Source organism: Dipodomys merriami, unplaced genomic scaffold, assembly GCF_024711535.1.
Source record: "Dipodomys merriami isolate MVZ:Mamm:240054 unplaced genomic scaffold, mDipMer1.0.p SCAF_55, whole genome shotgun sequence".
Taxonomy (NCBI): Eukaryota; Metazoa; Chordata; class Mammalia; order Rodentia; family Heteromyidae; genus Dipodomys; species Dipodomys merriami.
Window position 1 is genome coordinate 135,001 of NW_027206124.1, and position 120,664 is coordinate 255,664.

Sequence of the window (120,664 nt, forward strand, 5' to 3'; positions counted from 1 at the left end):
AGAACTATCAGTTATCTACCTGCCATCCTGGAGTCTATATACCAGCATGTGTTCTTGTCCCTCAGGAAAGCCTCCAGCTCCCTACAAGTCCCACTCCCATCCTTGGTAAAACACTGGATTTGACTAAGGCTTCTCACTTGACCTCTGAGATACAGCTGGACTCTAGAAAAGTCTTCACTACACTGTCCCTGCCATGGTGAACTGAAACCTCTGAAATCATGAAACAAGGTAAATCTTTCCTCCTTCAAGTTATGTCTCTCGTCCTTCTGCTCCTCAGAACCTTAAGGGACTCACCCAATACCTTTGCTTTGTACCTGTATTAGACTTTTATATTTTTTTATTGTGAAGGTGATGTACAGAGGGGTTTCAGTTACACAAGTAAGGTAATGAGCACATTTCTTGTTAGCCTTGTTACTGTGTTAGATTTTCATCACTGTGCCCAAAATACCCAAAAGAGCATCTTAAAGGAGTTACAGTTTCATGATTTTAGAGGTTTCAGTCAAGCAAGACAGGGAAGGCTTAGAAGAGCATCTCACATGATGGCAGACAGGAAGTGGAGCTGAGCAATAACAGGAAGGCCAGCCCTCTTCCCTACCTTCGCCCCTCCCCCAAGCCCCAGTGACCCACTTCCTCCAACTGGACCTCCTCTTCCAGAGTTCTACAACTTCCTAATAGGCTATTCAAATTGTGAGCCCAATGATTGATTAAACCATTCCATCAGAGCCATCAAAACCTAATTGTCTCTGGAAACACCTTCCCAGGCACAACCAGAGCTGTGCTTTACTAATCTCCTAGGTGATTCTCAGTCCAGTCAAGTTGCCAATCAAGATTAACCATCACAATGACCAAAATCGGTTCTATTCAACACCTTAGTCCATAGGAGAGCACAGGAGAATCATGAGGTCCTGACATTTTCCCAACCCTCACACAGAATAAGGGAACTCACGTTCCCTCTGATGTCAGGGACCAAATTAAATAGGAAATTCAGCCCCTATTTCTTTATTCTTTCCTAAGAGGAAAGTACAGTCCATCCCTTGCTAGGAACTAGGCATGTAGGCTTCAATCTTTCATAATTTTTTTCCCAATGCTAGGGAAGTTATATCCCCTAGGCTATCTTCATTAGCTACTATCTTCATTAGCTACTCTACCTTTCCCTATTCTAGAAGATTTATATCTCTACCATGATGGGAAAAAAAATTAAATTGCAATGCATTTTTGCCAAAATACTGAGAAGAATAGAAACAATGTGTGGTAAGTATGAGTTAACCAAAGTTTGAGGGTTTTGTTTTCACCAGTTCCAGGGCTTGGACTCTCAAGGCTTGATCTCAGTTTATTTGCTCATAGCTGACGCTCCACCACTTGAGCCATGCCCCCAACCCAACTTTCTGCTAGTAAATTGGAAATGGAGTCTTTCAGACTTTTCTGCCTTAGCTAGCTTTGAGCCACAGTCCTCCAGGTCTTGGACTCCCGAGTAGTTAGGATCAAAGATGTGAGTCAACAATGTACATATGATCATATAAGATGATGCTAAGTGAAATGAACCCCAAGATATGGACACAAGCCGGGCGCTGGTGGCTCACACCTATAATCCTAGCTACTCAGGAGGCTGAGATCTGAGGATCACGGTTCAAAGCCAGCCCGGGCAGGAGAGACGGTGAGACTCCTATCTCCAATAAACCACCAGAAAACCGGAAGTGGTGCTGTAGCTCAAGTGGTAGAGTGCTCGCCTTGAGCTGAAGAGCTGAGGGACAGCGCCCAGGCCCAGAGTTCAAGCCCCAGGACCGACAAAAAAAATATGGACACAAGAGGTTTTGCTTTGTTGTTTTTTTAATGTACTATGTGATTTTTTTTCTTTGTTTCTTTTGTATGTTCTTCCTCCTATGGTATATCCCTATTGTCAGTGTATTTGACTTTGATACCTTGCATCTTGTATATACATTTATGTAATTTGGGGAGGGGAAGGGGAATAACAAAATGCTGAAAAAAGACACAGGATGACCCATTGTAACAATGAGACTTACAAGGCACTATGTTGGAAAAGAACCTTACAACTTTGGGCGGGGGAAGGGGAGAGTGGCAGAGGCAGGGCAGGGAAGGAACAGTGGGAGAAAAATAAAGGAAGGAATAACAATGCCCGAAAGAAATAAACTCATTACCTTACTGATGTAACTGCAAACTCTGTACAGCATCTTTACAAGAAAATGAAAATTTTAAAAATAATAATAAATAAAATAAGATGTGAGCCACCAGTGCCTGGGTGTGTGTGTGTGTGTGTGTGTGTGTGTGTGTGTGTGTGTGTGTGTGTGTGTGTGTGTGTGTGTGTGTGTGTGTGTGTGTGTGTGTGTGTGTGTGTGTGTGTGTGTGTGTGTGTGTGTGTGGTTGGAGATTTGAAGGTGTTGTCTTAGAAGGCTGTGGGAACTTTGAGGGTTTGGTTGGTTGGTATGGTTTGGTTTCTTGAGACAAAGTTTCATTATTTAGCTCAGGATAGTGTAGAAATCCTCCTCCTCCTGCCTCATTCTTCCAAGTTGCTGGGATTCCAGGCATAAGCCACCACACCCATCTTACAGTTCATATTTTTAAACTTTGTATTTTAAACTTCATCTCTATAGGAAACTCAAAAGTTTACTACAAACCCACAGACCTAAAAAAACTGTGAACCTCAAGCAGGATAAGCACATATAAATCTATACTTGAGCACAGTATAGTCAAACTGCTAAAAAGGATAAGGAGAATATTTTTTTTTAATTTCCAGGGGAAAATGGCACATCATATATAGAGGTGCCATAATACCAGTGACAGCTAATGTTGCTATGGAAACAAAGTCGGTTACAAAATAGTGGAACAGCACCTTTGTAGTTCTAGAAGAAAAAAATAAATCTGCCAACCAAGATTTCTATATGCAATGAAAATATCCCTCAGAAATAAAAGCGAAATGAATGCATTTTTCAGACAAACATGCTACAGAAGTTTTAAATGTTTGTGCCCTCTTCAAAATCCATGTGGAAACTTAATTCCCAAAGCAATCATATGAAGTGGTGGAGTGAGTCATGTGGACTCCATCTTCTGGGATGAATTAGGACCCTTACAAAAGGGCCTGGTGTGGAACTACCTAGGCCCTCTGTGTCATTCTGTCTCTCTGCTATATGAGGATGATGTTCATCCCTCCCAGATGAATTAACAAGGGCCACTGTGCAAGCATTTCCTGCATACTCTTCCTTTCTTCCTTCCTTTCTTTTTCTTTCCTTTCTTTCTTTTTTGTGCCACTCTGGCAGCAACTAGATTCTGTCTCTGAGCTTTTGTATTCAAGGCTACCACTTGAACCACAGCTCTGATTCCAGCTTTGTGCTGGTTAATTGGAAATAAAAGTCTCAGAGTTTCCTGCCCAGGCTGGTTTCAAACTATGATCCTCAGGTCTCAGTCTCCTGAGTAGTTAGGTGTGAGACACCAGCACCCAGCGGATATTTCCTATTCTTTGTAGATTGCCTATGCGTCAGTATTATGTCATAATAACACAAACAGATTAAGAAACCTGCTTTATCCCTAAGGTCAGGAACAAGTCAAGAATACCTACTTTCACTGCTTCTATCAATCATTGTATTAGAAATTCTATCCAGTGCAGTAAGGGAAGAAAGAAAACAAAGTAGCAATAATAAAAATTAGAAAGGAAGACAAAGGTATTTTTATTCACAAATGACTTGAAAATACTCTGAAATATAATACAAAAAACATTAAAGGAGGCTGGGAAGATGGCTCAGTGGTAGAGTGCTTGCCTAGCATGCATGAGGCCCTGGGTTCAATTCCTTGGTGCTACAGAAACAAAAAATAAATAAAATAATTTGCTGGAAATGGTGCTGTGGCTCAAGTGGTACAGTGCTAGCCTTGAAAAAAAGAATTTCAGGGACAACATCTAGGCCCTAAGTTTAAGCCCCAGGACTGGCATCAAAAATAAAAAAGATAATAAGTAATAAATATTACAATTTGCCAGGCACCAGTGGCTCATGCCTGTAATCCTAGCTAGTCAGGAGGCTGAGATGTGAGGATCGCAGTTCAAAGCCAGCCCAGGCAGGAAAGTCTGTGAGACTCTTATCTCCAATTAACCACCAGAAAACAAGAAGTGGCACTGTGGCTCAAGTGGTGGAGTTCTTGCCTTGAGCTAAAGAGCTCAGGGACAGCACCCAGGCCCAGAGTTCAAGCCCCATGACTGACAAAAAAAAAAAAAAGTAAAAAAGTAAAGGACCAATGAGATTCTTAATTTTTTAAATCAGCATCATTTAAAATAGCATCAAAAATTACTAAAAACTATATCTAGGTGGGCACTGGTGGCTCAAGCCTGTAATCCTAGTTTCTTAGGAGGCTGAGATCTGAGGATCAAGGCTCATAAGCCATCTCGGACCGAAGGGACCATAAAAGTCTTATCTCTAATTAACTACCAAAAGGCCAGAAGTAGAACTGTGGCTCAAGTGGTAGAGACTAACCTTGAGCAAAAGAGCTACAGGACAGCACCCAGTTCCTGAGTTCAAATCTCAGTACCAGTGCAGATAAATAAAATAAACCTGAAATTCAGTTTCATTAGAACTAGCTAAGGAAATAATCAGTGGGAAAGGACAGTGGCCCTCATTTTGAATTCCAGCACTAATGAGGCAGAAGTAAGAGGTGGTGACTGAGAGGCCAGACTGGGCGACACAGAGAGCCAGACTCAAAAATTAAAAAAGAATTTATCAATGAAAGAGGAAAGAACTTGAAAAAAATTACCCAAAATACCCAGGAGATGAAAGTGAAGATGGAAAATAAAAACAAAATCAGGATTTTAATAGAATATAAAGTGAAAAGATTGAGCACACTGTAATTAATTATAGTCTAATTAGAATTCAGAAAGAGCATGCTGGAGGAATTAGAAAGAAGCTGTACTAGAAGAGATAAGAAGAAAATGACTATGATCTTACCAGAAACAACGAGAGACTTCAAATCAAAACACTGGAAGAACCCAAGACAGCCTGAAGTGGGATAAATTTAGTAAACATAAATATCTTCAAACATTTAGGAGCAAATTACAAAATTCCAAAGACCCTAAAATGGAGGCTCTGTGATAGGAGGTACCCATAGAGCAGACTGAATGCCAATAATGAAGTAAGGGCATTTTTATGGACAGACCAAGAGAAAGAGGAAATACAAACAAACATGAAGAGGGTGTATGTGTGTGTGTGTGTGTGTGTGCACGCGCGCGTGCGTGCGCATGTGCGCGCGTGTGTGTATGCGTACGCACGTGCAAATTGGCTTTGAACTTGGGGCTTGAGTGCTTTTTCTGCTCAAGGCTGGCACTCTACCAGTTAACCTATAGTTCCACTTACCTCCTTTTGGGTGGTTAATTGGAGAGAGGAGTCTCAGACTTTCCCACCCAGTCTGGCTTTGAAACTACCATCCTCAGATCTCATCCTCCTGAATAGCTAGGATTACAGGCATGATGCACCAGCATCTAGCTACACACATCTTTTCCTGACCTAGCGGGGGTAGATTTTTCTTTTCTTACACAAGGAGTCAGCATGAAAAAGTTGGACTATGATGAAAAAGTCCTGTTCCAGGAGAATCTGTCTTCCTGTGAAGCTGAGTGGCCTCCTGTGGAAGAGACTGGACTCAGGAAGGCCAGTAGATGGGAACTGCAGCAGCCTTGGCATGGGTAGTGAAGAAAGAATCCAAAAACATAAATTAATGGAAGTGTTGAAAACGTCAGACCAAGCAAATGCAGCAGTGGCACACACTAGACACTATGTTGAAAATACAGCTTGTGGGTGGGATGGGAGGGGAAAACTGGGAGACAGTGAAGGAAGGGGTGACATTGTCCAAAAAGAGATGTACTCTTTACCTGACTTATGTAACTGTAAGCCCTCTGAATATCAATAACAATATTATAATAACAATAAGAAAAGAAGCTGGGGGCTGGGAAGGTGGCTCAGTGGTAGAGTGCTTGCCTTGCATGCATGAGGCCCTGGGTTTGATTCCTCAGCACCACACACACAGAAAAAGCCAGAAGTGGCACTGTGGCTCAAGTGGTAGAGTGCCAGCCTTCAGCTGGAGAGCTGAGGGACAGTGCCCAGGCCCAGAGTTCAAACCCCACGACCGACAAAAAAAAGAAAAGAAAAGAAAAGAAGCTGGGCACCTGTGGCTCATGCCTGTGATCCTAGCTAACCAGAAGGTTGAGATCTGAGGATCGCAGTTCAAAGCCAGCCCAGGCAGGAAAGTCCATGAGATCCTTATCTCCAATTAGCTACCAGAAAACTGGAAGTGGTGCTGTGGCTCAAATGGTAGAGTGTTCACCTTATACTGAAGAGCTAAGGGACAGTGCCCAGGCCCAGAGTTTAAGCTCAACAAAGAGAGAAAAAAATAAAAGACAGGCGTCAGACCAGGTTGGACAGGTTGACTCACATCTATAATTCTAGATACATGGGATACAGAGATAGGAGGATTATGGTTTGAGGCCAGTCCTGGTAAAAAGTTAGTGAGACCTGATCTCAAAAACATAAAAGATAAAATACAAAAGCAAATTCAAGACTGTGGTGGCAAATATCTGTAAATTCCAGCTACTCAGGAGGTGGAGGTAGGAAAAATTGTTATGAGGATGGCTGGGGAGAAAAAAAGCATGACCCCCTTTTTAAAATAAATAAATAAAACATAAAGGGCTAGGCCATAATTCAAGTGGTAAAGTACCTGCCTAGCAAGAGCAAGGCCCTACGTTCAAACTCCAGTACCACCAAAAAATAAACATGAAAGAGACAATTTGCTGACTGTACCTCAGTCTCTGCATTCATAGTGCAAGGACATTGTGTAGCTTCTGATTCTCTGATTATGATAAGCTGGCACTTGGGAAGAGAAGATGATGTTATTATGTTTGTTGATTGATTTAAATTGCTGGCCTTGAGGTATTACAAGCTCCTAGGAACACAGAAGCTAGATTAAATTACAATCACCACGGCTGTGTTGTTGAGTGCGTTTTCTTGATTCGTCAGAAAGTTTCAGAAAGACCCTCAGGTGCCCTCCACTAAGCTGGGGCCCCTAGAAGAGATGGAGCTCCTGGCCTGAAAGCAACGCTGTGTCCTGTCTGCGAGTCAGGCCCATAAAGAACATGGGAGACAACCGGATGAGCTGCCCAAGTGCCAGCAGGGGTCCGGGGACTCAGTGGGTCCCCATGCTGCTTAGAAGCGGGTTGTCCATCACAGAAAAACCCCAAGAAGATAGTTTCTTCTCTCAAAACTAAGTTCAATCTTGAAACCTCATTACATGGGAAGAAATTGCGAGAGAATGAAAAATGATCAGAGCTGGGTGCTGGTGGCTCATGCCTCTAATCCTAGCTACTCAGGAGGTTGAAATATGAGGATTGTGGTTCAAAGCCAGCCCAGACAGGAAACTCTGTGAGGCTCTTGGCTCAAAAAAAAAAAAAAAACACCAAAAAGCCAGAAGTGGAAATATGACTCAAGCGACAGAACATCAGCCTTGAGCAGAAAAGCACAAGGACAGCACCTAGGCCCTGAATTCAAGACCCAGGACTAATCACTGTTGCCATCATCATCATCATCATCATCATCATCATCATCATCATGACTCTCAAGCACATTTACTTTTTTTTTTTTTTAATCAGTTGTGGGGCTTAAACTCTAGGCTTGGGCGCTATCCCTAGGCCTCTCTGTGCTCAAGGCTAGCACTCTACCACATGAGCCACAGTGCCACTTCCAGTTTGGGGGAGAGGGGGTTGTTTGTTTGTTTGTTGTTGTTGCTTTTTGGTCAGTCGTAGGGCTTGGACTCTGGGCCTGGGCACTGTCCCTTAGCTCTTCAGTTCAAGGCTAGTGCTCTACCACTTGAGCTACAGCGCCACTTCTGGCTTTTTCTTTCTTATTAAAAAAATATATATATTGTAAGGTTTATTAGAAGGCCCATAATCACCCTTGGAGAGGGAACACATGGTGTCTGTCCCTATCCCAGTGGCAGGAGATCTCTGGGATTTTTCTGTGTATGTGGTGCTGAGGAATCGAACCCAGGGCCTCATGGATGTATGGCAAGCACTCTGCCACTGAGCCACCTTCCCTGACACTTTCAGTTTTTGAGTGGTTAATTGGAGATATGAGTCTCATAGGGACTTTACTGCCTGGGCTGGCTTTGAACCTCAATCCTCAGATCTCAGCCTCCTGAAAAGCTATGATTCCAGGCATGAGCCCCCAACACCTGGCACAGATTTGCTTTTTACTGACCACTTTTTAGCAAACTTTTTTTTCAAAATAAATAGCAAAATGCCAGTGTCAACTGTGAGGGAGCAAGAGGAAAAAAAATAGTAAGTCTTTCTTCTCGTTCTGAGTAAGTCATAACTTATTCTTGGTTTTTTGTTCCTCCTGCATAAAACAACAGAGACCAACTCTTCCCCTACTTCTGATGTGAGCACCATAACTACCATCTATTGGACACCTGAGCCACAGCAGACACCACACTGGAAAGCACACACACATTTGTTTTTTGTGTGTGCCAGTCCTGGGAATTGAACTCAGGGGCTCACCCTATCACGTGGCTTTTTTGTGTGAGCTTCTGACTTTTTGCTGGTTAACTGGAGATAAACAGTCTCCTAGACTTTTCTTCCTGGACTTTTGTACCACGATCCTCAGAGCTCAGACTCCTAAACTGCTAGGGGTGAGCAGAAGGTGCGTGGCATTTATCATCTCTTCCCACCTCTGCAGTGTGGAGTGCGCAGTGGCTAAGCTCACAGAGCAGGACCCATATCCTGCACCCAGAGTTGTCTGGCTCCAAATTCTAGCTTGTTGATGCCGTCTTTGGGAGTCTGGAAGTCAGAGGAAATAAACTCAGCAAACCCACACCTGATGATGAAGCCCCTTGAACACAAGACCAAGGAACATCTTGAAGCCATCTATTCCTTCGACCTACTAACCTAGGCAACTTTGCTGCTCACATAAGACCCCCCCCCCCAGGTATCTGAATAAACAGAGGGTCTTGGCGCTCAAAAGGCAGATATCTGTGAGGGACAGACAGAAGTAAAGGAGTAGGATAAAACCTTGTCTCCCACCTCCAGGGCCCTCTTCCCTCCTCAATCGCCACCTTGATCAGGGGACCTGCAATCCCCTCCCTCACCTCCAGCCAACCAGGCACACACACAGCAGAGTGCACAGGAATCCTGAATTAGCTCAGCCCGCTTTCCAGCTGCTGGATGAGCCTAATTAGACCAAATTAATAATTTATTCAAGCAAAATGAGACATGCCAAGAATCTCCGGGGAGGCTGTGAAATGATAATGCCTTCTTATTAGGGAAATGTGTCAACACCCCATGCAAACTCTTTGGCTTTCTCTGGATAGAAGCAGGAAGCCAGCAGGGCTGACATGATGGGTCTTCTGAGACCAGCTCCCCATCCTCCCACCTGCATCTCCCTGTGTGGGGCACCCTCCTCCTGCCCCCCCCAATCTACTTTACTCCCCTCCTCCCATCTTCCCCCAGCTCCTCCCTCTCCTCCTCCTCCTTCCTGTGGCACATCATTAACCTAACTTTCAAGATCATTCTCTCCTACCAGAAAGGCAAGCGATGACAAGCTAATATTTCCATGTCACACTCTGAGTGATTCTTACATAAAAATTAACAGGCGCTTGACAAAGTCATAATTACTAACTAATGATGCATTATGCAATTTCCATAATTAGCCGTGTTATTGATATTTTTTGCCCGGCCACAGCACTGACAGGGCTGTGTTTATTTATAAGGAAGGAGAGAAGTGGCTAGTGTGGATGCAGGATGTGAACAGACAACCTTGGAGAAACAGTTCTCCTCTGGCACACTGCCTGCCAGAGCCAGCTCCACTCCTCTTGCAACACACACACACACACACACACACACACACACACACACACACACACACACACACACTGACCTGTCTGCTCAAGAGCAACAGGAACCAATTCTCATACACAGGGATCCATCAAGGACAGGGAGATGGCACAATGGCATGCTTCTAAACTACCCTAGACCTCTGTGATTCAAGATAAAACATTTGTTTTTAAGGCTCTGCTTTGTTATTTGCACTCTGAGCTCCAATGCACTCCTTGGCTTTCCAAAAAGTCAAGGGGGGGGGGGGCGGGGAGGGGGCAGGTAGGGAATCAGTTCTGTGGCTGTGGACAGTAAGAGGAAGAGACAGCCCTAGATGCTGGGAGGAACACAGGAGCTGCTTCTGACAAAAGCATATATTTATCTTTGTTGTGATGTCTGTCCTAGTATTCACGAGCAGAGCACTCCACATTTGGTAGTCTGTGGACAGGCAGCTTGTGGTGAAATGCATTTGCCTCCAGACCTGGATACCAGGAAAGACAGAGCAGCTGGGGGTTCCTTCTAGGATACCAGGAGACCTCCAGTAAGCCTCGCTTCTTAAAGGTCTTATATATACAGTGCCAGGCCCCAGTGGCTCAGGTGTGCAAGCCTAGCTAACCAGGAGGCTGAAATCTGAGAATTGAGATTTAAAGCCAATCTGAGCAAAAAACAAAACAAAACAAAAGTCTCTCCAATTAAACACCTGGGGGGATGGAAACTAAGGGTGTCCCCCGCTCTTTCTCCAATTAAACACCAAAAAGTCAGAAGCGGAGCTGTGGCTCAAGTGGTAGAGCACTTACCCTTAAATGCAAAAGCTAAGGGATGGCGCTCAGGCCCTGGGTTCAAGCCTCAGTACGGGCCCCAAAATATAAAGAGATGATAGAGAGATCAGACAGACAGACGGACAGACGGATGGATGGATGGATGGATGGATTCCACATCTCCCAAGAATGTGAAGAGCAAGAGTAAATAATGAGTGGGGTGAGGAATAGATGCCTTTGGGGGACCCCCACAAAGCCTTTCTCCTGAAGAGGGGTGTGATGGTGTCAGGGCGTTGGGAGCTCAGCAGAGGCAGGTGGGAACTGTCAGGATGCCTTTCACACACACACACACACACACACACACACACACACACACACACACACACACACACACACACACACACACACACACACACACACACCCTGCAGTGGGTAGGGTTCCTAGAGAGAATGCGAAGAGCAAAGTCACACACACACACACACACACACACACACACACACACACACACACACACCCTGCAGTGGGTAGGGTTCCTAGAGAGAATGCGAAGAGCAAAGTCAGGGGAAAACCCCAAAACCTATGAAGCAAGCTCAGGAAGAAGACTGCAAATGAGCCACTTAGCCCATGATGGAAAAAATCAGACACAATGATTCACACAATGGTGAAGTAGAAGGCAGAGAGCGAGATTCTAAGTCCTTGAACCTGTGGACTGGAGAGCAGGTGGGAGGAAGAGAGCCTCCAAGGATCTGCCCAGGCTTCTCACACACAGAAACCCCAAGGTGTATACCTCCCACGGGGATCCAGAGACCCAAAAGACCTTTGCAGCGCCAGAGTGGTGCCAGTCATCCTGAACTAAGGTAGGGAGGGCGGAGGGAGGGCAGAGGTGAACTGGCTAGTGGCAGAGCTGAGATGTGGAGAAAAGAGCCTTCAGGCAATTCCAGCCCAACCCACCACCAGGAGGTAAAAGCAGTGGCTGCTTCCTGGGGATTGTTCACCTCCCTGGTTTTATTCATTCAACAAGCATTCGCAGGCAGCTGTGATCTGTGTAGCAGAGGGTCAAGGTCAAACAGGCACTCCAAGTGGCCACAGCCCAGATTCCCTGCTATTCAGGCCCCTCGGGGGTTCCAGTCTGCCCATTGTTGTAATGCCCAAGTTTTTTGCATAAACAGCGGTGAATCTAGATTTGAGGAGCCTAAATCTTATTCAGGAAGCCTTTTGTGAAAAAAATAATAATAACTCAAAGCCAAAAATGAGTACAAAACTAGAAGAGGCCCCTGCAGATTTCTTTTCTAGAAAGCTAGAGTTCTTTTCTAGAAAGTCTTTCCCTTGGAAAAGCAAAAGCACTTGTGAACTGGGTGGGTGGCGTCCTCTAGTGGCAACACTCAGGAAGGCCTCCCAGAGCCAAGAAAATCCTCATTTAACTGACCTAAAACCAGACACTGCCTTTCTGAACACAGTTGTATAATTATTGGTAGAGCCTCAGATAGCAGCATCTAGGTATAGTGACTATATATCTAGGTATAGTGACTAACAATTTGGGGCAATAACTGTACCCTCTTGAGCTTCCCTTCCATTAAAAAAAAAAAACTGTAGCTTTATAGAATCAAGTGATACATGTTACAATCCCAGCACTTAGGAAGTGGGGTAGAAGGACTAAGCACTTGTAGAGTCTGGGCTACAGAGTGAAACATTGTTTTTAGTCACTGATTTATTTCCAAAAGCAAAACCTATTTCAGAAGAATGTTGTGAGGATACAATAAGGGCTTTCCACCAAGGGCACTGGACGCTCTTTTTAAAGGAAAATTTACGGACCCTGGTGTCTTTTTCTGCTGAGTCAACTTTTTAGAGGGAGAGTCCCTATTTCCCTCTCCAGATGGACCACCAAGGCCAGTTACACCAGGAAAGAGGGTGCTCTACCCTGCAGACCTCCAAAGACTGAGGTAGGACTTTGCCATCTCCACATGTCTCCAGCACCTCCTTGACTCCTGGACCTTCAACCAGCTTTAGAAAGAGTCCCAGCATGAATGCATGGCTGGAAGCACATCCCCATACACGTGGAAGATGATAGAGCCAAACAAGCATTTTCTTCCTAGATTTCTTCTAACTTTACTGTGCTCTTTACATTTTCTTTTGTCTTCTAGGCCAGTAGTAGGACTTGAACTCAAGGAGCTGGTGCTCCCTTATCTGCTATCACTTGAGTCACTCAACTTCCAGCATGAGATTAGTCTCATGGATTGTCTGGGCTGGCTTTGGACCTTGGTCCTCAGATCTCAGCCTCGCCTAGCCTGACTTCATTTCAGATTTAGAGACAAATTACAAGAATAGTGCTAAGAATCTTCTGGCGCCCTTCACTTGGATCCTTCCAAAGTATACACCGGAGCCTTTTCTTTCCACATAGAACACTGTGCACCCACACACATCGCCCCCAAAACAGATCCCATTAGTGGTTGATGTGATCTTTGCCTCCAAACCAGATTTAACTCAGGGTCTGGGTGCTGTCCTTGAGCTTTTGTGCTCAAGGCTACCCTCTACCACTTGAGACACAGCTCCACTTCCAGCCTTTTGGTGGTTAGTTGGAGATAAGAATTTCTTGGATTTTCCTGCCCAGACTGGCTTGTGATCCTCAGATCTCAGCCTCCTATATAGCTAGGATTACAAGTGTGAGCCCCTGGTACCTGGCTACCTCCAAATCTTTGGAACTTATTTCCTAAAAATAAGGATTTTCTTAGCAGGGCGCCGGTGGCTCATGCCTGTGATCCTAACTACTCAGGAGGCTGAGATCTGAGGATCACGGTTCAAATCCAGCCCAAGCAGGGAAAGTCCATTACACTATTATCTCCAATAAACCACTAGAAAAGCCAGGCGATAGTGGCTCACACCTGTAATCCTAGCTTCTCAGGAGGCTGAGATCTGAGGATCAAGATTCAAAGCCAGCCCAGGCAGGAAAGTCTGTGAGATTCTTTTTTTTTTTTTTTTTTGGGGGGGGGGTCTGGTGGTAGGGCCTGAACTCTGGGCCTGGGCGCTGTCCCTCAGCTCTTCAGCTCAAGGCTAGCGCTTGAGCCACAACACCACTTCCGGCTTTTTTCTTTTTGCTTATGTGGTGCTGAGGAATGGAACCCAGGGCCTCATGCATGCAAGGCAAGCGCTCTACCACTGAGCCACCTTCCCAGCCCATCTGTGAGATTCTTATCTCCAATAAACCCCTAGAAAACTGGATGTGGCGCTGTGGCTCAAGCAGTAGAGCGCTTGCCTTGAGCTGAAGAGCTGAGGGAGAGTGCCCAGGCCCAGAGTTCAAGTCCCATGACTGACAAAAATAAATAAATAAATAAGGACATTGTTGTACTGGGCACATTATGCCTCTAATCCTCTATAATGCCTCTAATTCAGAATGCTGAGATCTGATAATCACAGTTCAAGGCCGGCCTAGGTCAGGAAAGTTGGTGAGGTTCTTTTCTCCAATTAACCATCAAAAGGCCAGAATGTGGTTCAAGTGGTAGAGCACCAGTCTTGAACTAAGGGACAGTGCCCAGGCTCTGAGTCCAAGCCCCAGTACTCACACAAAAATAATTATATATATATATATACAATGTAATTTGTGAGTGTGTGTACATATATATATACTCATGTGTGTGTGTGTGTGTGTGTGTGTGTGTGTGTGTGTGTTGAGCCAAATCTGGTAATCCAGCTTCTTATCACATCACTCATAAGCAGTGAGAACTGAGGCAATCTTGCTTCTCCTGGTTCATCATTTTTAAGCACTCATCCAGTTCTGGAATGAAAAACCCTGCTAGGGCAGAATTTTTTAACCTCACCCAGAAAAACCCACATGTGTACAAACAACATGATTTTGCATTTTCTCATGAAGTTCACAACCCTAGAAGCCAATCAACCCTCTAATCCCACTGTTCTACAGTAGAAAGATGGCAGCTAGAACTCCTCCCAAGGTGGAGTTCACCTAGAAGACGCTCAATATACTAGCTCTAGATATATAGGATCTTTATATTAAACCAATCTCAGAATATTGTCGTGTCTACCCAATTATCCAAGGTCTCCACTGCAAATCAGAGAAATCAGGCTCTCTCTTGTATCTGAATGGAATTTCATCTCTGTGAAGATTCTTCCTTTTAAATGAAAATAACTTAGGAGTAAGAAATGTAACGACTAGACATGCAAATTATTTTACAACGTATTGTTACAAAGATAAGGTCTTCCCCCATCATCCTATAGCCCAAATATCCAAGTATAGACAGTAGCTTACAAATAAGCAGCAGTGTTATTAACCAGCATGCCTCTGAGTTTTGCAAAGAGGGGAAATACTGTGCTGTATAAAAATATCTTGCAAGAATAGCATGATCTTCTGAGATAATCATAATGCAATTATTAAGATAAGCATTTCTTAAGATAATCGTTTCTTAATTGAGATTAAGATAATAATTTGTTAATGCAATGAATATCTTAACCTGAAGCCTTGGAAAATGATAAAATGCTCAGAAAGGTTTAGCCCACGCCTGGTACCCAGCAAATTCTCAATACCAGCGCACCAGCTCAGCAAGCTGGGTTTCTCATTCGATGCGCTCGGCGCTCTTTCTCCAAAGGGATTTCCCCCGACTCGAGACGGAGCCTGCGCTCTGGGCTCGACTGAGGCTCCCTGGACGCTCGCGCTTTTCTCTCCTTCTCCAAGATGGCGGCGGTCGGCGGCGCAAAGGCGGGATCCGGGCGAGCGGAGTGAAGGTAGCGGCCAGCAAAGACCCCCCACGAGACCGGGACGAGCCCCCACCCCGAGGTGGCCACGGCCCTGGCCTGCCGCCTGCTGCCACTCGGGGCCCGCGACACCGCCTCGGGGGCGTCCCAGACCCCCTGCGGCCTAGCCCGGGAGCCGAGCCGGGGACTGGAGTAGCGGCTGCAGCCGCCTCCGGGAAGGGGTTGGAGCGGGGCCGCCGGAGGAAGGCGGCGGGAGCTGTTCAAACGGGGAAGGCGGGAAAGCTGCGGGGCCGGGAGGGGGCGTGCGGGCGCCCCGGGGCCCGCGGGCCGCCGCCCCTCCCCTGCCCTCCAGTCCGCCTCCGCCCGCGGGGGCGCCGGGGACCGCCAGGCGCGGGAAGCCGGGCGGGCCGGGCGCGGTTGGGATGGCTGCGATCTGGGGTGCGCGGGGCCGTCGGGGGGCCGGGGCCGCGCCCACGGGGGCGCTGGGTGCCCGGCCGCCCGGGGAGGTGCGCGGAGCGCGCTTCCCTTCCCGGGAAAACAGCGTTGTGGAACTAGTTGATGCTGCAGAGCAGCCCCCCCCCGGGGGAAACCCCACTGACTTGCATTGGGGACCCAGAAATGGTGGTCCCGGACCCTAGTATTGTCTGTCTGTTTGCTGCGACCCGGTTTGGATATGCATTCATAGCGAGGAGTCTCTTCCAATCCAGCCCCTCTCCTTTTTTCCCCCCCTCCATAACTACTTGTAGATTCACTTTATTTTATAATATGCAGAAGAGAAGAAATCGGCCATCCTTCTTTCTCTCTGATGGCTAAACTGGTGGCTGATTATATTCCCTCATCTTAAAAGAAATTGAAAAAAACAAAAAAAAAAAACCTGAATTCAAAGGAAAGCCTGTTGTTGATCGCCTGAGCCTGGTCAGAATTTGTTATCGCTGGTCCCATGGAAATATGTGTGTTGTCAACCAATCTGTGCGGTGGTCGTGGTCCGGATAATTCGCTCTGCAATCTGAAAGGATTCAATTCCCCATCTCTGGCTGGCGGGAATCTCTGCAGGCTCCCAGAGCTGGCAGGGGCTGTGAGTGCTGCGCTTGGTGGGTCCTTGGAGGTGGGAGTGGCAGAATTCACAATCGCTATGTTCAGAGATTGGAGGAAACCCACGAAAATGAGAAGATCTCACCTGCTTGTATCCTAGAAGTATCAACAACCAAAATGTCAGAAACAGATCTTAGATGTTCAAGAGTCTTCCTTTACCTGCGCGAACTGGCAATTTGATTTCCCGAAAGGAATGTTGGAGGAAGAGGAAAATGAACCATTTGGACAAAGCTTTAGACCTGGAGCTTAGGGTTTCTTTTTCTGCCCAACTTACAGGTGGGATGATGAAGGTTGATTAGAATTGCAGGTAGTGATGACCTTAAAAAAAAAAATCGCCTTCTAAAACATTTTTGGTAGCTTGACTTTACAAAATAACAAAGTCCTACATCCTATGATTTAAATTTTTTTCCTTGCTTTGGTCATCCCAAAAACCTATGCCTGACAATAACTTGTATTTTTATCTTCAAGTTGAACGGCAGCTCTGCCTTTCATTTTTCATACTCTGAAGAAAAAGCCTCAGAACAAATTTACACATTACCCAAGTATGCATTTTTTATGATAGTATGTTTCTTACTTCCATAAACATTATTAAGTAATGAACTTTCACCTGTAATGAAGATTTGCCCAGTCCATAGACAGACATAACTGTAAAATTATTCCTGTTTCTTGAAGTTAAAAACACTAAATTTTGTAAACTCCAAAATTAAGGAATTCAGGAAAATTCAGGTTTTAACACCTGTTTTACATTTGCCAACGTTTAATGTAATTAATGTTTTCTGATGTGAAAATTAAGCCGAATTTTTTTCATTTTCATTAATCCTTCCAATCCGCTTCCTATCCCTGAACCTGAATGTAATGTTAATCACAGATAATAATTCGCCACCTGGAGGAGTAATCAGGGGTCCAACTAATCTTACATGAATGTTGCTTGAACTTTGCCTATCTTTTATACTGTTGCTTGAGACTTCTTTATCTGGAATCATCTTTCTTTTTTATGAGTCAGCCAGCACAATTAACCCCTGAAGTACAATAATACCCTGATCTTATCTTAGAAATCAAGGACCCATTAGTCATCCCAAGCTATGAGGGGTGCCACCCGTTGGGCTTTTCAGGTTCTGGGCTGCTCCACCTCTTCAGGGAATTGGATTAGCTCTCATTCATTTTTTTTTCTATAGAATATGATGCTATAGAAACATATAAAATGTGTTTCAGTGTACTGAAAGTTAAGCAGGCCGAATTCTAATACATAATGCCAATACAATATGGGTTGTGTTGGCCTGCCTCTAAGGAGCTGTTTGTAATTTTCCGTTTCATGGCACAGGTTTTTCAGGACAGTTAGTTATGGACATCCAATGTATTTCCGTGTCCGCTAAATCACAGTTGTTTTCTTTCTCACAGTGTCTACAGAGGCACCTATTCCTGTTCTGACTTCAAACTGCATGACCAATGTCAATTCTGATGGTCTGAGAAGGAAAGGCTACTTAGAAGTGTCTAGGCCTGCCCTTACTTACCTTTAAAAGTGTCTTGTTGATCACAGAATAATGGCTATATTTGTAACACAAAATAAGTTTCAGTTTTTGGATTTTGTATGTGTGGATTTGGGGTTTCATTTGTTTTTTTGTTTTTTTGTTTTGTTTGTTTGTTTGTTTTTTTTAATCGTGGGGCCTGAACTCTGGGCCTGGGCGCTGTCCCTCAGCTCTTCAGCTCAAGGCTAGCACTCTACCACTTGAGCCACAGCGCCACTTCCGGCTTTTTCTGCTTATGTGGGGCTGAGGAATCAAACCCAGGACCTCATGCATGCAAGGCAAGCACTTTACCACTGAGCCACCTTCCCAGCCCCTTATTTGTTATTTTTGAAGAATTTTATTTTTTCATTTTTTGTCGAAAATCACTGAGCATGAAAAGCATGTAAGTTCAGTTCTCAAGCTACAGTCGTTCTTGACATTATCAGCCTGTGAAAACCAACATCTATGTATTTTTCTAATCCTAGTATTTCACTGCCAGTGAGAGGAAGTGCCATGTTTACATGAATGGATGTAATTCTCTATAACCCACCTCCATTCCTTTTGGAGCCCTGCTCAAATGGAAGTAGAGGGAAGTAGTCCCCATTTAACTTAGTTTATTACTTAAAGGCTGAAACCTGAGAAACTGCTACATTGTGTATCTTGCCTCCTGAAGTGTTTATATAAGGCCTGACCTTGTATCCCTTCCCACCGGGTGCACAGGCCCCTTGGAGCAGCCCTTTTCCAGTTTGTCTTTAAACTTAATTTTGTTTCTTCACTGTAGGTGTTCTTAGCTTGAGCAAGGCCTTCCTTCATTTTACCTTTTTGTGTTTCTTAAGCTGGTCAATCATTTTTAGCAATACTTTTTTCCCCTCTCTTTTTTCAACTTGGGCCTACCAATGTGTTATTTTCTCTGTGCAAGTAAGTCTTTTCTACTTTTTAGTGTTTTTTAAATGTTAACTTACTAAAGTTCCTCTTGTGAATCCAGTTCATCTTTTTATTCACAAAAGTTATATCTTTCAAAATGTCCTTCAGTTTTTCTAAATCACATTTGTAATGAGGAAGGTAAAAATAAAATTTGAATAAATGACCAGTCAGATCAACTTTCAAACATTTGAGTAACTAGAAGAGGACATTTTCAAAAAGTTTCACAGAGAGAGAGAGAGAGAGAGAGAGAGAGAGAGAGTGTGAGTGTGGTGTGTGTGTGTGTGTGTGTGTGTGTGTGTGTGTGTGTGTGTGTGTGTGTGTGTGTGTGTGTGTGTGTGTGTGTGTAAGCAATCCAGTATTGCGGCATGAACTCATGGCATCAGGCTCTTTAACTCAAGGCTGGTGCTCTACCATTCGAGCCAGATGTGTGTGTGTGTGTGTGTGTGTGTGTGTGTGTGTGTGTGTGTGTGTGTCTCTGTGTGTGTGTGTGTGTGTGTGTGTGTGTGTGTAAGCAAGCCAGTACTGCGGCATGAACTCATGGCATCAGGCTCTTTAACTCAAGGCTGGTGCTCTACCATTCGAGCCAGAGCTCTACTTCAGCTTTTCCTGGTTAATTGGAAATAAGAATTTCACAGACTTTCCTGCCTGGGCTGGCTTTGAACTGCAATCCTCAGTTCTTAGCTTCCTGAATAATGATGATACAGGCGTGAGCCACCGGCACCTGGCATCATATATAATTTTAAGCTTCCTGTAGATTTCCTCCAGGACTTGTGACATTGCCCTTCCTGTATTTGAAGAACTTTGTCTTACAGTGCAGTGTGTTACATTGCCATCTTCAAAGTCAGTGTGGACTGCTGAACTTGAATGCTAAGATAAAGTTAAGTATCCAACACAGTATTGAAAACATTTAAATTATAGTATTTCTAATTAGTGAAAAATCTTGGAATTATACAAATTGTATGAACAGTGGACAAGTCTCCTTGTTTCCCACCTAGCCTTCAAAAAAGGCTATTAGTGTTGCAAACTGTCATATGGCCAACTAAGGCAAAAAAAAAAAAAAACTACCTTATTACCTCCATGAATTGTAGCAAATTCATGTAACTTAACAATGCAAAATAAAGCATTAAAAGTTCTTTAATATGCTGTCCTCTACATGATGCCCAAACATCATCATTTCTATCTTAAGTTATAATACAGTAAATTTTACCAGCTCATCAGCTAGTAGGTTCCTGTGGTCTTCAAGTGTTTGATGGTCTCTCTTCCTCTTCATCTGGCTTTACCTGTCTGCTTGTCACCAAGACTAAACTAAACCTGACTTAATGTCAAGTTTTTACCCTGCCTCCTTGTTAAAAAACAGCTATGTTGGCATTCCAGAAATTCTCATTAATTTTGGAAGTATTTTTAATCTTAGGAAGTAGTTGATATACTCCCTCCAAGCAACTTTAATTCCTGACTCAAATCTTATTAAGGCTAGCACACTTCCTGCAGTTTCTACCCAGGTGTACTCACAGACAGAATGAGGAGATGACAAGACATTCCTGTCTCTCTCAAGGCCCTTCCAGTCGGCCCCTGGATCACTTCGCATTTCCACCAGGATGGTTGCTTCTCCACAGTGATTTCGCATTACAGGAGGGTTTTCCTTCTTTGTTTCTCAGAACTGGCCCTGTAGACGGGAAGGAGCCTGGACACAGTGACACATTCTCAAAGGCCCTGCAGATTCCACCATGGCTTATGATGACTCCGTGAAGAAAGAAGGTATGGCCCCTTACTCAGAGAAGCATTCCAAAGGGGGTTATCTCTTCAGTCCTGGCAGGCCGTGGATATAGAAACCAGGACCGGGCACCTCAGCCTGGACTCCCAAGTGATGGTCCAGAGCATTGTTAAGACACTCAGCCTCCATCATCCCCAGACTGGGCCCGTGGAAACGACCACCAGGACAGGGATTCCAACACGAGAGTCTGAATCGAGAGTCTCTTAACTTACTGGGGTGATCCCCTGCAGCACTCTTGGTCCTTGCCAGCTCCAGTGTGCAGGAGTCTGGGCATGGGAATCACACACTGGACTCCCACAGAGCAGCGCAGCACATGAATCCTTATTCTTTTCAGCCTTAACCTCTGCAAGTCTGTCTACTGCCAGTCACAACTAAGAAACCATGTCTGAGGATGCACATTTGCATAGTATGGAAATACTGTTTCTTCAGGTTGGATGCTTACGGTTTGCAGCAGGTCATCAAGAAATATCCTTGACTCTCTGGGTCTAGCCCTGTATTTCAGTGGACTCTCTATAACATAATTTTAATTCAGAAATGGGATGGTTGCGTTCACTTGTTACTTACTTGACTTTCTCATTTCCTTTCTCAAATGCACCTGTGCTTCCCAGATTGCTTTGATGGTGATCACAGCTTTGAAGACGTAGGACTTGCCGCTGGTCGGAGCCAACGAGAAAAGAAACGCTCTTACAAAGACTTCTTAAGGGAAGAGGAAGAAATCGCTGCTCAGGTCAGGAATTCTTCCAAGAAGAAGTTAAAGGTACGCTCTAAACAGAATAAAGTTTTAAACTACACTTTAACCATATTTCCTAATGTTTGAAGACAGAAGTGTCTTTTTTAAAACCTTAAAGAGGAAAAAAGATGTCTATTTTTATTACTTCCTGTCCCTTATTTTGTTCTGTGAGGTTGGAAATCAAAGAATAAGAATAGTGCCCAAGTTGGACTCTGGTGGCTCACGCCTGTAATCCTGATTACTCAGGGGCTGGGAAGGTGGCTCAGTGATAGAGTGCTTGCCTTGCATGCATGAGGCCCTGGGTTCGGTTCCTCAGCACCACATGATCAGAAAAAGACGGAAGTGGTGCTGTGGCTCAAGTGGAAGACTGCTAGCTTTGAACTGAAGAGTTGAGGGACAGCGCCCAGGCCCAGAGTTCAGGCTCCATGACCTGCCAAAAAAAAAAAAATCCTAGCTACTCCGGAGGCTGAGATCTGAGGATCACAGTTCAAAGCCAGCCCAAGTAGGAAAGTCTTTTCTTTTTCTTTTTCTTTTTCTTTTTGTCAGTCTTGGGGTTTGAACTCTGGGCCTGGGTGCTGTCCCTGAGCTCTTCAGCTCAAGGCTAGCGCTCTACCACTTGAGCCACAGTGCCACTTCTGGTTTTCTAGTAGTTTATTGGAGGTAAGAGTCTCATGGACTTTCTTTCCCGGGCTGACTTTGAACCGTGATCCTCAGATCTCAGCCTTCTGAGTAGCTAGGATTACAGTCATGAGCCACCAGTACCCAACTTGTCCATGACACTCTTATCTCCAATAAACCACTCAGAAAACCAGAAGTGGCACTATGGCTCAAGTGATAGAGTGCTCACCTTGAGTTGAAGGGCTGAGGGACAGCAGCCAGGCCCAGAGTTCAAGTCCCACAACCAAAAAAATAAAAAGAATAGTGCCCATGGGGAAGTGGGGGAAAACAAGGGAGGGGATAACAATGTTTGTCAAGAAGGGTACTCATTACCATACTTATATAACTGTAACACCCTCTGATATCACCCTTACAATAAAATAAACTTTTAAAAGTTAAAAAAAAATTAACTCAAAAAAATAGTGACCAACTCTTGGTCTCCTCATCTTCTAGTTGGTGAATACTTGCTTTTCTATTGCAGGATAGTGAACTTTACTTCTTGGGCACGGACACACACAAGAAGAAGAGGAAGCACTCCTCTGATGATTACTACTATGGAGGTAAGGGCAGCAGGTGGGCTAGGCACATCTCTGGTTCTTGGAGTAGGGGTAGGGGAAAAGGATCCAGATGTTGCTGACTCAGTGGCCTATTTAACAGGACAGTGGTTCTTGTTCTGAGTGCCGATAAACCATTGTGAAGGAGGAGAGAGGTGGAGGGCTGGTATTTTGGAGGATTCAGCATAGAAGAACAGTCTTCATTTGTGATATACCAGGTACCAGGCTCCTTCTTCCCCCAACCATTCACTTATCTGTGCCATTGTTATCTAGCGCTATCCTTTTGCCAAATGCAATCCTTGGACCCTCTGGCCCGTGTCTCTGAGTCATTTCTCAGCCAGTGTATATCCACTCACAAAACCAGTTTTCTTAGCTATATCTAACCTTTCGCCAGGATGAGTTTGTCCTGAACACAGAAACAAACGATACTCTATCTGTGATCTAATCTAAATTACAACTACCCTTAATCCCACAGCTATAGTCTGTTCTTCTGGGTATGCTCTCTTTGGTTGCTTGTGAAGACTCAGCGAAGAGAAACAACTTTAGTGGCAAGAATGGTCTCAAGGTTCAAAGGCAAAGTCTATCAAGCCAAGAAGTATACATGAGTATCATCTCCAAACATTAGGAACCAAAGAGTCTCCCCTCAAGTCACTCCTCTTAGCCTCTTCCTCATGTTAGTTGGTTGTTTGCGGGGAGAGAGAAAACTTGCTGGAAGTTGCTTCCTGTCCTGTTGACAGTACCTCTCTTGATTATTTCTAGACATTTCGTCTTTGGAATCATCACAGAAGAAAAAGAAAAAGTCCAGCCCGCCACCTGCCGATACAGCTATGGACCTGTTGAAAGCTATCACTTCCCCCCTGGCCACAGGCTCCAAGCCCCCCAAAAAGGCAGGAGAGAAGTCCTCTAGCTCCTCCAGCCATTCAGAGAGTAAAAAGGAACACCACAGGAAGAAGGGCAGTGGCAGCAGTGGGGAGCTCTCCCTGGAGGACAGCAGCACCCACAAATCCAAAAAAATGAAGCCACTCTTTGTGAACACAGAAACACTGACCCTTCGTGAGCCGGACGGCTTAAAGATGAAACTCATTCTGTCGCCAAAGGAGAAGGGAAGCAGCTCAGTTGAGGAGGAATCTTTTCAGTACCCTTCCCAACAAGCAGCTGTGAAGAAATCCTCTAAGAAATCAGCTCGGGATGAGCAAGGTGCTTTACTCCTAGGACACGAGCTACAGAACTTCCTGAAAACAGCCCGGAAAAAGCACAAGTCATCCTCAGACTCACATGCATCTCCTGGCCCTGAAGGCTGTATGTCCGATGCCTCACAGTTTCCAGAACCCCAAAGTGCTAACCTTGACCTGTCAGGGCTCGAGCCCGTTCTAGTAGAATCAGACTCGTCCTCTGGTGGGGAGCTAGAGGCCGGTGAATTAGTAATAGATGATTCTTACCGGGAAATCAAGAAGAAAAAGAAGTCAAAGAAGAGCAAAAAGAAGAAGGACAAGGAGAAGCATAAAGAGAGGCGACACTCCAAGTCCAAGAGAAGTTCAGGACTGTCTATGGCGGCAGCAGGAGAGGCCCCCATGACCGCTGGTCCTCCCCCCAGCCTCCCATACACTGGAGCCTCCACCCCCACCCCTGCACCTCCTGCCCTCCATATGGATGGACATGGTGAGAAAAAAAAGAAAAAAGAAGAGAGGGACAGAGAGAGAGAGCGGGGAGAAAAGGTAAGATGTGTTCTGCAGCGGGGTTAGTGATGCTCAGGTTCTCCCTGAACAGGAAATGAACTTGTTCAGCCACTGAGGAGCCGCCGGTGTTTAGCAAGGGTCAAGAGGATCTTTGGAATGAATCGAAGCGTGAAACGTTGCCAATAGCCAAGTCTGTCTGTACAAAAAATAAGAGCAGTCTTAATTATGTACAGCTTTCTTCATAGTGTTGTTCTCCCATTGTGCCGGTCATGGTATTGAGAATGCCAAGGTTTATTCCAGGTGGTTCTTAGAAGGAGCCACACTGACTGTCAGGACAACTGAGAGATGTGAAGAGATGTGCTTTGAGTTCATTTAGGGAGAGGAATTTTCAAAACTAGCATAATGATGACCAACCCTGTGGACACACAGAGCGGGTTTGTGAGGCAAGACCTGGACACGCTTCCCCGCCCTCTCTCCCTCTCTCTTCCCCCCCCCCACCCTCCTCTCTCCTCCCTCTCTCTCTTCCTTCTCTTCTCTCTCTCCTCTCTCTTCTCTCCTCTCTCTCTCCCACCATTCAAGTGCTTAGGCTCTATGCTCTGGTAGGAGCCAGGCCGGGCAGAGATGAACAAGACATGATTCTTGATCTTGGGCTGCTCACTGTCCATGCAGGCAGTACGAATGAGAAATCAGTTGCCTACGTTTGATTTCTTTGCTCTCAACTCCAGAAAGTTTCCTACTATTGTGTTTTAAGGCTGTGTCTTTATGTGTCTCCTTAAAAAAACAAAGACATTTTGCCAGATGTGGTAGCATGCATTTTAATCTCAGCCATTAGAAAGTGCAGGCAGGACGATCAAGATTTCAAGGCCAGGGGCTAGGAATGTGGCTCAGTGGTAGAGTGCTTGCCTCTCATGCATGAGGCCCTGGGTTCGATTCCTCAGCACCACATAAATGGAAAATGTTGGAAGTGGTGCGGAGGCTCAAGTGGTAGTTGAAGAGCTGAGGGACAGCACCCAGGCCCAGAGTTCAAGCCCCACAACCAACAAAAGAAAAAGATTTCAAGGCCAGCCTGGGCTATGAGGCCCTTATGGTCAAAGGCATGTGTTTTCATAGACATTTATAAATTCAGTAATATATTGCAAGAAAGTCTTAATCTGAATATATCCCATAGAAAGTGTACAGGGTCTGACACCTGACCTCGCATCCTGGAGGGTAGAAACAAGTGAACCTGAGTGCATTGAGAAATAGTGATCTCCTCAAGGTTGTAGACTTTTCATTTGCAATTCCCTATGTGGCTAGCAGCTACTGAGACGTTTAGTTTATAGCCAGAACCTTGATGTTAGATTGTGACTATCCAAAAAAATCAGAACTAGCCTGAATCTAGTCATTCCTCCAACAACTATTTATACACCATGGGGGGGGGGGGAGCAGGGTGTTTTGTTTGTTTGTGAGACAGTGTCTTGGTTATGTAGCCCAGGTGTTCTTAAACACTGGATCCTACTGCTTTAGCCTCCTAAGCGCTGGAATTCATTACAACTACGCACTACTACTTTCAATTTACCATGTTGTTGAAACCTAACCTGGGCACAAAACCTTCCTGGAGCTATAAAAAAAGTATTCTTTGCTGTGTTTTGTTTCAGTCTAAGAACTGTCTAAAAGTTAGGGACAGAGCCCATCCATAGGTAAAAAAATGTGTATTAACTGTGGTATCCATCAGCCGTCAGTGAGCAGAGGCTGGAGAGCCACTTAGTAGAAATACTAAAAGCTGTGGGTCCTTCAGTCTTAGATTTTATGACCTGAACTATAATAAAACTAATAAAGATGAGAATAACTGATTTGGAAGAAGATAATTTAGAAATTAAGGACTAAACAGTACACTCAGCATAGTTAAGCAATTAAGGTGTTGGGCTGAGGAGCCAGATAGCTTGGTCTAAGTCCTGACTTTCTGTGCTCCTTCGGAGCTGTGAGGTGTTGGACAAGAACTACCGAGGAGTAGCTGGGCGCTGGTGGCTCACGCCTGTAATCCTAGCTACTCAGGAGGCTGAGATCTGAGGATCATGGTTCAAAGCCAGCCTGGGCAGGAAAGACTGTGAGACTCTTGTCTCCAATAAACCACCAGAAAACTGGAAGTGGCACTGTAGCTCAAGCGGTAGAGTGTCCGCCTTGAGCTAAAGAGCTGAGGGACAGCGCCCAAACCCAGAGTTCAAGCCCCATGACCACAAAAAAAAAAAAAAAAAACTACCGAGGAGTAAATGAGGTGATATATGTACATGTGTTTGGGGCCTTATGTGCCCAGGTCCTGTGGGTTACACCAACTCACGGGGGCACTGCTGGGTATTTTAACGTTCCAAGAGTAGCAATAGGTTGACATCAGAACAGTTGCCAGTTTCATGCCATATCTTTACAGAGCTGAGGTTGTTGCAAAAATAATTTTGGGGACTTTATCTTTGAACCATATAAAGCCCACAACTTAGTAGAACCATTAGAACTTGGATTCAGAATTGTGTGTCCGTGTGCAATAAATGAAATGTAAGAATAGATCAGAAATGAGCCCATGGGGGCTGCCTTGCGTGCGTGAGGCCCTGGGTTCGATCCTCAGAACCATATAAGCAGAAAAAGCAGAAGTGGCTCTGTGACTCAAGTGGTATAGCGCTAGCCTTAAGCTGAAGAGCTTAAGGACAGTGCCCGGGCCCAGAGTTCAGGCCCCAAAACCAACAAAACAAAACAACAACAACAAAAGAAATGAGCCCATGAGCAGAATGTTGTAGAAGACTACAGGGGCCATCGTGGGGGAGGGACTCTCCAGCCATCCCTCTGTGAAGCCATCCTCTCTCTTCTGATCCTGGAACCTAAGCAGTACCAGGCCTGGTTATGTGACCAACTGGGAGAAGAAAGAGGGGGCACTTACGTTGAAGGAGAAACAGAAGGACAGAGAAAGACCACTTCATATAGCTTAGCGTCATGCTAGCGGGGCTGTGGCCCTCAAGTATGAGGAAAGGGGCCCCTTGTACTAGGAGGTGAGCAGTTTAGGTGTGAAAATGAGGGTGGACTTGGGGGGATTTGGACTAACACAAAGACGAGAAATTGTACTGCCTGATGAAGGGTAGTCTTTGCTTTTTGTTTGTATTGCTTATGTGGTTGTTGATGGTGGTGGTGGTGTTGGTGTTGGTGTGTGTGTGTGTGTGTGTGTGTGTGTCCTGCTTTCTAAGGAAAAGTATGATCATACCTTGGTGGTTTCCAATGGAAACCAATAGTCATCCCATCAGAGTGGATGTTTTTCATTATATTTTGGGAGGAGGATACAACCACATATCAAACATACCTTTTGGTCTTACTAAATTAATAAAAGCCCATTCATTGTCACTCAAAAGGGTCCTGTAGTGTCGCCACTTTCAACATAGGCCTTAAGGTTTCTGTAAATTCCCAGAATGTGCACATGTCCTCCAAGCAACCTAAGGCTGGTTCTGGCAGTGAGTGCCTGGCACGCTCTGCATTGTTTGTTGATCTACTAATAAGATATAATTAGATTTGTGATCGTATTATATAAGGATCTCTCTCTCTCTCTCTCTCTCTCTCTCTCTCTCTCTCTCTCTCTCTCTCTCTCTTTCTCTCTCACAAAAATAAAAGTTCTAAGGCAGGAGCTCAAGAGTTCAAAATCAGTTTAGCCTGTGAGACGCTATCTCAAAAGAGGAAGGAAGAATAATGGGGAAGTGGAGGAAAGGAAAGGGGGAAAAAAAAGTACTATCCTGGAATCTGAGGTTGGTTTTAGTAAAAAATGTAAAGATTGTTCGTTCTATATATTTTTTTTAATTTAAGAAGCAGACTATAATAAATGGTGCAAAGCCTGTCTGAAGAATTCAGCAAACCGCTGCTTACTCTATCCCCTTAAGATTGCCTGCTTCCTCCTGTTTGCTCCTTTGTACGATGGGATTAGGTTCCATTACCGGTACAAGTAATACCTTAGCACAGGGTGTGGCTTACACGCTGGCTAATGTTACAATCACTGTTGCTTAAATCTTATAGTCCTGCAAAAACAGAAAATATACTTGAAAACCAGTCTGTTTACATATTAGACTGGCTTGACAAGGAGATTTTTTTATGCATCTAATATCCTGCCTCAGTGTAATACCTGCCTCTAGGGAAACAAACTCTGCCAAATCTCATATAGTGGAAAACAAGAAGAAGAGGAAGAGAAGGAAGAGGAGGAGGAGGAAGAAGAAGAAGGAAAAGAAGAAGAAGAAGAAGAAGAAGAAGAAGAAGAAGAAGAAGAAGAAGAAGAAGAAGAAGAAGAAGAAGAAGAAAGAGGAAGAAGGAGGAGGAGGAGGAGGAGGAGGAGGAGGAGGAGGAGGAGGAGGAAGAAGAAGAAGAAGAAGAAGAAGAAGAAGAAGAAGAAGAAGAAGAAGAAGAAGAAGAAGAAGAAAGAAGAAGAAGAAGAAGGTGACAGTCTTTAAGAAGCAAAAGCAAACAGAAGTGGCACTGTGGTTCAAGTGGTAGAACACTAGCCTTGAGCAAAAGAAGCTTAGGGACAGAGCCCAAGCCCAGCGTTCAAGCCTCTGGACTGGCAAAATAAAAAATAAAAAGGGGTGGGGGGAGGGCAAAAGTAGATGTAACATGAGTTTCCTTCAACTCATTAGAGTGCTTCCTGGTCAGTAAGGAAGCAATCAATATCATGGCTGGTCCAGGACTCTGTTCCTTTTTATTCTTTCCTGGCTGATGCCCTACAACTTGAGCCATGCCTCCAGTCTAGCTTCTTTGGTGGTTAATTGGAGATTGTCTCTTTGACCTGCTTATCTCTTTTAGGGGTTCGTCTGATATGGTCAGGGCCAGTAAGGATAGTCTCCCTTTAGATTGATTCAGATTCAACCCACTAGGTATCTTAATGATGGCTGTAAATCCCCTTTGCTATATAACAGAATATAATCCTGGGACTGGTGACCTTTGTTTTCACCAGTCTTGCCCATGTGTAAGGGGAGGACGTGTCCACCAGGGAGCAGTCATGGGAGCCACTATGCATTTACACACAGACTTAGAATAGGAGAGGAGCCCAGAGGCTTAACTCCTCTCAACATCTAAAATACTACTCACCAAAACAAATTCCAGGAAATGGAAACATATGGGGTTTTTGTTGTTATTGTTGGTGTTCTTTATGGTTTTTTTCTTTTTTTTTTTCTTTTCTGGGAGGGGGGGCAAAAGAGGGACACAGTAATGAAAGGAAGAAGGGTGAACAAATGCAGTCATAGTATCCAATATACACTATGTAAAAAATGAACTGTGCAACTTATGGGTAGGGACCAGAGGGGGAAAATAGGGAAAAGCGAAAGAAGGGGTGATATTGTTCTGTAACTCATTTGTACAATTCCTTAATAACAATTTCTTTTTTTGGGGGGGGGGGGTCATGGGGCTTGAACTCTGGGCCTGGGTGCTGTCCCTCAGCTCTTCAGCTCAAGGCAAGCACTCTACTACTTGAGCTACAGCACCACTTTCAGTTTTCTGGTGGTTTATTGAAGATACGAGTCTCACAGACTTTCCTGCCTGGGATGGCTTTGAACCACAATCCTCACATCTCAGCCTCCTGAGTAGCTAGGATTACAGGCGTGAGCTACCGGCACCACTAACTGGGTAACCCTTACCTCTGAATTAAATGGTCTCGTCCAAAGATTTTTATGTTCCTTCTCTCCTGTGCTAGGGATTGAACCCAGGGCCATTCATATGCTAGGCAAATGCTCTACCACTGAGCTACATCCTCAGCCCTCCAAGTTTTACTTAGAGGGAAGTGGAAGCTCATGAAGATGAAGCCACTTGCACAACTCTTAGCAATTTATAGTTGGATTCTAACTCAGCTCTGTTGGTCTCTACTTTGCCACATTTCCTTCATTAATTCTTGTTTCTTTTCCTTCCTGTCCAATCTGTTTGCTGTAGGCCGCATCCCTGTCCCCTGGCCCTCTGGCAGCAGCCTCCAGATGGCTCTCTTCCTTTTGCTCTTGCTCTTTTCCAGTGTGTTTTCAACAGTCCTGTTCAATGCTCTTCAATGGTGCTCTCTCTCTCTCTCTCTCTCTCTCTCTCTCTCTCTCTCTCTCTCTCTCTCTCTCTCTCTCTCCTCTCACACACACACACACACACCCTCAGCTTTGGACATCCTCTTATCCCACCTCTTACTATCTTTTGATGAGTGTACCACATGTTCTCTCTGCCCAGGACACTCATAATTATTTCATCTGTCTAATTCTGTCTAAATCTGTCAGGTCTAGATTAAATTAAAGCCACTTCTTCTGAAGTCACTTCTTCCTCTGACTCTCTGATTTGGTGAAGCATTCCTATTACATGTTCTCGTAGCACCCAGGACTTTCCCTGAAATAGCATGGTGTTTTATTACACAGACATCATTATCTGTTTTATCTGTTAGATTATATGCTTCACTCTTGGCTATAGTCCGGATGTCTGTAGTACATTAATAGATGAATGGCAGAGGACTGTTTTTTGCTTCTTTGCTCTTTTAATTGTGTTCATTTGTTTGTTTTTAAGGCAGCATCTCATTATGTAGCCCAGGTTGTCTTCAAATTAACAATCCTAACTCAGCCTCCCAAAGAACTGGGATTACAAGCATCTACCACCATGCTCAGTTCAGTAACCTCTTAATAAGTTACTTTTTTCTGTTACTTTTGAAACTTTTCCTTCCTTTTGGGTTCCTTCCTCTTTACTCCTTCCTCTTTCCTCCTTCCTCCTCCTTCCTCCTCGTCTGTTGTAGGGTTTGAACTCAGGGCCTGAGTGCTGTCCCTGAGCTCTTCAGCTCAGGGTAAGCACTCTGAGAGTTCCACTTGGAACTGGTGGTTAATTGGAGATAAGAGATAAGAGTCTCACTCACTTTCCTGCCCTGGCTGGCTTTGAACCGCAGTCCTCAGAAATCAGACTCCTGAGTAGCTAGGATTACAGGTGTGAGCCACCGGCACCTGGCTTACTTTTCCTTCTTTGTCATTGAAATGCTTCCAATGTCACTAATCAGAAAAGCTGTCACTTCTCATATGTTTCATTCAGGATCAAATATGTGGTGTATGGTGTAGCCAAGACAATGTCAAGAGGCTTTGAACTTTAAATTTTGTGGGGCTTTCATAATTTACTCAGTTGCTCTACTACCACTTAGAACTTATTCAGTAAATTCATCTTCTATGTCATTGAATAAAGCCCCTTAGTAAGAGGTATGAGGAAGGCTTCTTTATTACTGCATGCAAAATTACATCCAATATGTTGGTTAAATATTGTGATTATTATTACTAGCCTTTTGGTAGTACCCAGGACCTTGCGCTTCCTGAGCAGGCACTCCAGCCAGTCCTTTTTGCTCTGGTTATATTTCATAAAAGGTCTTGAGTTTAGACTTCCCACATATCTGGCATGACAAGCACATGGCACCACACCTGTTGGTTGAGGTGGAATCTCAGGAACACTTTCCCTGGGCTGACCTCAAACAGTGATCTCCGAATTTCTGTTTTCCAGATAGCTAGAATTGCAAATGTGAACCACTGTCCCCAACTCTGATTAATTGTTTTAAACTTAGTCTTACTTTGTTATAGTTAAAGTGGCCTAGGGATAGAGAGGTTAAACATATACAGTATTATATTTTAAAAAACTGTTAAAATCCTTCTTTGCAAATTTCCTTGTTTTGGTGTATGTCTGTCTGTGTGTCTGTGTGTCTGTGTGTGTATACTAGGACTTGAAGTCACATGGCCTAAGCACTTCGCTTTTTCACTCAAGGCTGGTGCTTTACCACTTGAGACACACCTCAACTTCTAGATTTTGGCTGGTTAATTGGAGATTACAGTCTCAGGAACTTTCCTGCCCAGGCTGGAAACCTCAATCCCCAAGTCTCAGCCTCCTGAAGAACAAGGATTATAGGCGTGAGCCACCTTGCACCCAACTTGCAAGTTTTATAATATAGCCAAATGAGTTATGAAATCTTTCATGCACATATTCTTGCTATGTTTCTCACTAGTCAATATTGACTGGTTAATTAAGTAATAGTTAACTAGATTAATCCTACAGCTCAGGAGTAAAGATTTTTGTTAAAAAGTTTTTTGCAAGGCACATAGACAAGTCATTTTTCAAAAACTAAGATTTTGAAACTAATTTTTTTTTTTTTTTTTTGTCGGTCGTGGGGCTTGAACTCTGGGCCTCTGCACTGTCCTCAGCACTTCAGCTCAAGGCTAAGAACTCTACCACTTGAGCCACAGCACCACTTCTGGTTTTCTAGTGGTCTGTTAAGAAATAAGAGTTTTATAATCTTTTCTGCCTGGGCTGTCTTTGAACCGCAGTCCTCAGATCTCAACCTCCTGAGTAGCTAGGATTACAGGTGTGAGCCACCAAAGCCCAGCCTTTGAAACTAATTCTTTTTTTTTTTTTTTTTGGTCCGGTCGTGGCGCCTGAACTCTGGGCCTGGGCGCTGTCCCTCAGCTCTTCAGCTCAAGGCTAGTGCTCTACCACTTGAGCCACAGTGCCACTTCCAGCTTTTTTCTTTTTGCTTATGTGGTGCTGAGGAATCGAACCCAGGGCCTCAAGCATGCAAGGCAAGCGCTCTACCACTGAGCCACCTTCCCAGCCCCTGAAACTAATTCTTTTACACATTTTACTCTTTCATTAAACTTTATGTCCCCCAAACTAATGAGGAAACTGAGTCTGCCCTTAACCAATTAAAACTAAAATTTTAGCCAGGTGCTAGTGGCTCACACCTATAATCCTAGCTGTTCAAGAGGCTAAGATCTCAGGATCACAATTCGATGCTAGCCCAGACAGGAAAGTCCAAGAAACTCTTATCTGCAAGTAACCACAAAAAGCCAGAAGTGGAGCTATGGTAGAGCTACTAGCCTTAAGCAAAGGAAGCTCGGGAACAGCACCAGGCCCAGACTTCAAGTCCCAGGTCCAGTTTAAAAAGGAAGGAAAGAAGGAAGGAAGGAAGGAGAGAAGGAAGGGAGGGAAGGAGGGAGGGAAAGGAAGAAAAAAATCTTAAAAAACTAAGTTTTGGGGCTGGGAAGGTGGCTCAGTGGTAGAGCGCTTGCCTTGCATGCCTGAGGCCCTGGGTTCGATTCCTCAGCACCACATAAAGAAAAAAGCTGGAAGTGGCACTGTGGCTCAAGTGCAAGAGCGTTAGCCTTGAGCTGAAGAGCTGAGGGACAGCGCTCAGGCCCAGAGTTCAGGCCCCATGACCGGACCCAAAAAAAAAAAAAACAACTAAGTTTTTAGCAAGCATGACACCATTTTCCAAGTGAGTACCATGTCATCCAGTGTAGATACTTGGAAGGTGCTCTAGGGATGTTTCCATGCCTCCCTGGAGTTCAGAGTTCCTTCTGGAGTTGACGTCAGAGCTACTGACCTGCTCGCTTTCATGCTGTCTTAGGTTTGTGGGGATACTTACCACAGAGAACAGTGTGTAAGAAGTAAGGCAGCAAGTAAAGCAACTCTCGTTCAAAACAAGATGTGCTTCTGATGTTAGGCACCGGGATTGTGATCTCTGTTAGGTTTTGCTCATAAAACTTGACTCAAGGGTCTGGGGAAGGTGGCTCAGTGGTAGAGTGCTGGCCTTGCATGCATGAGGCCTGGGTTCAATTCCTCAGCACCACATAGGCAGAAAAAGCCAGAAGTGGCGCAAGTGGAATAGTGCTAGCCTTGAGCTGAAGAGCTGAGGGACAGCACTCAGGCCCAGAGTTGAGGCCCACGATCGACCCAGAAAAAAAAATAAAAATAAAAAAAAAGTTAAGGCAAACAGTTCCCAGTAGCTTTTTAAAGCATGACTCATTTGTGTCATTATAGTAACTGCAGGATGAGAAGGGCTGTCTTAGGAGGAGGTAGGGAATAAATCATCGTATTCGATTATTGCAAATGAGGAAAGCATGGTTTCTAATTTTCTTTCTTTAGGAAAACCATACAGAAAACATCTTAGTTTATGAGATTAACGTTAGAAAGTGATCATCTTTTTTTGTTTGTGTGTGCCAGTACTTCAAGCCTTATGTTTTTAGCTTTTCCCCAAGACTGGTGCTTTACCACTTGAGTCAGAGTTCCACTTCCAGCTTTAATTGGAGATAAGAATTTGCTGGGTGCTGGTGGCTCGTGCCTGTAATCCTACTTACTGAGAAGGCTGAGATGTGAGGATTGCAGTTCAAAGCCAGTCTGGGCAGGAAAGTCTGTAAGACTCTTCATTAAGCTACCAAAAAGCCAGAAGTAGCAAAAGAAGCTTAAGGACCCTGCCCAGGCTCTGAGTTCAAGCCCCAGGACTGACACACACACACAAAAACCACATGTTGGTAACATTAATCAAGATATATTATACTTGTAAATTGATTTGTTGAATCGAAACCCCTTTGTATAGCTACTGAAAGATAATGTTTAAATAAAATGGAAACAAATTACAGTTGCTTTTTGTATTGACAGACCTGCTTTCATAGAAAGCAGTGTTCAGTTCTTTATTTACTTCTCACCCTGAGCCACCAGAATGTGAAGTGATAAATAGCAAGGGACAGAAAAGCAGAGTCCTGTAAGATTTGAAATCAGAACCAGAGAAACAAAAAAAGAGTACGGAATTGGCTGTTGAATTTCTGGCCCAAATAGAGAAGGAAAATTTGTGGGTCCTGGTTTTCAAGGATGAGCAAACTAGATAATCCACATAGTGTGGGGGTAAAGATGTTCTAAAAGAAGAACATAGCAAGGGATGGGATGTAGGAAGAGTGGCTGGGTTTGCAGGGGAACTGAGCATTGGTTTTTGTTCATCTCTGACTGGTAAGTAGCATGGAAAGCTGACTAGTATAGGGAACTCTCCTTTAAATGCAAGACCATGGCTGCAGTTTGTGTTCTGTTACCATGGAGTCGGGAGGTCCTGCGCTTGGGTTCTCGTCCTCTGATGTCCTATTCTGTTTTCTATGTGGCCCTAGCCAAAAAAGAAGAACATGTCTGCCTACCAGGTGTTCTGTAAAGAGTATCGCGTGACCATTGTGGCTGACCATCCTGGCATAGGTAAGACCCTTTCTGCTCCTTAGGGGTTTGGGTTTGGTTTTTGTTGTTGTTGTTGTCATTGTTGTTTAGGATTTTTGTTTTTAACTCCCCACTGTATTTCTGAAACAACGTAATTGGGTTAATTCAGCCAGCTGGCAACTTCTTCCCATAGTCGTAGAGCACAAATATCATTTCTTTCCTCAGGCTACAAATCCTTTTAGATTTTCCCTTAGTTTACCCCACCAGTAAAAGAGTTGAGCTTTCTATACACATCTCTTAAACTGAGAAAAGGGAGAAAACTATAAAATTAAATGCTTATAAACCATTCTTAGGAGTCAGGCATGTTGGCACACGCTTGTAATCCTTGTACTCAGAAGACAAAGGCAGGAAGATCAGGAGTTTGAAGCCAGCCTAGGCTACATATTGAGATCACTGTCTCCAAGTAAGGAGGGGAAGCACACAGATTAAACACACATGAATATGTGGTTTATTTCCAACATTCTATAGTTGACCTTTATTTTTTAAACTGCCTTGGATGGCACTTATGTGTATGTTTAATTTGTAACAAAGCCTTACAGACAAGTGCAAACAGTAAATCTTCTTTTGCAACCCCCAGAATTCATTGCTAAGTATCAGCTTTTGGTATGTGTAAGAAAGAATATGATTCCTACAATAGTTGGCAATGATGGGGGTTTGTTAACTCATGCAGATTGCCTCTAAAAATAAAGTTAATGTAAAAACTAAACACACACACACACCTACCCTTGAGTAAAGGCATAACAAAATGTTATATTGTTAAAGTATTTATCAAGTTGGTGAAATGAGAAGAAACTGTTTCACACACCTTGCACAGGACGTTTAGCCCATTTAGCCATACACATCTCACTGAACTAAAGCATAAGACAGCCACCCCTCCACTGTGCTGTGAGGTTCCCGGAATGTACCTGACAGAGCATAGAATCGTCACACAGATGGAAGAATATGTACCCATTGGACAGTTGCTTCTGGGCTGACATAAGGAAGTCATTCTTTAGTTGGGATCGCTCAGAAATGGGACGGGGGAGGCAGCTAACTTCTTTTATCAGATTCTATGTCACATGTGGTCTTTGACCTAACTTGTGCTATGAGGACAAACATAAAGAAACAAGGAGGAGGCTGTGGAGCTCCCTGGAGAGTAGGGTGTGTGTGTGTGTGCGTGTGTGTGTGTGTGTGTGTGTGTGTGTGTATCTGAGCCTCACCTGTGCTCACCAGACCACCCCCTTCCCCGCCCAAGACACAGGAGAAACGGGAGGGGTGTGTCCGCTCTGGGTTTCTGAAAGTCATGTGACACTTCAGTCTGATCTTCAAAACACTTTGCAGTGTTTGCTCCCATCTGTTTTCTTAAATATAATCCTATTTTATTATTATTTCTTTTTTTTTCAGATTTTGGGGAACTTAGTAAAAAGCTGGCTGAGGTGTGGAAGCAGTTGCCAGAAAAGGACAAGCTGGTAAGTATCATTCAGACATGTTTCCCGTTGCTCTCTGCCTTCCAAACCGTGTCAGTCCTCTGTAGATAGTCAGCCAGACAGCAGTAGACTAGTGCAAAGAAAGTACAAAGCAGTGGGAGATGCTTTCCCAGAGGGCAGTAATGCTGTCAGGGTTGAATGGCTCATGGCAAAGCGCACCTATAAATATGGTATCTTTTCTAAAATTTTTTTTAATTGAGCCCCCCAAAAAAATACCAAACCTGGACAGAGATTTAAATGTTAAAAGAAAATGTAGTCAGAGCTCTACTACAAACAGTAGTCAGCTGTGATCTGAAAACTGAGCATCACGCTTCAGCCAATAATTTTGGTCCAGCTAGAGACAGAAGGATCGTAAGTTTGAGACTAATTCAGGCACCAAAAAAAAAGCTAGACTTTATCTCAAAGAACAAGCTGAGTGTAGTTAGGCACTTCTGTAACTCAGCTACACAGAGGATTGTGGTCTGAGGCTAGCCCAGGCAAAAAGCATAAAGATCTGAAAAACAAAGCAAAAAGGAATGGAGATATGGCTCAAGTGATAGAGTGCTTGCCTATAGCAAGCTCAGGGACCTGCACTGCAGCCCCAGTACCACCAAAAAGAATAAAAACATGGTAATACCCATAGCAGGCTGCAGGTGGCCATCCTTACTGGCATTAATCATGTACACTGCTATCAAGCAGCTAGTAAGACAAGAATAGTCACACCTGAATGTGCACAGCCCCCCTTTCTACTGGAGGATAGGAAGTGGTTCAGGAAGGCAGATCACCTCTTGTTGCTGTTTATGTGTCATTCTTACCCCTGCTACTGGTGTTGCCAACCAGCCAGCAGGTTTAAGAAAAGGCTGAAACCGCGTGGACATTCCATTGATCCAGATGTTTGCTCTGTAGTTTTATGTTTCAACCTTACTGTGATCTAACTTGGGATGGCAGTTTAACAGCCCCAGCACAGTAGGGCACACCTGTAATCCCAGCTTCTCAGCCTTGCAGTGATCTTAAAGGTCAGCCCCACTTATGGCAGTGGTGAGTCACACCTGTCATCCCACTTACAAAGGCAGGAGGATTATGAGTCTAGGCCAGCCCAGGAAAAGCAAGTAATAGCAGGCTTTGTTTCAGGAACAAAATCAAAACAAAAGGCCTGCACTGTATCTCAGATAGTAATCAGGAGACCCAGAAACACAAGTCAACAAAGCAGGTGTCAGCTATCCATAGCCAATTCGGTGACCTCAACCTAAAAGTTAGTGTTGACCTTCCCTCCCTCCTTCTACTGTTCCCTTTCTGCTTTTTATTCTTCTGTAATTTCTTTCTTTTTTGTTTTGTATTTCTTAATTTATTCCTAATTATTGTACACTGATCTGATTACAGATTTGGAAGCAAAAGGCCCAGTACCTGCAGCACAAACAGAACAAAGCCGAGGCTACAACTGTGAAGAGAAAAGCATCAGGCCCGGAAGGCTGCGTGAAAGTCAGAGGTAGCAGTCACTTCCTTGCTCTTGACTTTGTTTTTTTTTTAAGTTATTATAAAGGTGATGTACAGAGAGGTTACAGTAAGGCAGGTAATAAATACATTTCTTTTTGGACAGTGTCACCCCTTCCTTTGCTCTCTCCCAGTTTTTCCCTTCCATCTACACCCACAAATTTCATAGTTCATTTTCAATATAGCATCTAGTGAGGAACGCTGCTGCATTTGTTCACCCTTTGTCCTCCATGCTTTCTAAAAAATTGGAAGACAGCTCAAATTTGAAGCACACCTAGGTTTTGTTACTGAATACAACAGGCTGCAAAATAAAAAAAAGATTCTAATGTATAAAATTGATTCAGAGATCATCTAACATTTCTCATGAAAATTTAGAAGTAGCTGGGCACAGCAGCTCGTGCCTGTAATCCTGGCTGTTCAGGAGGCTGAGGTAGGGGATTACAATTTAATCCTGGCTGTTCAGGGGGCTGAGGTAGGGGATTCCAACTTGAGGCCCACTCAGGCATAAAAGTAAACAGGTGTCAACAATGGCTGGGTGTGGCACGTGTGCCCAGCTATCAGTAAGCACGTGGTTGAGCAAAGTGGCAGGTGTGTCTTGTCCCTAGTGACATGGGGAAGCACAAGTAGGAATTCTGCATCCTGTGTATAAAATGAGACCCTCCCTCAAATAATGGAGAGCTGGGTGCAGGTGGCTCACTCCTATAACCCTAGCTACTCAAGAGACTGGGATCTGAAGCTCATGGATCAAACTCGGCACAGGCAGAAACATCCTTGACATTCTTTTTCTCCAATTAACCAGCAAAAAGCCAGAAGTAGAGCACTGGCTCAAGTGGTACAGTATAGCTTTGAGTCAGAAAGCTAAAGATCAGCACCCAGGCCCTGAGATCAAGCCCCTATACCACACAAAAAAAAACAAAAAGGATAAAATGATTGGAGTTATGACTCAAGTATAGAGCACCTGCCTAGCAAGTGCAAAGTCCTGAGTTCAGTCCTTAATACTGCAAATTATATAAAGAAAAAGTTAAGTATGACTTTTGTATGCCATATGCATTATTGGTACCATGATACATTGTTTTGTTCCACAACCCTTTAAAAATGTAAAACTATTTTGGGTTCACAGGAAAAGAAGTCATGAGCTACATTTAGTCCACATGCTATAGTGGTATAGTTCATGAAAAGGGGAAACCAGGAATAATGTTTTGTGATGTTCAAGGCTGTCAGCAGACTTTCCCCCCTCCCCTTCTTCTCAGCTTCCTCTGTGGGAGTCCTGTCACCTCCAAAGAAGTCCCCACCCACCACCATGCTGCTCCCAGCCTCACCCGCCAAAGCCCCCGAGACAGAGCCCATTGATGTCGCCGCTCACCTCCAGCTGCTGGGGGAGTCCCTGAGCCTGATTGGACACCGCCTGCAGGAGACAGAGGTGGGCCCCAAGCACTCAGCAACATCCCTGTGGTTCTCATAGGGCTGGGATGCGGTGACTCGTTTCACGTGCACTTAGAGTGGAAAAGATGAATGCAAGTCCTCTGCCATTCTGACCTCAGGTCCTCCTCAAGGAGTGAAAATTGTTCACTGTAGTCCCTGCCAGGTTTTAGATAAGCAGCCTAGCTAGATTGTACAGGGGAGTCTCCTGGTTTGCAAGTAGATAACAAACAGAGAAGCTGAGCTGCTCACACTCCTCATTACTATGCACTTGAATTAGACACAACCAGCTGCCAAGGGAGATCTGTGCCCTTTTAAGCTTCATTTTCAAAATCACTTAACCTTCAAAGCTGCCACATTCCATTTCTGTGACCTTATTCCATTTCGAACTTACTCCATAACTCACGGTCATAATAGTTTAACTCTCACGGTAGTTCTAAGATGTTTCAGCTAAGAAATCAGCCATTTTGGGCTAGGAAGTTGGCTCAGTGGTAGAGCTCTCGCCTTGCATGCTTGAGGTCCTGGGTTCGATTCCTCAGCACCACATAAGCAGAAAAAAAAAGCCGGAAGTGGCACTGTGGCTCAAGTGGTAGAGTGCTAGCTAGCCTTGAGCTGAAGAGCTGAGGGACAGCACCCAGGCCAAGAGTTCAGGCCCCACGACCAGACCCCCCAAAAAAAAAAAAAAAAAAAAGAAATCAGCCATTTTTACACTAAGAAATCAGTACAGGGACTGAGCTTGTAGGCTCACGACAGTACTCCTAGCTACTGAGGAGACAGAGATCAAGAGGATGGCACTATGAGACCAGCCCCGCCAAAAAATTTGAGATCTGCAACTCAACCACCAATAAGAAGCCAAGTCTGATGGCACACACCTGTCATCGCAGTTGTGCAGGAAGAGTGAATAATACAACTGCAATCCAAGCCAGGCCAGACATTAAAAAAAAAAAAAAAAAACACAAAAAAGCTGGACTAGAGGTTATGGCTCAAATGATAGAGCAGTCAGCCTAGCAAGAAAACCAAGCAAACAGGAGGTCCTGAGTTCAAACCCTAATACTAGCAAAAAAAAAAAAAAAGACAAAAGAATACTTAGTGAATGTTGCTGTGTCACAGAACACCAGTAGCTACTGGGAGGGCATAGAAAGGAATGGGGACTTGCAACACCATTTAAGGAGGTCAAGCAGACCATAAAAAGAACATGGAGTGTGATTCCTCTCCTTTCAGGGCATGGTGGCGGTGTCTGGCAGTTTGTCAGTGCTTCTGGACTCCATTATCTGTGCTCTTGGTCCCTTGGCATGTCTGACCACACAACTACCTGAACTGAATGGCTGTCCCAAACAGGTCCTGGTGAGTTTTCCTTGCTCTCCTTAGATGCTTAGAGCCAGGCCCCTAGAGAGTAGTCTAGACTCCCAGGGCTTAGAGGCATGTGACACTCCCTTCAAAATGTCTGCAGGCTAGCCAGGCACTGGTGGCTCATGTCTATAATCCTAGCTACTCAGGAGGCTGAGATCTGAGGATCACCATTCAAAGCCAAGGTAAGAAACTCCATGAGGCTCTTATCTCCAATTAACCACCAGAAACTGGAGATGGCGCTGTGGCTCAAGTGGGTCGAATGCTCGCCTTGAGCTGAAGAGTTGAGGGACAGCGCCCAGGCCACGACCAACCAAAAAAAGAAATGTCTGCAGGATGTGGTGCTCGATTATTAGTTGCATGCTGTGCCTTCAGTAAAACTAAAAACAGGTCATTTCCCACAGTGGTGCTTGGAGAGCATCGCACCCTTGAAGCAGTAACTCCTGTCTTCTTGCATGTACTTGTCTCCATACAAAGACCTGGCAGGGGCTCTGCCTTTTTTTTGTTATTGGTGGTGGCCGTGGGACTTAACCTGCAGGCCTGGGCACTATGCCTGAGCTTTTCTGCTCAAAGCTAGCACTCTACTGCTTTGAGCCACAGCTCCTCTTCCAGTTTCCTGGTGATTAATTAGAGGTACCAACTGAAGTCCTCAGATCTCAGCATCCTGAGTAGGATTACAGGCATGAGCCACCAATGTCCCTGGGATTCATGGAGAGGTGCACGGAAAACTCCTAGCGTAACAGCGACTCCATTCACCGCTCATGAGGACCCACACTAAAGCTCTCACCTGAACACTCTCTTTTTTATAGTCGAACACACTAGACAACATTGCCTACATCATGCCTGGACTGTGACAGCCAGACGCCCTGGGACAGGCCCTGCTCCGCCCCTTTGCTGGTTTGTGTAGACACGACTGTTCAGACCCCTCCGCGGGCCCCTTCGTCTGGGTATAGGTTTTAAAGTTTTTTATCTATACATATGTGTGTATATAATGTACAGTATATACATAGGACTGTAACTACTTGGCTTTTAATAATTTTATGGAAGGGCAAAGGTTTAGCCACAAGGAAACTTTGGCATGAATGTGGGCTTGGATTTTTTTATTCCCTTGTGGATAAATCTGCCTTAAAAAAAAAAAAAAATCAGTGTAAGGGGCCTAGGGACTTGTTCTGGATGCACACGCATCTCCTCATAGACAGCTAAAATGTGATTTTGTTTTTTCTGTTTCCAAACTCAGTTGTACCTCCAGACCCATCACTGACCATTTGCCTTACCTGTCTTTCAGTCGGAAATGTAATGAGAAAGATTATGGGATGATGACAGCTGACCAAGAGTCCAAAGCCTTTCAACTTGCAATGTCCTGGGGAAGGTGCTAAGACCTTTCCCACTGCAGCTCTAGACCTGGCCTAGGTGAGCTGAGTAGGGCTTCTCTGTAGTCCTGCTATACCCGTTCCAGGTCTCAGTTGTTGTAAGCATTGGTACCCTTGCCAGCCTCAGTAAAGGCCAAGTTGCTATAAGATTGCTGGCAGCAAAAAGAAAAAACCTTGAAGTGAACAAAGCTGTCAGTGTCACCAGGCGAATCTGCTAGAATATTGGGTCTGCAAAGCCAAGAGCTGCTGTCTTTCATTGGCAGCATTAGGTTGGCCACCAAATCCCCAGACTCTGCTGCTTAGCTGCTAGGTGGTGGTGGAAGGGCAGCCGGGCCCAGGGTGGTTCTTGGGTTCGTCTTGCCGGTTCCCCTGGTGGGCAGATAGGAACATTCCACATTCCACACGGAAGTGAATGGCAAAAAAAAAAAAGTACTCAATTCTCATGTAGGTCTATTTATATATGTGTGTGAATGTGTGTTTTAATTATGTATATTTAACTCTCTGAAGTTTCTTAGATTTTAATTTATCCTGTAAATTTCTGTATAGATAATTTAACTACAGAATTCTCCACCAGCAGCAGCATGTGGAACATACAGACCTGTCATTTCTCCCTCCCTTCCTCTGGTCTGTTCTGAAAATCCCAAATCATCTACATTTCAAAGCATACCTCAAAAAGGAGTCATTATGTTAGGATTCTAACTCTATAGAGAACTTCATGGCCTTCAATAATGTTAAGTGAGGGCTGGCAGTAAGGCTCTGTGGTAGAGCACCTGTCTAGCAAGTACGAGGCCCTGAGTTCAAACCCCAGTACCAACAAACCAACCAAACAATAATGTTAAAAATGAAATCGCCTGCCCTCAGTTCCAAAGAACCACACCTCCCGGTAGGAAAGGAGCACTGGGGTGGCTTTTAAGCTTGATGTGAGACCCTGCCCAAACTAAGCTCTGAAGTAAGCGTGTTCTTCCCTGGCCTGGCCTCGATGGCACAGATGGCATCGCAGGGAGTCTGGGCATGGTGCAGCCAGCCTGCATCCCACTCAGTTCCTTCCCGCCTCCCCGCCAGTCCTGGCACGCAGCTTCCCAAAGCCACGCTGGCTGCCCTGCCTCTTTCTCAGTCCAGAGTAGTTTAATCGACAAACAGAAGGAAAGGAGCACAGGGGAACTAAAATCAAGAAGGCAGACATCGCAGCTTGCATTCATGTGTCAGGACCTTACACCATGCCACCTCGGTACCTAGGGGAGCTTCCTGATAGACAACAGGGTATTCAGGGGCCAGGAAGATGTGGGTAGTACAGTTATTGTCAGTTGTATGTGTTCCTAATGTCCTGGTCAGGACTTGCCTTTTCACTGTTTTCCTTTGAAATCCAGCCCTGTTGTATTTGTATTTAAGATTTGTACACATTTGTATAATAATCTGTACCTTGTGGTATTTGGTACTATTAGAGGAAAAACTTTGGATTCTGGCCTTCTTGCAGTTTTATATCATTGTTTTATTTTGTTTTTTAAATAAATCCTAGTGGTTTGGTCCAAATCCCATTACAGTTGTATAAAGAAGCAAAATTTTGTACTTACATTATTAAAGATCACATTTTTAATATTTGTAGTCCAGTCTCGGTGTCTTTTACCTAATAATAGCTGCTATGAAATTATGAAACCTATCTGTTTTTCAGATACTACCCTACCATAATTTTTTTCCCCCCCCAGGTCATAGGGCTTGAACTCAGGACCTGGGCAATGTCTCTGAGCTCTTTTGCTCAGTGCTAGTGCTCTACCACTTTGAGCCACAGCCCCACTTCCAATTTTTTGTTGGTTAATTGGAGATAAGAGTTTCACAGCCTTTACTGCCCAGGCTGGCTCTGAACCACGATCCTCAGATCTCAGCCTCCTGAGTAGCTAAGATTACAGGCATGAGCCAACAGAACCTGGCTGGCTCTACTTTGCTTACGCTATTGTCTTTAAATTGTGGATGCAGCATATCCTGATTTTTTTTTTGTCTAAAAGTGCTTAAATTAGGAAACAATAGTCACATTTATGTAGTACTTCTCATTCTTTATTTTTTGGGGGAGGGTGAGGGGTCCGGTCGTGGGGCCTAAACTCTGGGCCTGGGCGCTGTCCCTCAGCTCTTCAGCTCAAGGCTAGCGCTCTACCACTTGAGCCACAGCGCCACTATACCATCAAGCAGTATGTTTAAATGAAGATTCAGAAACTACTTAATATGAAGGTCATCTTCAGTATACATACACACCCTTTATACTCAAATAGTTTCTGATAGACTGGTTTAAATTTTATCTGCCAGCCATTGTGTTAGATCATCACGAGAAAGTAGACACAGTATCCCGGCACTCACTAAGCATCTGGAGCAGCAGTGAGGGGAAAAGCATTTGTAACAGGTCTCATAGCATTCTCCAAACACTTCAAAGCAGTTTATATAGTGTACAGTAAGTATGTTGGCCTCATGGCCACTCAAAGAAGTAAACAAATGAATTCCACAAGGCATATGCTTCCAAGGTTTCCATCATCCACAATTTGGGCAAAGCCAACATAGCCTTTCAGATTTAAAATTCATAGAAATCATGATCAATAATTCCTAAAGCACTCTGCAGTGGGAATACTAGCAATGCACTGGTTATTGGATTTATCCGTGTGCTTTTTTCAGAAGAGCCGTGACCAAGTGATCAAGTATCTAGTGTGTGGGTGTCATCTGACTACACAGCCAGGATGGTTGAAGATAGTAGAATCACAAATATGGGAAAGATGGTTGAGAACTATGTCCAATGCTGTAGTTGAGATCCAAGAAAGTCCCTGAGGATATAAACAAAATTGTACACTGGCCTTTCTTTTTCTTTCTTTCTTTCTTTACACTGGCCTTTCTTTTTCTTTCTTTCTTTCTTTCTTTCCTTCCTTCCTTCCTTCTCTCTTTCTTTCTTTCTTTCTTTCTTTCTTTCTGAAAGGTTCACAGTTTTTTGCACATTCTCACAGAAACCAGTGACCATTAAAAAACAATGTGGTTAAAAAAATGTGATTGACAGCAAAAACTTGGAAGTGGACTTGTGGCTCAAGTGGTAGAGTGCTAGCCTTGAGCATAACACTGGGGCCCTGAATTCAAGCCTTAGGACCAATATAAACAACAACAAAAACCCCCAAACTAAATGACTTGATAGAACAATGTTTTTTCCTTGCTGGTTTCTTTTCGTTGCTCACATGGAACAACTTTCTTTTATATCTAAGCCCAGCTTTTTTGTGTTGTTGTTGTTGGTCCTGGGGCCTGAACTCTGCCCCTGGGTGCTGTCCCTCAGCTCTTCAGCTCAAGGTGAGAGCTCTACCACTTGAGCCACAGCACCACTTCCGGCTTTTTCTGCTTATGTGGTGCTGAGGAATTGAACCCAGGGCCTCATGCATGCAAGGCCAGCACTCTATCCCTGACCCACCTTCCCAGCCCCTAAGCCCAGCTTTTCTAAGACCTTGGGTTGTAAAGGTCTGCTACCTCGAAGACTCATCCCACTATAGTCTGGATGTGTCCCCCAAAGTTCACAAGTCATAAATGTAATCTCCAAATTCACAGGTAAGCAGTAGGCAGTGGGCATTAAAAAAAAATGTGGTTGATCTAATTCCAGTATATAGAAGAAATGAAAGCTCGCTGTTTGGACCACAGCAGGGCCGGGTAAAGGCCCCACTGCGCGCTGGCTTCGGGTGTTGGCTGGCCCAGCCGCAGGTCATTAAGTCTGCCCTTGATCTCAGGGGACAAACACAGACCTTCACTCCTGGCGATCTGGGCTGAGAAAGAGAGGTCTCATCCTGGTGCGAGGAGACCCGAAGAGAAACAGGAGTTTCTTCAGGACCGAGTAGCTGTCACCCTCTTAGGGTCATCCCCGACAGTTAAAGGACTGGAGACTAAGATACTGTGACACCCGCCCGAGCGAGACCCAGTTTCCAACTGGCTGCATGGACCTTGAAATCTAGGTGATACAATCACTCCGGAACGCGTGAGGGCGTGGCCAGATGGGGCGTGGCTTAGAGACCTGGCCTCTCTGGCCCCGCCCCTCTGCTGGGAGTGACGTCAGCCGGCGCCGAGGGGCTGCTCCGCCGGCCGCGCCCTCCGTCTTGGGGCGGGACCTGTGGCTGCGCACCGCAGCTCCGGCCCCGCCCCCTCCAGCACCTCCCCGCGGGCCGTCCGGCGAGTCACGTGACAGATCGGCGGCGCTGGCGGTTGCTGTCAGCTGATTCCTGGGGTTGGTGGTAGTGGCAGCAGCGACGATGGACTTTCTCCTGGGGAACCCATTCAGCTCTCCAGTGGGACAACGCATCGGTGAGTCCCTGGAGCCCCGCACGGCTCCGCGGCAGAGCTACGCGCCAGTTTCGGCCCCCGCCTGAGGCATCTCCAGGTCACCCGGTGGGACTCGGAAAAGCAGGGAGGGCGGGAGGCTAGCGTGTCGCTCCGCTTGGTCCCGCCCACTCTCCCGCCCAAGCTTGATTGACAAAAGCGCGGACCATTACGAGGCCTGTCCTGGGGATGGATGCTGGTGGTCACCAATAGTTAAAGAGAGGGGGCGGGTCCGAGTGACCGCGGCTCTGCCAATGTGAACGTGCTGGGGTCCCAAGTGGAGGGAGAAAGTTTTGGGGTTAAAGGGACTGAGCGGAGGGTGAGCAGGCGTTGGGCCGCGCCCGGCCTCTCGCGCGCGCTCCGTGTGGTCCCCGCCGCCCGGCTGGTGCGGGCTGCTTCCTCCACCGACCGCCTTGCTCTGGGGACAGAGCTACGTGAGAAAGGCGGGAGCCCCTTCCCGGAGAGACGGCGGAGACGGGGCTTGGCGCCGGGGCGGCTGGTGCCGGGGCCGCAGTGCCGGGAAGCGGGCCTTGCCTTCCCGGGCTCGTCACCGACCAGCCCTCGGGGGGCTGGCCCTCCTCACTCGCCCCAGCCCCCGCCGGGACCCGTGGCGCCCAGGTCTCCCGGGCCCGCTGTGTGTGCCTTGTCCGTGCCGTCCCTCTCCCCGTATTGCTTGTTGTTAGGGGACAGTAACCCCTCGTGAGCGTGGCGTCCCCGCTGCTTTCTTACTCGAGGCTGGCGCTCTACCACTTGAGCCACATCCCCACTTCCGGCTGTTCGCTAGTTCATTGGAGATAAGAGTCTCCGGGACTTTTCCACCCAGGCTAGCTTCGAACTGCGATCCTTACATCTCAGCTAGGATTACAGGTGTGAACCACCATCACCTGGCGTAAGGCTTGTTATTGGCACGGAGATACCAAGTGCGACCCCAGGCACCCAGGGGCCATCTGGGTGTGGTCCTGTCCACGCAGTACTGTGGAATTCTCTCTGCATCTTTCTGATGACTTAGCCCTAAGTCCACATTGCGAACGCTACATCTTTTAGATAAAAACATACCCTTCTTATCCCTTGGAAACCAAATCTCCCTACAGTGTGCCGTGCAGCTCTGTTACAGCCACCACCACAGCTCTCTGTGGCTGGACTTGAGGTCTGGCCGTCCAGGACATGGACAGCAGGACGCTCCCTGAAGCGCAGGTGCACACCCCACAGTGAGTCATTGTTTTGGAGCTGAAAAGAGAAGGCAGTTCTCCTTTCCTCTCCCTCCCTTCTCCTTCCTTTCCCTTCTCCTCTCTTTTCTTCTCCCCTCTCTATTTGAGACTTCCTATTTAAAAAGAAGTAAATAAATCTAGCTTCCAAAGCCAACCACATATTTCTGAGGTTCACTGGGGTCTGGTTATAGAAAACTCAGCATCTCCTCTTACCTGAAAGATTACCTTTCTTAGGCAAGAAATATTTTTGGCTAAAAAGAATGCTGCTACCGCCTAATACCTTAGAGCACAAAGCAATTGTTATTGCTGAAGGGTTCCCACTTTGCTAACCCCATGGTTCCAATCAGCATCCCCAGAAGGGCTTGTTAAGGAACTGGAGGCTGCCTCTGTCAGGCCTCAGAGTTTTGGACTGGTGGGACTGAGAGAGGTGCCTAGAATTTGCATTTCTAACAAGTTCTCTGGGATGCTGTGGAGCTAGCTGACAGACCTCATACTGAAAAATCTCTTTTTGGACCCTATTCAAGAGAAGAATGAGGCCTAAAATGAGGAATGTGAAGACTGATTCACCCAAGACCCCAAGGAATTGATAGAGAAGCTGAAATGAAATATACAGAGTCTCCAAAACTTGAGCCAAAGCTGAAGAGGCTCAGAAAGAGCTAATTGTGATGGGTATACCTGTAATCCCAGCTTTATAAGAGCTGAGACAAGGAGATTATGAGTTCAAAGCCAGCTTGAGCAATATAGGGAGACTCTGTCAAAAAGAAAAAAAGCCAGGGGGCTGGAAAGATGGCTCAGTGGTAGAGTGCTTGCCTTGCATGCATGAGGCCCTGGATTCCATTCCTCAGCACAGAAGCAGAAAAAGCCAGAAGTGGTGCTGTGGCTTAAGTGGTAGAGCACTAGCCTTGAGCTGAAGAGCTGAAGGACAGCACCCAGGCCCAGAGTTCAGGCCCCACGACCAATCAAAAAAGAAAAGAAAAAAGCCAGAGGCTAGTGGTTTATGTCTATAATTCTAGCTACCCAGGGGAAGAAGATCCGAAGATCACAGTTTGAAATCAGCCAGCCTCTTAGCTCCAGTTAACCACCAAAGAGCTGTGGCTCAACTGGTAGAGCACTAACCTTGGGTAAAAAAGCTAAGGGACAGTGTCAGGCCTTGAGTTAAACCTCAATACCAACACATACACACACACACACACACACACTCACTTATACAAATCCATATCTTTTAGATGTTGAAGCTGAAGTATTGTAATTATTTTGTTTCTGAGATAGTGTCTCCAACTCCTGGGCTCAAGGGACCCTCCTCAGATGCCTGAATTTTAACCACTGGTGTTCCTGTAAACCAGGCCTCTCTTTGCTACAGGCCCTTGTTGAAAGGAGAGCACTGGCCTCACGAACTTCTCGTCTGTCTGATGCCTGCTGGCTTCCTGCCTTGGTGCCTGTTTCTGGGTCCCTGTGAAGAGCTTGTTCGTCCCATTACCTCCTCCCTGAGACCTCCCCAGACCTCTTCAGCCCCAACCACTGGTTTTTTGCTCTCTCACATCCAGTGAGGGCCTCCCTCACAGGGAGCGGTTGAGAGCATGAATCCGCTGGTCCCCAGAGAGTACCTGCTCTTGCTGCCATCATCTGCCATCATCACCTACCACAACACTGTCTCCTTCCACCCCTGGACTTGCATAGTGTCTCCTCTTTGCTACACTGGACTTAGAGAGCAAAAGAACCACCCTTACCTATCTGGCCTTCAGCAGCTGGCACCTAGAAGGAGGGAAGCAAGGAAGGTAACACTTTGGGAATAGGTGTATGAAAACATTGCGCTAGTACTTACATGTCCATCTTCCTGGTGGCTCTGTGAGGTCTGCTATATCTTCCATATTCCCAGGAGTGAGTGTGAGAGAAGGAGCATTTCCCAGGGTCCCTCTGCTGCTCAGGGTCTCTCTCTAAGGATCCTCTTGTTCCTCGCTGCCCTGCCTGTCACCCCTCAGACCTTCCAAGATTTATGTTACTGAGCTCCAGAGTTTAGGACAGGCCCATGTGTTGGCACAACTTCCAGATCATCCACCTGTATCCAGTCCTAGGAAAGCAGCAGCTGGTGGGTGACCCACAGAATCCAGGATCTTAATACTAGAGGATATTGACTCAGCCCTGGACGCTTAAATCCCTTCCCCGAGGTCTTCCCTGGCTCTGTTTTATAGACAGAAATCAGAGGCCAACCTCGTAGTTCTGTTTTCTATTTCTGTCAGCTCACTCCAGCACGTAGAGTCCAAATTGCAGCTGGTTGATGAAAGCAAGCTGCAGACAGCAGAGACGGAAGGGGGACAGTGCCCAGGACCAGCCCCCAGGGGGCCAGGTGGTAGGAAAAAGATGCTCAGAGCCTGAGTCTGGGCCCCTGGAGTACAGGGAAAAGGTGACAGGGTCAGAGAGAGAATCCTTGGGGGCCCACAAGTGAGCCAGGAAGCCACAGACAGAAACGAGGAGCCCTGTTGGGGAAGACGGCTAGAAAGCATCGTGGGCATCCACACCCTACTGTGGACACGGGTGGGAGGCAGGAGAGTCGTTTCTAGCCCAGTTCTGCTTCCACCTGTTTGAAGTCCCCACCCATTCCCCATGGTAACAAAGAAGGAGCTACCTGATCTGTCCTCTAGGGTGAGGAGCAGCCGGGGCAGTGGGGATGAGGAAGGGGTGGTGCTACAGGGAGGAAGAAACAGACTGTTCAGAGAGGAAAAATGATTGCACAAAACCAAAGGGCAGAGGCAATTGGTGGGGGGAGGGAGGGCAGTTGAGTGCCCGTGAGAACTGCCAGCTCAGAGCCTGTCATCCAGAACTGGGCCGCCAGTTATGGTCTTGGGCTGCACAGAAGGCAGAGGGGGATGCCTGAATCCCGTAGCAGTGTGGACTTGCCTAGAGCCCATCTATAAAGGCCACATGGTAAATCTGAGACTTCTCAGGCCATATGGTCTCTGTCGGAAGGATGCAGCATGGCCATTATTGTGTAAGAACAGCCAAGGACAATAGGGAAACGAATGGGCAAGGCTGTGCTCCAGTAAAGCCTTGTGGGCACTGGAATTGAAGTTTATGTCATCTTTACAGGCCATGAACTCTTCATCTCTAGCTTTTGTTTCAACCATGTAGGAAAAAAAAAAGTTCCAACTACCTATAGCTCTGCTCCATCTAAAAGTGGGCTGCATTTGGCCCCTAGGCTCATAGGCTGCTGCCCCTCGGTGTCAGAGCAGTTGGGCGAAGTGATGAAGACACTGTTCCTCATAGTAGGGTCCCAGGGCACCTGCTCGTGTTGCTTGCAGCTGCCTTGCCCGGCCCCTTCGCCGGAATCTCTTCTCTTCGCCTGCAGTGTGACCTGCACAGTCTGCACATCTTAACACTCCTGTTTCCTGGCTCATGAGTACAGCACCCAGATTCGAACCCAGGGCTCTGTTCTGAAAATGACAGGTGACAGTATCTAGACAGGCCTCCACAAGAGCCAGATGCACCGTAGAAAGGCCGAGGTGAATCTGAGTCGGTCCAGGTGTCTGCACAGCTTTGTTCCTAGAGCAAGTTACTTCACCTCTCTATTCTTCTGTTGCTTTAGCTATCTATGAAGTAAGTCTAATGACAGCAGCCTTGAGCCAGAGCTGCTGTGAGGCTGTGGCATTGTGAAACACTTGTCTGATGCCCGCCCAACACAAGGTGCCTATGCGAGCTCCCCGGGGTTATTTGCACTGGCCTTGCCATCCTGGGGCACACTAGGAAGTTAGGGGCAGAGCTAAGGTGCCCACACAGAGCCCTGACCCCCGTGCAGCCTTTGTGTCCCTGGGGCCTGAGCAGTCCCTGGCTGAGTGGCAGCCATAGGCACCCGGAGGTCAGGTTTCAGGTTGTGGGTGGAGCTGTGCCCCCTTGGGAATGAAGGCCTTTGCCTGACTCTGGATGGAACTGGTAAATAGGTTTTGTTCTCTCATGGAGCTCACAGAAATAAGAGTAAAGTCCCGGATTTCCGCTCCTCTTGCTTGAGAGGAAAACAAAAACCTTCAGTGTCTTCTAATTAGCTTGAGGCCATCCCCCTCCTGAGAAGCAGAGGGATTGGGGATGAGTTAACTCTTTACCTCCTTACCCAGGAGTTCTCCATCGGAGCCAGCAATCCTAGCTACGATCCTTTCTGTGCCCCACATAGGCTCTGCGTGGCCCCATTTGCCACCTTTATTATTATTTTCCTAGTGTTTCCTTTAATTGGCTCGCTAATTTGGCCTCGTACTGTGTAATTAGATCCATGAAATCATGGCTCTGGTGAGTTAGCTTGTGGTTTTTTGTTTTTGTTTTTGAGGTACTAGCCAAGCGCTCGACAACTTGAGTCATAACCCTAGCCCTTTTGTTTGTGTTTTGTTTTTGAAACAAAATTTTGCCCCAATTGGTCTCAAACTTGGAATCCTCCTGCCTCTTACTCCTGAGTAACTGATATTACAGGTATGTACCACCACACCTGGCTAGTTTATGGGTTGGTTTTTTTTCTGCTTGACATTAAATATAAAACTAATTGCTTGAGGGTCGGGCCCAGGACCCTGTGCATGCTAGGCAAGTTCTCAGTTACTAGCTACAGAACCACCTCTTTAGTTTGTCTTATTTATTTGTGCCAGTACTAGGGCCTCATGATCGCACTTGGCTTTTTCACTCATGGCTGGTCCTTTGCCACTTGAGCCACACCTCTACTTCCAGACTTTTCTGCCTATGCTGGCTCAGATCTCCTCAATAGCTAGGATGACAGGTGTAAGCCACCAGTATCTGGCTTTTTTTTTTTTTTTTTTTTTTTTGGTTGTGGGGCTTGAACTCTGGGCCTGGGCACTGTCCCTTAGCTCTTCAGCTCAAGATGATGCGCTCTTTACCACTTGAGCCACAGCACCACTTCTGGTTTTCTGGTGGTTAATTGGAGATAAGAGTCTCACAGACTTTCCTGCCTGGGCTGCCTTGGAACCTTGGTCCTCAGATCTCAGCCTCCTGAGTAGCTAGGATGACAGGCGTGAGCCACCAGCTCTTTCTTGAGACCCGGCCCTGCTTTGTAGCGTAGGCAGGCCCGGAACCTCCCAAATAGCTGGAACTGCAGGTTTGTACCACCATGCCCAGCCTCACTGCCCATATTTTTGTTTGCCCACTAGCCCATCCACCGCCTTTCAGTGTTGGACCTAAGATGCCTAAACCAGGGTCTGTTCCAGAGTAGATGGGCTCAGGTGGCAGCTTCTGCCCCGCCCATTGTGTACCCAGCCAAGTGACAAACCTCCCAAAGGTCCCTCACCCCAGAGCCATGACACTCTGACTCATGGCACACTGGGAAGGGGCTGCTGCTGCAGGAGGAGCCAGGCTTTGTTCCTGAGGATAGAGAAGGGAGGAAGGGCCAACAAGGAGAGGAAAAGGGAACATCCAGGCGGCTCAGTCAGAGACTTTAATTAAGGACAGACAGAAATGATCACTTTCAATTTGAACTTATTTGAGTTGGTACAATATAACTACTTTGGTAGTTAACTTTGTGTGCCAACTTGGCCAGGCTACATTATCCATTTTGGGGTTGTTTGTTTTTTTTTTTTTTTTTGTCAGTCGTGGGGCTTGAACTCTGAGCCTGAGTGCTGTTGCTGGGCCTCTCTGGGCTCAAGGCTAGCACTGTACTACTTGAGCCACAGTACTACTTCTGGTTTTCTGATGGTTTATTGGAGATAAATCTCACAGACTTTCCTGCCCAGGTTGGCCATGACTAATGATCCCCAGATCTCAGCCTCCTGAGCAGCTAGGATTACAGGTGTGAGCCACTGGCGCTGGCAAGAAGGCCTTTTTTACATGAGATTAACATTAAAAATTGGTAGACTTTCAGTAGAGCAGATCACCCTCCATAATGTGGGTGGGCCTTTTCCAATTAGTTGAATGCCTAAATCCCAAAAGACAATGTCCCAGAACAAAAGAGAGTCCTGCCAGCACACTGCCCTCACACTTGAGCTGCCTTTGGCTCAGGTCTCCAATCTGGTGGTCTATCGTCCAGATAAAGACTTGCCTCATGAATAGATTCCTTAAAAGTTAAAATCCATACACATTGTGTATGTGTGTGTGTGCACGCACGCATGTATGTGTGCGTGCGTATGCGTGTATGTTAGGGAGCACCCTAGCTAATGCAAGCCCCTCTCCATCCAGCTCCCGGGTTGTCAGTAACAGCTTTTACCCTCCCCAGTCTAGGGATTGCAACCTCGGCCTGCAGCCCCCTCACACCTCTCTGTGTGTCCTTGCTTCCTGGAAGAAGCTGAGGAAACTCCTTCATCTAAAGAAAAGTCTCTTGGGTGAGGTCCTGTAGCTCCTCACATCAGCTAGAGAAATGTAGGTTGCAGAAGCAATAGCGTCTGTATGGTATTTTAGGGTTTCTCTTGTGGCCTGTGGTTAAAAAATGACAGGGGAGAGGCAGCCAGGGTTTTGAGGAAGGGCAGCTCAGCAACTTAGGAAACGGATGGAATTTTCCAGGCTGTGTCTGAAAAGAGTTGTTCATTTGGAAAATGGGCTTCAAGACAAGTTACTGGCTGGGAGAAGGGGGGGGGGGGGGGTTGGGGAAAACGGAAACAGAAAACCCAGCTACTGTATGCATGTAACTTTTAAAATATTCAGTCATTTTGTGGCTGACATTTTTGTAGTAACATTTGCTTTGGTGTTTCCTTTGTGCTCAATAGACACTATGCTTAAAAAGTGCCTTTTGGCTAGAAATGTGGCTTAGTGGTAGAGTGCTTGCCTAGCATGCATGATGCCCTGGATTCGATTCTTCAGTAAGTACCTCATAAACAGAAAAAGCAGGAAATGGCTCTGTGGCTCAAGTGGTAGAGTGCTAGCCTTGATCAAAAGAAGCCCAGGGACAGTGCCCAGGCCCTGAGTTCAAGCCCCAGGACTGGCAAAAACAAAAACAAAAACAAAAAACTGTCTTCTCCTATTCGGGAGGCAGAGATAAGGGGATCATGATTTGAGGCCAGGTGAAAAGAAGTTCAGGAGACTCCATCTCAACCAATGGCTTGGGGGCATGGTCATGTACTCCTGTTACCCCAGCTGTGGAGAAGTAAAATGGCTATGTACAGTGGTACACACATCATGTGCTTCTAGTTTTTCTGCCTTGCTACTGCCCCTTAATATGGAAAGAGACCTACAGATTTCTCCTGGGATGGAAAGGTGTCCATCTGGAATGAACTTTTTATAATGGCCCCTTCTGTATCTTGCCCATTACATACATATTGGCCTCCTCCTGGTGGTGGCAGGAAGCTCAGCTGCAAACACAAGCGTTGGGTTTCTCAGGAGAGTAAGCCTTGCAGGGTACTGGTAATCTTAGCTACTCAGGAAAGTGAGATCTGAGGATCATAGTTCAAATCCAGCCAGGGCAGGAAAACCTGGGAGACTCATATCTCCAATTAACCACCAAAAGTGGATCCATGGCTCAGGGGGTAGAGCACCATCCTTAAGCATAGAAGCTTAGGGACAGTGCCTAGGCCCTGAGTTCAAGCCCCAAGACCAGCACCAAAAACAAAAACAAGAAGAGGACAAAAGCAGAGTCTCCCTAAGGAGCCACTTCAGAGACTTCCTTGTATCTAAGTGGTCAGAAGTAGCAAAAATGGAGACTGCAAAAGTGAAACACAGGGAGCTAGCAGCCAGTCAGGGAGCCCTGGCTGCTCACAGTGGCATTAGTAAATGTAATGACAGTGGTCTCGACAAGGCCACTGGACCCCACGTTCAGTGCCAGCAACTGTAAGTTCCCACCAGCCCTTGCAGGTGACCTGCACAGCTGGTCTTGTCTCCAGGGTTCAGTGCACGTAATGACAACTGCAGAGATCCTGTTTGATTGGCCCATCCCTGGGTGTAAAGATGTTAGGTGGAAGGAGGGCATTAAGAAAGTATATGGGGCCTAGGAAGGTGGCTCAGTGGTAGAGTGTTTGCCTTGCATGCATGAGGCCCTGGGTTCAATTGCTCAGCACCACATAAGCAGAAAAAGCCAGATGTGGTGCTGTGGCTCAAGTGGTAGAGTGCTAGCCTTGAGCTGAAGAGCTGAGGGACAGTGCCCAGGCCCAGAGTGCAGGCCCCACAACCAACCCCCCCCCCTAAAAAAAAGGGTATGGGCTGGGCACCAGTGGCACACACCTATAATCCTAGTTGCTCAGGAGGCTGAGATCTGAGGATCAAGGTTCAAAGCCAGCCTGAACAGGAAAGCCCCTGAGACTCTTATCTCCAATTAACCACCAGAAAACTGGAAGTCGTGCTGTGGCTCAAGTGGTAGAGAGCACATCTTGAGCTGAAGAGCTCAGGGACAGTGCCCAGGCCCAGAGTTCGAACCCCAGGACCGACCAAAAAAAAAAAAAAAAATGGAGCCCTGTGCTGGTAGCTCACACCAGTAATCCTAGCTACTGAGGAGTCTGAGATCTGAGGATCACGGTTCAAAGCCAGCCCAGGCAGGAACATCGTGAGACTCTTCTCTCCAATAAACCACTAAAAAATTGGAAGTGGCGCTGTGGCTCAAGCGGTAGAGCACTCACCTCTTCAGAGCACAGGGACAGTGCCCAGGCCCAAAGGTCAAGCCCCACGACTGACAAAAAAAAATGGATATGGGATTTTTTCCAAATATTCCAAGGGCAGTCAGGTGGAAGAAAAGACTAGAATTTCCACAGCGCAGCCACTAAGGAGTCAGCAAGAGCTGAGGGAGGGAGCTGTCCCTTAAATAAAGTAGCATAGAGGTGCATTGTGCGGAATGTGGCCAAGGCCATCACTCAGTCATTCAGCAAGCAGGTCCTGCAGGTTTCTGTGGTCAGTTCCACTGGCCACGCCCAGTAGAGAGAACTGACCCACTCAGGGGTCATAATCTGCCCCCTAGAGGAGCTGGCAGCCTGATAGGAGGAACAGAGAGACAAATTGGCCACCAGGCTAGGGGGTGCAGGCAGGAAGCTGAGCTATGAGGAGAGCCAGGCTGCTCCCAGGTCTTGAGTTCCCAACCACAGGCTTCAGGAAAGATCAGCACCATTCAGATCCAAGCTGAAGGTTCCACAGCACAGGCATCCAGCAGAAACAACTGGGGCTGTGGCATCTAAAGCCAGGCTACTTTCAGTTGTGAGCAACAGGAGAGCAACAGAGGCTCTTGTTTCCTGGCTACGAGTCTGAAGGACAGCTCCTAGTTTTGTCAGCTCTGACAGCACACCCGTGCTCTTCCTCCCGGAAGGTCAGTCCATCACTCTACAAACACATAAGGACCCTCTCCTTGCTGTCCGCTCAGCAGGTGGGCCTAGGAAGAGTCCGTCCCTAGCAGAGGAAGTGGCCAAGTGGAGAGGAGGGAAGGCTAGCTTTAGCTGCCACTCCACTTCCTCTCTACACAGGCTGTGGACACACAATGGGGTGACACACGATGAGGGTCACATACAGGCTGTGACCAGTGCTTGCTCATCATGTTCGTTTGGTCCCTGTTCTCTGCAATGCTGTTGCCATGGTGCGGAAGGAGGGGCCAGAGCCAGGCTCAGCCAACTCATCCTGCACCCCAGTCCTAACCCTCAGAGTGACTCAGGGCTTCCTTTTTCTGTCATAGCAGCCTCACCCTCTCCCCTTTCTGGCATGACCTCCACCAGACTGCACATTTGCTGAGACTGGAACCTCTGGTTTTGTCCACCAGTATTTTTTTTGCCATCCTGGGGCTTGAACTCAGAGCCTGGGCACTGTTCTTGAATTTCTTTTTGCTCAAGGATAGCACCCTACCACGAGAGCCAAAGCACCAGCTTTTTCTGTTTATGTGGTACTAAGGAATCAAATCCAGTACTTCATGCATGCTAGGCAAGTACTCTACCACTAAGCCACATTCCCAACCCCCCACCAGTGTTTTCTTAGGCCTGGACACACAAGTTATTTGAGAGGCAAATTAACATGATTTAAAAGTAAAGATCTGAACTGGGCATAGTGGTGTGGCTGTGATCCCAGCACTCAGAGGCAGGAGGAGTTCATTTCTGAGTGCCTAGGTGTATGATGAGGCCCTGTCTCAAAAAAACAAGGGCTGAGCCAGGTGCTGGTGGCTCATGCCTGTAATCCTAGCTACTCAGGAGGCTGCAATCTGAGGATGGCAGTTCAAAGCCAGCCCGGGCAGGAAAGTCCCTGATACTCTTATCTCCAATTAACCACCCGAAAACTGGAAGTGGCACTGTGGCTCAAGTGGTAGAGCACTTGTCTTGAGCTGAAGAACTAATGGACAACACCCAGGCCCAGAGTTCAAGCCCCATGACCAACAAAAAAGAAAAATTAAAAAGGGCTGTTGATGTAACTCAGTAGTAGAAGCTTGCCTAACTTATGCTAGGCCTGGGTTTGATGCCACACAGAAGATGTGGATTTGAGACCTAGACATCATAGGGTTCAAGTCTATTATCTGTAACTTATAAACCACATGGCATATTCAAGCTACCAGTCTCTCTGCCCCCCCTCCCAGTTTTTTATCATCCACCTTGTGAGTGATGAGTGCGTCTCAGTCAGATGCTCGGTTTACCCAGAGTGCCTGGCCAGCCTGTGCAGAGTGGATGTCTGATCCATGAAGGATGACATTGCGCATGGTGCCACAGGTGTGAAAGATGGCCTGGAAGTTGGGTACAGTCCTGACTATCCTGAAGAATTTAGGCTTGTAACCCTTGGCAACAGAGGACCAGGGATGGTTTTGCACAAAGAAGGGTGCAGGTTTGTGTGTATAGAGGTGATGGTGCAGGCCAGGGCAGGTGATACAGGGCCTGAAGTAGAGCCAAGCCATGCGGCAAGAGCACTGGGCACAGCTGGAACATGCAGGTGGGAGGGAGATGGCCCACGTGGCAGCAGGTGGGCAGTGGGCATACCCACAACACTGTCCACAGCTCCACTGAGCACCCACAGGACAGCCTTCTCCAGAGCATGGCGGAGCAGAGCTCCCCTAGGACCAGGATTCCAGACTACCACTGAGGAGGTATAGGTGAGAGAACCAGCCGCTTGAAGTGCAGCTAGGTGATGGTGGTGTTAGGTGGCCACGCACTCCCCTTGGCTGAGTCACAGTGGGCCTCACTGGGCTCACCCCTGCTCCACCCGCTGGTGCACAGACTAGTTAAAAGTCACCACCATGAGGCAGGCAGGCAGACTCACCCTGATCTTACATGGGACCTGGAGGGCTGGGCCTTCCTGGTGGCCTGAGTTAGGAGAGGAGACCAAGCAGGCTAAATCTACATTAGGGAAGGCCTGTAGGCCTCATGCCAGGCAGAATACCTGGAGCCTCCTGGGCAGGACAGGTCTGTACCAGGCCCAATGCAGAGAGGGGTAAGGTGCTGGACAGACAGGTGCCCAGTGACCTGAAACCATCGGACTCTGCCAGCCCTGGGCCGCAGTCAGTGGAGGTCTGCAGTCGCGCCTCCCTCCCCCCAATGCTCTTGCCACACGGCTGGAGGCCAGGGCGCTTCCCTGCCAGCCACCTTTGAAGGCCCACAGCTCCCAGTCAGGGAGTCGGTTTTCTTTCTCTGAATCACTCATGACCATCAGCAGCATTTTTATTCCCTTCCTTAAAATAGCAAGCTGAATTACTTTGGTAATTAACACAGAGCATGCCCATATCCTCAGGTTCCTGTGAATTTAAAACTGTGTCCTTAAGGGAGTGTGATGGAGGGGATGACACGGATAAGAACACAGCGTCGACAGTACATGATAACCAAGTCCTCCATGTAACCAATGTGAGCCAATAATTAAAAAAAAAAGCCAGCAAAAAGCTGGAAGTGCAAGTATGGCTCAAGTGTGAAGCAGTACAGTGCCAGCCCTGAGCAAACAAGCCAAGTGGGAGTAGGGGGTCTCAGTTCAAGCCCCTGTACTGGCATACAAACCCATGCACATATACATGTGTGTGTGTGTACGTGTCTAGGAGGAAGTCCCCCAGCTTGGCCCCCACATCTCCAGCTTCTGTGTGGCTCCCCCTAAGTGGCCTGGCCTGGCCTCCACACCCACCGACTCACCAGGGTCCTTTCAGCACCTTGGCCACCTCCCTGGGGAGGACAGGTGCCCCTGCTTTCCAGGGTACCCTAGGCAGCACTGAGGGGCCGAGCAGGCAACCCCTGAGAGGCTTGCAGGAAGCAGGTGACTGGGGTTAGGGAGAGCCAAGTACATGGGGGTCAGGAAAGACACTTGGCCATGTGGAAACTCCCGGCCCCTGTGGGAGGCGGGCAGCGCACACACTGATAGGAGTTTGCCTTGGTATCTGTGACTACGTCACTGGTAGATGCCCCCATCTCAAGGTTCAGTCCTCTACCGGTAGTAATGTACACCTCTTGGGGTGAGCATTAATCTCAGTCTTTATATGAACAGCTAATGATGCTGGAGGACATGGGGGATATAACTTGGGAAGCTAAATATTAGGTATGGTAAGTCCAGACTGAGTACAGGGGAACTCTGCAAGTTTTGGGCCCAGGCAGACTTGGTCCCTGGGGCAGCATGGACATTAGTGGGTGGAGTGAGGCAGGAGCAGGGAGGAGGCTGAGGCGCGATCTACGGGAGAGGCTGGGGGCAGCCGGGGAAGGGCCCAGTAAAAGACTTGAGCTGGACCCACTGTGACCGAGGTGTGGCCAACAGGAGAAAAGCAGGCTCTGGTGTTTGAGTAGCCATTGCCCCAGTCTGTCCACAGCTACCCCTGCTCAGCGGACACTGCTCAGCACAGCTGGTTCTTCCATGTGAGTCCGTGAAAGTGGGGAGTGGAGCACAGGAAAGCCAGCACCAGCAAAGGTCTATGGTTGGAAGGATTCTGTCTTTTAACAGAAGGAAGACCTTCCTAGTCTCCTGCCCTGACTGTAATCTAGAGGTAAAGCAACTGCCCTGCTGCTCCAGCTGCCTGGCCTGTGTCCTGAATGCAGGATCCACTGGTAGGACTGAAAGCCAGGCTAATTTCAAAGTCAAGGGCTCAGAAGCACAGGGCAGACTATGCCACCCAGCCTGCCAGGAGCATGGCTGCTGGATGGGCCACCAGCCTGGAGAAGCAAGTCTCCCACAGTCACACAGAGACCTCTGATCCTCCTTGTCCTTTGACAGACCTGGGTGGAAAATGTTCTTAAGTCTATCTTAAGTCTCAGCATAGGGTTGAGACTGTGTCCTTCTTGTCTACCAAGTGTCCTAGTGCCTAGAATGGGCCTAGTATATAAACGACTGGGCCGTAGTGAGCAATCTCTCACCCAATGCTGTCAAAAGAGCCTTGCAGGACAGGAATCGCCGGCCAGACTGGCCTATCAGCAGGTGCACTGAGCCCAGCAGGATGGCCACAGAGGCCAGCAGATGTGTAGCACCACCTCTGGAGCCAGGATCTTACCTGAGTGTTGTGAGAATGCATGCAGGTGCTGGATGGGATGGAAAGTAGCTTGTGGAAGCAGGATACAGAAGTGTCTGTGGTCAGTACGGCCAAACTGGTCTGCATGAGGACACATCTCAAGATGGTATAAAGACAGTGGGTGTCTGTGGTTAGGACTGACTTAGATGCTTGTGCAAGTGGAAGGACAGTGGGTATTTGTGGTTAGAAGGACTGACTTATAGGTAGGCACTGATGGCTCACTCCTGTAATCCTAGCTACTCAGGAGTCTAAGATCTGAGGATCACAGTTTAAAGCCAGCCCAGGCAGGAAAGTCTGTGAGACTCTTATCACCAGTAAACTCAGAAAAAGCCAGAAGTGGTGCTGTGGCTCAAGAGGTAGAGTACCCTGAGCACAAAGAGTCTCAGGGAAGAGCACCCAGGCTCTGAGTTTAATACAGGACTGACTTACGTGCCTTGCATGTAAGTGAAGGGTGGCACTTCATTCATAGAAAACATTTATGAACTTTCTAGCACAGTCCATTCCTGCATTTGTCACTCACCAGCACTTTTCAGTGCCTCATACTGGAGCTCACAGAGGTAAGGTGCCAGTATGGCACCTTAACCATATCTCAACAAAGATCCTGGATTTAGCTATCTACCTGACTTCAAACACATTGTGTTGCCCAGTCTAGCCTTGAACTTGAACTCTCAGTCCTCCCTGCTGTTGCCTCCTGAGTGGTGGAATCTCAGTGCGTGCCATCATGCCCTGCTGCCCTTGGCTTTGAGGGGGCCCTGAGACTCCTCATGTGCAGCTCTCAGCCAAGAATCATCCCAGCATGAGTGTAGTAGAGACAGACAGAAGTAGTGGTGGTGCCACGGCATTGTGACTACCAAGCACCACTGAACTGTAGCTTTAAGACGGTGGCTCATTTTAGGTGGTGTGATTTTCACATCAACTAAAAGGGGAGTCACCAGCAGTCGTATACCCATTCTGTGCAATTGCCAGTCTGTAGACAGAAACCATGGCTCAAAAAGAGACAGGAGCCCTCCCCCACAGCATAACCCCTGCTTTCACTGTATTTGATGTCGGTATAATTTGTGGAGGGGAAGGGGAAAAACAAATCGGTTAAATAGGGATACAGGTGGACCTATTGCAACAATGAGATGTACAAGTCGTTATGTCAAAAACGAACTTTACAACTTTAGTGAGGCGGGGAGGGGGCAGGGAGGATTGGGTGGGAGGGCCGGGGGAGGATGGGAAGGGATGGGAAAGGGAAACAAAGGAGGAGGCTACAATGCTTGATAAGAAATGTACTCATTGTCTTGCCCATGTAATTGTAACTCCTTTGTACAGTATTTTCACAATTTAAAAAGAGAGAGAGAGAGAGAGAGAGACAGGAGTCCAGGTGATCCATTGGGAGTAGTCTTTGTTCCCTAGGTATGGCATGTCCCTGGGAGATTATGGAGAAAACTGTTTTACGGTGCACCCGCTGGGGAGTCATTGCATTCCAGCTTAGCATGATTTACATTTTGGACCATGTGAATGTTACCAACTCAAAACATAAAATGGGTGTGGCAGGAGGACTGATGCTGAGACAGGATCGAGAGTTCAAGGCCAGCCTGAGTTACAAAGTGAGAGCCTGTCTCTGAAACATATATATATATTTTTTCAAGATGTGATTTTATATATGTTGTGATCTTATAAAAAAATTTTTTTAAATGCTACCTCTGACACCATGTGAAAAACAAGCCCCCTGAGGCTAAGCCGGTCCCAGTTCTTGTCCTAATCATCCACTTGTGGAACTCTAAGCCAAGGTTTTCTCATTTGTGCAACAACGGGGTTCCATTCAGCCTCCCATGGCAAGTAGAGAGCCCAAGAACAAATTCAATTATTTTGGTAAAACTGGCCTGTCTTGGGTTCCCAGAAAGCATCCTGTCTTCTGCCCTCTGTCTTCCTGCCCTGCACCCTACCTCTCAGTGTGTCAGACTTTTCATTGCTGTAAGAAATGCCAGAGAGAAATCACTTGAAGGAGGCTCATGTTTCAGAGGTTTCAGCCTGTCTGCTGGATCCATTGCTTTGACCTAAGCTGAGGCAGAACATCACAGAAGGGAGGGACAAGGGGGAGAGTCTACTCATCTCATGGCAGCCAGGAAGCAAATCCACCCTTCAGAAACACACCCCCTCCCACTCACCCCTTCCTTCAGCTAGGTCCCCCCTTCCACAGTTTCCTCCACCTCCCAACTATCTATTCACATCTATTCAGAGCCCTCATGATCATTAGATCATCTCTGGAAATACCTAAAGATGTGCTTAGCTAATCCACTGGGTGTCTCTCAGTCTAGTCAAGTTGACAGTCAAGATTAATTACATCACACTCTGTGCTCTCCTGAGTCCAACTGAGACTCCAACACCCATGTAATTTATGATTTCTTCTTCTCAGAGAAAGCTACAGATGGCTCCCTTCAGAGCGAGGACTGGGCCCTCAACATGGAGATCTGCGACATTATCAACGAAACCGAGGAAGGGTGAGGACCCTTGGAGGAGAGGTTTGAGGAACACAGGCGGGGATGGTCTGCCATTGCTGCCCACAGCCCACGGCAGTGTTGACTCACCTGCTTCCAGCCAGAACTCCACCCAAGCCCACCGCTACTGTCGCCACCAAGTTGACCCCACCATACTGTAACATTTTAAACCTTGTTGGACCATGATCAGCCCATTCCCTTTATCAAGTAGATGAGACACTTGTGGATATAAAGTTTAAAGCCCTGGGTAGAGAGCTGGCCAGCTAGCCCCTCCCTGTGTTGCCGCCCCAGCAGCAGCCCAGGCCTCCTGGATCTGAGCTTGCTGCAGCAACTCCTCGGGGACAAAGCCAGTTGGGAATTCTCATAATGAGGAGGTGGTCTCCTGTTGCTCTTCAGCACTCCAAGGGGGCGAGACTGTGCTTTAGGGATGGCCAGCTTTTCAGTGAGCAACAGCACACTTCCACTCAGCTTTGATACCAGCAGGGCAGGAAGAGGACATGTGGAAGGCAGTAACAGGGAAGCAGAGCAGAGGGACCAATCAGAGCTGGCATCCACTGGGAAGTTCAGTATGTGAGCCATGGTTCTGCCCAGTGCCCAGGAACCCTGCCAGGGCACTGGGTGTGGGGAAGCCTTGGGTCTAAGTTTCTGACCTCTGGTTGTTTGCTGACCAACCATGTGAGGAGCCCTCAGACAAGATCATTTACCTCTCTAGGTCTTCATCCTCAAAGGCAAAGCTCAGCAAAAGCCTGGGTGCCTAAGGGCCCCAGAGAGGGGACATGAGGGTCACTATTATCTCAGGAAATCCAGGAAGGATCTGTGAGAGTGTGGCCACAACCGGGAGGAAATGCAGCCAGAGGCCTCCATTCTGGTAAAAGAATCTACCGTCAGAGCAGGACCCCGTTTTCCTCTCTGTGCTGTCTCCCACCCGTGTAGAGTGCTCCCCATCACCAGGTGGGGCTGTGTGTGTGCAGAGGGGTGGGGGACAAGAACACCCCACTGGAGTAAGACAGGGTCCATGAGGAAAGGGCAGTGGTGGCCTGGCCCCATCAGAACCATCCTCAGCCATGCTGAGGCTCCACGCCACCTTGGATCTTCCAGACACTGCACGCAGCATCTGAGACCCAGCAGTGGGCAAAGGCAGGCATGACCTTTGACTCCCACCAAGCTCATTATCTAAACCTTAGTGTGTAGTGGAGTCTCCACATTGTCATACACTGTGCTTGCTTGTCATACACTCTGTGCTCTAGCTGAATAGCAGGTGACAGCAGTGGCACACAGTCCACTTCCAGCACTGTTTCCACTATCTGAAACAAGTCCCAGTAGAATGCCGAAGTGGTCCACCTGACTAGCTGAGGTAATCAGCTCAAAAGGAAAAAGGGGTTATTTTGACTCACAATTTCAGAGGTTGCTTTGGACCTGTGGAGAGGCAAGCAGGCACAACACAGCAATGGTACATGACAGAACAAACCGCTCAACTCATGTCCAGGAAGCAAGCAAAAGAAGAGTGAGGAGGTCTGGTGATATGTCTCAGTGGTGGAGTACTTGCCTAGCAGGTGCAAGACCCTGGGTTCCACCCCTAGTACCATAAACAAAGGAAAAGGTTGAGGAGGGGCATGACCATCCCCATGACCTAATGACTTCCCGCTACGCCCACCTCATTCAGTTTCCATAGCTTCCCAACATGCCATCCCGAAGACCAATGCCTTCACACATAGTCCTGCCTCCAGGAGGGGCCAGAAAAGGGTGAGGAGCTGCCCCAGGAATGCTCCAGCAGAAGTAATTCTTTCTTCTGGACCAGACCCCCCCAACCCGCTGCCTGCCCATCCCCTCCACTGCAGTCCTAGCCTCTGCAGTGCCACCCCATGCAGGACCTGCTTCCCCAGGCCATGCTTCTGCCTGTACTCCTGTCCAGGACCTCGGTCAGACCTGTACTTCCCAATGGAGCCCTCAACAGGCAGAGAGAGGACAGATCCAAAAGGCCACTCACCAGCCTAGACAAGTATCGCCAGCTCCTGCAGTGTTCCAGGCCCTGCTGAGAGAAGGGGTCCAGAGGATTGTCCCTGACCTCTAGGCAGTGTCTTCTCCACCAGGGCGGCCAGGGTTAGCGTCCCATACCAGGACACCTAGAGACTGGAGGCCCTGGGGGAGCTTCCTATAGGAGTAGGTCTTTTACTAGAGACATGGAGGATGGGAGCAGGGCCTGAGCATTCTGGCATCGCTGATTCCACCTGTGCAGAGCTGAGGCTGGTGGCGGTGGTGCAGCACAGGTAGAGGAAGAGCATGCAGCCATAGGCTTCCTGTTGTTGCGCTCTAAGGCATCTGCCCTCCCCCGTGACCCTGAGTGTCCTGGTTCTCTTCCACACTCTATGGCCTCCTCCTGCTCCCTCCTCCCATCCCAGGGCATGGCCCAGGCTGCTCTGCCCTGCTGGCCCCTCCCCTTCCTTTCCGTCTCTCAGAGCTCGGTTACAAGGCCACCGCTTCAGAAGTGCTCACTGTTCCCACATACTCCTCTCTAGGAACTTGCTTTTTCCCCTTCAAATACCTCTGTCTTCCTGGAGTTCAAGATCCCTGGGGGAAAAGCCTGGTGTCTGTCTGCCTCTTGTCCCAGCTTCTAGCCTGGTGCCCACATGGGTACTTGGTAAGACCTGAGTGGAGAGATGGATAACTGGGCAGATTAGCTGGCCAGGCTGGGCTATTAGACTACTGTGCACAATAGTAGTTCTCAGCCTTGTCTCCACTTGGACAGAGAAGCCCCTTGGGGTATGAGAAGGCTGCAGACCCCAAACCCCTCCCTAGGAATCTTGCCTGAGTGCTCCACGAGGGGGCTTAGATTCCTATACTTTAGCAACAAAGTGGGCCTGGAGCAGGGGCCCCTCCTGAATAGGCTGGGGAGGGGCAGCAGGACATGGATCACAGCCTGTGCAGGGAGGGGGCCAGCCCCCTCCAAGTTGCCATACTGTGTCTCCAATGCTGAGGAAGAAGTGTTCATGTCTGCCTTTTTCCTTCTGCCCAGCCCCAAAGATGCCTTCCGAGCAGTGAAGAAGAGAATCGTGGGCAATAAGAACTTCCACGAGGTGATGCTGGCTCTCACAGTAAGTGCCTGTCGTTCCATCTGTCCGTCCCTCCATCCGTCTATCAGACAGTCCAGTGGCAGAACCCGTCTCCTGAAAGCCACATGGGACTCATGTCCACCCTTGGCTCCTCACTCAAGGCCTAGGCAGGAAGTCTTCCTAGGCAGGAAGACTTTGCCATGGGCAAAGTCTGTCCTGTCACACCATTGGTAAGCCACTCAAAAACTGGAAGTGGCGCTGTGACTGGAGCCATAGAGCACTCGCCTTGAGCTGAAGAGTTGAGGGACAGTGCCCAGGCCCCAAGTTCAAGCCCCACGACTGGCAAAAAAAAAAAAAAAGAGAGAGAGAGAGAGAAGCTGTCCAGGAAAGTCCTCCCCACCCCCTGTATAGGGAGCGGATGGCTGAGGCCACTTCCCTCCAAAACCACTGATGTGAATTACCCAGGCTAAAGAGCCTGCCAGGTGACAAAGGCTCAGTAAACTCAGGCCAAATGGGGATGTGGCGTGTGCGCAGGGAAACTGGGAACTACCTAGCACTTTGACATCTTAACAGTACTCACTGCAATCAACACTGAAGCCAGAGACAGGTGCCAGTGGCTCATGCCTGTAATCCTAGCTACTCAGGAGGCTGAGATCTGAGGATCACAGTTCAAAGCCAGCCTGGGCAGGAAAGTCTGTGAAACTCTTTATCTCCAGTAAACCACTCAAAAACCGGAAGTGGAACTGTGGCTCAAGTGATAGAACACTCGCCTTGAGCTGAAGAGTGTAGGGACAGTGCCCAAGCCCAGAGTTCAAGCCTCATGACTGACCAAAAAAAACAAACAAAACAAAACACTGAAGCCAGCCCTGTGTGCAGGCCAGGCTGGTGGGCATGCTGACCTCAGGACCTTGGGCCAGGAGTGAGGAGCCTTCCCACAGCAGTAGGTTCAGGTGGACTGGAAAGCAAGGGCAACTCCTGCAGGCTGGCAGTGGGAGGGAACACAAGGGCCAGTCTTCCACCTCAACATGGACTACTAGAAAGCTCAGGCTGTCTTCAACTTCCACTGGGGAGCCGCCACGCCTCCGCACCAGGCCAGTCAGGACCCAGTGGTGCCGACGACCCTGGGGGAGAAAGTTCTGGCCGACTCACCCCTTCTCACCTGGCAGCAGTCGCCAAACCCAGCATTCCTGCCCTCCTTCCTCCAGGGGCTGTCTGGGGACGTCCCCTGCCCTCTGCTGGGCCTCCATGTGGCTGCACACTTCCTGTCCTCTGCAAGGCTGTTCTCACGCACCTCTTGCCCTCCAGGTTTTGGAAACGTGTGTGAAGAATTGCGGGCACCGCTTCCACGTGCTGGTGGCCAGCCAGGACTTCGTGGAGGGCGTGCTCGTGAGAACCATCCTGCCCAAGAACAACCCCCCCACCATCGTGCACGACAAGGTGCTGAATCTCATCCAGGTTCGTGCTGGGGTGAGGGGGGGCGGGAGGGCGGTGCGGGTACTGCTTTCTCCCCCCGGGGCCGTGTCTGAGCTGGTTTTCCTTTTGGGGTGAGCAGTGGCCGGATGGTCACCATACATGTGCAGTAAGGCTTGTGCATGTAAAACAAGGAACAAGAGGTCGGGACGAATCTCTGCTCCCAGAGAGAGAGTGCCGGGATGGGGTGGGCTCCCAGGGAAGAAGGTGAGCAGCGGTTACCGGCCATGTCCCCTTGTCCCTCTCAGTCCTGGGCTGACGCGTTCCGCAGCTCGCCCGATTTGACAGGTGTCGTTGCCGTCTACGAGGACCTGCGGAGGAAGGGCCTGGAGTTCCCCATGACTGACCTGGACATGCTGTCGCCCATCCACACCCCTCAAAGGGTGAGGGGTAGACCACTAGCAAGCCGGGGGGTGGGGGGGAGGAGGACAAGCCAGCCTGAGGCCCCTCCCACAAGGCCTTATCAGCTGTCTTTTGCCCTAGACCGTGTTCACATCAGAGACACCATCAGGACAGAACTCCGTGGGCTCTGACACCAGCCAGCGAGGAGACTTGAACCAGCATACTGCCCCTCCGCCTGCCCCGGCCATACTTCCTAATGATACACCCATCACACCAACCCCCGAGCAGGTACAGACAGGCCTGGGCAGAAGTCTGGGCTGGGAAGGGGCCCTTGGCAGTACGGACATGACTGTGTGTGGAGTTGCCCTTCATCATCCCAGCAACCCCTAGAGTGAGGCTCAGAGGGGTACCTTCATTCAGCCAGAGTCACACAGATCGTCCGAGTCTGCTGAGATTCAAGCTCAAGTCTGTGTGACTCCTCGCAGGCACTGTCCTGTACTTCATCTGACTTGAGCAGGTCTTCATGGAGTCCTCTGGGCAGCACCGTGAAGAGGAAGTGCCCGCCAGGTGCTCCCTTCCACTTTGCATAACATGCTGTTTCACTTGAACTGGGGTTCTGACCAGAAACAGTTGTAAAACATTTATACAAATAATAGCACGTGGACTGCCCCTGGGTGCTCCCCACAAAGACCCATAAAGCTTTGAGACTCAGCATAAGTCTAGTTTTTCTGCCCCCTAGCTAGCTCTGCAGGGTTGCCTACCTCGGTCCAAGCAGCATGCTGAAGCTTTCTCTGAGTCTCGGCTTCCTCCTGCAGCTGGAGGAGTGACAGCTGGTCTGGTGGCTCTGAGCTGTTTGTGGTATACCAAGCCACTCTGCCTTCTGAGGCACATCCATGGCCATGCCAGCAGCTTGATACTGTCACTGTGGACTTCAACATGTGGCTAGGCTGGAGTGGAGCCCGGCACATGAGGATACCTGTGCACACATGTGTGCCTGTAATCCTACCTACTCAGGAGGCTGAGATCTGAGGATCATGGTTCAAAGCCAGCCGGGGCAGGAAAAGTCCCCATGTGATTCTTAATCCAATTAACCACTCAAAAACCAGAAGTGGCACAGTAGCTCAGGTGATAGAGCACTAGCCTTGAAGAAAAGCACTCAGCCAGCACCATGGCCTTGAGTTCAAGCCCCAGGACTGGCACCAAAACAAAGTCAATAGATCACAATCATGCTTTTGCATAGTGTTGATAATAATATTCTGAAATCAATTATAACTTCATCACACAATGTAGAATATACTCACATTTCTCAAAATATAGTTCTCTGGCTGCTAGATCCATGAGCTGACTTGATAAGAAATGTTCTTAAGGGAACAACCTGGCCAAAATGTTGGGAACCCCCTCTTGGTGTCGTCCTGGTCATGCATGGGGTGCCCATAGCGCTCACCCCATAGACACCACACAGTGACCTCTTCACGCTCACCTCTGAGGACACTGTGCAGCTTCACGGGCAATATTTCCCCAGGCCTAGGACTTGGGCGGCTCTTGACCATTGGAGCAAGTGAATCTTTCCTGCTCAGAGTTGGTGGCAGCCCTAGGACCCTCCTTGGGTGAGCCTGAGACACTAAAAAAAAAACAGAAGTAAAACCAAATCTCAGTCCTCCTAGGAGAGAGAGAGAGAGAGGGAGACCAGGCGCCTGCAGCCGCCTTCTTCCCTCGGAGGACCCTTCACCCCCAGGGCCTCATTAACTGCCACCTTAGCTGGAGCCACACTCAGTGGCTCATTCCCCTCAGCTTGCACTCTTTTTAGCTTCTTCCTGCATCCAGCTCCTGGTGTGGAGATGGCCATGGTTGGTAGAGCTTCTGTGAAGGGTGGTGGGGCATGGCAAGCCCAGTGCTGGCTTCTGATGGAGCACACGCTGTGCCTGGGAGCTGGGAGGGAGGCTGCTTGGAGAGGGTGCTGGTGAGGAGGCTCCTGGGGGCTCTACCCGACCATCAGTCCAGGCTCTGTTCTTGGGAGCAGCAGGGGCTCCAGATCCCAGCTTCTCTCTCCTCACTGTGGTGTTTCAGATCGGGAAGCTGCGCAGTGAGCTGGAGATGGTGAACGGGAATGTGAGGGTGATGTCGGAGATGCTGACGGAGCTGGTGCCCACCCAGGCCGAGCCCTCAGACCTGGAGCTGCTACAGGTGAGCCAAAAGCTTCCCGTCAGGCCCTGCTGCGCCCTCCCTATCTGCCACATACAAATTCTCCCCAGCCCACAGGGCAATCTTCAGGGCTCACTTGGAATTCCTGGAGCAGTGGAAGGCATTATAAACAGGGACTTTGGACTGTTTCAAATTGATTAGAATTCAGATCTCAGCTATAGTACTTGCTGGCTTGAACAAAATAGTACCTCCTGCTCCAATTTCCTCATGTGTATGAATTCTGGACATGGGACTTCCACTCCTTAAAACCTGCACGTGGGCAGCAGGAAGGATGGAGCGGTGTGGGGTGTCTCTTTTGTTTTGTCCTATTTTGTTTCGTTGTGTTATGCTGGTACTAGAACTTGAATTTAGGACCTTATACCCTTACTCGGCTTTTATGCTCAAGGCCAGCACCCCAGTTTTGGATTTTGCTGGTTAACTGAAGATAAGAATCTCAGAGATGGGCTGGGAAGGTGGCTCAGTGGTAGAGTGCTTGCCTTGCATGCATGAGGCCCTGGGTTCGATTCCTCAGCACCACATAAGCAAAAAAAAAAAAAGCCAGAAGTGGCGCTGTAGCTCAAGTGGTAGAGCGCTAGCCTTGAGCTGAAGAGCTGAGGGACAGCGCCCAGGCCCAGAGTTGAGGCCCCTTGACCAACCAAAAAAAAAAAAAAAGAATCTCAGAGATCTGTCTTTCTATGCTGACATTGAACTACAATCCTCAGATCTGTCTCCTGAGTTGCTAAGATTATAGGTGTGAGCCACCAGTACCCAGCACAGAGTGAGTTTTAAGATAAGCAAATAGGCCGGGCACCAGTGTCGGTGGCTCGTGCCTGTAATCCTAGCTATTGACGAGGCTGAGATCTGAGAATCATGGTTCAAAACCATCCTGGGAAGAAAAGTCTGTGAGACTCTTATCTCCAATAAACCAGTAGAAAACCAGAAGTGGTGCTGTGGCTCAAGCGGTAGAGCACTGGCCTTTTACTGAAGAGTGCAGGGTTAGCGCCCAAGCCCAGAAGCCCCACGACTGACTTAAAAAAAAAAAAAAAAAGATAAGCAAATAGGTAAGGCAGGTGGGAACTATTGGTTTTCATTTCTGTGTGTCATGTTATTCCCATGATCCTGTCCTGAGTTGAAGAGCCATTAGAGCAGAAAAGGCTGTGTTTGGAGGACACTACATAGGAGAGACATGGAGAAAACTAGAAACCACCCCCAACCAAGGCCCAGAGTCACCAGAAGCCCTGAGGGGCGGAGTGCTCAGTGTGTTCTTCGGGTTTTGTGTTGCCCTCCCACCAGGCCTGAGACCTCAAGGGCAGGTCTCCATGTCATTATGACTAACAAGCTGACTTGCTCAGGGGTGCCTACACGGGAGGGGTGGGGGTGGGGAGTAAAGCAGGAATGTCAGGTTGAAGGCCTCGTGCATTTGAGGATTAGAAAAGGTGGTAAATCTGAATTGCTACCGTGCAGTTCATTTCCTGTCCCTAGCCAAAGCCATGCAGGGTGGGTGGTCTGGGGAACTCGGAGACTGGAGCCAGCCGGCAGAGTTGGCACGGTAACAGCTCCCAGGTGATGGGTACTCCCCAGGTGCCAGGCTCTCTCTACATATGTGATGCACATTCAGTAGAACCTTTTCTTTCTTTTTTTTTTTATTTTTTTCAGTTGTGGGGCCTGAACTCTGGGCCTGGGTGCTGTCCCTCAGCTCTTCAGCTCAAGGCTAGCGCTCTACCACTTGAGCCACAGCACCACTTCCGGCTTTTTTCTTTTTGCTTATGTGGTGCTGAGGAATCGAACCCAGGGCCTCATGCATGCAAGGCAAGCGCTCTACCACTGAGCCACCTTCCCAGCCCATCAGTAGAACCTTTTATCATGCCCATTCTCAGGTCAGAAAGCTGAGGCAAAGTGAAGCAATATTGCAAGTAATCTTGGGTCATGTGGCTGGCAAATAGCCAGAGCTGGACTTAATCCACGGGAACCAGCTTCAAACATGCCCTTCTGATCTTGTGAGTAGCCAGCATGAAAGTGGAAACAGAGTGGTCATGGGAAGAAAAGGGGAGGCCCCAGGATGTTGATCCTGAGCTGCCCTGCCCTGCCCTGGGACTGTAGCAGATGAAGAAACCCCAAAGGCCTCGAGAGAGGAAGGTCAGCAGGGTCCACAGGTAATCAAAACAAACACTGGAGCCTAGCCTGGACTTGATGATCTCTCCAGGAGTGAAGTGCACTAGTGTATGGCAGTAGTCAGCCAGGCCAGCAGCCGTGACCCGACACCTGTTCACCCAGCAGCAGGTGCCTGAGGAACGAAATAGCCAGGCTTACCAGTATCAGTCTAAGACTGTGGCTTCCAATTTCTTCCTCTTTTTCCCAAACAACTTTAAATATGATCAAAGGTAACTAAAGGCAGGGTAGGAATCTGGAACAGAAAAAATACAGTAGTGGAAAAACAGGTGGAACCGAATAGAGTGTGCATAGTTTGGCTAATAGTATTGTGCCTGTGTTACTGTCTTAGCCTAGGTGAAGAGTACATGGAAACTCTGTATGTTATCATTGCATCTTTTCTGCCAGTCTAAAATTATTCCAAAATAACAAGTTTATTAAAAGAAAGAAATCAGCCAGGCACTGGTGGCTCACATCTGTGATCCTAGCTACTCAGGAGGCTGAGATCTGAAGATTGTGGGTCAAAACCAGCCCAGAAAGGAAAATGGCACTGTGGCTCAAGTGGTAAGAGTGCTAGCCTTGAGCTGAAGAGCTGAGGGACAGCGCCCAGGCCCAGAGTTCAAGCCCCACAACCAACAACAACAACAAATTAGCATAGAGCCAGGTGCAATGCCACATATCTCAGCTACTTGGGAAGCTGAGACTGGACATCCTGGCTTAAAGCCAGCCTGGACAACCTAATGGAACACCACCTCAAATTAACTGAGTCCTTTAATTCTATGTAAACCACTGGGAAGTGAAATTCAAATGTTTGTAGAACCCGCAGAGCCATTCCATAGACTCCCAAAGGCCAGTTTAGAAACTGGCCCTCCTCCAGAGCAGGCCTCGGCTCAAGCCGTCTCAGTAAGGACAGCCTTGCTAGGCCGTGTGACCAGAATCTCCCTCCCCACCCCCTGCAGGAGCTGAACCGCACATGCCGAGCCATGCAGCAGCGGGTCCTGGAGCTCATCCCACGCATCTCCAACGAACAGCTGACAGAGGAGCTGCTCATGGTTAACGACAACCTCAACAACGTGTTTCTGCGCCACGAACGGTAGCCCTCCTCTCCCATGTCCCTGTCCCTCTGGCCTCCTTCCAGCGTAGCTTTCCCTCATCTCCCTCTCAAGCACACGGCAGGCCACCAGGCACATGGCTTGAACCATCTTCTTCAAGCACTCCTGTGACCCGATTCTGCCCTCTTCAGCCCTCCCTGGAGTTAGCTCTCTACCTGCACTTGGTCCTGGGCAAATTCATTTATTTTGGTATTTACTTAGTGTGGGACTTGAGGCTTGATCTCAGGGCTTAGTTGTTGTCCCTTAGTTTTTCACTCAAGGCTAGCACTCTACTACTTCAGTGGAGGCCAGCTTTATGTCTAGCATTTTACTGGTTAACTGGAGATAAGAATCTCACAGACTTTCCAGCCCACACTGGTTTTGAACTGTGATCCTCAAATCTCAGCCTTCTGAGTATGTAGATTATAAGTATGAACCACCAGTGCCTGGCCGAGAGCTTTCTGACTGCAAGCTACATAAGCTCTTCCTTCCCAAGTTAAGCAGGAGAGAATTTACTAGAATAGCCTTTATTAATGAACAGGTAGTTGGGCTAGGAATGTGGCTTAGTGGTAGAGTGCTTGCCTAGCATACTTAGGCCCTGGGTTCAATTCCTCAGTACCACATAAGCTAATAATAATAATAATAGTAATAATAATAATAAACAGGTAACTTTCAGAACCGAAAGAAGAGGGGGACAAGCAGAGCAAGGCCTCAGGATTATGTCCCCAGGGCACTGCCCTCAAGTGGATCAGCCCTAGACACTTGTCTGGCTTGTCTTCCTGGGCAAGAGTCAGGGACCCAGCAGAGACTGATGGCTTAGTTCTGCTGTGCCCTGCATTACTGCACCACCAGGATGGTGTGAACCGGGAGGCGTACTCAGGTGCTGTTACCAGGGAGGGCTGGGCTGCACAAGCTCTGACTGCCACACTCCCTGTGCTGTGACAGAGCTGGTCCAGTAGAAGTCATGGAAGCATGTAGAGTGCTCAGTGTACCCCTGTTAAACAGTGCTAGTTTTGCCAGCCCCCTCGAGCCCTCGGAGCCTTTCTTGTGTCTTTACTCATGAATAGACACTGGCCCAGTGATTTGCAGTCAGTTGAGATTGGGATGGAACCCTGCCAGTCACATCTTCCTGGCCTCTCCTGCTTGTTTGCCCAGTAGGTCCCCCCAACAACCATTCATCAGGCCCCCCATTTGCCAGTGCTTTCTGGGTCCCAGCCATTGCTACTCTACACTAGACAGCTATGACTCTAGTGGTATAGCACCAGCCTTGAGCAAAAATGTCAAGTGAGAGTACAAGGCCAGGGCCTTGTTTAAGCCCCAGTCATGGCACAAAAGGAAAAAATAAAAGTGATGGATGACATTTACCAAGGCCCAGCCCTCAGCTCCTCTGCACCGACCTCCTCGGACCTGAAGTGGCTCCATCAGACAGGAGACCTGTCCTACAGTGCCTTGGAGAGCCACCACACCACCAAGTGTGGAAGTCTATAGGGAAGGACACCTGTTTGTTCCTTGCTTGTGTGTTGTCCCTTCCTGCTTCTCCTCCGTTAAGTTACTGTTTGTTTCGTCCTAGTTGTGACTAAGATGACTGTATAACTGATCACGTAGGTCATTTGGATTGAAACCCTTCTGCACATGAAGAGGGCACTGCTAACAACTCTGTGGGACACGGGTGTACACTAGATGTCCTGTCACCCTCATGGTGACCCCCTGCATTGATCCTTGAGACCAGCCATTTGAAAAGCTCTGACGCGGGGCTCTACCTGGGGACCTGCCTCACTGTCCCTTTGACTGGGGTCTTTTGTCTTGTAGGTTTGAACGGTTCCGAACAGGCCAGACTGCCAAGGTAAGGGAAGGGGCAGTCTGACTCAGTGCTGATGAGAAGCAGTGGTGCTGTTCTTACCCACTCCCCGATGCCCTGCATGTGGTAGTGCTTCTTCCCACCCAGGCTCCAGGGAAGTCTCCTTCTGACTCCTTATGCCACTGCTCCTTTAAGGGAAACAGGTGTGCTACTGGCTAGTGCCTCAGGGGACTTCCCTGCCTCCCAAGGCTGTGGCTGATCGGGGCCCAAAGTAGCCAGGGAGCAACTCCCTAACTCCCAGTCAGACTGCATGGGCCCTGGAGACAGATCCTAGGGCAGAGCACACGGGCCTCAGTGCTTCTGGGAAAAAGGAAGGGAGCTGCAGCAGGGCATCTCCCTTCTCCTAGGCTGCACGTGAGACCGAGCCAGCAGCTGACCTCATCGACATGGGCCCTGACTCTGCAACCGCAGGCAGCCTCTCATCCCAGCTGGCAGGAATGAGTAAGTGGGGCCCGGCTGATGGCGCCTTCCAGTGCTCAGGCAGCTCCACCCTCACAGGGGTGTGTCCCATTCCTCACCAGCAGCAGACCCCACCTCAGCGAGGTCCCAAGCTGAATCTTGTCTAAGGGTTAGGCACTAGAAGAAAATAAGCGTTGGCTCTACCCATGGGGATCGCACAGGTGCTGAGCCCTGCGACCCCACAAATCCCACTGTCCCTCCCCACGGATTCTCCATGACTCAGATCACCTGGGTAGGTTTGGGTACGTCTCTGAAACTTACTGTGCTGCTCTGCTCCTCAGTAACCGGTAGGAATGGGCCCTCCTGAGCACTCCTGGGTCAGGAGCATTGAACAGGCTGAGATTAGGACTAGCTAGGACAGGGGATAGATGTAGGGATTGCACCTACCCAGGGCCTGTCTGTGATAGGTAAGCACTCTATCCCTGAACTACTTCTCCAGCCTCTTTGGTGTATTTGGGTGGGGAAAGAGGTAGTAAGTTTTGAGATGAGGTCTCTCTGTGTAGACCAGGCTGGTCTAGAACCCACAATTCTGCCTTGCTTTGTCAAGTTCTGGTATTACAAGCATGCACAACCACATCCAGCTGCACTCTTGATAAATGTTAGCAGTTATCATTGTCACTGGAATTGGTTTTTAGTATCAATGACTCCCTATTTCATGCAGCCCTAGGAAATCACTCAGATCCCACTTTGAGTCACTGAGACTCAAAGTTCTCTGTCCTAACGGCTCAGCGGCTTCCCCTAGCAGATAGAATGGGAGCATCTTCACCACAACCATGAATGGTCTATCTACTGCTCGCAGGCAGTGGGAGGATCCCACACATGGCCTTTCTGTCCCTGCAGACCTGGGCTCCAGCAGTGTAAGGGCTGGTCTGCAGTCTCTAGAAGCTTCCGGCCGCCTGGAAGATGAGTTTGACATGTTTGCACTGACGCGGGGCAGCTCTCTGGCTGACCAACGGAAAGGGTGAGTGACCTGGTCCCTGCAGGTGCTGGCTTTCCATTGGGGAGAGAGCCCCTTTCAGGACCCTTGCACCTGGCTTGCTGGTGGGCACACCAGGGGGAAAGGCACACGTGCCCTAAATCAGCCCAGCATGGCCAGGAGAGCCCTGTGGTCAGGGTACCAACTGGACACTACACAGGCAGGGATGGGACAGGGATCCTGCAAGCCAGTGGTAACAGCATGTCACGATCTATGCGCATTGGGAGGCCCTGCCCGTACCCCTGGGCCAGGCAGCTAGCATTGGACAGTTCAGAATTCAGGGCGGTGTGAATACAAAACACAGTATGTCCATCTCCCCACCCTACAGCCCATACCCACTCCCACAGGTGGCAAGTCCTCCGGGACTTTCACCTCATTTCCATGCTGGAGCCACTTGCAGTTTCCATAGGGGAGTCCCTGTGGCCCTGTTGTGTACCCTGTGCACCGAGGCCGGGCTCCAGCCTTCCCACGCGCTGTCTGTTCTCGGGGACAAGCTTTCAAAAGCCCTACTGCCCAGCCCCCAGCTGTGGTCACAGTCTTCAGATCTTGTTCCTGACCTTGGGCCAGACACCCCCCCTAAATTCCCTAGCTTTTGCTGATGCCTGTCACACAGATTGCATGCCCACGCCTAACTCCCTGAGGCAGAACCAGAGCCTTGCTTCCATTCCCAGGAGAGTTGGGACCCCAGCCGGTGCCCTCTCTGCCTGGGCCCCACCAAGCCTACACAGTCCCCCCAATCCTCACATTCCGTGGCAGGTGGTCTGCTGAGGCTAGGCAGCATCTGATGCCACGGCTGTCTGTTTCAGGGTGAAATATGAAGCCCCCCAAGCCACAGATGGCCTGGCTGGAGCCCTGGATGCCCGGCAACAGAGCACCAGTGCGGTAAGCAGAGGAGCCCAGGTTCACCCAGATCTTCCAGAAAGAAAGGAGGGAAGACCTACCCATCGCTGGGGGCCCACACATACAAATGTAAAAGGCTGGGCCTTTGTACGTTGGCCCTTTGTGGCGAATGCATCAATTCCAAATTGACAGCTAAGGAGACGGCTGGAGAGGTTGTCAGGGGCCCCTGCTTAGCCTGCCAGCGTCAGCCCAAGCCTACATTAGGAAGCTGGCATCCTGCAGCCCTTGCCATTGCATGCCAGCTGCGGGTCCTCAGGCAGTTTATCCATCCTTCCAACTATGGTTCTTCCTCTCCACCTGGCAGCCATCATGTGTACAGTGGGCTGTGTGGGAGCATGCACATCTGCCACATGTGACTCGGTCACAGGCAGTGCCCAGGGCCTGGTCGCTGCCCCCTCACTGCTCTCCAGAGACCTGTCACCTGCAAGAGCACGGGCGGAGGGCAGGGAGGGGCCTCATGCATTATGCTGGACTCCCCGGCACGCTTCTAGCCATGTGCTCGCTGGCCCTGCTCTGGTTGAGTGGTAGCTATGTGCCCTCACCAGGCACTCCATGGCCACGCTCTACCTTGGCAAGAGTGCAAGCACAATCCTTTTCCCTTTGAGTAGGCACCTGGAGGTGTGAGGACTGCCACTTCAGTGAGCAGAGCAGCTCTGTGGGAGGAACTGATTGGAAGGTGCTGGAGAGGCAGGGCTGGGAGATTGACTCGCAGGCCAGGGCTGGGGGATGAAGAGAGAACATGTGCGCGGTGGCAGGGATCCAGAGACCTCAGGGAGGCCGAGAGGACTATGGCTTCTGTCCTAGGTGAGGTAGAAGCCACTGGAAAGTCTCGAGTGTGGGAGGTCATCTATGTGATTTCTCGTTTAAAAGGCTCCAGAAGGAAGCTAAGAAAGTGCCACGGAAGCTGGGGACGCCGCCCAGCTTTCCAGAGCTCCAAGAGCTCTCCATCCCACCCCTGCATCTCCTGGCTTCCCATGTGCTGGGCCTCTAGGCCTCCTCTCACCCTCATAAGCAATCACTTCTTGAGCCCATGCTGTGTCCAGCCCTAGGCCAAACCCTTCACATCTTCATCTTCACATACGTCGCCACACAGCCTACAGCTGCCTCTCCAGGCACAGGGCAACCCAGGAGCATGACTACTGCTGGGTCTTCTGACTCCCTCAGTTCCTGCAGTAGCCCACCGTGGGCAGTCCACCCACAACTCCACCTGCAGAAAAGGGGAAACTGACAGATGATTACACATTCGCCCCCACTCCCACCCCCAATAGTCACCGCTTCCTCCTGCACAGGGGCAATTTCTGAAGAACCAGCAAACACTTGCTCACAAGGGCCTTAAGTCTGGCTGGCAAGCAAGGCTGACCCTCTAACCATCAGAACATGATTCCAAGTAGAAAGTACAAAATGAAATCGGGCCAGGGCTGTGGACCACCACATCTGTCCGGGATTCCATGCAGAATTCATGACTTCTGCAGCCGGTGGCCTTACTCACCACACAGCGGGTTTTCCCTCTTCACGCCCTCAGATGTGATGGTATGCCAGGCCCCCATATTCGTCTGTACAGGGTAGTACAGTGGTTACACATGGTGCAGTGGACACCAGAACTGGAGGCCCCTGCACCACTGACTGACCCACTGGCTCAAAAACTTCCTCTTTGCTATCAACAAATATGAGGGCACCAGACACACTGGTGTTTCTGGAACCTGCAGCCCATCAGAGCCCCTGGCAGACACCAAACTGTGATGGCTGCTTCTCTGTCTCCCTAAATTTCTCAGGCCACCCTCGGGGAGCCTATGTGAAATGCCAGGACACTTGTTCACTGTGCTCTGGACAGTGGTGGCTCTGGACCCCTGGGCCGAGGCTCCCCTCCCCTCCCCACCCAAGCAAGGCACCGCATGCTGCTGCCTTCATTGCTCCCCCTGCTGCCACACCTGTGCATGCGTGTACACGCATGTGCACATACACGTGCATGACCACATATGCCCTCCCCACCTGTTGGCCCCTTGATATGTCAGAACTGGGCAGCCCACCTTTGAAAGTAAAGGGCCCCCCATCGATGCTTGGCTTGCTCTGGTTGCAAGGAACCTCGCTCCTGCCCAGTCTCCTGGCCCTGCCTGCACGCACACACACTCACCCAAAGACTGGCACAGTGAAGAGAACGGTGGGAATCCAAGGCTCTCCAACCCAGCAGGACACAGCCATCTGAGCAAAAGAATGATGCCCAAGTCCAGGGGTGGCAGCTGCCCCAGGCTGCCCAGCTGGGGGCTTCTACCCTTGACTGCCCTGCCCCTTGCCTTCCAGACCCCTGCCACCCAGGCTCGAATCATGGAGGACATTGAGCAGTGGCTGTCCACGGATGTGGTACGTTCCAGCTTTCCCCTTCCCCACCTGGGCATCCCATTCTTATCATGGAGAATGAATGGACACAAGGCCAGAGTAGAATGGTACAGTCCCCTGGGCCAGGTGAACAGCTGCTGAGAAGGGACATATGTCAATGTCCCCACCCCTCCCAGGCTCAGCATTGCCCCAGCTATGTCCCAGAACAGGGAAGCACCCAAAGAGGGCCTCCAGAACCCCAGGGGGCAGAGGAGGTGGGGGTCAGACTGGGCTTTGCTGCTGAGGGCTCCTCCTCCACCCTCACCTTCCCACCCAGGTACCAGAAACAAAGGAGGCGGGGCCTGCTGGGCCCCAAGGCTGCATTCCTCTAGGCAGGGCCCAGAAGCTGGACCTTTCTGGGGTCAGAAGCCTCACCCCATCCCTGCTTTCCAGCTTTAGCTTGGGGGAGCTCCAGGCCTCCGTGGGTGTCAGCTTTTCCTCCATGGAACCAGATGGCCTACCCCTCTGACTCTTGAGTAGAATGGAATTGTCCACTGGAGGTCACTGGCCCCTTTGCCCTGGCAAATGCCAGTCTGGAGACTCATTTTAGCTTCCAACAATCACCAAGTTAGCCTGAGACTCATTTCATTTTTTAAGTTTTGTTGTTGTTGCCATTGTCCCAATACTGAGGTTTGAACTTAGGATGGTCCTTGCACTCACTCTACTTGCTTTGTCACATCTGGGTCTCTACCAGCTGAGTCATGCCTCCAGTCCAGCAGTTTGCTAATTAACTGAAGGAAAGTCTCCTCGGCTTTTCTGTCCAGTCTGGCTTTGAACCATGAGTGTCCCCATTCTAAAGGATCAGGAGACACCCCAGGTCTTGCAGCTCAAAGAAGGATGAGTCAAGGCCTAGGTCCTGGCTGCCTCTTGGACTGCAAGATAGACTGGCCAGTGCTCCATAGCTACTAACCTCTGCGCCTTTCTTTCTACACTCTCAGGGGAACGATGCAGAAGAGCCCACCGGCGTCACCAGTGAAGGTAGTACAGTCCCGCCCTGGCCCCCACCCCTCCCCCAGCTCTGCGTGCCCCACCCACCCTCCCTCTCCTCCCTCAGAATTTGACAAGTTCCTGGAAGAACGCGCCAAAGCCGCCGACCGGCTGCCCAACCTGGCCAGTCCCTCAACTGAGAGGCCCCCGTGCCCCCGTCCTGGTGCAGCCCCTCGGAGGAAGACCCAGGAGAAGGACGACGACATGCTGTTTGCCTTATGAGCGAGGGCCTGGCACCCGCAGCCCAAGGGCCCCCCCCCCCTGCCCCCACCCCGGCTGAGGCCTCTTCCCCTCTCTTGGTATTAAGGCTGCTTTGGGGGTGTTGTTACCCCATTCTCTCCTCCTTATGACGGAGCAGATCTAGGTATGGCTGGGCCATGCTGCCTGGGGCCTTGGGGACAAGAAGATTTAACTGGGGACACAGGTCAGCCTCCATCAGAATCATGGCTGCTCCTGCCTCCCTTGCCACCCCACCACCACTAAGAACTGGCTGAGAACTGGAGGCCCCAACAACCTGGCTGCTTAGTTGGCCCCCTGGGAGGCCCTTCCTTAGTGGCTGGTGACAGAGGAACCCATGCTACAGCCCCACCCTCTCCCAGCCCCTGCCTCATGGCAGCAGGCTTCGGCTGGCTGTTGAGGGTGGGTGGCCCCTGCTGAGCTGCTCACTGTCCAGGTACGAAGCTGCACGTGGTGAGGAGGCCAGCCCAGGCAGCCAGGTGAGGCCCAGAGGATGCCGAAGGCCCAGGCCCACCACGTACCACTGACGTGGCCGTCCTTCCACAAGGCTCCACCCACCCAGGGCCCAGCTGTTGGCTGGTCCTCTTGTACAAGAAAGCTGCCTTTGGTACCACCAAATAAAGGTAGAAAACCATCCTCGCAGCAGCGTGTGGAGTCTGAGGTTTGACTCAGCCAGTTACATGAACTGCCAGGCTCATAAGAACAGAACCACACAGTTCCTGCTTTGCAGATGACAACACTGAAGCTCAGTTTGGCTGCCCTGACACACAGCCCAAGGTGCTGGACCCCTGCAGAGATCCTAGGTCTTGGGGTGCCACCGCTCTGGATCTGTGTTCTGCACACCAGGCCCCCAGGAGGCCCTGCTCTGGGTACCTCCTTGCCCAGCCCTGGATGTTGAAAGCAGAGGCCTGGAGTGGGGCTGTAGCAACTCACCTGCCCAGAAGTTCAAGTCAAGAAGAACAGTGATCAGCATGGAGATCCACTCTGGCCTGTGCTCTTGGGTGTGAAGGAGGGTCTGTGTGAGCAGCTCCCACTCCATCTGCAGTTTGGAGAGCGGGGAGGGGAGGACCCAGATCCTGTGCTCTGAAGGATGACCTGGAGCTAGAGTGTGGTAGGCCAGGTGGAGCCTGGCTGGTCCCATCCCTGAGCAAGGGAGGGGCAGTGCCCCAAGATGACACATCCCAGCCACCCCAGAGTACAGACACTCCGGCTCTGCCCACGCCTCACGGCAGCCCCACAGAATCCATGGTTTGCAAAGCCACCATTTACAAGCGGGAACACTGAGGCTTGTGGAAGCAGGGACCAGCTAGTTACTACCAAATCATAAAAGAGGGGTCCCAACTCCTTCCTCCCTGCTGCCTCTCCTGCCTGCTCCCCTCATCCTCTCCTGGTACCTAGAGGGCCCTTTAGAGGGGTATGACTTCATAAAGGTCAAGACTCCTCCTTCCATCCACCAGGAACGCAGGGAACTCTCCACACATGCAGCTCCTCACTGTGCTGAGTATTCCCCAAAGCCACTACACCAAGGGTACTGGGTGCTGGGGATGAAGTGGTGCCCCGTGGGGACATGAGAGGGGGCCATAGGGACAGTCATCTCAGTAGCTGTTACCTCTGAAATGAAGAAGAGGGTCACTGGAGGCCCACTGCAGAGAGGAGAGTGCCAAGGCTTCAGGGAAAGATGGGGCCGCACAGCATGGGGGGTGGGGAGAATAACTATAGCACAGGAAGAGGACCAGCCTCCTGATAGAGGCTTGAGCGGCGGCAGGGTCCCTTTCCAGGCAGGAGGGTAGAGCCTGCAGGAAGTGCTGACCAGAGTTCTGGAAGTTTGTTGGCAGGAGCTGCTGACCTCCATCACCTGGCTGCTGTTGACAGCCCCTGACCCAGTGTCAGTACCCGGCAACTGGACCTTCAGGTGTGGTGTAGCCGATTCTGGACAGCCCCTTTGAGCTGTGTGTACTTAGGCTAATTACCTAATCTCCCTGTGCGTCCACTTCCTTAATAATCTTTTCATGGCTGTTGTGAAGACAAGTGACACCACACCTGACACACAAAAAATATATATATATGTGTGTGTGTGTATGTATGTAAATACATATATATACATACATATAGACACACACACACACACTACCAGGTGCCGCCCAGGAGCTGAGATCTGAGGATCAAGGTTCCTGGCCAGCCCAGGCAGACAAATCTCTTACCTCTAAATAACCAGCAAAAAGCTGGAATTGGAGCTGTGGCGTAAATGGTAAAATTCAGTCTTGAGTCAAAAGGCTAAGAGCACAAGGCCCTGAGTTCAAGCACCAGTAATGGTGCACACACACACACACACACAAAACTATATGTTGCTATTGCTGTCCAGTCTAAAGTGTCCTCTGCTGCAGACACCTGCCCAGAGCACTGCCCCTCCAACTCCTGGGTTGTTTGCAGGGACTTCAGCCTCTTTAATGCCTTTCATGCCCCCTCCAGGACAGCATTTGTGCTGGGCCCCCATCCAAAGGACATCACCCATCTCCCAAACTTGGCTGCTGCCCTTAGTGGTCATGGCTGCTTTGAGCCTGGCCAGGGGGGCAGTGCTGGGTGAATCAGGCTCTGCTGCCTGATTCCATTGGAGGGAGGTTGGTCCAATCCTTCCCCTTGCCTGGGCTCAGGGCCAGTGACTCAGGGTGACCACCAGGTGGCAGCAGTGATGCGTGCATGCATGCCTACAGGACATCAAGTAGATTCCAGAAGCCCTGCTCCTTATCAGGCACCACTGCACTCCACCCCTATACTACATTACACACACACACACACACACACACGGCTACTGCAGGGTGACATTACAGTGTCCTGGAGGCTGGAGAGCTAGAACCTGAAATATGCCACCTCTGCTGAGACTGCAGGAAGGACTTGCTCTCTGACCTTTCAAGTCTTGCATCTCCAGTCTCCAGACTCTGGCTGTGATGAGGGTTCAGGTAAACATGCTGGAGCCCAACCCTGGGGATGGTCTCAGACCAAGTGCACAATACTAGGGGGGGTTGAATTCAGGTTTGCCAGGCAGGTGCTCTGCCACTTGAACCATGCCTCCACTTCTGACCTTCCTTTATTCTCATTAAATCACAATCATGACCAATCTTTTCGTACCATTGCCCCTCTCCTCCCCACCATCTTCCACTGGACCCCCACAGTTCTTGCCTGGGCATCACCCCCTGTGGGCCACAGGAGCTCCCAACACCCCTCATGAGGTTGTCTCAGTTTACCTCAAGGCTTCAAGGCAGGAAGAGAAGAAGGGAGAAAGGGAGGGAGAGGTTTCATTTTGACCAGGTGTGTTGGAGCAGAGATCCAAAGTGATGTACTAGTCTCAAACCATCCACACATATGTGCAAACTAGGATTTGTACTTCCAAACAACCTGTTCGCTTCTTGCATCACAGAATGTCACAGATGCTGGCAGTGAGGTGCATGCCTGTAATCTCAGCTATTTAGGAGATAGAGGAAGGAAAATTCTGAGTTCAAAGCCAGCTGATAGCACACGGAAAGATGCTAACTCAAAGGAAAAAAATGCAAACGTAAGGGCTAGAGGTATCACATGATAGGCTTGTCTAGCATGCACAAGGCTATCAATTCAATTCCCAATGTCAGAGAAGGGAGGTAAGGGGCTAGAGGCATAGCTCACTGGTATGGTACCAGCTAAGCAAGCAGGAGGTGCTGGGTTCAAACCCCAGCGCTGTGAGCTTGGGCAACAGAAGCTTGTCCACTCACATTCACGAGACCAGGCTACGAGATAAAGCTGTGCTGGGGCTACAGGTCGCCATTGCCTTGTGTCTTTACATGGCCAGCTCCTGCATGACGTGACCTGATTTTCCTTGGAGGGGCACTAATCTCTACTCGGAGTCTCGAGCCCTCATTGTGTCTTAGTCACATCTTCAGAGGCTCCGTCTCCAGCCACATTCTGATGTCCCAGGGGTTAAAGCTTTGGCATGAGAGTTTAGGGGAACACAGTCCCGCAGTGGGCAGATGTACTGAGCCTCTAGGCCTCAGCCTTTCTCCCAGGTTGATGTGTTCTGCTCTGTGGAAACCACAGCTCTGCCATGCTGAACCCAGTCTGCACCTGCTTCCCTAATAGACATTTGTAGGTGGCTTGGCCCAGCTTCCTAGCCATGGATGGGTCATGAGGGACCCATTGTGGGTCAAGAAAAGAGGGGCCAGGTAACAGGCTGTCCCCCATGCCAGCTCCCATAGCTGCCATATATGTTTCAGAGTAGCTCTGACCTGGCAGGCCTCACCCCTGCCCACCCTAGCACAGTGCCAGATGGGGTGGGCCCCATCCTCCCCCCCCCGACCCCCTACCTCCAACTCAGGCCTCTGGAAGCCACTCTTGCCCTTGTTGCAGGCCAGCCAGCAGCCAGAACCCCACAGCCCAGGCTAGCTCCATGCCGAAGCTGCACCTCCCGCCTTGGCCAGCAGAGGGCAGGCGCCTGCGCTCACTAGGCCTGAGCTCCTGTGGATGGGTGGCAGGCAGGCTGGCTGGGAATGCAGACAGATGGGGAGACAGCCAGGGGAAGTGAGGGGCTTTTAGCTAGTGTGTCACCTCCTCCTGATCCAGCTCAGGGTTTCCAGAGGCACCTAGACAGCCTGTACACACACACACACGCCCCTGATCAGCCCATGAACCCAAAGAAGGCAGGGCAGAGCAGCAGGAGGGAGCGGTCAGGCGAGGTGCTGTTGTGGCTGAAACACTGTGAGGTGATCAACAGACCCAGCTTTCAGTCCATGCAGCCACCTGCATACTGTTTGAGTTGGGGCAAGCCCTTTCTCTAGGCCTCAATTTCCCCATTTGTTGACACAAGGAAGTGAATTCAACGACTAAGGTTCATCCTCACTCTGCTGTGTTGTCCGCTCTACCCTCAATTCCACAACACCCCCTCCAGAAAAGAACAAAATGCAAAGACAGAACCCCAAACAGCTGCAGAACTGGGGAGCAGGGCCTGGGTGGGGACCAGCAAGGGCAGACATGCCTGTCAGAGGCTCAGTAGGGTGTGGGGATGAGGAGCTTCAGAAGGAAGTGAAACCCAGGGGAGGCACATCCTTGCCCCGCTCCCCCCAGCCCTGCACCCAGAAAGCAGAAGCAGGCAGAGCACTGTGGAGTGGGAGCCAGCTGGCTGAACCCTCACTGGAGCCTTTGGCAGCTCAGTCTTAGACAGAAATGGGGTCAGAAGGGACGACTAAGTCAAGGCTACCAAGCTGGGAAATGGAGTCACTGAGTCCTCCTTTCTGGAGAGGAAGGGCGGGGGGGGGGGGGGGAGGGGAGAGGTGGACATGCACTTGATTCTGAGACACTCCGAGGCTAGAAAAGCCAGAGAGAGAGAGACGGACAGAGAAAGAGAGACAGAGACAGAGACATAGCACATATTCCTGTAAATTGACTTAGTAAATGCTGGGTTGGATGGCTCCATTTAGTACACAGACGCCGGTAACCTGTGCATGCACAGGAGGTGGTAGCATCAGAGCAGACTCCCCTCAGTGCAGAGACTTGCTCAAGGCCACATAAGCTGTGACAAACGACAGACGGGACTTCTGCTGAGGCTGCTGGGCTGGCGCAGGACACTGTGGGACACAGTGCACATTCTCCTCTGCACCATTCTCTGCTCTGGGCTCCCACAGACTGTTCAGCCAAGGGTCACACGCCTGTCCCAGAAGCACTCTTCTATCATGGTTTTCTGGTGGCGCTAGATTGAGAAGACTTTGGTTTGGGTTGGTTTTTGTCTACAAAACATTTTGTTGGGCTGAGGTGATAGAGTGCTTTCCTAGTGCATGAAGCCCTAGGTTCGATTCTTCAGTACCACATAAACAGAAAAAGCCAGAAGTGGTGCTGTGGCTCAAGTGGTAGAGCACTAGCCTTGAAAAAAAGCTCAAGGACAATGCCCAGGCCCTGAGTTCAAGCCCCAGCACTGGCAAAACAAACAAACAAAAACATTTTGCTATAGGCCAGGTGCCATGACTTATCCCTGTGATCCTAACTACTCAGAAGACAAAGATCAGGAGGATTGATTTTCCAGGATAGCCCAGGCAACAGCTCACATCAGCCAACAGCTGGGCGTAGCTGTGCATAACATAGCTTGCCTGTCATCCCAGGTATGGCAAGAAAGCATAAACAGGAACACTACAGTTCAGGACAGCCAAGGGAGAAAAATAAGGTGACACACTATCTCCTTGAAAGCTGGGCGCCACTGGCTCACACCTATAATCCTAGCTACTCTGGAGGCTGAGATCTGGGGATCATGGTTCGAAGCCAGCCTGGGTAGGAAAGTCCATGAGATTCTTATCTCCAATTAACCACTCAAAAACCAGAAGTGACACTGTGGCTCAAGTAGTAGAACACTAGTCTTGAGCATAAAGAGGCTCAGGGACAGCACCCAAGCCCTGAGTTCAAGCCCCACAACTGCCAAAAAAAGAAAAAAGAAAGAGAGAGAGAGAGAGAGAGAAAGGGAAGGAGAGAGGGAGGGAGGGAGGAAAGAAGGGAAGGAAGGAAGAAAGGAAGGAAGAAAATTAAGAAAATTAAGATGGCTGTGAAGGTGGCTTAGTGGTAGAGTGCTTGCCTAGCATGCAGGAAAAGCCAGAAGTGGTGCTATGGCTCTAGTGGCAGAGCACTAGCCTTGAGTTAAAGTGCTGAGGGACAGCACCGAGGCCCAGAGTTCAAGACCCACGACCAAAAAAAAAAAAAAAGGAAAAAAGAAAGGACTAGAGATATGGCTCAAACAAAAGGACACCTATATAGAAAGCGAGGCCCTAAGTTCAAACTCCAGTATTTAAAAAAAAAATATTGCAATGTACAGATAATGATTGTTTCTTCCATTTGTGCATCCCTGATCAGGCTGGTGTCCAGTGTTTCACAGAGACCCATCTCTTTTCTTCCAGATGACAGCTGTGGTTGAGGGTGGCTAGTGGCCTTATTCCAGGAGCCACCTTCCACCACGTGCATCCACTGCTAGGGCAGAACCTCAGAATCAAAGGACAGGAGCTTCGGATGCATGTTCAGGCCAGCCCAGGCCTTGGCCACAGTTCCTCAATGCTCCTGGATGACCCCATGCATGACTCCTCGTCTGCATGAGCGAAGCTTCACTCTCAACCCTGTCCACTTGCCTACCATGGGCCCCAGCCTCTCACTTGTTGCTTCCTCCTTGTCTGGTTCTCCCTTCCCTGAAACTTGCTGATTATGGTCTTCAACCCCCCAGCATGCCCAGCCCCATCCTCAGTCACCTCCTCAGACTCCTCTAACCAGGACTGTCACCCATTGCTGCCAAAGCTGCTAAGGCTCAGACACCTGAGCTTCCTGGACATAGGACGTGAAAGAGACAGAGGCTAAACATACCAGTGTGTTCTAATCCTTCTCACACCCTGAAGTCTAAGGCTAGTGGAGAAGGTGTACGTTAAACTGGACTTGAGGTCAAACTGAGTTTTTTCATGCTTAAAGGGCATAGTCCCAGTCTGCAGCTGGAAAGAATGTCAGCATGCCACAGAGATTTGTGCATGGAGATGCTCAGGGAAGGGGGCTGAGGGAGCTGAGTGCTCTTCGTGGAGGAGGGAGACAGCTACACTGGCACGGCACATTCTGAAAGAAGGGCAGAAAAGCACAGAGACAGAGAGGAAGGAAGGGAAGGGGAGAGAAGAGGCAGGAGAGGCTGAGTCCTGGGTACCAGGCAAGGACCAGGAAGGGAGAATGGTGATTTGCAAGAGCAGCGTATCTTACATGCTTGCTGTGTTGTCCTGATGGCCTGATGTCAGCCCACTCTGTGAGACCACAAATGCCCCATTCCCATATATGTGTCAAGAGCCAGGCTTTGTGGAGATGGAGAAGAGACAGAGTTTCAGCCGAGGGCAGAGCAGAAAGACACTGGAGCAGGGTATGTATTAGAAATCTAGAGTTCCAAATCATCTTGATAGAGAAAAAGCATCTGCACGGCCCTCCCGCAGTATTCCCCTCACACTGGGCTGGGATGCATTTTCAAGAAAGTATCCGAGCTGGGAGCTGGTGGTTCACACCTATAATCTTAGCTAGTCAGTCCAGATAGCAGAGACTATGAGATTCTTGTTTCAGATATATATAGAGCTGTGGCTCAAGTGCTAGAGCGCCAGCTTTGAGCAGAAAAGGCTCTGAGTTCAAGCCTCATGACTGGCACTAAATAAATTCCGAGCTAGAGACATGGTTCAAGTGGTAAAGTGCCAGCAAAGCAAGCAAGCAACTGCAAGCCTCTGAGTTCAAACCTCAGTACCACCACACAGGACAAAAAAAAAAAAAAGCATATCTGACCATGCTTTATAATATTCACACCCCAAAACCTAACACATACTTCTAAGTTGGATTATTTTTATTTTATTTTTGTCAGTCATGGGGCCTGAACTCTGGGCATGGGTGCTAGCCTTTCAGCTCAAAGCTAGAACTCTACTACTTGAGCCACAGCACCATGTCCTGCTTTTTCTGTTTATGTGGTGCTGAGGAATCGAACCCAGGGCCTCATGCATGCAAGGCAAGCACTCTACCACTAATCCACCTTCCCAGTCCAGTCTCATTACTTTTACCTCCTGGCCAAGGCCCTGGGTCTGACCCCTGTGCCATCCAAGTACCTGAGCTGTCTTTCATACCTCAAAATCTCAGGGGCTAGGAAGGTGGCTCAATGGTAGAGCACTTGCCTTGCATGCATGAGGCCCTGGGTTCGACTCCTCAGCACCACATAAGCAAAAAGAAAAAAGCCGGAAGTGGCACTGTGGCTCAAGTGGTAGAGCGCTAGCCTTGAGCTGAAGAGCTGAGGGACAGCGCCCAGGCCCAGAGTTCAGGCCCCACAACTGGACCCAAAAAAAAAAAAAAAACTCTCACGCCCTGAGCACAGTGCCCTTTGTACATGCATACTTCTAGAACATGCCCTAAGTTAACTCACTCATCTTCCTGGGCACAGCAGAAGTTGTCATCTCAAACATGTCACTCAGAGCCTCCTGACCCATCATTCATCCATCTCAGAATTCACCCTGGTGATTACACTGGCAGCAATGGCTTAGTCTCTGCCTTCCACAGCCGTGACTCAGTCTTGCCAAACACACACCTTGTCTGGTCTGTACCTCCGTCTAGATCGAAGTTTGGGGCCTGATATCAAGAAGAGTGAAGGAGAGGCTGTGAGCAGATCAGATACCACCAGTATTTGCACAACCTTTAACCCTCCTTTGTTGGGGGAAGGGGCTCTTAGATATTTCTAGAAGGTAGTAGTACAAGCAGGAACAAGAATGAACTCATCCAGTGTGGGCGGTGGACCCGGACTAGCCTGATAGGCATGGAGGCCATGTGGGGTGGGATGGGGCCTCATCAGTGGCCATCTCCTTTGCCAGGCAGAAGACTGCAGGTCACAACATGTCCACAGGGCACTTACCCAGTAAATAGCCCACAGCAACAGTGTCTGTTCTGGAGTTGTATGCAAGGCCATGCCCCATGCTCTCTTGGATAGGGGCCATTCTAATTAAGTCTGAGTTGTCATTCTAATCAAGCCTGGGTTGTAGGTCTCTCCTTGTTCTTGCTTCTAGTTCATGCTCCCCCCACTACAAATTGAGTCAGAAATCTGGTTGTTCCATTGTTCAGCATCAGAGTTTCAAGTGAGAAGACATAGAAGTTCTGGAGATGGGATGGTGGCTATACACCAATGTGAATGTACTTAACAGCACTGAACTACATGCTTACAATAATCAAAGTGACAAATTCTTTTATATGTATGTAACCACCATTTCTTTAAGACCACCTTTAAGGGTTAGGAAAGTGGCTCAGTGGTAGAGTGTTTGCCTCGCATGCATGAGGCCCTGGGTTCCATTTCTCAATACCACAAAAGCAGAAAAAGCCGAAGTGGCGCTGTGGCTCAAATGGTAGAGCAATAGCCTTGATCTGAAGAGCTGAGGGCTAGCACCCAGGCCCAGAGTTCAGGCCCCACAACTCCTCCTCCCCACACATACAAAGTGTGAAGAGTACCAGCATTGAATGAAAAAGCTAACAGAAAGCAGAAGGAACTGACTTCAAGCTTCAGTACTGGCATTAAAGAAAACAAAAACAAAAAATTACACAAAAATAACCTGTGCAAAAAAGTTCTGGAAGCCAGGTGCTAGTGGCTCACACCTGTAATCCTAACTACTAAGGAGGCTGAGATCTAAGGATCACAATTTGAAGCCAGCCCAGAGCAGGGAAGTCTGTGAGACTCTCATCTGCAATAAACCACTCAGAAAACTGAAAATGGTGCAGTGGCTCAAGTGGTAGAGCACTAACTTTAAGCTGAAGAGCTAAGGGACAATGCCCAGGCCCAGAGTATAAGCCCCATAACTGACAAAAAAGTTCTGGAAGCATGGCTCAACAGTAAAGCATCTGCCAGGTAAGCACAAAATACAGCTGAAGCGCCAGTACACACACACACACACACACACACACACACACACACACACACACACACACACACACACACACACACACACACACACACACACACACACACACACACACACACACACACACACACACACACACACACACACACACACCCTACCTCTTCGCGTTGTGCTGTGCGGCTATGTGACTCTGAGCAGGCTACTTTTCAAAAGTTAATCATCAATTAAGACAAACAATTGGACCTGCCCCACCATGGATCCTCCTCAATCCTGCTCTACTTCTGTCAACCTCTCCCCTGCCACCCTTCCCTACCCCATGCAACCAGACTCGGTATCTCCTGCTTCAAATCGTGTCTGTCCCTTGTAGGAGACATGGTTGTCACTCTCCCTTGCTATGACTCTAGTGCACTGGCCACACTCTTCTGTCAAGACAACCCTGCAGCTCTTGTCTTCCCAGACACAGAAGCAAACAGGATTAAACAGAAAAATAAGGATGACTGATGACTAATGGATGGGTTGACACCTGTAGAGCAGGCACCGAGAAAACTAGCTGCGGGGCCTGGGAAGGTGGCTTAATGGTAGAGCGCTTGTCTTGCATGGATGAGGCCCTCAGTTTGATTCCTCAGCACCACATAAGCAGAAAAAGCTGGCACTGTGACTCAAGTCACAGTGAGCTGAGAGCTCAGGGACAACACCCAGGCCCACAGTTCAGGCCCCACGACCGACAAAAACAAAACAAAAAAACCTAGCTGCTCACTGAACTGTGGACTGGTCGTGTGACCCTCCCTTGAGGACAGGATCTCTGACTCCTGGTTCCCAGGCTCCCAGCACACACACAGTGTATGTGGGACTGGAACATTGACCTCATGGGAATGTCAGGTGATACAAGAGGCAGCATGCTCAGAAGGAAAGGTGACAGAAATTACCATGATGAAGTCCCACCCTACCCCAAGAGCCACATACTGGTGACAATCAGAACCAGCCAGGACTGAGGGGAACTGGTATCCCAAGGAGACCCAAGAGTTCCCATCCCTCTTAGGCTTGTGGTCCAGGGACCAGGTCAGGTAGAGTTTTAAAATAATCAGCCTGCAGTCAATGTATTAAAAGGTGATCATTAAAATAACAAAAGGAGGGGCTGGGAAGGTGGCTCAGCTGTAGAGCGCTTGCCTTGCATGCCTGAGGCCCTGGGTTCGATTCCTTAGCACCACATAAGCAAAAAGAAAAAAGCCGGAGGTGGTGCTGTGGCTCAAGTGGTAGAGCACTAGCCTTGAGCTGAAGAGCTGAGGGACAGTGCCCAGGCCCAGAGTTCAGGCCCCACGACCGGACCGCCCCCCCCCAAAAAATAACAAAAGGATATGTTTTGAGTAGCAGCAATCAGCTAGAGTTAGTACCTCCATCCTTAGCCATCCATCCAAAGGTTTTTTTCTTTTTGTTGTTGGTTGGCCATGGAGCTTCAGCCTAGGTCAAGGACAGCCTAGATGCTGTCCTTGAGCTTCTCTGCTCAAGGGTAGCACTCAAGCACTCAAACACTTGGAGCCACAGCTCCATTTCTGGTTTTCTGGTGGTTAATTAGAGATAAAAGTATCAGAGATACAGGAACCAGTGGCTCCCGCCTGTAACCCTAGTTACTCTGGAGACTGAGATCTGAGGATCATGGTTCAAAGCCAGTCCAGACAGGAAAGTCTTTTTATCTCCAATTAACCAGAAAACCGGATGTGGCGCTGTGGTTCAAAGTGGTAGACTGCTAGCTTTGAGACAAAAAGTTCTGGGACAGTGCCCAGGTCCTGAGGTCAAGCCCCACGACCACCAAAAAGAAAAAAAAGTCTTCACAAACTTTCCTGTCCAGGCTGGCTTTGACCCATGAGCCTCAGCACCCCACTTATCCAAAGGTTTAACCATAGGGGCAGTGTCTTTTGTACACTGAACAAATGACCATGGCTACTGAGTAGATCTCTGTGCCCCATTCTTTTTTTTTTTTTGTCGGTCATGGGGCTTGAACTCTGGGCCTGGGCGCTGTCCCTCAGCTCTTCAGCTCAAGGCAAGCGCTCTACCACTTGAGCTACAGCGCCACTTCCAGTTTTCTGGTGGTTTATTGGAGATAGGAGTCTCACCGTCTCTCCTGCCTGGGCTGGCTTTGAACCGCGATCCTCAGATCTCAGCCTCCTGAGTAGCTAGGATTACAGGCGTGAGCCACCAGCGCCCGGCTGTGCCCCATTCTTTTACAAATAATTTATTAGAAAGCCAAAACAAAGAGTCTTAAATAGGGCTAAAAGTGTGACTTGACTACCATACATGAGGTTCTGGGTTTGATTCCTTAGTATCACATACACTAAAAAAAAGTTTTTTAATAAAAAAAAAAAAGCCTTTAATAATTTGAGAAAACACTTCTGCTAATGGGAAAAAAGGATACTATGTAGATATTATGATTGCAACAATGCAGAATTTAGCTGTGTATCTCTTATCATCATTACTTTTTGGATTGTTTGTAACTGTTTTTGTGTGCTTACTGGGTACTGGAGCTTGAACTCAGGGCCTCTAGCTCTTTTACTTTTTTGTTGTTGGTCGTGAGGCTTGAACTCTGGGCCTGGGCACTGTCCCTTAGCCCTTCAGCTCAAGGTTAGCTCTCTACCACTTGAGCCACAATGCCACTTATGGTTTTCTGGTAGTTTATTGGAGATAAGAATCTCAGGGACTTTCCTGCCCAGACTGGCTTTGAACTTTGATCTTCCTATCTCAGCCTCCAGAGTAGCTAGGATTACAGGCATGGGCCACCATCACTAGCTTGTTTAGCTTGTTTACCCTCAAAACTGGTACTCTACCACTTGAGCCACATCTCCACTTCCAGCTTCTTGCTGGTTGTCTTTCAAATCTGTCTGCCCTGCCTGGCTTTGAACTGCAATCCTCAGATCATAGTCTGAATATCTTGGATTACAATTGTTAGCTATAAGCACCAGCTAGTACTAGGGTTTGAACTCAGGGTCTCTACCTTGCACTGCTTGCTTGCTGGTTATTCTGGAGAGGGAGTCTGGTGGCTTTTTCTGCCTAGGTTTGTCTGGGACTGCAGTTCTCAGGTCTTAGCCTCCTGAGTAGCTAGAATTACAGGTGCTAGCCACCAGAGCCTGCCTTATTTTTGCTGGTCCTGGGCCTTGTACTCAGGGCCTGGGTGCTATTCCTGAGCTTTTTTGCTGAATGTTAGCACTGTACCATTTGGGCCATAGCTCTACTTCCAGCTTTTTTTAGTGTTTATTTGTAGGTAAGAGGTAGGTAAGAGTCTCAGGAACTTTTCTGCCCATAGTGACTTTGAACTACAGCCCTCAGATCTTAGCCTCCTGAATAGTTATAGCCAGGATTACAGGTGTGAGTCAAAAGCTTTTTTTTTTTTTTTTTTTTTTTTTGGATCATGGGTGTTGAACTCTGGACATGGGCACTGTCCCTCAGCTCTTCAGCTCAAGGCAGGTGGTCTACCACTTGAGCCACAGCGCCACTTGCAGTTTTCTGGTGGTTAAGAGTCTCACGGACTTTCCTGCCCAGCTGGCTTTGAACTGCAATTCTCAGATCTCAGCCTCCTGAGTATCTAGGATTACGGGTGTAAGCCACTAGTACCTGGCTAAAAGCTTCTATTTTTTGGTCGGTCATGGGGCCTGAACTCTGGGCCTGGGAGCTGTCCCTTAGCTCCTCAGCTCCAGGCTGGCCCTCTACCACTTGAGCCACAGTACCACTTCCAGCTTTTTCTGCTTATATGGTGCTGAGGAATCGAACCCAGGGCCTCATGCATACAAGGCAAGCACTCTACCACTGAGCCACCTTCCCAGCCCAAGCTTCTAATCTTTTAATGCAAAGAAATAAATTACCATGTTGTCTGCTGGAATCTCAGAGGTAAATGTTGTATTATTAAGGACTTTCCTGACTGGTGGATTTAAAATGTATTATTTTGCTGGGTGCTGGTGGTTCAGGCCTGTAATCTTAGCACCTCAGGAGGCTGAGATCTGAGGGTTGTGGTTCAAAGCCAGACTGAGCAGAAAAATATATGACACTCTTATCTCCAAAGAACCGCTAGAAATGCCAGAAGTGGAACTGTGGCTCCAGCGGTTAAGAGTGCTCGCCTTGAGCATAAAAGCTCAGGGGCAGTGCCCCAACCCTGGGTTCAAGGTCCAGGATTGGCACAAAAATAAATATAAGCAAAATGTATTATTTTAAAGTGTACTATTTTAAATTGTTTGAAAGTCAAGAAAACACACAAAAGAAAAATACTCTGAGGGGAGGAACCCAAAGGAGCAAAGGCTCTGTGTCCTCTGAACACTGAAAATAATACACACCAAAATGAATTGCAGGAGATGGGCAGGACGCTTTCAAGGTCAAGGATACGAGAGCTCCGAGGCGTGACCAAGCGGATGGGAAATCTGGGGAGGACTGGGGGTATCCCTGAAATATCAACTGGGATGGCCCTGGCGGCCGGCGAGGCTGAAAGGCCGGGCCGGGAGCCCCAGCGCCTCCCTCCCCGGGACCTCCTCACGGCTGGAGGGGAGAAGACGCAGAGACCCTGCAGAAGGGCAAGGGAAAGCGGGTCCCGACCTCACAGGCCGCTTCCGGGCCTTTTCCCGGCGGGCTGGGAAGCCGGGTCTGCGGGGTAGGCCAAAGGCGGCTGCGGCCGAGCTCCCGCGGCCCGGCCGGCGTGCACGGGCCCCGGCTCCCCGGCTCCGGAGGCGACCCTCGCTCGGGAGCGTCCTCCACGGGAGCCCGGCCGACGCCACGCGGCCGAGCCACGGCCCGGCCAGGCCCCGCCCCCCGGGGGGACCGCCTCGGGCGCTGGGCCGGCCCGGCCCGGCCGCACCCGGCCCCAGCGGCGTCCTGCTGAGCCACGATTCCCGCCCCGGTTTCGCTGAGTCACGGTCCCGAGTCCGTTTTCGCTGAGTCACGGTCCCGAGGTCCCCGTTTTCGCTGAGTCACGGCGCGGGTTGAGTTCCTTGGGGCAAAGTGCAGGGGGCGGAGGGGGAGACGTGCGGGTCGCCGAGTGCGGGCCCTGCCGTCTCAGCACGTCCTTCGGGGCCCAGCGCGGGGCCCCCACCCCCCCACCCCAGGCTGAGGTCCTGCGGGGCCGAGGCCCGGGGTGGGGCGGGAGGCTGCCCCCGCCCCGCAGGCCCCCTCCTCTGCCCCGCAGGGCTCTGTGTCCCCCAGGTTCCCCCGCACCCCGCAGGCTCCCTCCCCTGCCCCCCCAGGCTCCGCGCCCCGCAGGCCCCTTCCCTTGCCTCTCACCCCCCCCCCCCGCCCGCCCCAGGCTCAGGGGACTCCTGTCCCCAAGGGGCCCATGCAGGGGCTTCACATCCGAAATCCCAGGGCCCACTGGAAAGTGGGGTGTTCTCAGAGGGAGGGACCCCCACAAACCAGCTGCTCAAGAAACAGGTTTGAGACTGAGCCAGCCTAGGTAGACATGGAACTCTCAGACAACAAAGAACAGAAGGCCTGTTAGACACAAGGGAAGCCCTGAAGGCTGTCTGGGCCTGGGCCTGGGCCTCCTCCTCCTCCTCCTCCTCCATCTTCCCTACTCAGCATTTAGACTGGCCTGACTCACCCAGCTCACAAAACCACAGTTTTTGAGTCCTAAACTACCATTTCCTTAAGGAGGTCAGTAAAAGTTTCTCTTCTCCATCTGTCCCTATGTTACCCCGCCAAACTAAACCAAATCCTTCCTAAAACTTTTGCCTTGTAAGGCTCTCCTTTTTGTGAGATTCCCTGAATCGGTTTCCATGAGTGGATCTCAAGGACCACCAAGTCAGGGCAGCGAAATGGAAGTCTGGGTCCTAGATTGGAACTAAGAATGGGGAGTCGGCTACAAAGGCCGTTTGTTCCTGGTCAATTGAAACTCTCGTGTGTGTGTGTGGGGGGGGGGGTGTTTCCTGCAGTGAAAAAAATGGGGATTAAATTAAGGGTTTCTCACATGCTAAGCAAGCTCTCTACCACTAAGCTACCTATATTTGAAACCGCCACCCTAAATATACAAACTTGTCATAAGGATGATTTTAAGGTAAAGGCATTTTTAAGAAACCAAGTACAAGAAGGTGGCTCGGGCCTTTGTCTTATTAAAAGCAGGAAATCAAGTTTCCAAAGGGAGGAAGCCATCTCCAACTCAGATAAAAAGTACAGTAACATTTTCCTCAGCCACAGGAAGTTACAGCCTGGACACATCTGCACAATTGGCCTTGTGAAACCTCCCCTCTCCTCTTGGTTTCTCACCTAGTTTACCACTCAGCCCAAGCCCCTGACCTGGTCAATTTTCCTGTGTACCCCTTTTTCTAAGACTCTAACCCGTGTACCCCTTTTTCTAAGACTCTAACTGCTTCTTTGAGTGATGAATAGTTTTGTTAAATGTGTATACAATATTTTTGTGTAATCTTTTTTTTTATGTGTAATCTTTTTTTAATACTTTTTATTGTAAAAATACTGTACAGAAGGGTTCATTTTTCTTTATTTGCCAGTGCTGGGGTTTGAATTCAGAGCCTAGTTGTTGTCCCTAAGCTTTTTTGTTCAAGCCCTGGACCAGAGGAATCAATGGTCAACTTCTGGATTTTTGATGTTTAATTGGAGATAAAGAGTCTCATGGACTTTCCTCCCAGGGCTGGATGAGATCTTTAGATCTCAGTTGTACTCCTCCTGAGTACAATTACAGGCTTGAGCCACAGATGCCTGGCTTTGAAATTTGATTGAATAGGGATGGGGACATATAGAATGAAGATGATAAAAGACATGACAAATGCTTAAAATGTGGATGAAGGTAGACAGGTTATTTACCCTTCTCCGAGCATTTGAAATCATTTCAAAAAAGAAGCTTGTTTTTTGAGGGGAGAAAAAAAGACAACTCTGGGTGCTGGTAACTCACGCCTGTTATTGTACTTACTTAGGAGGCTGAGATCTGAGGATCATAGTCCAAAGCCAGCCCCAGCAGGAAAGACTATGAGACTCTCCAATTAACAACCAGAAAAACGGAAGTGTAGCTGTGACTCAAAAGTGATAGAGCACTAGCCTTGAGCACAAAGAGGCTCAGGGACAGCGCCCAGGCCCTGAGTTCAAGCCCCAAGACCGGAAAAACAAGAAAAATTCCAAATGAGGAAATAGAAGCATAAGGGTCCACAGCTGCTAAATCCTGAGCCTAGATTGAACTGCACAAGAACCAGGAAGAACCAGGTTCTTAGAGCTGAAATCAGACTTCACATTGGCCAGGGGTCTGTAATATCTAAAGACTGCCCCTCCCCTCACTATGTAACTGTAGGACTTTGGTGCCTGGACCTTGGCTGAATGAGGCTGGACAATGTTTGAAGCCAACATTGCTGTCTGTGCTCTTCCAGGCCCAGAGCTCTTAGCCATGTTTCCAAGATGAGTGGTGGGTCTGAGGCTAGCCACACCTGGCCGCCTCAAGTTCCAGGTCAGCAGTGATCTTAGGCAGGGAATTTGCTGCTACCTGCCACGCTTCATCCATCAAGTATGTGTAGAATGTGTGTCTGGTGCCTGCCCTGGCATAGCAGGGGGAACCAACTGGATAGACCTTGCTGCTTTCAAAGTGCTTCCAATCTGGGTGCTGTAGAATAGCTGCAGCACCAAGAGCTCAGAGGAGGACCCCAAAGGTGAATAGAGAACAGGAAAGCCTGGCTGTATGAAGATACAACTGGCCTATCAGATACTGCATACTTGAAGTCTACAATGTGATGTCTGTGTGTGCTGGATCTGGGGCTTGAACTCAGGGTCTTGTACTATTGCTTAGCTTGTTTGCTCAAGGCTTGCTGGCTTTTTGCTGGCTCATCGGGGACAAGTATCTCGGGTTTTTCTGCCCATGCTGGCTTTGAATCAGGGTCATCTGGTCTCAGCCTCTTGAGTAGCTAGGATTACAGGCATGAACCACTTAATCATAAATCCCCAAAAGTATTCTCAGGATCCTTGATAAACCTTCTACTAGATAGCCCCATATGAGTGGTTTAACTTGCATTTCTTAGGCCTTGATAGAATTCTGTATGTTGTATATGTAATATTACACAAATGGAATTGTATAGTAAGTGTCCTTTGTCTTTTTGCTTATTCAGAGAGGTATTTGGTTATTTTGAGAGATGTTTTCTTCCTAATTTCCTTTTTTTATTGTCAAGTGTTCATTTCTACCACATTCTCTCAGTTTATCTAGTCACCCATACTGGACATACAGGCGTTTTGTTTTTTATTGTTAATGTGCTGGTGCTGGGATTTGAACTAAGTGCCTAGTCGCTATTCCTGATCTTTCTTGCTCAAGAGTCTCAGGAAGATAAGAGTCTCAGGAAAGCTGAGCGCCGGTGGCTCATGCCTGTAATCTTAATTACTCAGGAGGCTGAGATATGAGGATGGAGGTTCAAAGCCAGCCAAGGCAGGAAAGTCCGTGAGACTCTTATCTCCAATAAACCACCAGAAAACTGGAAGTGGTGCTGTGGCTCAAGTGTTGAATGTTCTCGTTGAGCTGAAGAGCTTAGAGACAGTTCTCAGGCCCACAGTTCAAGCCCCACAACCGACCAAAAAATAAAAAAGTCTTAGGGACTTACATGCATGGGCTGGCTTTGAACTGATATTCTTGGATCTCAGCCCCCTGAACAGCTAGGATTGCAGGCATGAGCCACCAGTGCTAGGCTTCAGGTTAGCTTTTGCTCTTAGGCACAGGATCTGTTTTCTGAGTTTTGAAAGGCATTCAGGCTTAAGAGAACTCTGAGGAAAGCCTGGAACAATGGCTGGCTGGTAGGTATTCTCTGAGACCAGCAAGCACAGCTGTGAGGGAGCCTGCAGGCCGGCTCAGCCAGGATACAGAGCAGCTGGGAGCACTGAATGGTGTTAACCAGAAGACTCACCAGCCACCTCAGCTGCCCTCTCTGCAAAGTCAGGGGGCAGGAGGAGGAGAAAAGAAGGTGAGCAGTGGAAAGGTACCTGCTTGCTCCTGGTGTCTGTGTGAGAGGGTTCACTCCCACCCGGCTGCGCCAGGAGGACCAGGCTGACTTTCCTGTGGCTTTGTTCATCCGTCCTGCCCTGCCTGTCTGCTTTAGGCTGTGCTGTGCTCATTTTCTGACTACTGCAGATGTGGCAGCCACATCTGCCTGTCCACCAGTGGTTTCTCCCTTACATGTGGGGTCTCTTGCCAACCGAGGGGTGCAGAAGCTGATGTGTGGGCCATGGGTGGTCTTGCCGAGCTTGTCTGCTGTGTGGAGTTAAGCTGGGTCTCATGGGCTCCCTGCCCTGCAGAAATGTCCTCCCTGGGTCGGTACATGGCATGGCATAGTTAGGACACCCTATGGAACGTCCCCAGGTGACCTCCCCTTTCTTCTTGCTGCCCTCCCGCTGGGGCGAAAGACCCCCTTCCCCGATCCCTTCCACTCTCCCTGACTTTGTTTTCCTGGACTTTGTTCCCCCCACCGCCCCACTGCAGACCAAGCCTTTGGAATGCTGAGTGGCTTTTCCACCCCGCCCTGGAGGCTGCATTTCTGCTGTGTCATGGTTGGGAGGAAGGCAGATTGTGCTGAGTCACCAGAGGCTTCCTCAGCCTCTCTGCGGTGATGGGAGAAAGGGCAGCTGTAACCTCAGGCAGCAGGAAGCAGGGCTTCTAGAACAGGGGAGAAACCTCTGGTTGATTTCTAAATCTTTGCACATTGTTTGCAACGAAAGCCCTCTCTCCCACACTTCAAGTTGGACTGGACCACGGGCTCTGCTGAGCAGCCCCCCACTGGCAGGAAGCAACTCCATCTTTCCTGTCACTTAGATCAAGATCTTAGGCGTTATCCCTGACTTTTTCCCTATGTTGCCTGTTCTGAAATTTTTATTTATTTCAGAACAGGGGCTTGAACTCAGGGCCCGGGCTCTGTCCCTCAGCTCTTTTGCTCAAAGCTAGCACTCTACCAGTTAGAGCCACAGTGCCACTTCTTGTTTTCTGATGGTTAATTGGAACTCAGTCTCACAGACTTTCCTGCCTGGTCTGGCTTCAAAACGAGATCCTCACCTCTCAGCCTCCTGAGTAGCTAGGATTACAGGCATAAGCCACTGGCACCCAGCTCTGTTTTGGAATTTTTGGTGGCTATTTTAAACTAGCTGTGAATGTGTACATCTTAACAGATGTGGGCATTCCTGCCACCTTGGATCAAACCCCACTTCCTGGCTATTGAGAACCAGATGAGGGGCTGGGTATGGCTCAGCCAGGGCCATCTGAGGGCCTTGGTTAGACAAGACTTCTTTCCAGGCCCTGTAACCCATTTGTCTTCCGTGCCCTGTGATGGAGAATTGACTCTAAACCACTTTCCTAACATGTTGCCTGCTGCTTCTGGTTCCTTTCCCTGTGTCCCAGACAGACTTCCTCCATTAGGACCCCAGGCCAACGTGCACATCCTATCAAGGGGGGCCTATCCTGTCCATCTTTGTATCTATCCAGCTGTGCGGGAACAAAGAGGAAAGTTAGTTATTAATCCAGAGAAGCTTCCGTGGGGGAGGAGCACCAGGCATCATGCTGGGACATAAGAACCCCCCCCACACACACACACATACTCCCAATGTCCCCAAGGGCCTGGCTGCCCTCTCTAGCTTTTCAAAATGGAGACTGTCAGGGCTGATATAGGCACTCTGCATAGGGGTGTATTCATTTCTTTTGGCTGCCAGTAGCAAAGGACTATAGCCACTGTACAGGTTTATTCTCTAGGCATTCTGGAGGTCAAAAGTCCTCTAGTGTTACCGGGACTAGCTATTATCTGTAGTTCCAGGGAAAATTCCTGTCCTTCTGTCACCTTTTCTAGCTGGTTTTCTGGTGGTTAATTGGAGATAAGAGATTTTCCTAGACTTTCCTGCCTGGGCTGGCTTTGAATCTCGAGCCTCAGATCTCAGTTTCCTGAGTAGCTAGGATTACAGGCGTGAGCCACAGGCGCCTGGCTTAGCCTCCCTCTAATGAGGAACTTTCTTATAAGTTTGGGCCCACAAGGATCATCCAAGACCATCACTTCAACTTGAGATTCTCTTGCTACTTAAGAAAAGCTGTTCACTGGTCCAGGAGATCAGGAGGTGGATCTTAGTGGCCACTATTCAGTGTACCACAGCTGGAGAAAGGACATCTGGATCACTCCAGTATTTGAGGAAAGGGAAGTCAAGATGCTGAATCAGCTCTGGCAAAGACCACAGCTCAGCATAGGGCAGGCAGAGGACGTGACTAGAACATCCTGTCCTGGGCTCCTTTATCCCAGAGTTCTCTGCATAGCCTCTGTTCTAGCAGACTCTGGGGCCTCCCAGGGATCCCCAGGGCCACTGAAAGCTGTCCCCAATGGGGGCACAGCCTAGGCCAGTACCCCCATCTTGGGTTCCCTATTCCCCATGTTCAATAAGAGAGGATCAGATCACATGAACTTTACTTTCTATGGGGTCCTTGACCTGGCACACTGGATTTGCAAACTTTACCCTCTGCACCTTAAATTCCAAGATCTTCTATTGGGGTGCAGTAGACAGGAGTGGGGGTCTGGCTCAAACTGATATGGTTGGAATCCTGGCTCTATCACTAGTTGTGTGGCAAAGAAAACTAGGCTAGAGGTGTGACTTAGCGGTAGAACTTCTACCTAGTAAGTGTGAGGCTCTGAGTTCAAATCCAAATGCCACCAAAAAAGAAAAGAAACAATGGAAAAGAAAGAATGGAGATGAAAATGTCAATTGTCTGTCATTAGGATTAGGGGACATGGCACCTGTAAAACTTGATTTAGGAGTGTGTGTGTGTGTGTGTGTGTGTGTGTGTGTGTGTGTGTGTGTGTGTGTGTGTGTGTGTGTGTGTGTGTGTGTGTGTGTGTGTGTGTGTGTTTTTCCCCTGTCTTGGGGTTTCAACTTAGGGCCTGAGTACTGTCCCTGAGTTTTTTCTGCTCAAGGCCAGTGCTCTACCACTTTGAGCCACAGTGCCACTTCTGGTTTTCTGGTAGTTAACTGGAAATTAGAGTCTCAAGGACTATTCTGCCTGGCTGGCTTTGAACCAAAATCCTCAGCTCTCAGCTTCCTGAGTAGCTAGGATTAAAGACATGAGTAACCAAATGCCTGGCTAGAACTGTAGTTTATGATTGTGGCTGGACTCCAGCTTAGGCTGGCAGTGGTGATAAGGCCTGGCAATACTACAATTTTCCTAAAAAGGGAGGAGACGTTGTGGCATTCAGCCATGGTTCCTCTATTCAGTATTGGCTGCCACCTGCAAGGCACCTGGTCCAGGCCTGGGAACTCAACAAAGCAAAGCAGATAATGTCCCCTGCCCATCTGCTTTCTAGGCTGCTCTTGGGAAGATGGTTGCTTCCAGGATGGCCTAGGTAGTGCCTGCTGAAGGACAGTGGGAACTATGACAGACAGTAGAGACAGACATTGTCCTGTCTCACTCTGTGGCTCCCAAAGAAAAGACAGACCCCTATGGTCCAGGAGGTTTTAAAGTCTTCCTGCCAGGCTGTCCCAATTCACACCTTGGTTTTAGCCTCTCTACCTTGTTTTCCTCATATGTAAAGTGAAGGTAATAATGGTTCCAAGGCACAGAGTGGTGAAAAGGATGAAATGAAGTCTGCAAGTACTCACAGTGACATCTGGCAATAGGAGTGTCAGCTGACTGCCCTTACTGTTCTGTTGTTCATAAAAGAAGAGTTGGCCAGGTGCTGGTGGCTCACATCTATAATCCTAGCTACTCAGGAGGCTAAGATATGAGGATCATGGTTGGAAGTCAGCCTGGTAGGAAAGTCCATGAGACTCTGACTTCCAATAAACTACTCAGAAAAAGCCAGAAGTGATGTGTGGCTCAAGTGGTAGAGAGCTAGCCTTGATCAGAGAGATGCTCAGAGATAGAGCTCAGGCACTGAGTTCAAGTCCCAGGATTGGCAAAAAAAAAAAGAAAAAAGAAAAAAAAAGGATTTGGTCAAATACTCTACCAAGCACTAGTGACTTTTGAACACACAGGGGAGGACTTGGCCATCCTAGACCCACTGAAAGAAGTCTAGACACATGGCACGCATCCCATTAAAGGTAGAGCTCTTGCTACCTCCAATGTCCTTGGCACAATCTAGTCACCTTAAAAAAAAAAAAAAGAAGCTGGTTATAGTCATGTCCCCCTATAATCCCAGCACTCAAGAGGCTGATGCAGGAGGATTATGAGTTTGAGGTTACACAATATGGACACTCCATTTAAACAAAGAGTTGGAGTTGCTGCTCCATCTCATGAAGAATTACTGAGCAGGTGAGTGGTGAAGGCCAGCCCTGCTCAGTGGGCACCAAGGATGAGAAAAGAGGGAGCTATGTGTCTTGGAAGAATGTCACAGGCATCCAAGCCTCGAGGTAGTTTATATAAAAGTCACCATCCTGGAAGGGGAGGTATGGTTTACATGGTGAGTGCTAGCCTTGAGCAAAAAAAGCCAAGTGAGACCCTGAGTTCAAGCCCCAGTACATACATGTGTATGCATAAGCACAACAACACAACACACACACACACAGAGTAAGTGTTGTAGTGTGTGTGGGGAACCAAGTGTTGTGAGAGTGGAGGAGGCAGGCAGGTAGACCTTTGGATGCCAGATTCTTTTTATTGATTTTGTGTGTGTATATGTGTGTGTGTGTTGGTCCTAGATCTTGAACTCAGGACCTGAGTACTGTCCCTAAACTTTTTTTTTGCTCAAGGCTAGTGCTCTACCACATGACCCACAGGTCCACTTCTAGCTGTTTTTTGGGCTGTTTTTGAGGGGGAACAGGGGTCATTTATTGAAGATAAGAATCTCAAATGGACTTTTCCTGCCTGGGCTGACTTCAAACCATGGTCTTCAGATCTCAGCCTTCTGGATAGCTGGGATTACAAGAGTGAGCCACCAGTGCCCAGTGGATGCCAGGTTCTTGCTTTATATGTGACCCTGGACAGTCCATCCCCAAGCCTCAGTTTTCCCATCTGTGAAGTGGCAAGCATCTGCCCTGCAGAATAACTCAGGAAGAAGCCGACACTAGTCTCCTGCCCGGTAGTAAGTGTAGGCCCGGGGGTGGGTCGTCTGTGGTGGGTTGTATTCATGGTGCCCACTAGCCTCTGGCTCTGAGAAGCACTGCTTTCTGGAACCTTCTAGATTCTTGGAGTGTCTGGGTCAGTGGTTGGGGTTTCTGGCAGGGGCTAAATCACAGCCAAAGCTCAGCACAGACTCAGATTTCCTTTTTTTTTTTTTTTAAACATCCCATGGCTGAGCTTTGTTTCCTGGGGTCATATGACTACCCCCCAGCCCGCCCGCTGGCCGGGGGCGGTGTCGCAATGCTGGGCGGGGCGCGGGGGGCCGGGGCGGGGGCCCAGCCGGGAAGCGCCACGTGACCCGCCCGCGAGTATAAAAGGGGCCGGGCTGCCGCTCCTCACCACGTCCTCTCGCTCCTAGCCACTGGCCGCGCCGCACGACCGGATCCGGACCTCATCGGCCCCTCCCGCAGAGCCGCGCACCCCAGCCCAGCCCGCCCGCCGCCCGACGAACCCCCCCAGACCCAAGCGATGGAGCGCCAGCACCAAGACAGGCAAGTGTGGGCCCCGGGACGGGAAGCTGGGGTCCCCGCGAGGTGGGGACCGACCCTTCGGTCCCGCCGTGCGGGCAGGGACGGGCTGCCTGCCCTGTCCTGCCCGGCCAGTAAGTAGTCGGGAGGAGGAAGGGTGATTTATGTGCCTGGCGCCCGGGGGGAGGGTACCCCCGAGGGGTGTGTTCCCTGGTGTCAGCCCTTGCAACAGCCAACTTTAGGGGTTTAGGGGTCTGGCTTGGTGTGCTGGGAGCTGACGACCTGTAAACACTGAGCTGAGCGTGACCTCGCTGGGCCGCAGGACAGGTGTGTCCCAGGTGTCTGTCCGGGTGTGTCCCATCCTGGGGGGCAGCCCGCTCTGCTCTAGCCATGTCCGAACCACAGGGCCTCCTAGGCTGGCTGGCCCGCCCGGGAATTTGAACCGTGTGTATGGGAGGGAGACATGTTTTCAGGAAAGGCTCTGGAGAAGGGGAGAAATGTCCATTCTGAGAAGGGGGATTCAGATACCTTAGCAGAAATACATCTGAGAAAGAGATAGATCTCTTTCCCACTCTTCCTCTCTCCTTCCTTTTCATCTCTCCCCTCCTTCCGAACTCTTTTCTGTTCCTTCATGTTACTGGTGATTGAACTCAGGGTGGTCTTGCATGTGCTGGGCAAGGACTCTACCACATCCCCAGCTACATCCCCAGCTTTAAAAATTTTGAGACATGCCTGCTAAAATCGCTCATGATAGACTTGAACTTGGGATCTTTCTGCTTCTGGCCACCTCAGCAGCTGCGATCATAGGCCTGTCCACCACATCCCCACAGGACTTTCTCTTTGACTACAGGGGAAATTTCTTAGACCTTTTAATGCACAATTTGATGATGAGAATAACATTCTAGAGTGTGTGTGTGTGTGGGGGGGGGGGTTTCCACAAGATTTGCATCTGCAACTTTGAAAGAAATTAAATACTTGATTTAAAAAACAAAGCAAGCTGGGCATGGGTGGCTCATGCCTGTAATCCTAGCTAATCAGAAGGCTGAGGTCTAAGGATTGTGGTTCAAAGCCAGCCAGGGCAGAAAAGTCTCCATGATACCTCCAATTAACCACTTAAAAACCAGAAGTGGTGCTGTGGCTCAAGTGGTAGAGTTCTAGTCTTGAGCACAAAGAGGCTCAGGGATAGCTCCCAGGCCCTGAGCTCAAGCCCCACAACAAATGACAACAAAAAAATCAAAGCAGTTTTGTTGAATCCTAGGGCTTGTTATACCTGCCTGGTTTTCCCCTGGACTTCTGGGCTGTGCTGGGCTCCCCTGGCCTTCCCTGGGAATGACTGGAGACAGGGTTTTCCCTTTAAGAATAGTATTTTAGTGACAGCAGTGACAGGGCTGGCACCTCTTTCTGCAGATGCCATGGAGAAAGTGAGGTTGCTGGGAGGGAGGGCTGCAGCATGTTGGGCGTGGCCCTCAATGCAGCTCCCATTACTGATCTCTCTCCTTCCCTCTGCAGCACACCCCAGGACCTGTCCGAAGCCTTGAAGGAGGCCACCAAGGAGGTGCATGTGCAGGCCGAGAATGCCGAGTTTATGAGAAACTTTCAGAAGGGCCAGGTGACCCCGGAGGGCTTTAAAGTAAGTGGCCTGATTGGTTCAATCCTACTAGGGACATGGCCTGTGTGCCCAGGACTCAATCTAAGTGGCCTAAGTAGAGGCTGGAATCAGGGATGGCCAGGTACCAAGTAGCCTTGATGAAGGAAGTTGTTTTACTAATCTTAATGCTGAAGCTCAGAGAAGTGTCTGTCTTACCTTGTCACATAGTGGACTCAGGGCCTGCTTCGTAGTGTTTGTGGAGGCCCTCAGGCAACAATACTACCGAGTCTGTGCCGGCCAATTTATACACTTGTGACTCAACCCTGATGATGATGGGAAGACTCACCGAAGTTGAGTGATTCACAAAAAGCAACACAGCTGTCTGTACAGTGAAAAGACCGAAAGGAAAGAAACGTGGGTCTCATGTTGACCTTTAGGCTCCTGACCTGATTTCTTTTTTTGGGGTCCGGTTGTGGGGCCTGAACTCTGGCCTTGGGCACTGTCCCTCAGCTCTTCAGCTCAAGGCTAGTGTTCTACCACTTGAGCCACAGCGTCACTTCCGGCTTTTTTTTTCTTTTTGCTTATGTGGTGCTGAGGAATCAAACCCAGGGCCTCATGCATGCAAGGCAAGCGCTCTGCCACTGAGCCATCTTCCCAGCCCCATGACCTGATTCTTTCTGTGATGCTGGGGTTAAACCCAGTGCCTTGCTCATGTTAGGCAAGTGCTCTACCACTGAGTTACAGCCTCAGCCTTTTTTTTTTGGCTAGTCCTGGGGCTTGAACTCAGAGCCTGGGCATTGTCCTTGTTTCTTTTGCTCAAGGCTAGCACTCTATCACTTGAGCCATAGTATATGTGGTACTGAGGAATCAAACCCAGGGCTTCATGCATGCTAGGCAACTACTCTACCACTACATTTCCAGCCCCAGCCTTTTCGTTTTGTTCTGCTTTAATATAGTCTTGTTCTGAAGACAAGGCTGGCCTTGAATTTGTGATACTCCTGCCTTTACCTCCCTAATGCTGGGATTATAGGCATGAATCCCTATGCCCTCCTCTCCTGATCAAATTTGGATTTGCCTTTGAAGGCCAAATGGTCTGTAGGATGGGTTTGGGCCCTGGCAGGATCCTTTTCTAATAGTAGACCAGGGGGTTGGGAATGTGGCTCAATGGTAGAGTGCTTGCCTAGCATGCATGATTCCATTACTGGATTCCATTACTCAGCATCACATAAACAGAAAATGCTGGAAGTAGTTCTGTGGTTCAAGTGGTAGAATGCTAGCCTTGAGCGAAAGAAGCTTAGGGACAGGGTACAAGGCTGAGTTCAAGCCCCAGGACTGGCCAAAAAAAGTAGACCAGGAGCCCTCATCTAATGACCCAAGCTGCCTGTTCCAGCTACTTTTCTCCCTCATCTATGAAATGGGATTTCAACATCAGGCCCTTTCTAAGCACTCAATGTACACTAGGCCCTGATTTTACTATTTCCTGGCATGGTTGTGCAATTCATGCCCATAGAAGGAAAAAGTGGACCAAAAAACAGGCAGGTATTGGTGTTTTATACCCTCAAAAACATCTGTGGCATTATTCCAGTTGCTAATGTCTATGATCCTAACTACTCAGGAGGCTGAGATCTGAGGATCATGGTTCGAAGCCACCACAGACAGGAAAAGTCCATGAGACTTTTATTTCCAATTAACTATCAAAAAGCCAGAAGTAGTTCCAGTGGTGGAACATTAGCCTTGAGCACTAAAGCTCAGAGACAGTGCTCAGTCACTAAGTTCAAGCCTCAGGATTGGTACCAAAAAAATAAAACAAAAACTGTATTGGCCTGGCACCAGTGGCTAGGCCTATAATCTTAGCTACTCTGGAGGTCAAGATCTGAGGACTGTATTAAAAGCCAGCTTGGGCAGGAAAGTCTGTGAGACTAATCTCCAGTTAATGTTGTAAGTGGTGGTGTGGTCCACATGGTAGAGCAAAAAAGCTCATTGACAGGTCACAGGCCCTGAGTTCAAGCCCCAGGACTGGCATACACTGGGTTCTATCACTCATGACACAGAGCTCTGCTGAGCCCCACTTCCATCTTGAAGGATGCTTTGGTGAGGGGAGGTATGACTTGCAGTTCTGGGGGTCCTGCCTGTGTTCTATGGCAGGAAGAGCTTTGTGTTTCTCCTCCACCATCTCTAAAAGAATATATACCCCCCAGTTATTGCCACATGGTTGGGCAATGGGGGCAGAGATGCTGGAATGTGCTGTCCACAGCCATCGTAGACTTTGGATCCTGCCCGTAATTCACACCTCAAAGTGAGCACCATCGATTGAGGCAGCCCAGAATTCCTTGCTGTTAGGCTGCTAGGATGACTGGTGCAGTCAGCTGATGGGAGGACTAAGTGCTAGGGAACTTCCTGGGTTGCACCTAAAACTTAATTCTATCCTCACACAGCCCCATAGAGTAGGTGTTTGGATTATGTCCTAAGGCCAAGGTGGAACGGAACCACCTGACTTGTAGTCACTGACCTGGAACCATCTCTTTCCTAGGCTGGGTAGCTGAGGCCAGAGGGCAAATGACTCAGCAAGCTCACACAGCTGGGGCATGGGTGATCAGGGTTGGAACTGGGTCTGTCATACTGGAAAGTCCCGCCTCTCTTATACCAAGTTTCCTAGCTGTCTACCCTCTCAAGGAATGGGATTTCTAAGAATGTTTGAGCTTATGGAATTGTAATTCCTTGTACAGCTACTTAACAGAAATAATAAAGGTCGGCACTAGTGGTTCAATGACCCTAGCTAACATCCTCAGATGAGACTCTTTTTTTTTTTTTTTTTTTGTCGGTCGTGGGGCCTGAGTGCTGTCCCTTAGCTCTTCAGCTCAAGGCGAGCGCTCTACCACTTGAGCCACAGCACCACTTCCGGTTTTCTAGTGGTTTATTGGAGATAAGAGTCTCACGGAGTTTCCTACCTGGGCTGGCTTTGAACCGTGATTCACAGATCTCAGCCTCCTGAGTAGCTAGTATTACAGGCGTGAGCCAACAGCGCCCCAGCTCCATGAGACTCTTCAATTAACAACCAGAAAACCTTGGAGCTGTGGCTCCAAGGAGTAGAGCATTAGCCTTGAGCACATGAGCTGAGGGACTGCACCTACGCCCTCAGATCAAGCCCCATACCAGAAAAAAAAATTAAATAATAAAAAAAATGTTTGGGCTTAGAAATAACTCGCCTTAACGAGAACTCCTAACTTTGACTCCTGCAAACTCAAGCCTGGAGTGTTAACGTATACCTGGTGTTTTCTGAGTGCTGGACCTCTTGCTCAGTTCAGTACCCAAAGACAGCAGAGCTGGGGCCACAGGAAGGAGAACTGTGCTCTGCAGGTCCCATTTCCCCAGACCCCAGAGATGCCTGGCCAGTCTCCTCTGAGCACTTTCACCGTATTCTGCCCTGTTCCAGAGCCATGGTAGTTCATTGGTAGCATCAGACTCCTACTTTCTTTTTTTGTGTGTCTGTATTGGAGCTTGACCTAGGAGCCAGGAGGCGCTGGCCCTGAGCTATCTCAGCCTCCTGAGTAGCTAAGATTACATGCATGAGCTACCGGCACCCTGCTCCTATTATCTTAGTCACTGTGCAACCCCAAGATCTCAAACACTGTCTGAACCTTAGTTTTCTGTAAAATGGGAACAGAGTCACCCTTAATGTATTTGTGTAAGAATTAACCAAGGCTGCATGTGTTAGTAAGGTTAAAAATGTTTTTAGCTGAGAAAGCCATGGTGGAATGTTCCCCTGGGGAGATACCCCTGGAGAGAACTGGAGAGTCCTAGGAGGCAGGGGCCCAGGCAGGGAGGGGGGGGTGACAGGTATGAGCCAGGTGCAGAAATGGACAGCTAGACCTGTCCTTGTGTTTCCAGCTGGTGATGGCCTCCCTGTACCATATCTACACGGCTCTGGAGGAGGAGATTGAGCGTAACAAGGCGAGCCCTGTCTTCGCCCCCCTCTACTTCCCGGAGGAGCTGCACCGCAAGGCCGCCCTGGAGCAGGACATGGCCTTCTGGTATGGGCCCCACTGGCAGGAGACCATCCCTTACACGTCAGCTACACAGCACTATGTGAAGCAACTCCACGAGGTAGGGGTCTCCGAGCCCGAGCTGCTGGTGGCCCATGCCTACACCCGCTACCTGGGTGACCTGTCTGGGGGCCAGGTCCTCAAGAAGATTGCACAGAAGGCCCTGGACCTGCCCAGCTCTGGTGAAGGCCTGGCCTTCTTCACCTTCCCCAACATCGAGAGTGCCACCAAGTTCAAGCAGCTCTACCGTGCACGCATGAATACGCTGGAGATGACCCCCAAGATCAGGCAGAGAGTGATTGAAGAGGCCAAGACCGCATTCCTGCTCAATATCAAGGTGAGGAACCCACAGCCCAGGATGTCCTGCCCCCTGCTGAGTCTCCAGGCCCTGAGTGTCATTAATGTTATTGGTCAGGGCTAAGCCGGCACTTAAGGACCAGGGTCGTAGTTCTGCCACTTCCTAGTTAGGTGATCTTGGGAAAATCCCATAATATCTCCATGCTTTAGTTTCCTCATCTGCATTATAGGGATGATAATAACACCATCTTCACATTGGGAGGGAGAAGGCATTGGTGCCAGTAAAGTCCCTGCAGAAGTGCTGGCCACAATGTCTGTCCAGCAATGTTAGCTGCTGTTCCTATGGGGCGTGACCATCCCGTGGTGATAAATCTGGGGAGCTTCTAAGGTGTCCACACACTTATGGGTCACCAAGTTGGCACTGCAAGTTTCAGGCACTGGACACAAGGCCTGTCTTTAGGCCAGTGAGGAGGGGGCTGACTTCTTTCTACAGCTGCTTCAGTCCTGGGGGAAGGAGGAAGGGAAGGAGGAAGTAAGGTTGGAGCAGGGCCTTGAAGATGAATTTTTTTTTTTTTTTTTGCTTGGTCATGGGGCTTGAACTCTGGGCCTGGGCGCTGTCCCTCAGCTCTTCAGCTCAAGGCAAGCACTCTGCCACTTGAGCTACAGTGCCACTTCCAGTTTTCTGGTGGTTTATTGGAGATAAGAGTTTCATGGACTTTCCTGCCTGGGCTGGCTTTGAATCTCGATCCTTAGATCTCACCTTCCTGAGTAGCTAGGATTACAGGTGTGAGGCACCAGAGCTTAGCTTGAAGATGAATTCTTGGCTGGAGTTTGAGGGGCGGAGTCCTCTTCACCCCAGATGGTATAGTATACCATTACTGAGGGTACCACGGGGCCAGAAGTTCCAGTTGGGGGTCCCAGAGGAGACTGATCAGACACTTGTTACAGCAGTGCCTTTGCCATCACTCCCCCAAATCCAGTCACTTCTAGAAAAATCCAATAGCTTTTAGCTGGCTCTGTGTCCTGACTCAGACAAAACCTTCCTTCCCTGGAGCTGTGGATTCCATCCCAAGCTCTGGGAAGCTCACAATACAGATACCATCTGCTGTTCAACACTGGCAGAGCAGTGCTACACATGTGGATGGCAAAGGCGTGAATGGCTGCAGTGAATCTGCATTCAGGATAGCTGTTAGTTACTCTGGGGCCTGGGTCAGGGGCACTCCATGTTTGGGAAGAGCAGGACTGTACCTGTTACATATTTGATAAGCTGAGAAAAATATAAATGAGCATTTACATTTTCTTGTAATTTTTTTTTTTTTTTTTTGGTCGGTTGTGGGGCTTGAACTCTGGGCCTGGGCGCTGTCCTTCAGCTCTTCAGCTCAAGGCGAGCGCTCTACCACTTGAGCTACAGCGCCACTTCCGGTTTTCTGGTGATTTATTGGAGATAGGAGTCTCACGGTCTCTCCTGCCCGGGCTGGCTTTGAACCACGATCCTCAGATCTCAGCCTCCTGAGTAGCTAGGATTACAGGCGTGAGCCACCAGCGCCCGGCTTCTTCTAATTTTTTTATTGCCAAAATACTTTTTTTTTTTTTTTTAATAGTTATTGGTTGTGGGGCTTGAACACAGGGCCTGGGCACTGTCCCTCAGCCTCTTTGTGCTCAAGGCTAGCATTACCGCTTAAGCCACAGCACCATTAGTGTTTGTTTGTTTTTGTTTTGCCAGTCCTGGGGCTTAAACTCAGGGCCAGGACACTGTCCCTGAGCCTTTTTGTGCTCAAGGCTAGTGCTCTACCACTTGAGCCACAGCGCCACTTCCAGATTTTTATGTTTATGTGGTACTGAGGAATTGAATCCAGGGCTTCACCCAGGGCAAGCACTCTACCACTAAGCCACATTCCTAGCCTGCCACAATGTTTTATAACCAAGCTTAAAGCCTTATCCACAGCTGGAGTCTGGTGAAGTATTCACTGACTGAAGGGTGTGTGTATCTTGTTTTCCAGCTGTTTGAGGAGTTGCAGGGACTGCTGACCCAGGACTCAAAGGACCAGAGCCCCTCTCAAGTTCCTGGGCTCCACCGGCGAGCCAGCAGCAGGGTGCAAGGTGAGGAGGGTATCTCTTCTTGCTGGAGGGAAATGGCCTAGCTGTTCATCTTGGGTACTTCTTTTGCATATGTGCTGCTTTAGAGGGCTTCAACTCAGGGTCTAGGATCTGTCCTGAGCTTTTTTCTCAAGGCTAGTGCTCTGATGATTGCCTGACCTTCACTTCACTTTTGGTGCTTAATTGGAGATGAGTCTTATGAACCTTCCTACCTGGGCTGAAACCATGATCCTCAGATCTCAGCCTCCTGAATAGCTAGGATTACAGGTGTGAGCCATAGGCACCTGGCTTTCTGGGATTTCTTTACTCTTCTGTCTTCTGAATGTTTTAAGGGACAAGTGGATTGCAGGCCAAGGAGCCACAGGGTTAATCTTCAATGTGACTGTTTCCCTACCTCAAGAATCAAGAGACAATGAGTTTGGTCTAGTTTGTTGGCTCAGGTGCACAGACACTGCTTAGAAGGCAGTGTCTCTATTTAGACTTCTTTTCTGGAGGGTTTGTTTTTGTGCTGTCCTGAGACTTGAATTCAGAGTATGGGTGCTGGCCCTGAGCATCTGTGCTCAGGCTAGCACTCTGTCATTTGAGCCACAGATTCACACATCTTGCTTTTTGGTGGTTAGTTGGGGATAAGAGTCTCACAGATTTCCTGTTCAAGGCTAGCTTTGAACTGCAATCTTCAGATCTTAGCTTCCTTCCAGTAGCTAGGATTACAGGTGTGAGCTATGGGTTTAAGCTCAGGGCCTGAACTTCCTAGGTGGATGCTCTACCACTTTTGAACCACACTCCAGTCCTTTTGCTTAAGTTACTTTTCAAATAGGGTTTTGTGGGGGGGGGGGGTTTGGGCCTTGGCTGGCCTAGATCCACAAGCTGCCTACATACAATGCCTATGCAGCTGGGATTATAAACCTATACCACCACACCCAGCTATTTTTGTTGAGATGGGCTTAGACTCTTTTTGAGACTCTGGGAACTGATGAGCAGGTCTCCAAGTGAGGCTGGATACAAGGGACTTGTTTGCAGTTATTACCCTACCAGGAATGCTGGGAGGACACAGTATGACTGGGTCTTGCCTGTTAGCTCCTCCTCCTGCTCCCCAGGAGCTGTGGAAGGTATGGCTGTAGTAGAAACATCTGACGACTTAAAATGTGCCCTTGCCCAGCCAGGCACCCGCAAGAGGGGAGTGGGGCAACTGAACTCCCCTGTCCTCTGCCAGGGTCACAAGGGGACCCCACTGACAGGATTGGGCCTAGAGGATTAGTTACGGCCAGTCAGATGGGACTAGGTAGCCACCTGGTGGTATAAGGAGACTCTGCAGTAAGGTCATGGTTCTCAACAATGTGTATGGGGTGGGAGGCAGTGGAGACGATCAGTGAGGTTTGGTTTTGTTTTATTGGATTTTTTTTTTTTTTTTCCTTTGTCAGTTATGGGGATGGAACTCAGGGCCTGGGCTCTGTGAAAACTAGTGCTGTACCACTTTGAGCCAGCCCAGGCAGGAAAGGACATAAGATTTTTTTTCTTTTGTCAGTTGTGGGGCTTGAACTTAGGATCTGGGTTCTGTCCCTGAGCTCCTTTGCTCAAGGCTAGTACTCTACCACTTGAGCCACAGTGCCACTTCCAATTTTCTGGTTAATTGGAGATAAAAGTCTCAGGGCCTTTCCTGCCTGGGCTGGCTTTGAGCTATGATCCTCAGATCTCAGCCTCCTGGGTAGCTAGGATTACAGGCATGAGCTACCAGCACCCCGCTTAGTGTTTTTTGTTTTTATTTTTTTGCTCTTTTGGAATTTCATTGTCTCATGAATTTCTACTGCAATTTTCCAAAAGTCAGATCCCTGTTACTTCTGGTGGCTAATGTGTCTATGTCTTGGGTGGTAGCAGTTTCTCTGTTTAGTGGGGCCAGGGCCAGAGCTTGTAGCCCTGGGATTAAATTTAAAATTCTGACCCCACAGGTGTCACTCTATTTCCCATCCTGCCTATTACCTTACCCCGTTCTTACTAAATGTGTCAGCATCTGAGATGTACAGCTCAGACCTAGTGACCAGGAAAGCTTAAAGGGAGGGCCTTCCTGATCACAGGCAGGAGTCTGGAAAACATGCCCTGGGCCCAGAAGGAACCCACAGGGGCTGAACATGGAAGGACAGATGATTTGGAGAGGTAGTGAGCTTCCCATCTCTGGAGGGATTCACTCAATCCATTTGTGTTCTAGCAGAATCCTGGCCTTGGACTGGGACTGTAGCACAGATGCCAAGGTTCCTCTGTTCTGTAGATCTGTGATGTCAGCCACTCTGCCCACCTGGGGTTGACCATGCTTGCCTTTCTTTTTCAGACTCCACAGAGGGTCCTAAAGGGAATGCCCAGCTCAGCAGACTCTCCCAGACGCCATTCCTCCGATGGGTCCTCACCTTCAGCTTTCTGGTGGCAACAGTGGCTGTGGGACTTTATGCAATATGAATGCCAGTGTGCTGGTCCCCAGGGACCATGAACTGTCCAGTGAAGGACCCTCTCCTTGGAGAGGCACAGAATCTCTTGCCTGATTTTTCACTTTGGGACACTGGAAGCCTTCAGGGCTTCTAACCTTCTCCTCATATCCCTCTGAAATGGAGGGAGGTGCTTGTGGCATGTCCCCCGCTCCTGCCTGGAAAGCATATGTAGCACATCCAGCCAGTGGCCTAGACATCCAAACCCAGTGGCTCTGGTTCTTACAACAGAGCCCAGAAGATATGGCCTGGCTGAAAGCAGCAGCTATCCTGAGCCTTCCTATGTCCTTTGTCCCTGTATCTACCTTGGCCACGACCATGACGGCTTTCTCAAGGGTCATGAAAGGCATTTTTTCTATGTGCAGTGATGTTGTGTCTTGTGTTTCTTTTTTTTTTGTTGGATCCACTCTTTGTTCTTGGTTCCACTTGAACAGTATGGTAATATCTTACGTTCTGTTGTTTTATAACAAGTTTGGGCTATCTCTTTGTGGGAGGATGGGGAGGGTGGGGTGAGGGGGAAGATGTTTAACAAGAGTGGCTTTGGTTTCCATGTTGGTATGTAATAATAAACAACATTGTCTAACAGTAACCGAAAGTGTTGCCATGGGCTCTGTGGTCTCTCACCTGTGCTTCTCATTCTTGTACTGTGGGAGTCACCTCATACCCTGTGTTCATTCTCACAGTTAACTGGACCCGACTGAGGGTCAGGGAGGACTGGAACCAGGTCCCAAATCCAGGCCCTTCCTCCACCTCCCGTAGTCACAAAAGCCCCTGAAAGACTATAAACATATGGCTTCCCAATCTATAGAAGTAAAAACTCTTCATGGGAGGTAGGTGGGCAGAGCAGGGGACAGCCAGCAGCACATGAGGATTGGGACTGGAGATCTTTGTCTCTCCTGGCTCTGCCATTAAATCTGGAATCTTGGGCAGGTTGCTTAACACCTTTTTTTTTTTTGGTTGGTCATGGGGCCTAAACTCTGGGCACTGTCCCTGAGCTCTTCAGCTAAAGGCTAGGACTCTACCACTTGACCCACAGCGCCACTTCTAGCTTTTTCTGCTTATGTGGTGCTAAGGAATTGAACCCAGGGCCTCATGCATGCAAGGCAAGCGCTCTACCACTGAGCCACCTTCCCAGTCCAGGTTGCTTCACATCTTCTTTACTAATTATGTTTTGGGTCTGGTCGTGGGGCCTGAACTCTGAGCCTGGGCGCTGTCCCTCAGCTTTTCAGCTCAAGCCTAGTGCTCTACCACTTGAGCCACAGCGCCACTTCCGTTTTTTTTTTTTTTTTTCATTTTGCTTATGTGGTGCTGAGGAATGGAACCCAGGGCCTCAGGCATGCAAGGCAAGCCCTCTACCACTGGGCCACCTTCCCAGCCCCTTCTTTACTAATTATGTTAGCATACATACATTTATTTTGTGTGATGGGTTTTACTGTGACATTTCCACTCAGGTATACAATGTACTCATCCCTGCTACCAGGCTCCTTCCCCCAAACACTTCCAAGTTTCATTGTTCCATTTCCATCAATGCCTACTGCCTACTTGGCCCTTATTCACCTCCATTCACCCTCCTTGTTAGCATTTCTCATCCTATTTATTGGAAAAATGAGAGCAATATAGCTGCCTCCCACATCTGTTAAACAAACATTACAAACAAACATACATCAGAGACACTTCCCACCCCCTATCCCCAAGATACAAAAGAACCCAGGGATCTGTGTTCTGGTCTAGAGATCTGGCTGGGGATGGGTGGGTGTTGGAGGGGCTTCCAATTGCCTTTGTGAAAGGCATGCTGGAAGGTTCCATTGTGCTTCTGGTCTAGCAGCCACTGTGGACATACATATCATGAGAATGCATGCAAATATGCAAACCCTAGGGATCAGACCACTGCTGTGGCTCTCCCACCTTGGGCCCAGTTTCCTCTTGTGGAAACAGGCCACATACTCATTATGTGATGGAGGTAAGGAGGGAGGGAGAGAAACCATCTTGAATTGTACAAGAGGAGAACAGTCAAAGACTATAAATTGTTTAAAGCTAAAAAAGCCTGACTCGTTTTGTGTGTGTGTGTGTGTGTGTGTGTGTGTGTTGGGGCCTGGGTGCCGTCCCTAAGCTCTTTCCTCAAGGTTAGCACTCTTACTACTTTGAGCCATCGTCACTTTTAGTTTTCTGGTGTTTAATTGGAGATAAAAGTCTTAGGGGCTGCAATGCTTGGTAAGAAATGTACGCATTATCCTGCCCACGTAATTGTAACTCCTCTGTACAGTATGTTCACAAATAAATTAAATTAAAAAAAAAGAGTCTTAGGGACTTTCCTGCCCAGGCTGGTTTTGAGCTGGGACCCTCAGATCTCAGCCTCCTGTGTAGTTAGGTTTACAGGTGTAAGCCACTAGCACACAGCAAGGGCAGGTTTTAATCAGTAAAAAGCTGTTGAAATAGGGAAGTGTTCGAGAAAAATGGAAGTTGACTTCAATTTGGACATTGGTAAATGGTATGTTTTTGTTAAAACAGGATTTTGCTCTGGTGGGGTCTTAAGGAATATTCCTGCCTCAGCTTCTAAGACTAATGCCACTACATCCAACTGGGCATTTATTTTATTTTTCTGGTCCTGGGGCTTGAATTCTGGGCCTGGCCTTAAGCCTCTTTGTGCTCAAGGCTAGTGCTCTATCACTTAAGACACAATGCCACTTCTGGCTTTATCTGAGTAGTTTACTGGAACTAAGAGTCTCTCGGGCTTTTCTGCCTCCGCTGGCTTCAAACCAAAATCTTCAGATCTCAGCCTCGAGTAGTTAGGATTACAAGTGTGAGCTATGGGCGCCTGGCCCAACCAGGCATTTTAAAAGAAGGGAGTGGAAAGGGGGAAGTGTTCTTTGAGGGACTGAGTAGAATTAGGGAAGTGAAATGCCACTAATGGGAAACTCAGTGTGAATGCCAGGAGACAGTTGTGTCAGGCAAACATGAAAATTAGGATCAGATCCACAGGCTGGAACAGGGACTAGGGTTATAGTCATTTCCTAATGTGAACTGAACCATTAGAAACTCAGGGTTGCTCTCTTGCTAGGCTGGTGTTTTACCATTTGAACCATACCTCCAACCCTGCTTTATTATATTTTCAGATAAGAGAGGCTTTTTGCTCAAAACTGAACACAATCCTCTTTCCTTGACCTCACCTGTAGCTTGGATTACAGGTAGGTAACATACAGTACCAACTCGTTTTGTTTTTTTTTTTTTTGGGTCCGGTTGTGGGGCCTGAACTCTGGGCTTGGGTGCTGTCCCTCAGCTCTTCAGCTCAAGGCTAGCACTCTACCATTTGTGCCACAGCACCACTTCCGGCTTTTTTCATTTTGCTTATGTGGTGCTGAGGAATCAAACCCAGGGCCTCAGGCTTGCAAGGCAAGCACCTACCACTGAGCCATCTTCCCAGTCCCCCAACTCGTTTTTTTGAGACTGGGTCTTGCTGTATAGCTCATGCTATCTTTGAACTCCTGATCCTCCAGTCTCTGTCTATGGAGGGCTTTTTTATTTTTACTAACTGTAAAAATGCTCCTAATATAGATATGATGGCAAAAATAACAGTTCTTT

The 120,664-nt window shown here is 48.8% G+C and overlaps 3 protein-coding genes and 1 non-coding gene across 8 annotated transcripts; all 4 read left to right on the plus strand.

Moving 5' to 3' along the window:
- The first annotated feature begins 15,282 nt into the window (after positions 1 to 15,282).
- Positions 15,283 to 43,897, plus strand: LOC138811684 (HMG domain-containing protein 4). 5 transcript variants are annotated; one of them, XR_011367485.1, is made up of 12 exons: positions 15,283 to 15,337; positions 20,484 to 20,583; positions 21,208 to 21,356; positions 22,468 to 22,546; positions 23,300 to 24,255; positions 35,124 to 35,205; positions 36,607 to 36,671; positions 38,049 to 38,154; positions 39,410 to 39,579; positions 40,800 to 40,922; positions 41,735 to 41,872; positions 42,211 to 43,897. XR_011367485.1 is itself a non-coding variant. In XM_069999381.1 (11 exons), the coding sequence occupies exons 2-11, from the start codon at positions 20,553 to 20,555 to the stop codon at positions 41,777 to 41,779; spliced, it is 1,806 nt and encodes a 601-aa protein (XP_069855482.1). In that variant the 5' UTR covers positions 15,283 to 15,337; positions 20,484 to 20,552; the 3' UTR covers positions 41,780 to 43,897. The 5 variants fall into 5 exon arrangements, 4 of the variants coding, with proteins under 4 accessions (XP_069855482.1, XP_069855483.1, XP_069855485.1 ...); XM_069999381.1 differs by having other exon boundaries at positions 41,735 to 43,897; XM_069999382.1 differs by having other exon boundaries at positions 40,800 to 40,916; positions 41,735 to 43,897.
- LOC138811943 (small nucleolar RNA SNORA40) lies at positions 35,722 to 35,847 on the plus strand. Its single transcript, XR_011367517.1, has one exon. It is a non-coding gene; the product is annotated as a small nucleolar RNA SNORA40 (small nucleolar RNA).
- A 2,564-nt stretch (positions 43,898 to 46,461) lies between the features above and the next one.
- On the plus strand, positions 46,462 to 82,347 carry LOC138811685 (target of Myb1 membrane trafficking protein). The gene is made up of 15 exons (XM_069999385.1): positions 46,462 to 46,600; positions 63,552 to 63,636; positions 66,647 to 66,725; positions 67,989 to 68,138; positions 68,402 to 68,536; positions 68,637 to 68,783; positions 70,563 to 70,679; positions 73,784 to 73,917; positions 75,725 to 75,758; positions 76,121 to 76,214; positions 77,073 to 77,193; positions 78,015 to 78,090; positions 80,407 to 80,466; positions 81,420 to 81,459; positions 81,536 to 82,347. Exons 1-15 carry the CDS (start codon positions 46,549 to 46,551, stop codon positions 81,688 to 81,690), a joined length of 1,479 nt encoding a protein of 492 aa, XP_069855486.1. The 5' UTR covers positions 46,462 to 46,548; the 3' UTR covers positions 81,691 to 82,347.
- Positions 82,348 to 106,063: 23,716 nt separating this feature from the next.
- Positions 106,064 to 117,599, plus strand: LOC138811908 (heme oxygenase 1-like). The gene is made up of 6 exons (XM_069999867.1): positions 106,064 to 106,081; positions 106,478 to 106,610; positions 108,096 to 108,216; positions 112,063 to 112,554; positions 114,515 to 114,614; positions 116,935 to 117,599. Exons 2-6 carry the CDS (start codon positions 106,588 to 106,590, stop codon positions 117,057 to 117,059), a joined length of 861 nt encoding a protein of 286 aa, XP_069855968.1. The 5' UTR covers positions 106,064 to 106,081; positions 106,478 to 106,587; the 3' UTR covers positions 117,060 to 117,599.
- Positions 117,600 to 120,664: the final 3,065 nt, after the last annotated feature.

Coding starts and splice junctions, on each gene's coding strand:
- LOC138811684 (XM_069999381.1), top strand. CDS start 20,553: ATGGCTTATGATGACTCCGTGAAGAAAGAAG. Junction 38,155..39,409: donor AGGCTGCGTGAAAGTCAGAG/GTAGCAGTCACT, acceptor CCTTCTTCTCAG/CTTCCTCTGTGGGAGTCCTG. Junction 39,580..40,799: donor ACCGCCTGCAGGAGACAGAG/GTGGGCCCCAAG, acceptor CTCTCCTTTCAG/GGCATGGTGGCGGTGTCTGG.
- LOC138811685 (XM_069999385.1), top strand. CDS start 46,549: ATGGACTTTCTCCTGGGGAACCCATTCAGCTCTCCAGTGGGACAACGC. Junction 70,680..73,783: donor CAGACCTGGAGCTGCTACAG/GTGAGCCAAAAG, acceptor CACCCCCTGCAG/GAGCTGAACCGCACATGCCG. Junction 80,467..81,419: donor AGTGGCTGTCCACGGATGTG/GTACGTTCCAGC, acceptor CTACACTCTCAG/GGGAACGATGCAGAAGAGCC.
- LOC138811908 (XM_069999867.1), top strand. CDS start 106,588: ATGGAGCGCCAGCACCAAGACAG. Junction 108,217..112,062: donor TGACCCCGGAGGGCTTTAAA/GTAAGTGGCCTG, acceptor TTGTGTTTCCAG/CTGGTGATGGCCTCCCTGTA. Junction 112,555..114,514: donor CATTCCTGCTCAATATCAAG/GTGAGGAACCCA, acceptor CTTGTTTTCCAG/CTGTTTGAGGAGTTGCAGGG.